This window comes from Oryzias latipes, chromosome 16, assembly GCF_002234675.1.
Source record: "Oryzias latipes chromosome 16, ASM223467v1".
In the NCBI taxonomy this organism is placed as follows: domain Eukaryota; kingdom Metazoa; phylum Chordata; class Actinopteri; order Beloniformes; family Adrianichthyidae; genus Oryzias; species Oryzias latipes.
The window spans coordinates 29,168,691-29,292,929 of NC_019874.2; the positions used below are offsets into that span (position 1 = coordinate 29,168,691).

At 42.8% G+C, this 124,239-nt stretch overlaps 4 protein-coding genes across 5 annotated transcripts; 3 read left to right on the plus strand and 1 right to left on the minus strand.

The window, feature by feature from the left end:
• Window positions 1–1,689: 1,689 nt before the first annotated feature.
• Window positions 1,690–32,535, plus strand: mtmr11 (myotubularin related protein 11). The gene is made up of 17 exons (XM_023964053.1): window positions 1,690–2,253; window positions 9,994–10,063; window positions 16,379–16,515; window positions 16,605–16,674; window positions 17,791–17,930; window positions 19,068–19,152; window positions 21,483–21,630; window positions 21,710–21,797; window positions 22,959–23,047; window positions 24,071–24,198; window positions 25,017–25,095; window positions 25,792–25,862; window positions 27,018–27,190; window positions 27,593–27,763; window positions 28,800–29,018; window positions 29,265–29,561; window positions 31,224–32,535. The coding sequence occupies exons 1-17, from the start codon at window positions 2,197–2,199 to the stop codon at window positions 31,650–31,652; spliced, it is 2,451 nt and encodes an 816-aa protein (XP_023819821.1). The 5' UTR covers window positions 1,690–2,196; the 3' UTR covers window positions 31,653–32,535.
• Window positions 32,533–38,041, minus strand: LOC101173654. Its single transcript, XM_004078377.4, has 2 exons — window positions 37,726–38,041; window positions 32,533–33,184 (listed from the first exon to the last, which is right to left on the minus strand). The coding sequence occupies exons 1-2, from the start codon at window positions 37,809–37,811 to the stop codon at window positions 32,833–32,835; spliced, it is 438 nt and encodes a 145-aa protein (XP_004078425.1). The 5' UTR covers window positions 37,812–38,041; the 3' UTR covers window positions 32,533–32,832.
• A 2,064-nt stretch (window positions 38,042–40,105) lies between these two features.
• Window positions 40,106–75,710, plus strand: LOC101164923 (synaptic vesicle glycoprotein 2A). Its single transcript, XM_023964183.1, has 13 exons — window positions 40,106–40,927; window positions 52,491–53,246; window positions 58,277–58,457; window positions 60,326–60,477; window positions 60,558–60,691; window positions 60,906–60,995; window positions 61,878–61,985; window positions 62,211–62,299; window positions 64,540–64,704; window positions 64,791–64,924; window positions 69,589–69,795; window positions 69,926–70,085; window positions 72,165–75,710. The coding sequence occupies exons 2-13, from the start codon at window positions 52,637–52,639 to the stop codon at window positions 72,346–72,348; spliced, it is 2,214 nt and encodes a 737-aa protein (XP_023819951.1). The 5' UTR covers window positions 40,106–40,927; window positions 52,491–52,636; the 3' UTR covers window positions 72,349–75,710.
• Window positions 75,711–84,407: 8,697 nt separating this feature from the next.
• Window positions 84,408–86,460, plus strand: bola1 (bolA family member 1). 2 transcript variants are annotated; one of them, XM_004078378.3, is made up of 2 exons: window positions 84,408–84,510; window positions 85,820–86,460. In XM_004078378.3, exon 2 carries the CDS (start codon window positions 85,836–85,838, stop codon window positions 86,286–86,288), a length of 453 nt encoding a protein of 150 aa, XP_004078426.1. In that variant the 5' UTR covers window positions 84,408–84,510; window positions 85,820–85,835; the 3' UTR covers window positions 86,289–86,460. The 2 variants fall into 2 exon arrangements, with proteins under 2 accessions (XP_004078426.1, XP_004078427.1); XM_004078379.2 differs by having other exon boundaries at window positions 84,478–84,712.
• Window positions 86,461–124,239: the final 37,779 nt, after the last annotated feature.

Below are 124,239 nucleotides of genomic sequence, written 5' to 3' on the forward strand. Positions count from 1 at the left end.
GCACAACAATTCTATTGTTTATTTAATTTGTGAATCCGTGTTTTCAATTGAATCATTTTATTCCATATCAGCTGTTTTTTTATTATAGATTTTAAGAAAAAAAGTAATTCACCTTTTTTTCTACAGCATCTTCGGCAGAAAAAGATCAATTTTAGTGTTCATATTTTGCTTTTTAAAGGAAAACACTGGTTTTACTTCATCCAATGAATGCCTTTACCATCAGTATTTAATCACAGGAGCATTTTTCCAGCTGAGGTTTCCCTGGTGGAGCTAAACGGGTGACACTGGGCTCCACTGCAGCCAGGCTGAGCTGTAACTAGGCAGAAAAACTTAGCAGAACTTTCCTAAATTATTCAGCAAAACTGAAAGAGCCAAAAACTTCTTGTTATCTGTGTTCTGGATTACCTTAACCTTGCTGCATTATACATTAGTGAATAACTCCAGCTCAGATGATGCATGCTTCACTGTCTGCCACGGTTTTATGTATTAGAGAAACCAGAGAAGCTCATGGAATATTCAAGAGTTTCCCATGTGGTAAAAAATCCAGACCTCTCTATTATAGTGCAGCAGGACGCCATCTCCTCACCTGACAGCCAGGCAAAGCGTCGCTCAGGATTACGCAGACTTTCCCTTTTCTTCCTGGGGAGGAATTTCTCTATCTGGATTGCCAAAAGGGGAGTTATTGCTCCATAAGTATGAATGAGATCAGAGCAAAGACTTTATGAAAGATCAGAGAAAGGTGCAGCTGGAAAAAAGGGGCTTATGAAGGTAAAATGATTGTTTTTTTATGTTTGAGATGTCAGGGTCAGTTACTGTTTACCACGCTTTTTTTAAAAAGACAAAACAAAACATGTTCATTGTAGATTGTAATTAATTTACATTAAAGTCAATTTTGAGTTGTATCTTTTCCACTTCTTGTCAGTACAGTTTTGTCCCAGTAAGCTCCCTAAAAATGAGTAACTCTTTAATTACTGTGTTGCTAATTTTTAACTGAAATGTTTCTACATTTTCCTTTAATGAACGAGTAAGGAATGACACATTTTTATGAAGATGCCCCCCGCCCCCCCCCAAATGGTAATGTAATGAATTCAGAGATGGTCGTTTCTTATGCTGTCTGAACTCCTGTATGGAAGGTTCTTTCGCCCATAATTCAAAGTTATAGGAAATTCTCTATTGAGAGTTTAATTTTGGAATTTGACCATGGAGTTTAAAAATGCATTTTACAAAATGCTTGGCTGAATTGCAAATTGAATAGTAAATTGCCAAACACATTTTCATTTTAATTATCATGGTATCAAAAACCTATTAAAAATAATAAAAGCAATTTTTTTGTGTGTATAAACAGACAACTTTGGTTATTTTTCTTGTCAACTTATTACTTTTTCTCATAAATTACAAGATTTAAAATTCATTTCTTCTCCTAATTTAACAGTTATGGCTTTTTCTCGTAAATTTACGACTTTAAAGTCGTATTTAAAAAAAGAAAAACTTTTTAAACTGGCCTTAAAACTACCGTCGTAGAATTCTATATTACTTTGAATTATGGACTAAAAACTCTTCCATACCCCTGTTTTTATACCTGTGCCATAAGTGGTGATGGATTCACAAACATCTGGAAAAGCCCGAATAACTAACTTCCTCTTGGGTTTTGGGGAATTCTCCACCTCCACCTCCACGTTGTGAGGGTCTCCTCCCCAGAGCACAAACTGATCCCCGATCCAGATGTACTGCCGCTTTAAGAAGCTCCACACCGCCGGCGCTGGTCTCCGTTTCCCACCAGCGAGTTTGTCCACGATGGCGAAGAAATAAACAAGCGGAGCGGATGGGGCGGCGGTGACCGTGAACGCATCCCTCCTTCACCAACCGCGGCTCCGCGTTTCAGCCGCGCGTGCACCGGTGTTTTGGAGTGCAGATAGCTCACACAGAAGCCGTCATCCAGGACAGCGATGAGAGGAGAGAAAGCAGTTTTCCTGCGGACACTGAACGCCTCAGCAGCAGCAGAAGAAGCCGGCGGCCGGGCTGGCTGTCGCCGCGGACATTTCTGCTCGATTTAGCGGCGACATAAGAAATGAACTAAAGGAGGACCTCGACCCCGATAGTCTCTTAGCACAATAGCAGTTTTTTAAAAAACAAACTTTGTGGGGTTGACCTCCCCTCTGTGTTGTTTTGGTTTCGCCCCAAAAACCGTCGCCAAAGATGTTGACGGGATCAAAAACCACGTTCAAAGTCAGGCAAATGCTGCCGGACATCAAGGTAAGCTTACGCCGACTGACGTGAACTAGTCCCGGTGATTGACACCTCTCAAACCAGCTTTACATGTGAATGTTAAGCATTATTTACTTTTAAAAATACATTTTTAATTGTTTGACCTTCTAGTTTTCATTTTTTCCCTACGTTAACATTAAAATAGTGTAAAGTGTTATATCTTAAAAAAACAAGCATTTTTATTAAATATAACAAGCATTGTTAAAGGCCTGCTCCCGTAAAAATGATTTGTTGCTTTACATGTTCTTGTGACATTTTTAATGATGATAGAGGACACGTATAAGCAAAATTTTCTGTGTATTTCTTCCCTATTAAACAGCTGTGAATCAGGAGCAGACGAAAACATGTCTAAAAAAAGCCTGTAGCTGTGACGTAGTTGCTGCTCTGGGTGGGCCACAAGCTCCCTGCTTGGCTCCATTATGATGCATTCAATTGTGGACAAGGGTCATCATGGCGACACATACACAAAATGACTAGATTAATACGTGAAAACGGTATGGCTGGATAGCTCCAAAATTGCTAACCATTTTTTGTTGCATGTTTGATTTTTTGGGGGGGGGGGGGCTGTAACTAGTAGGAGAGAGTGTAAACAAGGGATGATGGGAAGCCAGGGTAGGTTTACTCCACGCCAACAATTGGAGTGCTATATGTTCTGAATATATTTGCAGGAAACTGATATTACAGACCGAGATCATAGGTTGAACTATCCAGGTTATGTCTATTCTATTAATTTTCCAGAGGCTTTCGGGGTTTAAGGTTGTAAATTTATATGGGAAGGTTGTAGTTAAAACTGCGTTAAAACTGACTCGACTCGGGGTAATCCATTCCCGCCCAAGAACCAGTGAGCCCTTAAGTTTGGCTCAGTACGTTTGGAGCGGACCAAAACACGTTTGAACCATTAGCTGCTGTCCCATGTGCACAATATCTTTGATCGGATGAAAGATCGGGTCAGAACTGAACTGCGTATATGGGCCCAGAAAAACTTAATCCGATTATAACAAAAGTTTACACACGCCACACTTTCGGTCGGGACAAATCATTTGGACATGCGCAGAACTCTCTAAAATACCGGAAATGGCAGTAGAAGAAGAAATGGCTAGTTCCGTTGTAAACAAACAAAGCTGCGGCATAGAGCGAGACGATCTTCTAAACGTGCTTTTATTATGGTTATGATTGTTATTAGGTGCGTGTTCGCCCATAATTTTTTTAAATTTGTACAGTCCGTGCTTTATTCTTGGCCGAACGGACCTGAAGGAAGAGTTAGGATTAGGCTAACACGTGCTAACAACATTTAGCCGTTGAAGAGCTTAAAAACTCTGTGCGTTCAATGCGATTATCTTGGCTTCACGTAAATATGTGGGAATAGCATCAGTCTTTATTTTGTCTGGAAACGATTGGAAACACAAATTCACAAAATCGGAATGAGTCTGATTGGGGCAGAGTATTCCGAACGACGTGTTTGTTTTCATCAGGCGTTCATTCCGAAGCAATTGACTGTACGTGAGAGCTGGACTTAGTGACCCCTCCCCCCCCTGTCGTTCCAAACAGGAAGTTCCCACAAGCTCCAAGAAGCCATGTTATATCATGCAAGTTATGAAGTTTTAAACTGGCCAATCAGATGCTCAATAAAAGTGCGTGGTTGAACGTTCAAAACGATTGACAGATTTTCGTGTTTCCCGCTCTCAAGTGGAAGGGGGTTGGACTACCAACAAGCTGTCTCCTGATTGGTCAGAGTGGTTGCCATAGAAAAGCTGACTCACACCGACTTGGACCAATCACTGCCTGCTAATGCTTTCTGGTTCCAACATGGCGACGTTCACATGGCGAAAAAATAGCAATTGAATTTACTTCCTCATGTTGGATCTGGAGGTACCTAATGGTTATTGTGATTCTTCAACTTTTTATACGGCTTACGTAATTCCAAGGGTTTCTGATTCGCCAATGTTGGCATAAAGCTGCTTCAGAATCAGCCGGTTTACCTTCAAACACTTCACTTTTGTAAAGTATCGCATATCAGCGCTTGGCTGCTTTCCTCCGCTTCAGAATCCTTCAGAATTGCTTTAGTTGTGTAAACCGTTAGAGATACAGTAAAATCAGACTTCAGTAGCAGTTGACTAGATGCTACTGTAAAGCTTTTCTTATGTCTATTTATTGATAGAGGGTAAATGAATGAAAATTAGGACTTTGTAAGGGGTAAAATGCAAGAACTGGTGTGATAAAGTAGTTTGGAATTGGAGACACCATCCTAAACCGTTACTTATTCTTAAAATGACAAAACTCCTTATTCTATGTCACATGGTTCTCACATCCAACACATCCGTTACATCCACCCAAGTCACTCGCCGTTACATTTGGAGCTCAATCTGCTCTACAGCTGAAGGAATCTGGTGTTTGTTGGTGAAAAGGGGTCAAACAGCACATCAGGATGAGACAGGAAGTGGTGTCATCATCCTGTTGGCAGAGCCTTTAGAAGAACAGGAGACGGCGTGACGGTTGTGTTTGTTGCTCCCGCCTGATAAACGAGGGCGTGGATAATTACAGTCCCCGTTATTGGCAGCATGCCTAATTAAGTCGAGGGGCGGAGACTCCTAATCTGCCCTCATGGCGGGGGTCTGCTTCATCGGGGCCTGAAGCGTGGGGACATCGTTCATCATTTTGACAACTCAAGCGGCTTTTGTTTAGGATTACATGGTGCTGAAGTGGCGTGAACAGTTAGTGCGACGCCTTTGAACGTGGCGGGGTCGAAGCGCCTGCACTGCCAGGTTTTTTTGTTTTTGGTCTGTGCTTGGGTATTTTCTGCAGCTCAGCTGCAGGGCAAAATGGTAACAGATGTATTCTTCCCCTTGGGCAGGGCTTGTATGTGGAATTGGGGGGGTGGGGGTTGCGTTTTTCCAACATCTGGGAGTTACCATGGAGACGGCGGTGGGATGGTTCGGGACTTTTGAATATGATTATTAGAATTCCCGACGTGGGTTTCAGGATGAAAACGTGGCCGAGCCTGGGGGGTTGAAGACGTGGAGCAGCATGCTGGGGAGGGCTGATGAGATACAGAGCCCCCCACCCCCACTGGCTGTGATGGCCTTACTCTGGCTCTCTGCATTTTTTGCTCTGTTTCATCCTTCATTTTTAGCGTTTTCCTGGGATGGATCGATTCACTTTCCTCACGATTCGGTTCAAACGTCGATTTTTGGGTCGCCTTAACGTAATAAAACAATAAATAATAAATCCTAGATTAATTTTAGCACAACTGTTTGACACTTTAAATGTAATTGTACTGGTATCCAGTCAGTCTCTTTTATTGATAATAATGCCCTTTTTTTTGCCAAAATTCAAACACCTGTGTTGTTTTCTTGGACATAGTTTCTGCAGACTAGCAGTTGCTCATTGAAATCTGAGTTGTTGAGTAAGCCTGCCCCCTCTTCCTAACATCTTCCGCCAGCTTACAGCCCCTCGCCACCCCAGCCTGAGATTACTGGTGTAACGATAATGGCGAGCAAAACTGAAGCTAGCCAGCCGTACAGTTTAGATCCAGATTCCAGCTCGGACGAGGAAAACATTTCCTGGATCTATTTGTCTGCAGGTGGATGCATCAGAATGGAGCGGAGCCGAGAGCTTGTAGTCCATCCACTGTAGTGCATCACTGCTTTTTCAAACCGCATTTTTTTGTCCCCGTCTACTCCTGATTCACAGTGATTTAAATAAAGAGATACTCAGAAGCATATTAATATGTGTCCTCCATCATCAAAAATGCCACAAAAACATGTGAAAAACACAATTTTTCATGGAGTGGGTCTTTAATGGTGCAACGTGTGGTTCGGTTTTTGTGGCATCCCTCGTGTTTTCCAGTTTTTGGTACCTTTAGACCTCGTGTTCAAGTGGAATATCGCGGATGTTTTATTGAAACGGCAGATCTGAACCTTTTGAACAAATGGCTGAAAACGGTGACGTCCAGGCGCTCAGACCTTCTGCTTTATGGGGGTTCAGCCTGCCCCCCCCATCCCCTTCCAGTTCTCTCCATCAGCTTTGAAACGGTTGACATGAAAGGCCTTCAACACAAAGCCCAGCAGAAGCAGCTTTGCCTAAAGAGGATCAAATGAGTGACAGAAAAATCCCGCTCTCACAGTGGCGGGTTCAGCTGAGCACCAGCCGGCGCTGCTGCTGAAACGGAGCAGAACAAAGGGGCTCCTGGTAAAATCAGGGGCAGATTTATGGCTGCTGCGGGGGTTCATTGATTTGACGCTCGGTTATAATTAACCAGCAGCACTGAAGGAAAGCTCTGTCCATCAGGGTCTGCTCTGAATGCGTAATGACTCCATTGATCTCTCTCACGGGAGTAACACTGTGTGTGATCAGCAGCGGGCTCTAATTCAGCTGAGACGGCTGCTCTGTTCGTGCTCACATGTAAACATCCATGCTATCAGGAAGAGGCAGTGCTGCTGGGAGCAGGACTGTCTCGCTGTGTCAGGAAGAACCGCAGGACTCTGACGGCTCAAAGCCTCGGCAGCCGACTTGTTGTCGAGTCAGACACGGTGAGACGTGAGAGCAGCCCCGTGGGAGTCGGAGATGCTGTCGTCATCTTTGATCGGATGGTCCACAGATGATATCTGACTGCTTCTGACGGTATCAATTTAGGGTTTGATCAATTGATCAGGAATTATTCTAGCAGGAACTTTCACAAACCAACATGTGTGTAGGAAGGATTTATTATTTATTGTTTGATTACGTTACACCAGGCTGAGTAAAGCCAACTAGAAACGGTTTTCTTCATTCTTACTTGGTTATTAGTAAAGTAAATATAGGATTTTTCTGAATTTTTGTCGTACACAAATGCACATATATCGAACCGATACCAAACCCGGGCTTAACCCGGAAATTTGAACCGAGCCGTGGGGAAAGTAAACCGTTTTTCTGCCTAGCTAATACAAGATTTGTTTTTGGCCTTAATTATTCTGAGGTCAGTTTTTGTAGGCAATATCTGTCAAACTTGAAAAGAATCAATAAAATAAAAAAACATCAGAAACTTCTTTCATTTTTTTCTTTTCTTATTCACACATAAAGAAAAACAATCCTCGGTTTATTTAGTAGAGTGGATTCTATTTTCTGAAACAAAAGAAATGGCCATGTATGCTCACCGTGCAGCACAATCCCACTCTTTTTTTATATATATATTAAGGAAAGTGAGCTCAAATGAATACTGTTGCCATGGTTACAGGGCAACAGTATCCTCAGTTTTGAAATGGAGCCTTTCAAAACTATCCCTTTGCCTATGTTGAGAAAAAAAAAAGAACCTTCTTGAGTCACATCAGAGAAAAACCTCAAATCCAGCTGTTTGAGGGTCATTTCCTGCAGACAAGTGTCCGTAAATGTTCTTTGCATGTTCTCCAGCCTTAAAAGATGGATCAGAAAAGACTGTAACTCGCCCCAACGGAGCAATATTATTAGATAATGTTATCCTATTAGAGTGAAGTGTTACAGAAATGACTGCACAAGGGCTACAAAAAGGTTATTGTTGCTATGGTATTGTGGTGTGACCCTAACTCCGCCTGTTATTGTGGTAAAGTGGGACAACAACAGGCTGCCTTCGAGTCACAGAGGAATTTAGGGCGGGGCAGGAAGCCCGGGTCCCGTCATCCAGCTTTCATCTTTTTTTTTTCCCAAGAACAGCAGGATCCTCTACGCAGCACTTCCAGCTTTATGATCTGTGTGATTGCTGACGCACAGGAGAGGGGAGAACACGAGGTTTCGCTTTGTGGCGGCCCTCGTCGGCGTCTCTCATGGAGACACCAAACGTTTGCGGAAGATCCTTCACAGGAGCTCAGACATCTGCTGTGGGACTTTGACGGGGAGCAGAAGGAGGCGTTTGCACCCGTTTCAGTTCCTCAGAATGTGAAATTTCTGAGGAAAGTTTCTGTTTTCTATTCTAACCTCCACGTGTTGGTGTGGTTCTCATTGAAATGGATTTGAATTCAAGTTTGGCGAAATGGAATCAAACTCCTCATTTTGTTTAATAAAAGGAAGCAATGGCTGAAAGACGGAGAGAGCGCAGATAAAGAAATGTGAGGAAATCCTTCATCCGATGAAAATTTAAGGAGCAGCTGCTGTTTAAAATTTCATCCTCAAAATGTCCACTTTATCAAAGATTTATGGATCATTTTAACCTGCATTTGAATCCAGTTCAGTCATATTTATGTGCGGACACATTTGCTGTTAAATTGGCACCAAAAACGATCTATTTCACGGTTTTGTTTAGGCCTTTTTTTTCTGGTCAGAGCAGGAGAAAAGAAGAATCAGGTCTTCAGTTGGCTGTAACACGCAGAGCTCCGGTTTTTCCTAAAATAAAAAACTCATCCCTGTTCAGCCAAAGTGCCGTCACTTTCCTTCCAGCTCCACGTCAGGCCGCCGAATGTTGTTCGCATTTACGAGAGCAGAATCTAAGCAAACCCGCTGCTGTGCATGTCTCATCCTGAATTCAACAATGGCTGCAAATATCAAAGCCTCTTCCCCAAAAAAATGCACTTGGCCTGTGGTCAGGACATTAAAGCCGTAGTCTGGCTGCCGTTACCGGGGAAACCGTGAGCAATGGAAACTGCAATAACTCTCAGCCACTGAGAATGGAAGGAGGAAGAGGAGGAGGCAATGGAAGAAGAAATAATGGTGACTTAAAACCGCACAATGAACAGGAGGATGAACAGTCAGCAGAAACGCTGGAGACGTGGTTTTGGGATCCTCTCACAGTCACGGCGCTTGTTTTTGTTTTGTGTTTTCTTTTTTCTACATCTGCTGCTGCTTTACGTCAAAATATGAATGTCAGAGGATCTTCTTCTGTCCTTATGTGCACCCAAGTCCACAGAAAACTGTAACCCCCCCCCCAGCCCCTCAACAACAAGAGATCCAAGTCCCTTTGGATCCCTTTAAGAGCCAGAAGGAATCCAGCGACGGGTTTCTGTGGGTGCTGGAGAAAGTGAAAAAGCTGCAGCAACAATGTTCTGGCAGAAGTGACGTTCAAAAATGTGTAGCCGTGGTGGGTTTCTGTTCCACTTTTTACACCAACAGAGTGGATTTATCTTTATTTTCAAAGCCTGCTGGGTTCTTTGGCAGGGAAAGTGCAGAACCTGCGGGTTTCTGCAGAGAAAACATCAGCCGTAAACGAGTGCAGCTTTTCATGGGCAGACTCCAGCACACTGCAGAAGCTGCGGCCATAACGCACAGACTAAGAGGATCCCTTGTTGTCGTTTGCACATCACGGGCCGACTCAAAAGCTCCCTTGTGTTGGGAACAATGCTGGGGCTTAAACTCAAACCGAAGTCATGGTTTCACTGTGGTCAGAAGTGCTCGTTTACAGCTGGTCTCCTGTTCCCGGCCTTCGGCGTGCAGCGATATTTCAATCTGAACGGCCTTCATGGGGGTGTCGGTAATGACGTTAAGTGGAAGCATATGTGCCGCTCGCTGATACTGAAAGGCCTGTGCGGTTCTGTTGGGTTTGGTTTCTACTACAGACCGGAGAAAGTCGCGTTTGGTTACCCGACTATCCAGAAGGAAAACATGGAAATCACTGCGTCTTTGTCTGAAGGCACGGAGGAAAACATCTTAGCACACACAAAAAAAACAAAATAAAAGCGGACACGCGCGCGATATTTGTGTCTCCTCCTTTTAAATGTTTGTTTTTTCTGCTGTTTCTTTTTAAGTTGTGCTCAAACTCCAACATCTTCTTCTCTGTTTGTCCTGAAGGAGAGGATGCTGAGTCAGAGCAGCATCACGGCGCGGAGCCGGGAGATGTTTGGGCTTCGCTGTCTGCCAGGTGAGCTCAGCATCCAGGTGCTGTTTTGACCAAAGCGCTCATTAGACATCTACCTGTGCTTTCACTCATTTTCTGCAGCTTCAACAGCAAAACCCACAGTTTCACACAGTTTTAATCCTGATAAAAAAAAAAAAAAAGTGGTTTAAAGATGGTATCACAAACACACCTGGAAAATCTATGATGACGGTAAGCTGAGTTTTTCACAATAAAAGCACATCTGCTTTTAAATGACCATCGGAAACTCGACGACAAACGAATAAAGATCAGAAAGTCTGTATCACGTTTGAAACTAATCTATTGTAGCTAATTGCATGTACAGTGAAGAGATTTTTGTGGCTTAATTTAGTTCAAATGATGTGTTTTTATTATTAATAGATGTTGCTGCAGTGTGAAAAGACTACAACTGTATAAATTTAGTTGTAGATGAACATAAATGTAAGCAGACATTTTTGTTTTGGCCATGCTTGTCCTCTGGCGTCTCTTGTTCCGGGTGGGGCACATTGGACCCGGGGTTGGGGGACTGTGGGGCAGGAGGTGCTGGGGACAGCTCGTGCTGCTTAGCCCTTGTGCTACCTTGTGGGGTCCAGATGACCCCACCCTTACATTGACGTGTTATCCCTACCAGGGAAAGGGTGGGTAAAGGTGGAGAGGATTTCATGGACACCAGTGAAGATCAAGAATCATTGAAGAAAAAAGGGTCAGCGCACTGTTTAGTGGGGTCCAGATGACCCCACTCCCAACGTTAATGTGCCTCCGGGTCATCTGGACCCCACAAGATAGCACAAAGGTTAAATGCTGACGCCCCAGCCAACAAAAGGACAGGGCGGACAGCGCCTTCTGGGTTCTCTCTGCTGTAGTTCTATATAACCATTTCTATTTTATTTGTGTTATATTATGAGGGGCTTATTTTATAATTCTAATGCGTGTGTGGGAATTTTGTGTTCTTGTTTGTTTTTTATGTACAGCCGCTTGAGCTGTTCTCTGAAAGGTGCCATAGACATCAAATCAATTTGAATTTGTAGGTGAGCTGTTGATTCGGTAGAGACTGGAGTCCGTATGTCAGCGATAAATACTCAAGAAAATCAAAAGCGGAAATGTGAAATGATTGTAAGTTGTGTAAAATGTCTGTTCACTTAATTACTGCAACGCTTAATAAATCTCGGGTTGTTCAATTTTTTAATTGATCTGTTTAAACAAACTAACACATTTTACCTGATCAGTGATGCAGTTATACCGTTTTTAGCCAAAACCAAAAGTCATTTTATTGGACATAGTTTCTGCTGAGCAGCAGAAGCAGAAGTTCATTAGAAATTCCCCTCCGAGTTCTGGCTGTGCTTGTTTGCGAGGAGTAAGCCTGTGCTGATATCCCATCATGCCTTTGTTCACACTCTCTCTCACTAGCTTACAGCCCCGCACAACCCCAAGCTAACATTAGCGGTTCAGCAAAAATGGCGAGCAATATCGGCGCCATCCAGCCGTACAATTCTGATCCAGATTCCAGCTCAGACGAGGAAAACAAAGACGTTCATGGATTTATTTGTCTATAGGTGTATGCATGCATCAGAATGGAGCGGAGCAGGAAGCTTGTCGATTGTAGTTTTTATGTGACAACTACAAGCTTTTTTCAAACATAATTTTTCAGTCTGCTCCCATGATTTAGAAAAGACATGAAAACACATTGTTAGTTTTAATTTTCCTTATCGATGTCCTCCGTCGTGAGAAAAATGCCACAAGAAAATATTCTCAAAGACTTGTTTCTATGGTAAAGCTGCAGGCAGCAGGTCGTGCTGCAGCCAGACTCTTTGAAATGAGGAAAGCAGACAATCAGAGTGTAGAAGAGTGGCAATTTTGTGGTCAGGAAGGGGGCAGTACTCGCACCTCACTAATGACCTTATGGCTTAAGTATCACCTGTACGTCATAAGTGCGTGATTATCCTTATGCTTCACAATACACTTTTCCCACGCACGACAATGGTACGTTCCATTTTTGAGGTGGTCCTATGAGCCTTAAGGAAACTGAACGACACATGCGCTCCCTTCAAGGTGCGGCCGCTCTCCTCTGTGTCCCTCCGTGGGCCCGGAAAACCCAAAAACCCGTATCTCCCCAACGTTGGAAGTCATTTTCGGGACTTCTTTACTGGGGTGAATGGCGTTATTATTAATCTGTACTTATGGTCAAATTTGTGCACAGATGAGTGCAAGCTACTTTGATTGACAGACATCCGTCAAACCAACGTGGATTTTCTGTTGTCACAGTGACGTCATTTCCTGCTAAAGATTTGAACGGCCAAACCGTTTCTGTCCTGCCATCTCTTTCCATCAGATTTTGGGAATGTCAGCTTTTGACACTCTTCGTGTCTCTCTCTCGTCCTTGGAATGGTCAGGCGTGCGTGTGAAGGATGGAGGAGTGTTTGTGGAGCAGATGCCTCTCTTATCTTTTATAGTATTTTTTTTAGAGCCCCCAGCACTCTCTTTCTGTCCATCTCCATAAGGTCCTCCGCCCTTTTCACCTCCCTGCTCTCATCCTTTTGACTTCTTATCTCCCAGGAGAAAATGTCACATGGATTGGTTTTGCAGGGGTTTGTTTTCCTCAAACGCTTTCTGCTTGATGTTTGCTGGCTTTCGGCCTGCCGTTCTCCTTTCTCCACCTTCATTCCAGTCAGATTAGAAACACAGCTGTTCTTGGGTAGCTGGTTGGTCTGGAGCTCTTTTCCTCAAACTGGAAGCAGCTGAGCTGCAGAGAAGGTGGTGTGCCGTCTGAGCTGGGCTTTGTTTTCCTTTCTTCAGAGGTGGAGTCTGGTTTGTGAGTTGGACTCCGTTTGTTGTAAGACTTTCAGAGTGAAGGTGAAAGGAATCGAGTTGCACCTGTGCACTCTCCCTTTCTGCCGCTCTCGCCTTGCAGAACACACGTCTGTCGAAACTACAAAGGACCTCTCTCTCCTGTGAGGAAAGTCCTCCATTCACAGTGCCTCGTACGGTTTGGTTTGTCGGGCTCCTCTAAGGATCAGAACGAAGCAGCTGTGTCTGCAGATGTTTCTGTCCACGCCGTCACGGCGGCGGTGTCATGTGACAACGCGACACTGGACCTCAGAAAGCGAGCCGGCCTGCAGGAGAGCAAACGGCTCAGGGCGGCCCCAGCGGCTATAGGTGGATCATTTACCCTTTCAATGCTGCCATTGGGGGTGGGGTGGGGGTGGGGGGTGGGGGGGGGGGGTGGGGTGCACTGTCCATTTACACACAATGCCGCCGAGCTGGACCCCCTTCGGAGCGCCGCCACGATCCATGTTTCCAGGGTCTAGCGTTACCACAGGATTAAGGGCGGATGATTGATGAACAACAGCTATGCAGCAGATGTTTCAACCCTTGTACTATCCTGTGGGGTCAAAATGACCCCCCCTCCCTTGCATTGATGTGTTATCCCTACCATGAAAAAGGTGGATAAAGATGAAAAGGATTTCATGTAATCCATGGACACCAGTGAAGATCACAAATCATTTAAGAAAAAACGTTTAGCGCACTGTCTTGGGGGGTCCAGATGACCCCACTCCCAACGCTAAAGTGCCTTGAATAGCACAAGAGTTAACAACATCTGGACCAGTTGAAGAAAGCATCTGCAGGTCGCCTATTTGAGGAAAGGAGCGGAACATAAGACTCCGCCCCTCAGCGACAAGAATTTTAGCTACAGTTTTCCTGATACACTGTTCTGTAGAGGTATCCCATAATAGCCTGGTCGAAGGCCCCCCCCCCCCCCCCCCCCCCCCTCTTCTTCCGTTGGTCTGACCCCTTCTGCTCTGCGGATCCCAGCTGCAAATGAGAGAAAAATGTGACCAAAACAAGAATCTGTTTCATATCTCCACCAACTGGGAGTTCTGGATTAGGTCTGACGAGTCAACATTGTTTGAAAAACTTGCATAAATTAGTTTTTTTTTACTATTTTTTTGTGTTAGTGAATTTGTCTTTGTCCACACACTGGTTCCGATTCTGTCATGAAAATCAAAGGTAAAACGATGCCAACGAGCTTCTCTGGGATAACTTCCAGAATGAGCGGCAACCATTGACTGTACATGATAACTGGACTGAGGGACCCCTCCCCCGTTGCAATTAAAACAGAAAGCCAAAATCCCATAGACTCTTCTAGAGAAATAAACTGTTATTACTCAGTCATTTTATTGGTTAGAACAGCCATTCATTTTCTGATAAATTTTTTTAACATCTTCTTGATAATCCTAATTTCTTCCTGATATTTTTTCTTCGTAGTTCAACTTATTTAAATTATAAACTGACCAATCAGATACCTCAAAAGTAGGTGGAGGCTGCTGGCCCCCACATCGACTGTTCATAACGTTTGACAGATTATCCCGAGTCCATATTTAAGTGGTAGGGGTGTGGACTTCCAACAAGTTCTATCCTGATTGGTGAGAAGGGTTTGCCATAGAATGGTCGGTCTGAGCCGACCCATCGCTGCTTACTAGCAACGTCTGGTTCCAACATGGTGGTGTCCAGATCACAAGAAAGCGGCGACTGAATTGACTTCATTAGGGTGGAGCGCAAAGTGAATCTTTGGTGACGTCACACCAACTCAGTCCAGTTTCTGTATACAGTCAACGGGAGCAACCAAAAGAAAAAAGATATTTGAATGACCCGCTCAAATGAGAATGATGTTTAAGTGTTTTTAACATGTCCTTGCGTCATTTTTCTGATGACGGTGGACATCTAAAGAAAATTAAGATGAAGTTTTTTTTAATTCAAATCATTGTGAATCAGGAGCAGATGGAAATGGTGAAGGGAAAGGAGGGCGGGGTTGATCTATGCCAACAACTCTGAGGCAAATTTCCAATGAACTCCTGCCGCTCTGCAGAAACTATGTCTTGGAAAACAACCCAAGTTGTTTGATTTTGGCCCAAAACGGTATAACCATAAGTAAAAGACCACTGAGAGCTTCTTCGAAAATAGAGCTAAAGATGATCGGAGTGAAACTTTAATGTAGTTTCGCAAATTTTCATTTCAGTTTGATTTGAATCTTAGGTTTTAAGTCCTGTTCGTTGCAGCTCAGACTTTGTTCAGGGCTTGGATTTTCCGTGGCATCAACACAGAACCTAGATCTGCTCAAACAAACAGGGAGGCAGCTAGTCGACGGGTCATCTGCGCTCCTGTAAACATGGCCTCCACAGGGAGCAGCTCTGCTGAACACTCACAAAGACCTGCTGCCTCTGTGGAGCTTGTTTTCCGACTCAGAGCCGAGGCTTTAGTGGTGAAAAAACAGCTTCTAAATTGAGAATCTGCTCCGGTTTAGAACTAGAACCACTCTCAACCACTATGGTGGACGAGCATCAACACCGATGCTATTTTTAAACCTTGCTGTTCCAATTCTGTCTCTGCGTGCTGCCCACTCTGAGGCTTATCGAGCTGCATCGGCTGCACCTTTCCAAACACTCTTCCATGATCGTGGTCAACGGTAAATGGGTTGTTTTTCAGGGGGTGTGGGCTCAAACATCTCCACTTCACTCCCTGATGACTCCAATCCTCTGGTTAAAGAAAGTCTCCTCTCAGGAAACAAAGACCTACAGGGCTGTGTTTGCTGACCCCCCTCCTCCTCCTCCTCCTCCTCTTCCTCCTCCTCCTCCTCCAACATGTGGTCGACAGGGATGTTTTCAGCTCCAGAAGACGCTCAAAGAGAGCGTCAACACAATCGCCGCTCGCGGCTCAAAGACGCAGTTAATGAGGGCGTTGGGGAAGGGGGGGGGGGGACTTCCGCTCTCTGTCGCAGCCTAAACGACTGTTTCATTTGTGAAAATGGTCACTTCCTGTTAGCTTCCTGCCCCCCTCCACAACACGCTGAATAAGCGAAGAGTCCGGAAAGCTAAACTGGAAGGTGAAGTTTTTCATATTTAGAGAACGTAGCAGCCCGCCTCTGTTTCATCACACGCTCCTGTCCTATCCTTGACTCTGTTACCATGGAAACCCGCTTTCTGGCTGGCTATAGGCTTTCATCTTTTCCCCCCGTGAATGTGTTGACGTGTGGATGTTATTTGTGACCCCCCCCTCCTCCAGGGTTTGATGTTTGTGACATCACTGAGATGGTTTTTAGGAGCCTTTAGTGCCTCTTATTGTTCTCTGGTCACGGGCTGCTAACAATTCTAGGACATGTTTGAGGACCCCCTCCCTCTCCTTCGTGACGCCGTCTGCCTACTTCCTGTTGTGTCCTCTGACCTCATCTCAATCTGTCGTCCTCTATGCGAACACGTCAGACCAGAGATCCTCAGTGAGGATCAGTGTATGATGGAGGAACTCATGGCAGGCGTGTGTCTCCACCAGGCGAGTGTGTGCTGCAGAGAGCTCTCATGGTGAGGAAGAAGCTGACGGCCAGAGAAGGTCGAGGCTGGATGTCGGGGACGCTCTTCTGCACCCACTTCAGAGTGGCCTTCGTTCCTCAGGACGGCCCCAAACCCGACGTGAGTCCGTTCGCCTCCTCCCATCCGAGCCCATCCAGCCGCGAGGTCGTGGCGTACGTCGAAGACTGATGCTGCACATTTTCCTGCAGGACAACACGGACCCGGTTCTTCTGGGAGATCACGATGTGGCTTTGGCGTCGATAGAGAAGGTCGTCGTTGGTGAGACTTTTTCTTTTATTTTAATGGTTTACAGTGAAACTGCAAATAAAGTTGGAGGGAAAAACATCAAAATGTGACGATTATCCGCATGTTTGTGATATGCTGCTTATTACAGGAACATGACAAACACCAACAATGTAAACAATGTTAGGAGCACAACCAATGACTTTATGTAGACACATACTTCATCGTAGACACAGTGAAGACAATTGGAATGGCAAAAGAACGAGCTGCAAACACAAAAACAATAAAATCGGGGAAACCATCCATCTTCCTCCGCTTATCCGGGACCGGGTCGCGGGGGCAGCAGTCTAAGCAGAGATGCCCAGACTTCCCTCGTCCCAGCCACTTCCTCCAGCTCCTCTGGGGGGACCCCGAGGCGTTCCCAGGCCAGCCGAGAGATGTAATCTCTCCAGCGTGTCCTGGGTCTTCCCCGGGGCCTCCGCCCAGTGGGACATGCCCGGAACACCTCTCCAGGGAGGCGTCCAGGAGGCATCCAGACTAGATGCCCGAGCCACCTCAACTGGCTCCTTTCGATGTGGAGGAGAAGCGGTTCTACTCCGAGCTCTCCGCGGGTGGCCGAGCTTCTCACCCTATCTCTAAGGGAGCGCCCAGCCACCCTACGGAGGAAGCTCATTTCAGCCGCTTGTATTCGGGACCTCGTTCTTTCGGTCATGACCCATAGCTCATGACCATAGGTGAGTATTGGAACGAAGATCGACCGGTAAATTGAGAGCTTTGCTTTTCGGCTCAGCTCTCTCTTCACCACAACGGACCAATACAGCGACCGCATAACTACGGACGCCGCTCCGATCCGCCTGTCAATCTCACGCTCCGGTCTTCCCTCACTCGTGAACAAGACCCCCAGATATTTAAATTCCTCCACCTGGGGCAAGGATACTCCACCCACCGCGAGATGGCAAGCTAAAATCGGGGAAACAAAAGAGAAAAAAGAAATAAAACTCATCAGGAACAGCAAACCTCGTAAAAAAATATAAACCAAAGAACAACCTTTTTGGACACACGTGTTTGTTTTGCACCTCCGTACATGTGTTTTTTAATTTAAAATGTTTATTTTGTTGTTGTATTCTTGCTAAACTTAGCGTTTTTTCTCAGTGGGGCCAAACAGAACCAAGTTGGTGAGTCCAAACTCCTCGCTGAAGTTCACTCCGGAGGAGCTGCTGCTTTACTGCAGGGACATGCGGGTCATCTGCTTCCTGTTTGACCGCCTCACTCCGGACGCCCAGGTGTTAGAGGTGAGTCCAGGTCCACTGATGGAGGCGGAGGCTCCTACTCTCCTAACAACACCGTGAAAACCACAGCAATTCTGCTGGATTCCAATGGAAAGGCTGATTTGAACTTCCAACCTTATTATTTGTGTAGCGGCTCTCATTTAGATGAAACACAAAGTGTTTTACATAAAATAGACTTAAAAAAGGCAGAGGGTTAAAAAACCATATGCACACAAAGGAAATAGGATATTAACTAGACCTGCATCGCAAATGTATCGTGATATCAAGCTGTGCAATACTCTAATTGCAAAAGTTGGCAACATTTGCTATAAAAGGTAACCTTAAATGTGCTAGAATGGCGAGTTTTCCTTGAGTTTTCCTGGAACTTTTGTTTTATGTTTAAGGTGATGTGCTCGCGTGATAACTTGTATGTCTGATAGATTTACCAGTTTTAATACTAAAAGCTGTTTTCATATGGTGTTTTTGACCTTTACAGGTTTTAGTTCGTGTGTTTTACGGGTGTTTTAAATCTCTTTTAAGGTTTGAACCTTTGGTCCTACATTAAGTCACTGTGTGAACTCCTTCTGTTGATTTGCTGTCATGCTTGTATAGAGTTGTATGTGAGGGTAGTTTGCAGCCACTGGTATTGTGCAATTTTTTACATTTTTTTAATAAATCTCATCAATTCATTTCGAGTGTACTGGTGTAGCTGTTTACATTCTTACATTATTCTTTATTTTATTAGTAGTATTTTATTTTTTTTACTATGTTTACTATTTTAACCATAGTTTTTTTGTTGTTTTTTTATTTTACTAATATTTATTTTATTATGGGAAGCACTTTGAGATGCTCTGTAGCATGAAAAGCACTATACAAATAAAGTTGAATTGAATTGAATAGCATTGAAATTCGGTGTGAAGGGGAGGGGTTTCTGCCCCACGTTCATCCTGAGATCGAAGCAGCGGCGAATGTTTGAGCGCCGCTCTGTCTTTCAGTGATCGTGTTCTTCCTCAGATTCAAGGCTCTGGTTTCTGTCGGACATCGGCGTCTCCGAGCTGAAAGTTTTGCTCAGAGAAGATGATCTGCCTCGTAGACCACTGAGCTTGAAAGGTGATGACCCTGGTCGTTTTGATGGGCTCTGTGCTTTCTTTCCCTCCTCAGATAACCTACACCATCGCCAAGACCTACCAGCCTCTCAAACCCGGATCGGTTTTATCGTTCCAGAACGCTGCGCTTGGAAGTGTGGGTGAGCACGCGGGCCTCACTGCTTTTTGGATTCTTAAGGAGTCAGGATCTAAAATAACTTGAACTCTTGAATTTTTTTTTTTTATAAAATCCTGGAAATTTTAGTTGATTTTTGCCAGGAAAATCAGGATGAACTGAGCGCTTCTGCTTATGTTCCTGTTGGGAATTCGTTGAATATTCATGCCTGAAGTGAGAAGCAAACGCCCACACAATTTACAGACACCATCTTCCTCAGGTTTCCTTAAACCCTGTAAACCAGGTTTTGGACTTACTAGAGAAGCCGTTTGAAACCACCTGGTTTCTTAATCAGATTGTTCTTGTGTAAATGAGACGGAGCTCCTCTGGGATGATGCTGAATCAGGAGCGTTCCTGCTCAGACCACGATGGCACTAAAGTCGACCGACGCAGCGTTTTAATGGGAGACAAAGCGGAGCCGCTTGGGAGGCAATCTGTGTTTAAGTGGGGCCTGTGGTGCAGAGGGAGGCGGGTGTTGACGTTAATTAAAAAGCATGATTTAAGAATGATTAAACCCTCCCCAAATGAAACAGTGGGAGAGTGTTTTTACGGAGCTCTGTGGTGAAAGCAGCCTTTCATTCTCATGCTGGGTTAAAGGTTTTTCAGAGGAAACAGGAAACTCGCTGCAGTATGTCACTATATAGGTTAAAGCTGCACAAGGCTGTCCGGCCCTCACTGGCAGCTCTTCCATAAATGATGCAGCAACCCCCCCCCAAGAAGAAACCCAGTGCATGACCCCTCACTCAACCTTGCCCTGGGGTAGAGGTGAGTCTGCTCAGGCAGTCTATAGTAGAAGTTTTGGTCACTTCATTCAGTCTGGCTTAAAGGGTCTATATCATTCAGAGTAAAGAATATACATACATATGATCCTACTTTACATTAAGAACACATTTTTTTTTATAAAATATTTGTTATTTTTTCAGCTCATTTTCCTGCCCAAAAGTAAGACGACTTGATTTCTGAGGCTCCGCCTTTCTCACCTTTGTGGTTGCCGCCCATGTCATGATGTCAACCTAGAGTCGGCCTCGGCAGCGTGTCTGCGTTTCTCCCACGGAAAACATACCAGCATCCCAACTTTTGTGAAGATGGATGTGCGTGTTGTGCATAGAAAATAAAGGCGTTTTGCTGATCCCTGCTAGCTCAGCGGAGAAAGTGGGCGTGTATGTTAGCCTGGAGGCGGAGCTGGCACTGCAGACTCCTCCTGGAAGGGGCTGTTCCTCACTTTGTGATGTCATAAAGTGAAAAACCACCGGAAAGGGAGGGGCTGGTCCTCAGAGAGCAGCTTTTTAGAGGAATACTCAGAAATGCGTGAATGGATCAAAATACCTCTTTGGGGTTGTTTTTTTTGTAAGGATTGAACATTATAAAGTATAAACCACTTTAAAGCTCAAAAAGTTGATTTTGCACTACTTAGGCCCTTTAAAACGTCATGATAAGTGTAACAACAAAAATGCAGCAAATTTTCTGCCAACTTTTACTAAACCAAAATTTCATGATGCCGCAACATCGGCGCAGTAGAAGCCCACGTTTGACCACCGTCAGGCTCCACCTTCTTCCTCATTGAACTTCTGTTGCAGCAAAGAAAGTTTTCCCTCCATAAAAATAAATAATTTGGAGTCTATCTGCGTTTATACTTACAACAAAAACCAGCTTAACTTTATGACGATAGACTGAATGAATCAGTTATTGTCCGTTTTAACTTTCAAACCTAGAATTGGGTCTTCTGCTGCTTTTCAGAGTTTCATTTTAGCTTATTGAGAAAAAATCTAGGAATTTCTTTAGATATTTATATACATATGTGTGTATTTTTATTTATTTTACATTTTAATTCTTTATTTTTCAAACAATTCATAAATAATTCTAATTATGGAATAATATATCTGTGTATGGATGTGTATTTATTTGTTTGTCTTCTTTAGTTTTTGTGTTTTGATTCATTTTATTTTAGGAGTCGACAAAGAAGCGAATGGAAAAATCCAAAACCTATGACATAGACATGCAAACAGTAAAGCGTGTGATTGTTTATTGTCTGCTCCTATAATCCAACACAACCTTTTTGCCTTTTCATTTTTTTATACAGTCCTGTTGCATAATATTATATTCATGAAAGTGTGTAATTATGGGGTGGGGTGGGGGGGGGTCCCATTTACATGACTATTTTTATGTAAAATACAACACTGTCTTTACTTTAAGAAGTGAAAATATTTGGTGTCGGATTGTACAAGGATGCTCCAATCATTGCATCTCAAGCATGAAAAGAAGTTTGGCAGGAGTTCAACCCTCGGCTGACGTGCCTTTTCAATTTTCCTCCCCCAGAAATGAAGCAGTTTCTAAGCAACCGGCGCCGAGACGCCCGCATGAACTGGTTCGACTCGGCCTCAGACTGGGAGCAGGAGCTGGAGCGGTGCGGCGCCACCGGCTGGAGAGTCAGCTCCGTCAACGACCGCTTCGAAATGTCGACCAGGTAAGAAGGCGGGTCTGCATCTCTGCAGGAAGCGAGAGCCGAAAGCTGCCCGTACACCCAGCGTCTCCGGTTCTGTCAGTCTGTCCAGGTTCATCGTGGTTCCTCAGAAGGTTCTGGACACGGAGCTGAAGAAGAGCTTCGCTCATTTCAATGAAGGACGTATTCCTGTGAGTTTGACCACGCTGCTCATTTTCATACGATTATGTACATAAATGTGCAGTTTCTGTCCCATAAAACAATATTCATAACATCTATGAATAAATAAGGACAAATCCAGAATCCCAATGAAATAAAAACTGCTTTGATTTGCCATTACAACAGTTCACTTTGTGTTACATAAACAAAGTTGTTCCTTTATATTTAAAAAAAATTTTTTTTAGAAAACCAATAGTTTTTAAGCATTAAAACAATAGAATAAAAAAGGAAGCATAAAAACTAATTTATGGTGTTATTAACATGTTCTTATGGCATTTTTCTGATGATGGAGGACAAATACAGTCAGGACCATAAATATTTGGACAGAGACACATTCTTTCTAATTTAGTTTCTGTACATTACCACAGTGAATTTTAAATAAAACAACTGCAGACTTTCAGCTTTTATTCCATGGGTTGAACAAAAAGATTGCATAAAAATGTGAAAAAGTAAAGCATTTTTAAAACACAATCCCTTCATTTCATTGACAGCCTGAATGACAGCCTGAATTCACCAGATGCTGGGTTTTCTCCTTCTGTATTCTCTGCCAGGCCTTTACTGCAGCAGCTTTCAGATTAACCTCATAATTTTATATTCAAATCATTGTGAAACAGGAGCAGACGAAAAAATGCTGTAAAAGGTCATAGTTGTGACGTAGAAGCTAGGTGAATTTCTAATGAACTCCTGCTGCTCTGCAGAAACTGTATCCTAGAAAACAACTGTTTTTTTTTGGCTAAAAACAGCATCATTGTAAATAAAATACCACTGGAAACGTTTTGAAAATGGATCTAAAGATGATCGGAATCGTACTTTAACCACAAAGTAACTAGAAAATGTTTCAATAATAATTGCGGTTGTAACTGTTGAACCAGAAAGGTGATTAATGGGTTTATTTCAAGGAAAATAAATTAAATAGTTCATTTATTCACAAATATATTTATAAGTATTTTTATATTAAACTCCTAGTAAAACAACTTACCAAATTTTTTTCTAACCTCTTTTTTTTTAATTTAATTTTGAGACTTTTTGATTCCTTTGAGTGGATCTTTGCACGAATGAGCTGAGATCTGCGGTTCCTTAGTCCTGAAGAACGCCATACAGCGGGTGACTTTGGCGTGTTTTCTGCGTTCCAGCGCTGGTGTTGGCGGCATCCCAGAGGCAGCGACCTCCTGCGGATGTCCATCTTCCAGAACAACATCTACCACGAGAAGGACGACATCAGGTCTGGGAGTCCTGTCAACTTCCTGGTTAACTCCAGCAGTAAACAAAACATAAACGCCCCACTGTAGTTTAGGATCATTTAACAACAGTTTTTCCATCCTCAAGAGTTTAGCTGTCTACAGTTTCAGTAGATCGATGATGAGGAGACCGTAAATGAAGACACCTCAATAGAAAAGGAACAACTAGAAAAGGCCGGGAGTCCTTTCATCTAAACTGACAACAGTGGTTCCAACAGAAAACATGTTTGACAAACTGATTTTATCAGGGAAAAACCAAAAAAACTCCTTTAGATTAACATTTTACATTTCTGTACAACTTCTCCACCATGCTAGCAAGCAGACAGTCACATGACGTCACCTAATTGATGATGAGATTTTAGTAAGATTTCTAATTTGGTTTAGTTTTTTAATCAAAGTGTCGACTATATTTATAACAGAACAGTTTTTCAGAACCTATTTGTGTAAACTGAACTTCAGTCTCATATTTTCCATCTACAAAACACTTTAGACTTTTAAATTGAAAACGACAACCTTCACGTTGAGCATTTATTTACTTCCTTTGACAGAAGTGCATTTGGTTTTAGTTTATACGCCTAAAATCTGCAATTTGTAATAATAATAAATAAAGATTAACTAAATTGGACGTCACAGATAATCAAACTTGATTTTTTTTTTGGTAGCACATCCGAGGTTCTCGTTACGTTATACTCATGCAGCCCTAATCCGGAGCAAAGTGCTGCTCAAAGGACACCAGAAAAGCATCAAACCAAAGCAAAAGGGATGAAGGATTCCTAAATTCACCCTGAACCCTTTCAATGAGGCCAATTTTATTGATGCGGTTTGGAATTAACAGATTTCCTGTAATCCTCCCAACAGGGAAGATGAAAACTCTGTGCTTTTAATACGATAACCCGCAGACCACTGAACTGTGTTCACCCTCAGATGAGACAGCAGAACAGCACAGGAATCGGCCTTGTGGCCTTGCAGCAGCTCAGATTGTTCACAGCAGGCGTCCTGCTCCGCAGGAACCTGGAGATGGTTCTGTTCGGCTGCCAGAACTCGCTGTGCGTGGTGGTGGAGCTGGGGGACGAGCTGCCTTCCCCCTCTGACATCCAGTTGGCGCACAGCCGCCTGCGCACCCTCTGTCTGGGAGGTGAGTGCGTGCACAACACAAGTCTTTTTGTCCTTTTGAAGGGTTATCAAAAGCCTGAAGGACGTCTGTTCCAGTAGGTTCTGTTTAGAGTTTTAAAGTGTTTCTGTAATGTCTACAACCCTCCCTGCCTGAGGAGCAGCGGTGATAACAAGGCGCCCAAACTCCATCCTTTCTCACACAAACGGCGTGTAAAGGTTCAGCGTTCTCACGTTTGCTCTGACACACCGACTCTCAGTGCCCGTCTGGCCCAAAGGATCCACTCTTTCTGTCTGAGGCTCTATGCAGCAAAATAATGTGGACCTTTTACACATCGGTGCTTGAAAGTGTTATCCGCCACGGTCTGTGTGTCTGGTTTGATTGGTGACGATGGTGAGGACAGCCATGAAGGTCACAGGTACACGCGAATTTCCATCTTTGCAGCAAATTTATGAGTGTTCTGTGACACGTCTAGCTCATAAAATCCTCAGTGATTTCCTCACTTTGAACTATTAGCATCCGGACGACGCTTCAGAGCAGCCAAATATAAAACCAACAGTTCTAAGAACTCTCCATCAGCCCTAAGACTGCTGAACGAACTGTGAACGGTCTAGAGCAAGTGTCTCTGTTTTTATGGGTGTTGTTTTATTGTGTATTCTGTTTTTTTCTTTCTTTACATTGTAGCTGTGGGCTCCTCAGCCCAAGACAAATGTCCATCACGGGACAATAAAGTACACATATTGATTGAAGAATGTCTCTAGAACGGCTGCAGTCCCCGACAGGTCATGGCCTTTACCTCGGCTGGCACCCATCTGATGCTGTTGTCCTGCTTTGACCTGCAGACGTTTCCACATCTGTGTCTGTCCCCGACGATAAGTGGTTATCGACGCTGGAGAGCACCCACTGGCTGGACCACGTCAGGTAACGCCTCGTCTGAGTGAGGATTCCACTCCGTACATCCGCTTCATGTGCAAACACAGAAGTCTGACTGACATGAAAGGCATCCAGGTGTGGAGTCAGGCGGGCCCAGGCGCCCTGAGCGCGCACAACAGTCACCCAAGAGAGGTAAAGAGTTAGACTGACAGGGAAACGGGATGAGCCCTAACCTCTGGCCCATTGAATCGGCTCACAGGACTCACAAAGCTGCCCCAATACCCCAGCGGGTCCAGTGGATCTGCCCAGTTCAACCTCTGTGGATCAGTGGTTGGAAACATGTTAAAAACTATCTAAAAAAAAAAAAAAAAAAGCTGTCAACCAGCGAAGTGTTCAAACATTCTGTTTGGTTCTCTTAAGAAGTCCAGGAAAATATTAAAATAAAAAAAAACTCATGCATGAAAATTGTTCTGGCATTATGTGGTGATATTATACTAATTTTAGATATTGAGCTGCTCTTTGGGCAACCTGAAGTAGTTGTAAATGTGCCATAAAATCAATCTTTTTCTGGATTTTTACATTGAAGTGAAAGGAAACGCATGTAATACCCCCTCTAGTGGTGGATTTGTGAACTGCACTGAATCTCATTTCGGGTTGTATTCCTAATCTATAACTGGTTATGTATTTAAAAAAACCTTATTGTGGTTATTACTGGTGTATTAGCATCTGCCTGTGTGTCTGCAGGCTCTGTCTGAGGAAAGCTTCGGAGGTGGCCTGTCTGCTCCGCAGCGGTCACCTGACTGTGGCCCTGCAAGGTGAGTCACATGACGCCGGGCTCATGTTGTTCATGCATTATTCACATCACCTCCCCCTGCCCCGAAGGAGCTGTGAACATCCACACTCCACCGAGCCTCACGGCCCAGAGGTCCACACAAAAGACGGCTAGAGAGGCTCTCATGCAAAATGCAGAACCAAAAAGAGTAGATATGCATCCTGCTGAAACATATCTCCAGATCCTTAGTTTGAGCTTTCACCCGGTGATCCACGGACGCCCTTAACGCTCAAACGACGCTTTGAAGGGTAAAAACACTTTAAGTATTTAAAACATGTTTGAGTCACGCTATTAATGTGTCAGACATCACCTTCACCACATCTAACCAACTGTAGCTTCTGAAGAGCTTTTTTTCTGGGTGAAACCGGATCTTCTGGGTGTTTACAGCCTCCTTAAAATACATAAAAATATATCATTTCATCTGGAAACCCCATAGATTTTAAATGCCACATGGCATTTAATGCCCCCCGTTATGCGACCCCCCCCCAGATGTTCTAGGGGGGGGGGGGGGTGACACCGCCTGAGCCTCCCTTATAAACCCACCAGGTGGTGGTGGTGTTTCCTCATCCAGCAGCAGCAGAAGAAGCTCCTCACTCCTAAAGCAGAAGACCCCTTCTGGAACAAACAGGCCAAATCCAAAAAGTCGGGAGGATAAGTGACGCTAAGAGAAACTCAGGTGTTTGGCCACCATTAAAACAGAATAAACAAATAAAAAAATACGTTCAGCCAGTCACAGAAGAATGTGGGACAGGAAACATTTGAGTTCAGTTGGATATTCTGAAGCTGCGCTGACCTTCTTCCTCGTTGCAGAGGGAACAGACTTTGTCCCCCAGCAGGGTCCCTGCTGAGCACTTTGAGAAGTAATGTTGAATTTCCTCATCAGACGGTGAAGCAGCAGGATGACTGAAGGACTCTGCTGCTTCACTTTCAGTCACTCTGATGCTCCAGAGAAAAGAAAAAAAAAATGTTTTATTGATCTGTTCAACATCCAGACTATAGAGTGAGATCTGAAGCTGAAAAGTTTTTAAAAAATCAAAATGATAAAGGAAAAAAAGGGTATATTTTATAGATTTGCATAAGTAAAGTGACCATTTGAACTCTCCACTGAGGCTTTCGTGGTCTTCCTCTGGTTCTGCAGAACCTGAGGACCGGGACATGAGCTGCGTGGTGTCCAGCCTGGTGCAGGTGATGAGCGACCCGCACTGTCGGAGCCAGCACGGCTTTCAGAGCCTGGTGCAGAAGGAGTGGGTGATGGCGGGACACCGCTTCTACAGTCGCATCAACTACCACCGGGACAACGACAAGGAGGAGGTGAGGAGCTCACCCACCCACAGGTCCTGATTCAATCACACCAAATCTGGAGAAAGGCCTCGGCGTGACCCGGAAAGGATTCCCACCTGACCCAAATCAAATCAGCATCTCTTACGTCTTCAATATGGAGTCTGACTTTAATCTAGAAAAGATCAAACAAACACAGTCTGTGTTGGAGAAAGACGTGTTTCCTGCTCGACAGCATTTAAGACAAAAAAAGCTTTTTAAAGGATCTGATTTCCCATCATCCCATTGCTCTCATCTGTGTGAGAAATTTAATTCCTAACTATAAAAAACCTTGAAAGTTGCGATGTTCGGAGGAGCCGTGCAGAATTTCTGTCTTCTTCTTTTTTTTCTCCACCTTTCATCCCAACTTCCTGTGGTGCATCTCCTCCCCTCCAGGCTCCGGTTTTTCTGCTCTTCCTGGACTGCGTCTGGCAGCTCTGGTTCCAGTTCCCGTCTCGCTTCCAGCTGACCGGCGACTTCCTGCTGGCTCTGCACGACAGCATCCACCTGCCGCTCTTCTCCACCTTCCTGGGGAACTGTCAGCGAGAGAGATGCAAGCGATCGCAGGTACGGAGGAGGTCAGATGGAGAAACGTTCCCCAGCCGGCCACGTCTGCCCTTTTCTATGGCGCTAGCTTCAGGAGCAAACATCTAAAGCAGGGATAATCTTGATCCGATCGTGTTGTACAAGACTTGATCAGGAGAAGTTATTGGATCCTCAAATTAATATTGTATTCTCATCATTTTGATCTATATATTCCAAGCTTTTTATCACAAAAAATAACCCTAGTAAAGGTTGGCATTTCATGAACATCAGCAGAATATGGCAGCAGTTTGAGCATGAGGCGCACAAAAACAAATCTGCGACTTTGCAATCGCGAAATCTCTGGAATAGCAAACTGCAGAGTTTAGCATTTGAGGTGCAGGTAAGGCAGCGTGGAATACAACAAACATCTGAAAAAAAAACAGCCGCAACTATACAGGGACATCAACTCAGTCCAGATCGTCTCCGCCCCCGCTGCACCAAACATTGATGAGAACAGGCGAGAGATGTTGGTTTACATCAAGAAAAACAAACATTTTAGTCTTTAAGGGCCAGAAAAAGACAGGTAGAATTTTTATTTATTTGCTTACAGGCCTGCTGAGGACTGACTTAACAACATTATTCTCATAATTTTTCCCCCGCATAACTTTATGACTTTATCTGTGTAAAATATTGTCTTTTTCTCATAATTTTAGGACATTTTTCTCTTATTTTTAGTCTTGCTTTTATGACGGCCCTGATATTCTGTCGTACATCAGTATTTGGTATCAGCAGATATTCTAAATCAAATGACTTAGAATCGGATCGGAACAAAAAAGAACTAATTGGGGCATCCCTAATTTAACCTGTGATAAATATGATTTACTCTGTAGGTTTACCCTTTTGTTAAGGATCAGCTGAAACGTTCTTGTCTCAAACTGCATTAACAGGACTTTTTCATTGGTCTGGTCACTTCATTGCATTTGGTTCAGAGTAGGCTTGGGTTCACGTGATCAAAGGATGGATGAAGACAGATTCTGGGTTGAAATCAGTCCGCCGCTCTGCTCTCGACCATCTGCAGAATCTGGGTCAGTCCTACACGCCCGTCAACGGCTGGAGGGACGCGCTGCAGCCGGACTCTTCCTCGGACCCGTCGGACCCTCCTCTTCCTCCGGTGTGGGACTGGGCTCTGCAGTACAGCGCCGACAGACGAGCCTGTTTCACCCAGCCTGTCCCCCCCACGCCCCCACCGCAGCCCCTGCTCAACGGAAACCTCAACATGAAGCTGGACGCTCACAGGGTACGAACGCGGGACGAAGGTCAGACTCTCTCTGACTTTGATGAGTGTCAGTCAGGAATTTTGATTTCAGGAAATTGATTTTCCGTTAGAAATAAAGCACTTGTGATCCGAGTGAATCCTTTTTAGTAAAGACTTGTGCCTAAAGTTTAGTTTGAAACGGTGGAATTTAGGGAAAAACCAAACGTGAACCATTCTGAAAGTTGTTTTTGGATCCGTTTATGTTTGAGCTGAAGCTCTGCTCCTCAGCCGGCTGACTCCGCCCCCGGCTCGGTCTTCCTGCTCTCCCGGGGGTCCTTCACCTGTCCTGGAAACCTGCCTCCATGGCGGAGCAGTGCTTCGGGCGTTTACAAGAAGAGCCACCGGAGGGCGCCGTCGACGGAGAACGTGCCCGGTCTGGAGAGGCTGCTGAAGGCGTGGAAGCTCACCGCCACGTGTGGACCTCAGGGACCCGCAGACGCCTACGAGCCCCTGCTGCCCCTCCTCCTGGTGCCCTGCATGGGCCTGTGGAGGGAGTGCTACCTGCGTGGGGCGCTCCATGCTCAGGTACGAGTCTGCTTTGCTTCCTAAGTTCGCGCTTCAGTTTGGACCGCTTCATTTTGTCGCTGGGGGTGTTTGCTCATCAAAAGAATAACTGAGATTCTTTGAAGTCTGCTGTTCTGTCAGGTTTAAAGGTGTCGATCCAGCAGGTCCAGTAAATGAGAACCTCATAAAGAAAATTAAAAATCTGTCCAATATCCAACCTGAATCTGACTTCACTGTGGTCTGAAAGTGAAAGAAACCCGATAAATTGGGAGCTTATTGAAGTTCCCCCCTTTTTCTTCTGGATCAGCAGCTCCAAAAATGGAGGTTCTGCCTGTGCTGTCTCCACGGTAACGGTAAGAATAGACGAGGAGCACTCACCTTCTTCACGAGGTTTGTGGAGCAGTCTGTGACAGGCTGAAGTCGTGGAAATTTAAAAAAAAAAAGCCGTCATACATTTAAAGGTTGCAGAGGATTCAGGCGTTAGTGGATGTTGTAGTTTAATTTGAACTTCATATTGTTGAATTTACAATAAAATACTTTAAACATCCACAGTGGAGGACAAAGGTTGAGTCCCTTCAGCTGCAGGTGATATTTTTGTTTAGTTTCTTGGTCTCAGGTTGATCTTTTAACTGAAGATTTAATCGCATTCTTCAGTAAAACCGTCTCAGTCTTCAGGAAACGTTTCTTTATGAAGGATTTGCTCTTTAGACTTGGAAGGTGATGGAACGAAAGCCGTTTCTTTTTCAGGCCACAGACCGGTTTAATGTCGGACAGTATTTCCACGGTCCGAGGGAATTATGGACGTCGGGTTTTAATCTTTCAGCTTCCAGTTTCCTTAACTTTTGAAGAGAAAGTTTACCTTCATCCTCTGTAAAATATCAACTGTCAAAGTGGAAGTTACAAAAATCAGACGCCAACTTCAGCCTCGTACAACTTTTGAGGCTGAAGAAAACTGTCGCTAAAACTGGTATTTTCTAAATGTGATAATGTAAATGTGATCCACTGTTTAATGAATTTATTAGCAGCGTCCTCGTAACTTTAGACAGCTATTGAGAATTATTATTATTAATTATGGTCTGTGGGAACAACTTTAACAATAATTCCATATTTGTTTTTTTGTCTGGTAAATGCAGATGTCTTTTATTTTGAAGTTGAAGACTTCTTCTGTTTCCACTCTGGATCTTTTCTGGCAACAGAAACTCTCCAAATACGTTTGTTTTTTGCTAACTTTGCCAGCCTGGAGGTTTCATTTTAGCGGTCGGTGCGGCCGCTTTAAGAAAGCAGTGGCTGTATTTTCAACACGCGGCCGAGCGGCTTGAACGAGATAAAACTGCCTTCATCAGACGTTTTTTCCCTTCGGCCCGGTACCAACTGTCCCACGGACCGGTTCGTAGCCCTGGGTTGGGGACCACTGCTTAAACCTTCAAACGCTGTGAGGAAACATGATGCCCCTTAAATCCAACGAAAGGCTGGATTTTATTCTTGAGTCAATGATCTCTAGCCTCAGTTTCTGCTGAAGATCTTTCAAGTCTCAGATTTTAAAAATTCAGTATAATCTGTGGTCTTCCCATAGAACCCATCTGTGGTCTAGAGGCGTGGTGCCGGCTCGGTTCCGGGTCAGGACTCTGTAAAGCGGACTGTGACCTGCTGACCTGAGCTCATTTGTCTGTTCTCTGTCCTCAGGCCTTTTCCCACCCGGTCACCTCCAACCACCTCCACCCTGTGGAGCGTCTGGCTCAGGAGGTGCAGCAGCTCCAAGATAAGCTAGCCCAGTTGTCCCCCGGTGCGGATCTGGACCCCCCCACAGTGACGACCGAGCCCCGGCACGCCGACGCCAACCTGAACCAGAACACCAACAACGCCACTTTCCTCTTCTCCGCCTCCAAGCCCCGGTCGGTGGGTAAAGCGGCGCCCCCGCCATCGTCCAACCGGCACGTCTCCAGGGCCCCGCCCCCTACCGCCACCCCGGCACCCCGGCCCGGCGGTAAAGACTTGGGGGGCAGCAACAAGCACACGTTTCTGTTCGGACACTCCTCGGTTACGGAAGGTCGCGCTGACCCTCGGTACCACCCCCCCCCAAACGCCAAACTGCCCAAGAGCGACAGGCCGTGACTGAGCCCTCCCCCATTTTCCACCGGGTAGCAAAACCAACGTCAGTGAATGAAGAAACCTGTTCTGGTGGAAACCGAGCGGCGTGTTTGCTGCGTGGGAAAAGGGAGGAGCTGAAAAGACGTCCGTTTATCTAGAAACCGCCTCGGCGCCTTCAAGAAGAACACTGGGGGGGGTATTTTTAACTTTCTTATCCACAGAGGACAGATAGACTGAACCAGGATCCGTCTGTAGCAGTGGGTCTCTGGGACCGCCGACTCCAATGTGGAATTTAGGACACAGGAGCTATTTTAGTGCCGCTCTGCAGAACATCCACTTCAGTGTTATTTCCTGGTTCTGGATCAGGCTGCAGCCCACACAGAACCGCCGCTTTTTGTTTGAACTTCTCTGGTGTTTTTTTCATTGACTCCTAAAGACCTGCTCTCACAGGACCTGCAGCGCCAGAAGCAAAGGGAAGTTAGCTTTAACCTCCCATGAGTCCGCCGGCGAGTGTTCAGTACGCAGCCGGCGTCGACCTGACTGTGGGCCGCAGAGAGGAGGCGGAGCTTCAAACCCAAGCGGGTTTGTAAAGTAGATGGCTTCTGTTCCCGTTTTTCTGGTGTTTGTTCTTGTGGGAACGCACCTCACATGACCTTCCAGCACGGCGAAACCATAACACGCTGTGAATCCTCATCCACACGCGAGCGCACGGCAGGATGCCAACCCCCTCCGTTCGTCTTCCATGGACAAGAAAATCACGCTTTTTTCTGCTCGCTCCTATTTAAAGATTTTGGTACGAACATCTAACGTTGCCACATTTTTACAAGCAGCATGCTTTGATGTTCACGTTTGGGCTCAGGCTTTCTGTTCATATCATGAGTTCCTCTGAATAAAACCATGTCACTCACACGCTCACAAACGTTTATTTTTTGTAGACAAAATAAATATTTCAAACACTGGAAGGCAGCATGGCACAGTCAGACGGTAAACCCGAACATTTGATGCACGTTTAACGGTTTGATGTGCAAAAAAAACAAAGCTTCGGAACGGTCAAAAGTCAGAAGGTTAGAATTGTTAAAATACAGACTATGGAGTCCAGTAAAAAACAGAAGTGCATGCTGTTCCTCTACGCAGGACTTCTTCTTCCCCTCCACCCACAGAAAGCGGATGATGGTTTCATGGCAGTGCTTTCAGGCGAGGAGCTTCACCCCCACCGGCTCCCGTGCTGCTTTCCCGCCGACTGCTGCTCCGGCGGCATGCCGCAGGGTCCGTACAGGCAGCCCGAGGACGACGGCCCCAGGCCCCCCAGCTGACGGATGGACTTGCACATGGGACAGGGGTAGTCGGACAGGCCCTCGATGTCCTCGAAGGCCAGGTTGACGATCTGGTCGCAGCAGGGGCTGCAGTAAAGGTGGCCGCAGGAGAGGCGCTTGAGGCGGGAGCCGTAGGAAATGCAGCACTGGCAGTGCAGGAGATCCGGACCCAGAGACAGAGATCCGGTCAGGGAGCTGCTGTCCAGGCTGCCGGCCTGGCTGGAGCTCAGCTTAGTAGGAGACCTGAAGGGGCAGAGGCCAGAGGAGAGGAAGGCCTGAAGTTCCATCAACTCAAACATCAAAGGTTAAAGTTCATCCGACCTTAACTTAGCCAAGTTTCTTCCTTTGACCCTCAGTTGTCTCTGAACTCGGCTGATCGTACACATCAGCCGTTTACGATGGCGTAAGAATGACAACAACACCCGCCCACAATTCACAATTTAACGTGAAGGTTTGTGGTTAAAAATAGACACAAATATTTATGACACATAAATGCGAAACCCCTTGGAATAAATCCTCTGAACTGTGCATATATTTCACCAGTTTTTTTTTTTTTTTTACTCTGCTTTGAGTTTGGATTTATACATTTATATTTTGCTTCTAGGTGTTTAAACTTTGAGAATTTCCTCAAAAGAAAAGATTTAAAGATTTAGTAATGATGAAGCAAATTATAAAGTAGGAAAAAAACAAAAGCTCAAAAAGGAATACTAAAGGATAAAAAAATTGGCTAAAGAATATTTACAGCTGAATATTTTTGGACAGAAACGGTTTCATATATTGCTTCAAATAAGTTTCAGCTGGTATACAGATCTTTGCACCGATGTTTTTTTTCTTTTTTACCAGAAGTTGTCAAATGAAACGTGTTTTCATGTCCTGGACCAAAATAATGCTGCCAAAAAGTTTAAAACAACAGAAAAGAGGACCGAATGCACGTAATAGGATCACAAAAGTATCAAATTCAAGTGTTTCATTCGATGAAGGCCGACACAAAACCTCAATCAGTAAAAAACGTCCAAACGTATTAAGAGACAAGAATGACCAGAAGCAGAAATCAATATATACAGTATATATACATTTGTTTTTGTTTTTCATTTTAAATGCCTCCATTTGTTGCATTTATGTTGTAAAACCCAAATTACTTAACATGTAATGAGTCAAATGTTACTTAATGTTATTTATAATACTTTCTACTACTAGTTACTGCAGGTTACTGTAATACAGCATAAGGCTAACTTTCAGAAAAGGTTAAGTTGCCAAAAGGCCAAACAGTTTGTCTGTAAATCTAAATACGGAAGCAGGAACGGATTATAAAGTAGCTGAATTAAAAAAAATAAACTAAGAATCTCCGTTTTTTATTTGGATTTGTCACATTGTGTGTGTTTTTCTTTTTTAACTTTTTTCCAGCATATGCAGATAAAGATCTGATCAAATGAGCCGCGTTTGTCTGTTTGTGTTCTGGTGACGCTGCAACCGAGACCGAAGGTTTTATCTTTTCACCTGGAGATTTCCAGGTGAAAAACGAGGCAGGTATTCATCTTAAACGCCATCGGCGTGACTCTGCAGTCACTCAGGCTCATCTGAGGAAACAGCCTGTTGTTCTTCCGCTTTGCATTCAGACACAGAAATAAACACAACATTTGTTTAAAATGAGTAGAAATTGACAGGAGAAGAAAGTTTTCTGAATGCTTCAATTCCACCATTTGAACAATAAACTTTAGAGAATTAAAAGCTTCTTGCCTAAAATTAAAGGTAAACATTTGTTTTGAGCCACAAATTGGATGATGTGGAAAATTCTGTTTACTATTATTCCGATTTCTCTGATGAGAATCTAATATCTGGTCTGTCACCGGATGAGGTGAAAATAAATACTAAATATGCGTCTGAATGAGCATTTTCCAAAGACTTTGCATGAATCCACTGTGTTCTGATGATGAAAACATGAAGGGTTTATAAAAATGACATTGAAATACATTATTTTGACAGGAAAATTGATCAGACGCAATGCATTGTGGTCTATATTTGCCAATCTAGTGACCAGCGATGCGCACTACATTTTCTTTCTAAGGCACTCGATTTTGAAACCTGTAGATTCGGACGGCTCTACAAAATGGTGAACGCGCTATATGGCGTCCTATGCAGTCCCTAGTGAAGGAATATAGACACAACCCAACATTTGAGTTGGATCAGTCCTGGAATGTCTCAAGTCTCAGTCATATGGGGGTTAACCTGTCCAGGTGCTGTGGGCTCTCAGGTTGTCCGGAAAGAGTCATGGAGACGCCACATCGTAGCACACAGCCACTGTAAACATATCGCGCATTTTTTACATATGACATTTCAGTCTTTCGTGATCCATGCGTGATCATTCCCAAGTGTTTCTTGCGTTCGTCGATGTGCCCAGATGTCCGTCGAGGGTTTCAGCCGACGGGTCTTTTCAAAATTTCTGGCCAGAACTACGCAGTTTACGCATATTTTCAGTCGTTTATACGCAAATTTGTGGCTGTCGGCAACTTTCACATATGTCTAAGTGACTTTTCACACACGTGCCAGCGATGTACAATTTTTATGTCGCGAATAAGACGGGCATATCACATTCAAATTACGTAATCGACGCGCGAACTGCATACAAACAGCACAATAATCACGCACGGCTCTGCTCTACGTAGATTTACGCGTTCTTTGCGTGGTTTATTTGTACTTCTTCTGTGGGTTTAACGTGGTTTATTTGTGATACATCTGTGAAAATTTTACGCAAAAACCACAACTTTGTATGACCAATCTGTGCAAAATGTATGTAGTGGCTGTGCGGCACGACCTTTAAGGTGAGCGCAGGTGATGGGGTTGTTGGTAAGGTGCGAGTACTTACTGACCGACCGCAAATGCTGCACGCACGCGGTGTGCACGTGATCTGTAAGTGCCTGTAGGAAGGACATCTGTAGGATAGGGGTGTGTATTGGCAAGAGTCTGGCGATACGATTCGTTTCCTGATAATCGCCCCACGATACGATACGTATCCCGATATTGTACCGGAACACATTTTCTTTCTTTTTACATTGTAATAAAATTGTCAAATTCTGTTTATTTTATGATCACAATGTTAAGCACTGCAACTGTGTCTCATATATAAGTTGCTTTTACCCAGGCAAATGCATAATGCTTTTATTTTGGTAGCTTAAAATATAGAAAGGTAAGAGTCAACATTGTCCGATTTCCACAACAAAATATGTTTTAGTATAAGAAAAAAAAAGGAATAAATGTGCCTTAACCAATAAGGTTCAAAGAATGATTGAGGAAATAAAGTGCTGTTTATTTTCAATATTGCTAACTGTAGCTTCTCCAATACTTTTTAAACGAAAACGTGAAACAGGAGCCTGAATGGTGCTTCAAAGATAAAGGGGGGGAAAAGCATTAATTCTTTGCAGAAACAATAAAGTGTGATGATGATGCAGCAGCATGACAGGATGAAGGAGACTGTTTTGTTTACATATCAGTCTGCACTGCATCGCTGCAGCCACGCTTTCTCACACACACAGAAGTAAACTAGTAACCCTGATCGTTGTACACAATCCTTCTGATCGATCTGGTCGTTTAACTAGAATCTACTGCTGGGAGGTTCTGCAGAACTCTGGCCCGCTTTGCCGACAGCGTTTTAGCCGATGCTGAGTGCGTTAGCCTATTAGCCGCCGTGAAGCTGCTGTGCTCCACTTTAAGTGGAAGAGAAGAGTCAGACACTGAAGGACACTCAGAAATAATTAAATAAATATCACCCTGGCAGCATTTTGTATCGATCCAAGTATCGCCAAATGAGCTATCGCGATTTATCTTTTCTAACACTCCTACTGTAGGATGTCCACTCAAACTACACTCTTATTGTCTAGTTTCTAACAGTCAGGCTGCATGCATGTATCACAGATACAGCACTAATGTGCACAGAATTTAGAGGCTTTGATGAAATGAAAAAATCTGTGCAACTCACCTACCGGACCGTTCACTGTGACTTTTTTTCTACAGCATGCCTGTAGAAAAAGATGTGCATGAACATTTTCTCCCTACAGGCTCAGAGTGACCTACGACCTTGATGTTTTGTGCGGACCACCTGTCAGCTCGTACAGGTTTGACCATTTTCATCCACAGACCGCCCGAATATCCAGCGGTTTATGAGAGCAGAGAAGGAAACCGTGGTCATGATGGTTTTGCTGCTTTTGACATTGAACCGTAACGGCTAAAGCAACCCCATATCACAATACTGCCACCACCATCACACCACTCAAATTTTGTTTTTTTTTAAATATGAAACCCTGAGGTAGCAAGGCCAAGATTTCTGAAAGATGAAATCACAAAAAAACATGACAGCAGCAGCAGGTTTTTCAGGTGCACTCCTGAACAAAAAAAAAAAAAAACGGTTCAAAACCACTCGGCCTAACAGGTCAGACAGGAGCAGGCGGGGTGGGCGGAGCTTTCAGACGACGGCTCAACAGCAGACTGACTGCTGGGTCCGTGAGCGTGAAGCTCCGCCATCCCCTTTAATTGGATAAATGAAGGGGTTCAATCAGCAAAAGAGCCGCGGAGAAAGAAGGAGAGAACCTGTTGTCATGACAACCGTTCCCTCCAATCCCTGACATCATTTTTATGTAAACACTTCACATTGACTCATGAAGAAGAAAAAAAAAATCAGAATTCACACCGGATTAATGCGCAGGAGCGCGGATTTAGAACTGGAAGAAGCACCCCCCCCCCCCCCCCAAAAAAAACCCACAGACCCGGGAATTTTCCGGAACAAAGCCCACCTCGAAGAGGAAGAGTCGGATTTGAAGCAGTCGAAGCTGAAGGCAGCGAGGATCCTCCACAGCAGATCCATGCCTGCCGCTCTCATGGTCACACCTGCATCTCATCTACCTGTGCGCGCGCCCGCGGCGCCTCGTTTCAGGATTTAAAAAAAATACCAAAACCTCTCTCGTCCAGCCCCCTCACACGTCCTCAAAACAGCAGAAAAGAGGAAGCATCTTCATCATCTGCTGGCATCTGGAGCGTCTGCGCCTTTTCCTCCTCCTCAGACACAAGGAGGACGCAGAGAGGCGCATCGTGTCCGCGCATGTGCGCATAAATCTCACCAATGAGATGCATGGGGGAAGGCCACGCCCCCTCAACTATAATGGTTTTTTTCACGCTTTTAACAAATAAAGGTAAAAAAAAGCATCCACTAAACGAATTATTTAAAATCGAATTTATTTAAATTTTGTAGAAACATAAAAAAATACCATAAATCTGGCGAAATCATGAAAATGTAATCAGAACATTTGAATCTGAAATAAAACTCCATTAATTTAAGTTATGAAAATATTATTTTTTCAGTTTAAAAGCCATCTCTGATTCTAATTTATTTTAAGGTTTAAATGATTCACTAAAATATTCATGTTTTTGTTATTTTTGTGAAGATAAAAAAAGTTAAAGTTTTCAGAATAAAAAAATTAAATTAGCATTATTACCAGTGAATCATCAGCAGGGACAATATGCTTAATTAGCATTTTAGGGGGAACCAATAAGTGTCATTTCTGCAACTTTGGGACTCCGGAAAACCTCTGTAGGATCTATTATCTACGCATGAAGAAAACTGACCAACAAGTACTGAGTTCAAGAACTTTAATGGGACTCACCCCAGACGTCATCAACAAAACAGAAGAAGATGGGAAGAAGGTTGGGCTTAAGGTCAAACTTTAATGATCCAACAGTCAGAAAGAGACTTTGGGACAAACGTGGATCCATGGGAGAATTCAAGAAGAAAGACACAGCTGAGGAACAAGAACCCAGAGGAACATCTGGATGATCCACTTCACTTCTGAACGGATGTTCCCACGAGACACAAAATAAAGTTTCAGCTCAAACACCTGGACTCAAAATGAACAGAAAAAGAACATCAGAGCAGCAGTATTCAGACATGGTGGTGGTAGTGTGATGATGTGACGAAACTATGATCTCGGTCCTTTAAATCCTCAAACAGATGGTCCTCCACAGTTGATGAGCTCAAGATCTTTTTAGTTAACACAGAAAAGAGTCTGTCTGTGTATTTTCAAAGAAAAAAAATGGGTGTTCTGAACCAAGCGCCTCTAAGTCTGGACCTAAACCGGCTGACTTTCTCTTACTGAGCTTCCTGAAAATGTCTCTGATCATCTTCAAATACTCTTGAGAAATATTGCTTTTATTTAAAAAAAATATAGCATGTGCACAAAAACATAAAATGATAGAAATAGATGTCGAAATACTCAAAATTAAATAGAAAAATAAAACAGATTTTTTAGTATGTAAACATTGGTGTTATAAACCTAATGGATTGTAAAATAACAAATATTACTTAAATTGAACATGCAGTTCTCGTAGGAAAAAAAGTTGTCAAATGATGTAATAAAGGGATGTTTCTCTCATAGGTAAATGTAAAAAAATAAATAAAAATTGATATTCAAGAACAAAAAATAATTTTTTTTATTTGTTTTTCAGAAACCCTCTAGAAAGATCCAAGAAACACATTGAAATCTCCTAATATGACCACCAGGTGGCGACCAACCTGTTTTAGATTCAGAAAACCTCCCAAAACCTACAGCGTCGTCATTTTGATTTAAACAATCTTTTCAAAAAATAAAAATAAACTATCCTTTCTCTGGTCTTTTCATTAATGTTTCCCTGGCGAACAAAGCCACCAGTTTTTCACATTCTGTAATAAGGTCAAGTGAACAACATTTGCAAAGACAGTGAGTGGAGGGAAAAGCAATGAATGGATTCTGACCTCCAACAATTTTCCATTCAATCCAACTTTATTTATAAAGCGTTCCCAGTTGAGGTAGTGTTCAAGCTCTTGGGTTCAGATTGTTTTTGATAAGGCCAAATTCCTGCATATGAATGGTAGTAACGGATTCAAGAGTTTGAGTGTTCACCCGAGTGAAGAAGAAAACCTCACCTTCAAGGAGGATTTGGAAGAGAATCAGACTCACATGTGTCTCCGAATGACTGGAAAAGGATATAGATAAATAAAAAATACAAAATAAAAACCTGAAATTTTGATTCTAAAAAAACAACTAAAAGCTTAAAACGGCATTCCTCGTGCGGTTAAAAGCAGGTCTATTTGGAAATTATGAACTATGAACCCTGACGTTTTTCGCTTGTAAAGCTTAATAAATAATTTTGAAATCGGTTTTGTTTGGCAGCTCTGAAAAGAAGCCAGAACTGAAGAAAAGTTCCTCCAGTTTTCAGACTCCGACTGCAGCCTCCAAGCTGCAGGAGCTGCGGATCAATAGAGATGATAGCAGCTGAAAACCCGAAGCCCCTGAACGCATCATCGGGTCTGACTGCTGCTGATGACAGCGAGGGCAGCTGTCACGCACGCGCGCAGTAACGTAAACGTTTCATCTGCTGCTTAGGTGGCCGACACAAGCAGCAGAGAAGTGTCCATCACTTTTGGAAGCAGAGGACTGACTTTTGGACAAGGTAAAGATCCCGTCGCCATGGGAACCAGAGATGATGTGCACTCCAGGGTCACGCGCTCATGCGATTCTTCAGTTTTTGCGTAAATAATCCTCGATAAATGATTTCACAGCGTTGTGATGCTGCGTTGATTAGAGAAAACCTGTGAGTCATTTTCCACCAGGGGCGTCCTCGTGATCCCTTTACAGGCCAATTACTGGCACGAGTCCAAACACGTGCACGGCGAGGCTCGACTGACACTCGCCACTGCGCCAAATGAGAAACGCGCGTTTCCACCTGAATAAAATGTGACGCGGAGGCCTCATCTGAGTCTGACATCCCTTCTGTGTGCTAGAGGAGGAAGAGAAGAAGGAGGAGGAGAAGGAAGAAGAGGCAGTGTCACCGTGCGCAGGTCCGCGGTGCTACGTCAGCGTCCATCACAGGAGGAGCGCCTTTCTCCTCCAGCTCTCCGGTGACTCCCTGCTCTGCGTGGATCTCGGTCACCCTGGCACGCGCTCACCTTCCTGCCTCAGAAAGGTAAGAAACCAATTTGGAGTTCACTCTTAACGTGACTCTGAAACGAGCCGCATCCAGTCTTTTCTGGATCTGCGGCTGTTTGAAGACGCGCGCGCACGAGCAGAATGTCCCTTACAAGCACTCATGTATCCGTTCAAAGGTGTGTTTTATCGTGGTCCGCAGGGGGCGTAGACAACAGAACCCAGGAGGAGAAAGATTTGGGTTTTCATGTTATAAAATGATCCTCTGGATGCGCTTTTTGGCCAAAATGCGCCGAACCCGACAGAACCCCCCCCCCCCCCCCCGGTGCTCTCTCATGACGGCCGCTTTGGCACCGATGCCCTTGCGTATCCTTCTCCGCTGCAGAATCACAAATTCATACCGAAGCTCACTTTCATTTTACGTTTGGCACCCTAAAGTTTTTGTGTGTGTGTGTGTGTGTGTGTGTGTGTGTATGTGTGCTGATTTAAATCCGTGAATTTGCTATCTGTGCACGCGGGCGCGCAGCTTCGGGATGCTGTGCGTGGTGCGTCAAAATGACCTTGTGGAAAACCAGCGGGGAAAGTGTGATGGAGAAGGACTGAGGGGCCGGTTCTGGTTTCATGTGTGCTGCTGCAGACTGACCCCCTCCACCCCCCCCTCAGAGTCTGTACTGACATTTAAAATGCAGCTTCTGCTGCTGGTGTGTGTGTGTTTGGGGGGGGGGGGGGTGATGCTGTGTTAACTGGCTGAAGGATGCTGCTGCTGTGGCAGCCATCACTGAGGAACTGAGCTGCACAGACATGGATGTTCTCCATGATCCTATTGGAACACTTTTTGTTGAGTTTGTGGTCTTCGCTGTACAAGTGAATGATGGGATCTTTTTGGCTCCACCTTTTTTTTTTTGAGGTGGATGGTTAATATTATTCTTCCTAGTTTTCGTAACTCCGCCTTCAAAAACTCTAATTAGCTGTAAGCTCATGTCAGGCTCAGCCTCAGGTTGTTCTAAAGTCCTCCCCCATGCAGACTGTGTTGAAGCCAGAGGAGCCACAGGGTTATACCATTAAAAATGATAGAAATTTGTGAATAATATGATTTTTTACCCTTCTACAATCCCATATTTTTTATCATTAAACATCTTTAATGGCCTGCCCTGCAGGTTGGTCCAATATAAAGTCATGGATCAATTATTTAATAGTTTTATAAAGCTCACCAAAAAAATGGTTGCAGGTGTTTTTTAGGCAGCAACATTTGCTCAGGCATGCTATTCAGAAATAAGGAGTTATCACCTGATCCATCTTCCATCTAACAAGGTCTAGTGGTTAGTGACATGGACTGGGAGGGTTGCTGGTTCAAGTCCAGGTACCAACAGGATTTAGGCTTCTAGCATAATGCTCCAGAGCAGTTTCATGGTCAGAGTTATAACTGGGAAAAAGTCTTATGGGTCTTTTTAAAAATGTTCACGTCAGAGGATTGGGGACGTATTTAAAGAGAATTTAGCTCAAAGTTACATTTTTGTGTATTTCTTTTTTCAAATCATTGTACACCAGGAGCAGACAAAAACTACAAATGAAAAAAAGGGTTTATTTGTGACATAGGAAATACACTGAGCTTAAAATTGAATGAAAATCTACACAAATAATAATTATTTTAAGACTTAAAGTTCATATCAACTCTGTATCTGGTAATCCGTCAGATCCAGTCTGGGTTTTGGTGCTTGGTAACGGTGCAATACAGAAGAAGAAGTGATGAACGTATCATCCAGAGGTTCTTCTTCAACAGGAAAATGTTCTTTTCCTGCAGTGGAGGATTTACGGCTTTACTGGAGTTGGTTCTTCCCTCTGAGTTGAGGGTTCATTGCCCCACGTTCATGTTCCTAGCAGATCTTCAAACATTTCCATCTCTGTGCCATAACTGGTTAAACCTCCTAATTACCCGCATGTGTTCTCTGTAGAGAGCATTTTCTAAACCTGAATATTCCATACATTCCATACATACTACTGACTGAACTCGTTTTGGTATCTGCAGAGGACATCTTGGGCTTTTCAATGATACCAAGTATGAAGGTGGATGGGTCTCTAGGAATTGTAGTTTTGTTGGATTTAAAAAAAACATTTCGATTGGACAACATTTTTGTTACTTTGGTTGTCATAAGTCATGTTTTTCTGACCAATTCCACTTTGTTCGTGAGTATTCCCACAGAGCAGTCAGTCATGGTGTTCCCCAGGGCTCTGTGCTTGGTCCTGCTTCTTTCTGAAGCACAACTGCATGAATGCAGGGAGGCTGGCTCCACATTAAGTGTTCGTTCAAAGACATAAAGATCAGATGCAGAATCACAAAGCTGGTGTAAGAAAGAAGTCAAAATGCAAGCTTGATTAAAATATAAATGATAAAACTAAAAATCTGGATCTGAGCTCGAGAAACCTTCCAGTGTAAGACCGACAAACGGTTTCCAGTGATGGAACAGTCATCTGCAAATAAGATGAAACATATAAAGTGAAACCGATCACTAAGCTGTCCTTTTAAGTGTTATTTGGATCGCTGCACCCGCTTTGGCCTCCACCAGCACCACAGAACACGTGTAACTCCACTAGCCATTGATCTCCGGGTGACCTGTGGCTGAATCAAACCCATGAAACCACGCAGACTTTAGGAGCTCTCTGAGCACCGGAGCGTAACTCAAAAACACAGTGGAGCAAGCCGCTCCCATCTGTGAGCAGAAATTAGTCCCGTCACCAGCCACACCTAGCTTGTTCCTGGATTCATTAACACATCAGTCAAAAAAACAAACAAAGCTGCAGAGTTGAGGAAAAAGTCTCTGTTCCGCGCAGAAATGTGGAAAAAAACCTGTTTTATCTAGTCTGGTTTTGTTCCTCACGCCGGAGCATTCTGCTCTAACAAAGATTCACGGAGGCTGAGCGATAATCGATGGAATTTTCCCTCGTCTGCAGCTGAGGAGGGGCTGATTACTGTCTCTCTATTGACCACCGACAGCCCCTTTACTGCCCCCTTCACGAGGGGAATGCCGATGCTGAGTGGATTCACAACTCCACAAACCACCTATGGGTCTTCAGTTTTCACACTTCCATCAGACTCACCCACCCCCACCCCCACCCCCCAAAAAAGAAATCAAATCTTCAGAAATCACAGGTGTCATAATTCTGGGATGAAATCATATCTGTGATGAGATGCAAAAAAACACCAAAACGGGAGGATGATGCAAACAGAAAACAGAGAAGAAGCAGAGTTTTCTCCTGTGACGTCTGAGCAGAACTGCAGCAGATCCACAATCGCCTCCTCATGATCCCTGCATCACGTTTCCTGGGTGTCAGAAGGTTTTCTGCGTTTGTGAGAAAAGTGTGACGCCGTTTCAAACCGGGCCGAAACGTCTCAGCATCAGAGTAACATTAGCAGACATAACCGTAACATCCCCAGGAGAGAAGGAGTCTTTGTGGACTCCTAAAAAAACCACCTCTGCAAACAAAAGAGATTATTTTCAGATGAATGCATGCGTTGAAGATAGACGTGCAGGAGAAAATGTAACATTATATTTGGAAAAACACAGAATCGATTTGAAATGTTGCACATTCCAATGACCACTTAATGGTGAGATGTCCCTGACATGGCAACTATAAGCTACAGCAGGACTAAATCTGTTTATCATGGACAGCCGACAGTGACACTGCATCAAATTAAAAAGATTATTTATAGCTGAGAAACATCAATAAGCTCATATGTGTGGAAGAAATTCACCTTAAAACAAAGCATCGCCTATGAAGGACCAATTTACAGTAAATCAAATTGATGTGTGTGTTGGAGAGAATCGAGGGCAGCTATGCTTCAGGTGATAAAAACACTGTTTTCTATATTTTTGATGTGTAGAACAATCAAAAATACCACCCAGGTTCTGATATGATATTTTTTATGACATAACTCTGAAAGCTGTCAAACTCAGGGAACCCAAGAACAATTTTTTTCTGGGCTTTTAGGGTGAATTTGGTCTTTTTTTTGTTTGTTTATTTATTCAAATATAAATATTCAAATATAAAACAATACAAACAAACTAGCAAACCCAGATGCTTCCCTAGGGTGAATCTTAAATCTTAGTTTTGTCTTGGTTGAACTTCACTTAGTCTTCTACCAAAATGTAAAAAAGCAGCTAGAGACGTCGTCAGGTGTCCTTGTTTAGATCTAGATGCCTTGTCTCTACTAGAGGATATGTCCTCCTCTTAGGAGCCCATATAGTAAATATTGGCCTGAGGTACATCGTATCTTGATTTCAATTCTCTTTAACAACATGCTTCCAAACTGTTCTCTTTATTTATCTGATACATCAGAATGGAGCGGAGCACAGAGCTTGTGGCCCACCCAGCGTATTTTCTGTGTTCAAATCCGCGGGGCTGCGTTTCTTTGTGGGCTGCATTTGAAGGCTGCTGAGGTCACAGCGCCGCGACAAGTGCTGCTCAAATTCAACGACTCCTTCAAATGCGGACAACGAAGACGGTCTTCTTTTTCCTGATTTCAAGGATTGGTCTGGTGTGTCCTTCTATGCTGTACATACTCTAAGATGCGGCAGAACCTGGACATTTTCTGACAGCAATGGAGAACTGTCAAGCGGTGATAATTACACATTTTTATAATTACACCTCCAAGATTAAAAGTTGGATCATGTTTTTTTTCAGTTGATGGAAAAGTTTAAGTGAAATGCAATTATTCAGCATTTCCTCAATACGTTTTTCAAAGCAGAACATTCAGGGACGTTTTGATTCCTGCTTCAGCTGATCTGGATTCATTTATAGGGCAAGAAAGTTTTAATCAATGTAACTCAGGATCTTCATGTTTCTGTCTGCTGCCAAGGCGATGACCAGTAATGGCAGAAAGTCCCTCTGAGGAGACATTTGACGGCGCTCCTCATCAGGATTCTTCTCAGATTGTTGGAGCAGATGATGGGAAGATCTGCATCATATTTAGGGCAGGTCTGTGAAATGGCTGGGTTTGCTGCGGGGCTCGTCGTGTGGAGTTGAACACCAACCACAGGGGCTGATGCTGATGGGAAGAATCCATGTCATTGTTTGTGCGCCGCAGCCGTTGGCTCCTCTTCAGTTGGCTTTGCAGCGAGCAAAGCCAAAATGGACGCAGAGTGCTGACGTCATGGTTTCCGTCATGGTGTTGCTCCCTGACTGGCAGTCAGCAGGGTGAGAATGCACACTGTGGGGGGCGGGGGGTTTTGCATTTGGTTAAGTTTCCTCCCTCGTGCCGCCGCCGCTCAGGTCTGCAGCTCTGAACCGAGGCCCTTCAGTCAGCAATGCAGCCGGGTGGATCACCTCTGATCAGAGGTCACAGCGGGGCTGGTTTTAAAAAGCGAGGGAGAAAGTGGGTCGAGCCGTTGCCGCCGCTAATCACAACTACCCATCACGGCTGAGGAGCCAGACAGCTCCGGCACGGCCGTCCTTGAGGCCGTAAAACAAGACTTGAATCATTCGTGGAGCGTTCTCCCACCTTCAAGGATTCTCAGAGCAGTTTATGATGATCCACAGTGAAACATTCGTCTCACAATTATCACACACTACTAATTCCTGAGGTGTGTAGTTGTCGTGGTAACATGCAAATATGCATAAATGCAGTTTTAATACCTGCTGCTCATCCCTGACTGTGCAGCTTCTTTGTTTGTTTATTTAAGACAGGGACAGCACATTTAAAATGGCAAATGTCTAAGATTACAGCCTAATTTTCATCCTTACTCCCCGGACAGACTGCCGAGTAAAACGACAAATTGAACTAACAAAGAAAGGATACGGAACAACAATGACAAAACACAACAGTCAATTCATTAAACATTGCAGCAACTAAAGAAAAGTAGACAAAGAACAAGAAAATATATAAATAAAACAAAATAGGAGCACAGATATGACAGAAAAAAAAGGCACTTATTCTTATTTTGTTTTTCTTAAAGCCATGATTTTATCTGTTTGCTAAAAGAGTTCAGAGTTTGCAGTTCTCTTCTATTGGTGCGGCCTGAGTTCCAGGTGTGAGAGTACAGCCTGACCGAAGGCGCTCTTCCTGAGAGGAACAGTGCAGTCACCTGGGAAACTGCTCCTGGAGCTCTGTTTGTGTGTCTCTTGATTAAATGGCTGCAACTGTTGTCGCCTCCATTATAATCATTGCAGTTCAACTCTACACTGTGTTTTTGGTGTTTTTAACATGCATTTTTCTGATGATGGAGGCCATAGAAAGCGGTTAATGACAGGAAAGTGGGCAGCATCACCTTCCAAAGCAGGATCTTTTTGTTGTAATGTCAAACTTTACCTCTAGACGGCGCTGTTCGTGTGTGTGGAATCTCACCCCAACAAAAGACCTCTTCCTCTAATCTGAGTTTGATGAACATGTTTTGCAAATCTTTTCACATTTTTCTAATGTTGACCACAAGCTTGAACAGCTGCCACGGCGCCCGTGTGAAAGGGGAGGGGCCAATGATTCATTAGCGAAAAGGTTGAGTTTGAGATGTGGCCTGATTTCGGGGGTTTAATGCAGATATTCAGGGGATAGATAACATTATTGGTGTTTTTTTTAAGTAAGTTAAGAAATACTTGTTAACAATTATGATAAAATACATGTGTCAGTCTGGTAAATGATGACCTATATTCAAGTCGCCAACATTTGACCTTTGAGATTTCCCTTAGATCACCTGTGAGTGTGAACAGGGAGCTGCTGACATAAACCCCCAGAGCAGCAGATCCTGCTGCAGGAATGGTTGCTTCTTCATCTTCTCCATGCTGCAGGTTCTCTTCTTCAGTTTGTTCAGAAACGCTTCCGTTTAGCTGTGCTGATGTGACAGAAACAAACCTGAATGTGAGCGTAGGTGTTTGCTGACTGCTGAGGGGCGGGACGTTAGATGGAGCGGGAGCGTGGGCCGACCCAGAATGCAATGCAAACAAGAGGTCTAGTGGTTTTTGGTGTTTGTGGGCTTCAGGAGGATTTTGAAGAATAGGCTGTGGTTTGGGGAGCAATAGACAGAAAAGCACAGAAAGGAGCAGACATGTTCTCTGAAGTCCTGCTGTGAGACAACTCTGCAGTGTGGAAGAGCTGCAGATCTCCATGTTGATGAAGAAAGTGATTATTTTCCCCATGAATCGGAGGAGAGACATGTCAGACGTGACTCCAGGAAGAGCAGAGCAGGAGTCTGAAGGTTTTCCTGCCAGTCGGGTCTTCCGTTTAAGCTCAGATCCATCAAGACAAAGAACTCTGCTCTGCACCACATTACAGACGTCTGCTGCTCCAGGATTCATCGCAGCACACCTCTCACACACATTTTTTCCCGTATCGCACACTCCTACATGTGCACGGATACACACACAGCGCACCATCTGTACAGACTGGGAGATAAAATCCTATTTTGTCATATTTGACTGTGCTTTGACATATTTCTACATAATTCTACATATTTTGTCACTTTAACAAAGAAGAATATTAGGTTTTTTTTACAGTCTGTGTCTCATAGAAACTTGGATGACCAGAATATTGTTACTGAGGTGACTACTTCTCTAGAACTGTAAGAAATTAATAAAAAAAAAAATGCAATTGTAATTTGTCTTTCTCAGCACCTAAGGTCATGATATAAGGATCAAACTAGAGATTGCAAAAAGACAATAAATCACACTTAAAAAGAACAAACAAATGAAAAAAAAACACTTGGACAGTAAACAGTTTAAAAAGCATCTAAGTTGGCTCTAAGGACAGGAAAGTTCAAATGAAGCTTTATTTATATAGCACTTTTCATACATGGCGTTACACAAAGTGCTGTGGAGGTTTGAGAGAAAGCTGGGGGGATGGTTTATAGTCGGGGGCGAAGGTACAGAGAGCCCACCCTACCATAAAACTGAGATGGAAAGAAGGAAGGGGATGTTGAAAGGAAAGCAGGTAGAGGATGTAAAGAAGATCAGACGTCAGTGTCACAATCTGGGTTTCTTTGCCTTTGTTTCTGTTTTTGTTCTGTTTCTACTTTTGTTTTGAGTTTCTGTTTCCTGTTTTATTTTGAAGGGTTCCTGTATTTGTGTTAGTTCTAGTTTTACTTCCTGGCCCCAATCTGTCCTGATTGTTCTCACCTGTGTCTTGTCTGTTCTGTGTGTATTGAAGTCCTGTCTTTGCCTTCCTCCTGTGCTGGTCCATACACTCTGATTCCACGGTTGTACCTGGAGTTCTGGTTCGGTAGTTTGATTTTCCTGCTCAGCTTTGGTTTTTGATAATTAACCCTTGTGCTATCCTAGGCACTTTACCATTGGGAGTTGGGTCATCTTGACCCTACAAGACAGTGCTCTGAACCTTTTTTCTTCAATGATTTGTGATCTTCACTGGTGTCCATGGATTACATGAAATCTTTCCACCTTTGTCCACCTTTGTCATGGTAGGGAGAACACGTCAATGCAAGGGGGGGGTCATCCAAGATGGCACAAGGGTTAAAGACTGTGTTTGTCTTGGATCCTCCTGCCTCCTCATCTCTGCGTTTGGGTCATTCTCCAACTCACCCCCTTCGTGACAGTCAGGGCTGAAATTTGCTCTGTAGAAGCTGATATGACCAGTGGAGGTCTGATTATGGTAGGGGCTAGACCTGTTTGAATATTTCTTCTTAAATGAAGGCCAAACAGAAATGACAAGACTGTGGACCAGTGAGTTCCTGAGATGAAAGTGCTCACATGGCGGTCATAATGGAGTAAAAACTGGAAGATTAGGATAGATTTGACAGTTGCCGGGATTTGGTTTCAGAAAAGGAAGTTCTTCTGTCGGTTTTAATGCCGTTTCTGTTCCCGCTGTCTGCTGGCCTCACATGCTGCACATGCGTGTGAGGTTGCACGCCAGGTTGAGCTCTCCGTTTCCTCCGGCGTTGTCTTTGCTCAGGAGAGAGAGAGAGAGAGAAAAATGAAAAAATCTTGACATAATTCAATCTTTCATCCACCGCCAACCTAAATTAGTTTGTGATCCCTCAACTCCATGATCAATTCACACTTCATTACAGATGCCAGAATTGTTTAGAGGAATACCTTTTTTCAGGTTTTTTTCAAACCCCTCCCAAAACAAAGGACTGGAAGCCGACAAAGACGTAGCATTTTAGGACTTTGTGTTATTAAAATGTCCTTGATGGAACTAGTTTTCACATCTCCTTGTTTAAATGAGGCAATGAGGAGCTTCAGCTGGGAAAAAGCGCTGAAAGCAGACAAACCAGGACAGCTCAATATATGTTGGCCGATCAGTCACTCCACCAACCGAAGAGAAAATCGTTATTCTTCATTTTTCACAGCTGCAGCGATGGATTTGTGCCTTTGACTCATAAATGGGGGAAGGATCCAGAACACGCTCAGCCAGAACACACTGGGACTTTTTTCATTCAATGCAAACATTTTGAGAGAAGATCCAGTACAGTATTGTCAGAAGGATTTGTAACATTAATAGCTCCTTCATATTTTTAAAAATTCCCATCTAATGGCACCAAATATCCAGAGTCTGCACTCAACAAAACATCGCATCCGGCTGCTGACATGTGATGGATTTGAAGCTGAAGTTTTGATTCTGTCCTCGATTACCACAAAGATTGCAACCTTCACGTTCAGACCAACCAGAAGCGGATCTAAGGGACTCGCTAATGAAATTCTTTGCTGCCTTCTTGGGTTTCAGCTGTCTTCCAGCAGCCCTGTTTTTGCAGAAAGGTCCCAGCAGACCTCTAGGCTGTGAGATGTTGATAGTCTGTGTCTGTTCGTCACCCTCGAGACTCTAAGATGCTTTCAAAGACTCCCTCCCTCCTGCTTGATCTTATCCGCTTTCATCAGCTCCAGCTGTAATCAGATAAATGCCTTTTAATGAGCAGGAGCGCAACGGAGAGGTTTGTTTGGGGCTGCCTGGTTCAGTTCAGTGCTGCACGAGCACTGTGCCTGATAATTAATGACACTCATTGATTGATGGGAACGGATCAATGTCTTTACAAACAGCATTAATGAAGCTTGGGTTTATATGACAACCTCTAACCATATTTTCAATTCATATAGATTAGAACATTGTATTCTGCATATGTGCAGTCATGTAAAGTTTTTTTTTTTTAACAGTTTGTGTTTTTAGAAATGTGACCCTAAATGAAATACATGTTTGTTCTGATGCTGATTTTCTGCTTTCTTTGGGACCCTTTTGACATCATGCGACCCAATTCTTTTTTTAGCTGCTACCCGACTAGCTCCTGCTTTACTGAGACTGTCAGGCGGTCAGGTGAGATGGCTGCAGAAACAACCCAGATAAAGTACCACAGAGTACTGCAGCCTTTTGCTTCACCTCTTTGTGCGGTGTGTTAAGCTGACCACATGAGGTAAAACTGCCAAAAAATGTTTATGAACCGTTCTATTTGTAATGAAAGACGATCCATGATTAGAGAATTTAGATTTTCCTTTTTGAATTTTTTGATGGATTCAGAATCGTGCTTCACTGGACCTCTGAATGGGTCTAAAGATGCTTTAGGCCTGGTTGTCTCCTCTGATGGGTGATCTGTGTTTTTGTGTTTGTTGTTGGTGTGAACCAAACTAATGAACTGGGATTTGCCTTAAAAAGTGGGTATCAGTTCAGCAGTGTTACACAAACATCAATTGTATATGAGAAACTGGACCATGGCAATACAAACATGAAGTACACACTGGCTCTAGAAGCCAAAATCCCATAGACTTACTTCTATAGAGAAATAAACAGCTGTTAGTCATTCTATTGGTCAGAATAAACATTCTGGATCTGATTTTTTTTTTTTAAACATATTCTTAATTATCCTCTTTTTTTACTCTCATATTTTTCTCTGTAGTTCAAGTTGCGCCAGTTATAAACTAACCAGTCTGGTGCCTTAACATCAGATGATCAATATGTTTCATTAACAGTTTTCGTATAGCCCACTTTCAAGTGGTAGGGGTGTGGCCATCCAGCAAGCTCACACTTGATTGGTGAGAGTGGTTGCCATAGAAATGTAGACTCAGACCGATTCGGCCCATCACTGCTTACTGATGATTTCTGGCTCCAACGTGGCGGCGGCCATATCGCAAAAATAATATTAACTGAATTGACTGGAAGCAATTGAGTTAAGCGAGTGAGTTGTCACACTCACTTGCTCCAGTTCTCTTATACTGCTCTCGTGCACAACCCAATCAGGGCTCAAATTCACCAGAAATCCTCTCCCAATCACCTGTCCACCAGACTATCCTGGACTGAACGAGATTCCAGAGTCTGGAGGTTCTGAACAGAACACTGACTAAATGAAACCCTGAAAAACTGCTACTGATTGTGTCACGAAATCATCAAACTACGAACCAAGAGCTTTTCTGAAACACTTCATAATTCAAAGCTGAGCTTCAGTCCAGCTCTCACCCAGTCAATCACTGGGATGCGTCTCTAACCTTCTGGGTTGCAGCTCTGGATATTACCTGCATATCTTGTCTCATTGCATGCTAGCTGTGTGCTGCACCGGAGTGTCGATAGCTGTGACAGAACTGTGTGTCTTACTGCAGTTGATGAAATCAACGCGTCTTCCATATTGTTTTCAGTCCTTAGTGACCATGCTAACACACTCTCCATCTGTGCTGCTCTGCAGGATCTGAAGTTCCGCTGGAGAAGGGAGCTGTCCGTGGGGCTGACTTCAGTTTGGGCAACAGAAAACCTTTGCACACACTCATGAGCTTGGGCCGCTCCTGATACCTCCTGTTGTCAGCATCAACTCACCACCTTGCCACATCCAAGATGGACGATGACGGGCGCTACAGGGACGGCCGCTCGGACTTCATCCGAGGCGCCAAGGACATTGCCAAAGTTGCTAAGAAGCAGGTCGGCAAAAAGGTGGGACGTGGCGTGGACAAGATGGCCGACGAGTACACCAGGCGCTCCTACAAGCGATTCGAGGAGGAAGATGACGATGATGACTACGGTGGTGTGCCAGGCGGCGATAGTGGATACCACCGGAACGACAGCCGGGCCAACGATGATGAAGGCCACAGCGATTCCACTGAAGGACACGATGAGGATGATGAGATCTACGAGGGCGAGTACCAGGGCATCCCGAGGGCTGACTCTGTAAAAGCTGGCAGCATGGACGGCGTGGTGGCCGCCCAGGCGCAGCAGTTCAGAGATCTGTCCGCCTATGAAGGCGAGAGGAGGAAAGACCAGGAGGAGCTGGCTCAGCAGTACGAGAGCATCCTGCAGGAATGCGGCCACGGGAAGTTCCAGTGGACCCTCTACTTTGTCCTGGGACTGGCGCTGATGGCAGACGGCGTGGAGATCTTTGTGGTCGGCTTCGTGTTGCCAAGTGCAGAGAAGGACATGTGTCTATCGGAGCCAAACAAGGGCATGCTGGGTAAGCTGTCTAGGTTTTTCCAAGCATTCTTTACTAAGCCTCATTGTTTCTGTTTTGGTGCTTCGCATCACTGCTCTACATTTAAATGTCTTATCTTAGCAGCTACCTGTGGGACTTTTCTCCAATAATTGCTTCCTGACAGGCTCGCTGTGTGCAGAGCTGTTCAGGTTCAAGCTGAGAAGCTGTAGAAGGAGCAGAATCTAAAATCCACATTCCAGTTGCTCAAAACATGACGTATGCTGCTCCAGTTCACTGGTGTTTTTCTAGACAGAGTTCGTGTGAAGGGAAATGCTCCTCCCCAGCTCTGAATGAGCAGAACCGCACACACGAGACATGAAGGTTTGTGTTGACTGTGTACTTAAAGGAACACAAACTGTGATCAGGTTCTCCTCCTGAGGGCTGATGTCCACATCATTATCATCATCCTGTCATCAGCTTCACAGCCTCAACCAGAACTAAAGGTCTTATATTCTGAAGAACATACATAATGAGCTTCAATAATGAAAAGGTGATAACTGACAGTGGCCTTGTGGAAGAGTGTTCACCCTGAAAGTGGAAGGACGTGAGTTTAAATCCAGCCTGGCGCATACCAAGGACTAAAACTGGGACCCAATGCCGCCCTGCAGGACATTCAGCATTAAAGGGTTGGATTGGGAGGTTAAACCGCCAAATGGGACTTTAACTTTTAACCTGAATAAATAATGATTTTTTTTTCTTTTTTCCAATGGGAGCAAAGCATTTTCAAACCTGCCTGACTCTTAATTCTGCTGGCTGGTTGGGTCACTGTGGACAGCAAAAGCTGCTTTCATGTCTCTATAGCTGACTGTTACTGGCAAGTTTCCCTCTTTTTTGTGATATGTTTAAATTGAAACACACCGGAGGACTTTTCAGGGTGGCCTGGATTGGTAGTGGGTAGCACTCTTGCCTCACAGCAAGAAGGCCCTGCGGTTCAAACCCAGCCAGGTTCCTTCTGTGTGGGCTTTGCATGTTCTTCTCGTGCATGATTGTGTGGCACTACAACGGCTAGGTGAACTGTCCACAGTGAAAAGAAAAATGGTTTGATAGATAATTTTTCAGAATGACTATTAAAGGCAGGGATAGGCCTGGTTTGTCCATCCTCTGATTCAAGGTCATGAAATTGTAATCTTTCAAACTTTGACCAAGCGGTCAACGACCAATCTAATCAGCGGTGAACCTGCTCCTGAGTTTGGATCAGTGTTCTGCTGCAGAACTAAAGTGCTCTCAGACTTAGTCTCAGGAACTCTTAAGGGGAATTATCTTTCAGGACTTTCTGGAATTGAACAGAACCAATGGTTCCATCCATTTTGGTCCCCCCACACCATGACATCACCACCACCATGTCTGACTTTTCAGTCTAAATGTTTTGAGACTCGCTTCTTCCAGAATTTTCCTTTTGTGTTTCATCAGAACATTAGTCCAGAAGTCTTTCTTTATGTTCTAACTCTCCATGGATTCATTTTTGTCCAGAAGTCTCTCTTACTTTAGTGCTTATTTGATGACCTCCTGGATAGGTTCTTGTTGGGTTCTTGGACCTAGTGGGTTCGTTTTTCATTCAAGTTCTCCACTGTTTACATCATGAGTAGAAAATGCTTTTGTAACCCCAACTTGGCTGAAACACCTCAGTGACTTTATTTATGAAATGATTTCTATGACATTTTTTGCAAAAAAAATTTTTGCAAGACATTTTGCAAAAATGTCTAAATTATCCTTGTGGGCTCTTGAACAAATTCTTACAGAAACAGATTTATTTCTGTCTGTAATGATGAACATGTAGTGGCCTATGTTTGCTGGATGGGGGTGGGGAGTTGGTAAAGGGAGGTCAGACCAGCCTCCATCTCCCCTGTTCTGTTACGCAACAGGCGTGAGTCATGCCACAGAGCCTCCTCCCATGATTCCCTCTGTCCTCCTGGTTCCTCAGACATCCATGTCCGTCTGCATTTGTCTGTGAAAACAGCAGCATCGACACGACGGTGGAGACAGTCTGAGCATGTGGGAGCTGTGAGGGCTCGCAGAATATTAACCCCCCCAGCAGCTGAAGGCGTTTAGACCGTCCCAAAGAGGCGAGTTTGGAGGCGGAAGCAATTACAGCCTCTTCCATTATTACGGCTCCTGAGCTCATTAAGATCCTCAAAATGCAAATTTTATTAGGCGGAGAGTCTAGAATGGCAGTTTTTAAGGAAATCCTAGATGCTTAAGCCCAGACGTGAGGTTAGAAAGTGATTTAGAAGAGATTTCCCAGCATTCCCATCTTCACAGAGGACTTTACGGCTGACCTGTTTCGTCTTCATGCACACTGATATTTCTGTTGTCTTTAAAAAGGCTAAAGCAACACCTGGCTGATGTGAGACGATAACTAGAGCTGCAAACAATCCCGCCTAGCTAACTAACTTGGAGGAAACCGAATAAGCATTTTCCCCGTGTTGGGGGTTTTAGTTTGTATAAAACGGCGTTCACATCCCAGCGCTCGCTGCATTCATTTTTCAGCTTCAGCTGCTGCACGATCCTGGCAGGGAGAGTCTCTGCTCTCCCGCAGCCATAGGAAACTATCCAATCCCATTCAAAACGGCAGAAAAGGGAAAACCAGCTATTTATAGAGACAACCCCCCCCCTCCATCCTCCTACACACACACACACACACACACACACACACACACATTCACTCATGTTCAACGTGCATCAACAGCCCTGAAGCCTTGGGGAGTTTTGTCACAGTGCCACTCTCCTCCTCATCCTCCCTGCTTTCCTCTTACTCTCTTTTATTTTCTCCTCTCTGCCCACCCCTCCCCCCACTTCCTGTTGTGAGGTATCAGCTGCTTCCTTTCCTTTATTACAACCTATTCTCACCTCATCGTTCAGCTTCGTCGAAAGCCAACCAGAAGGAACGGAGTGTCTGACCTTCATCTCTGCTTTGACACTGAGCTGGTGTGGAGCTCTTCCTGTCTTTACACTGGGGCAATTGTGACACACTGAACCCCTTAACTCTGCAGCTTTAGTGCCAGTGTTGGCGTTATTTGAACTACTGGAAGTCTTTGACCATTTGTGCAGGTTTTATAATTCCAGCGCATTCTGAAACTGAGAAAAGCAGCTTTGCGCTGACATGCCAGTAGTCCGAAATGCGCTGGACGTTGTGGCGCAGGCAACATCTTCAGTATTGACCCTTTAACTCTGGTAGTAAAGTGTTGACACATTTCACATAAACCACCATCTTCTGCTCCAACTTGAGCGCAAAGCTGCTCTTCACTGCATCAGAATACGTAGCAATTATGAAAATTGCATAAACGGCGGAAGAGTTATGGTAGTACGAAGGACGTGGTCTATATTGTGTCATTGGCGACGTCTTTGGTATAGATCCTTTAACGCCGGAGAAGTTGCTGACAACACCTACATAAAACATGCTCTTTTAATTACCGTAATTCTTCAATCGTTTTCACATTTCATGTAATTCCAGAGGATTCTGATGCAGAAAAAAGCAGCTTTGCACACCGACTTTGCACCAACACTTTTTCTTAATTGTGCAGCATCGACACTATCAGCTGATTTATGTTGATTCTGTAAACTCTTCACTGCTGTAAATGTTATGTCAGCTCAAGGCTGCTTTCCTCCACTTCAGAATCCACTGGAATTACGTTCATTCCTTTTTGCAAATGTATTTTTTTTTCTTTTTTAGTACAAAAGAATCTTTAAACTTTTTTTTCACAAGGTCATCATTTGAAATCATTGAGTGAAGCTCAGATTGAGGACAATCTAGAAGTCATTGTAGAAGCTCTTAAAATCAGACTTGCATTTGAATCCACAAACATGTTTCATTTCTCCTTATTTGTTTGTTTTTTATTTTTTAAAATATTCTGTTAGGTTTCATCTTTGAGCGTCATTTAGACTTCCAATTTGTGATAAATGGGTCATCAATGATCCTTTGGAGAAACTGCAGCTGCTAATGCATTCAGACCACACAGAGGGCCAGCTGAATGACAGCAGCAGAGATAATGATGCATTGACGGGTCAACTCTGCTGCACTGGCGCTCTGCATGGACCCGTCCTGGTTCTGGAGGTTGTCTGTTAGCTGTCAGTCCGTCCACCTCGTTACGGCTGCAATGCGGCGATGGTTACTGACTCTGCTCATCATCGCCGTTGTGGCGTGGAGCTTTGACGTCACTCGCAGCTGAATCTGCTTGGCCAGAGTGGAAAAAACTCTGGTTTTCATTTCAGACCCTGTCATTTACGCTGCTTTTGCAAAACTTTCCTTTTTCTTTACTGTGACACCTTTTCAAAATGCAGAGGATCCTGGGAAAGTCACATTTGTTGTCAGACCCAGAAAATGTCTTTTTATCTCAAGATAAAGGGCTATATTTTGAATCTTAATTCAGTACTTCCTCAGGTTTTGCATGAATTTCAGATTTGTTGTTAAAAAATATCCTTTTTAGGTTTTTGTGTCACTATCAATAGCTGACTCATATTTGCCATTGGGAGCAAACGAAAACCCATATATTGTGATGTAATTCGTGCAGAAAACGATGGCTCTCTTCTGTGCTTTGTGATAATGACAGGCTTGGAAACCGCCTTGTGTATTTAGTCCAGGGTCATTAAAAAGGGAAGTAAAGTCAGTGTAAATAAGACTACCGTGTAATCTGGGAGCAGCTCTGACAACTTTCAGCGTATTAAAAATGAAATGTGCTACAGAAAACATTGTAAATCACCTGCTTCAGCTCGTAAAAAGAAAAAAGATACACGCTCGGACCGCTCAGATTGAGGCTCCGTTTCATTTATTCAGAGTGACTGCATCGATATGCAAGAGCTCAGAAATAATGTGGACAAGGCTCGTTTCCAAAGACCAGACTCTTTTCACTCTTTTTACATCAGTATGCAGCTCAAATACAAGAAGGGTATTTTTCTGTGCTTTATTAAAAATATTTCAATTTTTTGCCTCATTTACTTGTTTATGAAGATATAAAAGGAAAGCTTATTTTTCCCCTCTTCCTCATTGGTTACTTCCGTCCTGTCCTCTTCTGCAGGTCTGATCGTGTACCTCGGGATGATGGTCGGCGCCTTTGTTTGGGGCGGCCTGGCTGACCGCATCGGCCGACGGCAGACCCTCCTGATCTCGCTCTCCATAAACAGCGTGTTCGCCTTCTTCTCGTCTTTCGTCCAGGGCTACAGCTCCTTCCTCTTCTGCCGGCTGGCCTCTGGTGTGGGGTAAGGAGACAGATGAGTCATCCTGCACAGCAACTAGAGCCTAAGTCAGTCACGACCTGCAGATGCACGGATGCCACCACCCCAGCTGGGAGAAGAAATCAATGCCCTTTCAGAATTCAAGTGGAGCAGAAATGCACCCCTCAACAGATCTGTCAAAGCGACGCTCCACATCAGATCCTATTCTAGAAATGCTCTTCTTTTCTGAAGTTTTACTCTACCTATCTAGGCACATCTTTAAAGCTTTGATGAAATGCAATTTTATTTATATAGCCCAAATTCACAATAACAGTCGTCTCAGTGGGCTTTGTGCCGTTAATTGTAAGGTAAACATACAATAACAAAGAATCCTAAATGCATAGAATTCAATAGGATAATACTAAAAGTTTATCTAAACAGACTAAACTAAACTGGCATCCCTGCCCTTGGACCCCCCTTCGCGATAAGAAACACTTCCTAAAAAAAACGGAATCCGGAAAAAAACAAAGAAACCTCAGGAGTGTCCACATGAAGGAGGGATCCTCCCCCAGGACGTACAGATGATTTACCCGAACACTTAGATAATAATTAGCTTATCTAACCCTACAACTACATATTTAAAGTCCAGCAAATAATATTCATCCAGATGAAGTTGGGGGACAGCTGGGGGCGCGAGACGAGCCAGAGACAGGATCCACAGCCAGGTGTAGAAGCAGTAGTAGAGGCAAGCCAGAGACGAGGTACACGATCAGGTACAGGAGCACGGATGAGCCAACTGGAATCTGGAAGCACTCCCACTCCCCAGGAGGGGAGAGGGAAAGAGGGACAATACATGAATCGCACTGCACCAAACAAAGGCATGGAGAACTGGATGATAAATAAATGATCAAGAATAAAGTAGAAGTAGATGGGAAATATCCAGAGAGGTATTTATTATTGTTAGTATTATATTTGAACATTTTCATGAAAGTCCCGGCCGGAGAAACCAGCCACTCAAACATCTGTGAAATCTTGTCACCTCCAACAAACAATGGTTAATGTGCAGCAGCATTAAAAACAAATAATGTAAAATCTCTGTCGTGCAGGTACTCCAGCATACAGACCATTTCACAATCCTTTATCCAAAAGTACCTAATAGTACACCAACTTTTGAACAAACTGCATGCAGTTCATGCCATTTCTAACATAAAACATTAATCTATTTATATTATTATTGGTTTTTATTTAAAAGGGTTAAAACACATTATTGCAGAGGTTTTAATGTGCTCATTTCAGCTCTGAAAGGAAAAATCTCCACATTTTCTTTGACTTTTGACCCTCTAAGGCTTCCATCTTCCATTGGCGACACGTTAACCCGGGCTAATCTTTTGTCTCAGATCTTTCAAATGTTTTGTAGCTCCCTCTCACGGGAATAATCAACCACCAGAAAGACGTCTTCCTAATGTTCCCTTCAGTGGGAATTTTCCTCCCCACTGTCTCCGTTCGCTAGTTCAGTGTGGAGATCAAATCTGTTCATCACTGATAAAATAATTGGCAGTGAAAGGGATTATTTATTAAAATAAACTGAACTGAAATTCCTTTACTTGACTTTATTCACAAATATAAACAATTTAGACTGTTTTTGCATTTAATTTCCACTTTAACCAATGATAAATTGATCAGAAGTTGAACTTTACATTGTCAGCTGTTCATTATTCCTTATGTAATTAATCACTATTTATGTAAAGACCAACTCTGATGAAAATTGTGTTTTTAGTGTTTTAAAAACTGTTCTTGAGGCATTTTAACGTTGAATGACAAAAAGAGAATATATAGCTTTATTTGAATTGTCCTAAATCTGTTTTTCTCTTTTTCTCGTCATTCTCTAAATTAATTGCTCTGTAACTCCACAGAATCGGCGGCTCCATCCCGATTGTGTTCTCCTATTACTCTGAGTTCCTGGCCCAGGAGAAGCGAGGAGAACATCTGAGCTGGCTCTGCATGTTCTGGATGATTGGTGGCATCTACGCCTCAGCCATGGCGTGGGCCATCATCCCTCACTACGGTTAGGAAAAACCTCACAGCCGGGCCACTCAGTCTGATCTCATCACAGATTGCTAACGAACATCTCCCCTCCGAATTCAGGCTGGAGTTTCCAGATGGGCTCGGCCTATCAGTTCCACAGCTGGCGCGTCTTTGTGTTGGTGTGCGCCTTCCCCTCCGTGGCGGCCATTTCTGCCCTCTCCACCATGCCCGAGAGCCCTCGCTTCTACCTGGAGGTCAGCCTTACAGCTGGCAGCGCACTCGCACCTGCAGATTTTTCATTAACATGGACCGAATGCAAAAACAGCCCGTAGACAGGAAGCTGTCACCGCACTTTCACAATAAAAGCCACAGAAGAAGGGCTTATTTTCCAGGGGGATTCTGAGTAAAAATGCACGTTTGTATTGATGCTGATCCTCTGGGTTTTTTTCCTTTTCTCGTCCTCTTCAGAATGGGAAGCATGATGAGGCATGGATGATTCTGAAGCAGGTCCATGACACCAACATGAGAGCTAAAGGATGCCCAGAAAGGGTCTTCTCTGTAAGTCAGAACATTTTCGTTGAAAAGCAAATTATATGGATCTTCTTTGTCTAAAATAAGGAAAAAAAATATCAGAGTTGATACCATAAAAGTGCAAAAAGCAAATTCAGACTGTCAGAAAACGAAAATAAAATCAGCTGCTCTTCGCAGTAAAATGATGAAAGATTTTTTACTCTGAACAGTTTTCTCTGAATTTCGACCATAAGTGATCCATTTGCAACTATGCTTAAAGAGTTTCTAAAGTGTTTGGAAACGTCTGCAGCAGTTCACAGTTGTGGGTGGAAGAACCTGCCCCTTACGTTACCGGAGGTTTTAATCTGTCTGCATACATTTTCTCTCAAAAATCACATAAAATCTTCATTTTAAACCCATTAGAGACTGTTTTCAGTTGAGTTTGTGTGATTCAAAAAAGATTTTATCTCCCTGGGCTCTGACAGCTCACACAATTGGATTTGAAACGAAGACAACAAATGCAAATCAGCCTCAAGCTCCATCTGTAATCACAATGAATTTAGATGTTTTTGAAGCAAAAGCATTTTTTCTTTTTTGGCTTTCAGACATAGAATCAGTTGAAAGTGCTTTACGGAGATGCAACAGCTTTGCAGGACAGTTAATTAAAATGAAATGTGCAGAATAAAAGACAGTACATATAAAGATGAGTAAATGTAAAGAATGAGTTCACAGATACAAATATAAATGTACAAATCTAGCTGCTAAAATGACCGAGAAAATGTTCCTAAAGATGAAGACACGGCTCATGGCTGCCATGGAAACACCACATCTGTGCAAATCAACATTTTGACTTTAAACTAAAAACTTTGAAAATGAAACCAGTCCTTCAGTAGGAAATGAGCGCTGAGCTTTCTGCTTCTGCCCTTTCAGGTGACCACCATCAAAACCGTGAAGCCCATGGATGAGCTGGTGAACATGGGCGATGGCGCCGCCTGGCACGCCAAGTGGAGGATAAAGCTCACCACTCTGTTCCACCAGGTAACCAGCTTTGCTTGATTCAGGTACTTCTCTGCAGCTCTCTGTCTTTGCGTCCCGGTGGATGGAGTCTTTTTGTTATGTTTGCCTGCTGCTGTGTTTACTTCTCTCTTGGAGGAAAGTGTTTTTCCTCTTTCAGCTGAAGAACAAAGCCACAGAAGTCTGTTTGCTTTTGATCCCACTGTGTTTTCTTCCTGCCGTGCCTCCGGGTTTTCTGTGTTTTCCTAGGTGTGGAATAATTTCCTGACCATTTTCAACCCGGAATATCGCCGCACCACCTACATGATGATGGCCGTTTGGTTCTCCATGTCCTTCAGGTAGGAGAACGCAGCAATGGTCCAGACATTTTTACACAAAACAAGCAGGCAGATGTAGAACTACATACTCACCTGATGCCCAGTATTATCAATCCGCCATATATCAATTGAGATTACTTTTAATATTGCTTTTTAATTTGAATTAATATATATATATATTTATAAATATATATATATATGCATATGTACATCAAGCTCAAGGCCCCAACTGACAGTGTGCTCAGTGAATGTCTCAGACAATGGAGAGCAGAGGACACAGTGCTGGAGGACAGATCCTCATGGGAGGACAAACCCCTGCATGGGATGTACCACCGGACCATAACTGAAGTGAGAAAGGGCTGACCTACAGGACGGCACTGAAGCACTCATCCTGGCAGCTCAGGAACAAGCCCTGAGCACCAGAGCCATAGAGGCTCAGATCTACCACACCAGACAAGACTCAAGGTGTAGATCTACCACACCAGACAAGACCCAAGGTGTAGACTGTGCAAAGAGGCGCCTGAAACAATCCAGCACATGACTGCAGGGTGTAAGATGCTGGCAGGTAAAGCATACATGGAGAGCCACAATCAAGTGGCTGGAATAATATACAGGAACATGTGTGCAGAATATGGACTGGAAACCCCAAGGTCAAAATGAGAAACACCTCCGAAGGTGGTAGAGAATGAGAGGGCAAAGATCCTGTGGGACTTCCAGATCCAGACTGATAGGATGGTACTGAAGAACCAACCAGACATTGTAGTGGTGGATAAAGAACAGAGGAAAGCCGTTGTGGTGGATGTGGCAGTGCCAAGCGATGGGAACATCAGGAAGAAGGAACATGAGAAACTGGAGAAATACCAGGGACTCAGAGAAGAACTGGAGAAAGCCTGGAAAGTGAAGGTGACAGTGGTGCCTGTGGTAATTGGAGCACTCGGGGCAGTAACCCCCAAGCTGGAGGAGTGGCTACAACAGATACCTGGAAAGCCCTCAGACCTCTCAGTCCAGAAAAGCGCAGTGCTAGGAACAGCTAAGATACTGCAGGACCCTCAAGCTCCCAGGCCTCTGGTAGAGGACCCGAGCTTGGAGGAGAAACCACCCGCGGAGGGGGAGAGGGTTTTTGTAAATTTATTTTATATTATATATATATATATATATATATATATATATATATATATATATATATATATATATATATATATATATATATATATATATATATATATGACATACAGTATATATATATATATATATATATATATATATATATATATATGACATACAGTATATATATATATATATATGACATACAGTATATATATATATATATATCAGAAAACACAAAAAAGTATTTGAGAAAATGCCTCAATAAAGGTTTTTTAACGCCCCCCTCCAAACATTCTTTGGTCTATTTTCACATCATTCCCAGTGGTTAATTATAATTATGCTGCTTTTAGGCAAAATTAAAACCCTATGTCATTTTCTAGGACATATTTTCTGCAGAGCAACGGACGTTTATGAGAAATTTACCTTTGAGTTGAAATAGAGTAGAACACTTTAAACTGTTTATTTTTTCTGCGGTTATATTTTGCGTTGAGGTGATGGTCATGGCTTATCCATTGACTGAATATGAGAACTGGACTGAGCGACTCCTCCCACTTGCATTCCAAACAGGAAGTGGCTCCAAGAAGCCTTCTTTAGTGAGATAAACTGCTGTTACTCAGTCATTCTGTTTGTCAGAATAACCATTCTTGCTCTGATACCTGTTTTGTTTTTACATGTTCTGTAATTCCTCTTTTTTTTTTTCAAGATTTAAGTTACAAACTGACCAATCAGATGCCAACGATCAAAACGTCAGACAGACTTTGTCTGACCCACTTTCAAGTGTTATTGGTGTGGCCTTCCAACAAGCACACTCCTGATTGGTGAAAGTGGTTGCTATAGATACCTTGACCTAGACCAACTTTGACCATTCACTGATTACTGACGACGTCTGTCCAACAACGCTGCGACTGAATTGACTTCATTTGATTGGAGATAATGTCACACTCACTCAATGGGCTTAACTTCTGAAAAAAATGTTTATGAATAATAAGACTACGAATGAAGTTTTCTTTTTTTCTGTAAACTGATATTGCATAAACTGGAGTGAACTAGTAAAATTGTTTTCTTCTTTAAACACTCTCTGCTTTGCTGCTGTTGGATTTCTTAAGCCACCCTCTGTTATTCATGTCAGGACTGACTCATTGTCCCTCTTTCAGCTACTACGGTCTGACGGTGTGGTTCCCTGACATGATCAAGTACCTGCAGAAGCAAGAGTACGCCTCCCGCACCAAGGTCTTTGTGAAGGAGAAAGTCGAACACATGACCTTCAACTTCACCCTGGAGAACCAGGTCCACCGTCAGGGGCAGTACTTCAACGACAAGTGAGTGGGAGCGGCTTCTGCGAGGAACTCGTGAGCGAGACGGCTTTGAGCGGACAGAGACACGGTTCTCGTTTGTCTGCCTGCAGGTTCATGAACCTGAAGATGAGGTCCATGGTGTTTGAGGATTCGCTGTTCGAGGAGTGTTACTTCGAGGATATCACCTCCAGCAACACCTTCTTCAAGAACTGCACGTTCATCGCCACCCTTTTCTACAACACTGGTGTGTAAAACACACACAACAACACACTGTTAGCTTGAAATAAAAGGTGGCAAATGAAAGACTTGCATCAGGTAAAGAGACAAAATCAGAACAACTTGGCTGCATTTGTTTAAGATTAAGTAAAATAAAATTAAATGGAGACATTTTAGCTTTATGTGTATAATTTTTACTCCTTTTATATTTGTTATATTATATATATTATATAAATATAACATATTATATATGTTATATTTTATATATATTGTTTTGCTTCTATATTTGTTTCAGCATTTGTCAGAGTAAATGACTCCTTTTGTCTGCATCTTCATTCTTCGGTTTTCAGGCAGCTTATTCAAGCCGCTGCCTCACATAGATCACCATCATCTCCCCAACAACATGCACTCACTTTTACACGTCTTTTCTGATTTAGTTGGGCGGAACCATCCCGAGTCTAAGCATATGTAGATGTTGGGTTACTCTGACAAAAGGATTCTCTGGGTTCTCTTCTATATAACAGCTGGACTTTAGGGTTGCAACTTTTAGAACTAAAATAACCATTTGGGCCCTTTGAGGAGACCACCATCAAAACAGTGAAGCCCATGGATGAGCTGGGGAACATGGACTGACTAAAACCCAGCAAGAGACGCTAAATCCCAGGAAAATACTAGGATTTTGAGGCCATTCATTTAGATCTTTTTTCATTCATCTTCTAACTGTTTTTCCCCCCAGGATCACGGGGTTGGACAGGTTGCCGGCACACCTATGGACAAGTCAGAGTAACCAATTAAGCTATAAAGTATGTTCACAAGGAGAACATGCAAACTCCACACAGAAAGGTCCCCCATTGGTGTTCCGGTTCAGGTCCCCCAGCCGGGACTTGAACCGGTGGCCTTCTTGCTGCGAGGCAAAAGCGCTAACCACTGTGCTTTGTAATATTCACAGTAATCTACTCATAACTATTTTAAATGTTTCTATTCGCGGTATAACCACTTTATTTGTGGTAATTTTGACAGCAGAACATAGAAGCTACTTTCAAAACAAAATACACTCTTTGTTAAATGCCGCCGCTGATTTACTTGAATTAAAAATGCGAAAATAGCCAAACATGGCGCATTTTATCGTTATGACTTTGGCGCACCTTTATCTGTTTTCTTCTTTTACAAAATAAACGTGACAACATTGATGCACTATCCATTTTTTAAATAAATATATGTATGCATTTATTTATTTTAAGGCTAAATTTCCCAATGAGTAGCAACTGCTCTGACACTACATTAGACATTTGAAACTCTTTTTACTCAGTTAACCCTTGTGCTTTCCTAGGCACTTTAACATTGGGAGTTGGGTCATCTAGACCCACTAGACAGTGCGCTGAACCTTTTTTCTTCAATGATTTGTGATCATCACTGGTGTCCATGGATTACATGAAATCTATATAACATTTGAGTGTGTGTGTGGACAGGCCCCGCTCCTTTGAGATTTGTATTACATCTGAACCTTACCGTAATGATAAACACCAAGAAGCTTGTTGCTTTATGCCGCTTCATGGTTTTACCCCCCCCCCCCCCCCTCCTTTGATCACCCTCCTATCCCCCCCTCTTTAACATCCCTCTCTCTTCTCCCCTCCTCTCCTTTTCTGTCAGGTCCAACACAAAAGTTTTTCAAAAGCGATCAGAATGAATAAAGTTTGGCCTCGATTCCAAAAGGGGTTTATTCAGACATACCTCTGGTTTGTCAGAAGATTCATGACCCTTGTTGTAAAAGTAAAATATGTCCAACACAAGAGGCCTTAAGCTCTCATCTGTCTGCCCAGCTGTTGGACAGGACAAGTTAAAAAAAAAAAAAAAAGAAACCACGATGGGATGTCACTGATTGGACGTTTGGTCAGCTTTTCAACCAGAAGTTATTTGGCCAAGCCCACTGCAAAAGTTTAGTTATTGATCAATTGACTCGTTACCACAGTTCAGACAAACATCCTTCTGCTTTCCCTCTTCTTCAAAACTCAAACGTCATCATCCCATCAGGGATGTCCTACATTTTCAAGTTACTCATTGATGTCATTTTTTCACATTTCATTTTGATTTCTATAAATTGTTTTCCAACATGTTTTTTTTTTTCTGTTTCTGGAATTTCGTTAAGATTTCTAAAATGTAATAATGTTGTTTTGCTTTTTTAATTGTCACTGTGATCTTTAATATGTTTTTGCATGGAGTGATTTGTTGATGTGATTTGTACTTTAGGGGCCACCGTAGAACTGAATTGTCAAAAGTGGTGCCTGTGTATTTTAAAACTTCACTTCTTTAGGACGGTCCTGTGGTCAAATGACTTCCATCCTTCTTCTGGATAATTAGGTTTTATAGAAATCTGGTCCTTACTTGGTTAAATATTTTAGATTAAAGTGTTTTTTTTGTTTTTTTTTTAGATTTATGAGGCAGACTGTGTAGCGTTCTTTACCATCAGGTATCAGCTCCTGCAGGATTTCCTTCTTAGCAGAACAATTAGAAGCAGATTATTTGGGCTTTTGGTTCAGCTCTCAGAGCCGTCGGCAGAGAACAGGTCCGGTTTTTTACACTGCAGCAGTAAGATGGAAGTGAAACACAGGGTGGCTTGAATAAAGTCTGCTTGTTTTTGAACATGTCACATTGACAGATTATGCTGCCGGTGCTCTGAAAAACACTCGCGCCCCCGCCTCAAACACCCGACTAGAGAAATATTGGCACTCCTACTGCAAAAGCTGCAGGTTCTGTGTGTACACAAATAAACTCTCCTCTTTCTGCAGTGGAGTGTCTCTGGCCTTCAAACACAGACGCTGCTGGTTGACACTGATGGCCTTCAGCTACTACAATATCAGTTACTTTATGAATGGATAATAAAATATCGTAAAAGATATGAGTTCTCCAGCAGAGGAAAATACATGAATTACTCCAATTTTTAGGCAAGGCAAGGCAAGTTTATTTGTATAGCACAATTCGTACACAAAGTAATTCAAGGTGCTTCACAAAACAGAAAAATGCATTAAAATCATAATACATCAGAAATAATCAACGTAAAATTTACTTTAAAAAAAAAGAAAAAATTTGAAAATTTATTTAAAAATAAAGGAAGGAAAGGAAAGAAAAGTGCAGATAGGACCTTTCAGTCATATACACGGCTAAACAGAAATGTTTTAAGTCTAGATTTGAACATGAACACAGAAGAGGCCTGTCTTACGCCTTCAGGGAGGCTGTTCCAGATTTTAGCTGCAGAATATTGAAACGCTGATTCCCCTTGTTTAGTTCTGACTCTGGGAATCAACAGGAGGCCGGCCCCTGAGGTCCTCAGAGTACGAGATGGTTTATGTGGCACTAACATGTCAGAGATGTACTTTGGTGCTCGGCCATGGAGAGACTTGGACACAAGCAGAGCTGCTTTGAAGTCTATTCTTTGAGGTACAGGGAGCCAGTGCAGAGACCTGAGCACAGGAGTAATGTGATCATACTTCCTGGTTCTGGTCAGGACACGAGCAGCAGCATTCTGGATGTACTGAAGCTGTTTTACAGCTTGTTTTTGAGAGGCCGGTGAGGAGGCCGTTACAGTAGTCTAACCTGCAGGAGACAAATGCATGAATAAGTATCTCCAGGTCTGGCTTTGACACTATGTTTTTGATTTTGGCAATGTTTTTCAGGTGGTAAAATGCCGCTGATGTTACTGACTTGATATGGCTGTTAAAGTTCAGGTCAGAGTCCATGATTACCCCTAGATTTCTGACTTGATTTGAGGGTTTAAGAGACAGAGAGTGAAGGTAGCCGCTGACACTTTCTCTTTGTTTCTGTGGGCCAAAAATAATAACTTCAGTCTTGTCTGAGTTTAGCTGGAGAAAGTTGTTCTGCATCCATGCACTGATCTGTTGGAGGCAGTGGCTGAGTGAATCCACCGGCCCATATTCACCTGTTGTCAGTGACACATAGATCTGAGTATCATCTGCATAGTTGTGATAAGATATGTTATTACTGCGTATTAACTGCCCTAGTGGCAGCATGTAGAGGTTGAACAGAAGGGGTCCCAGGATCGATCCCTAGGGCACACCACAAGTCTCTCACAAATTACTCCAGTTTTATTGCCTGTAAGAAAAAATAGATATATGTGACAAAGAGAAGATCCATAGAACTTGAAACATGAATTCCCTGCAGATAAAATACATGATATTGGAAAACTGGAAGCCTTTTTTCTTTTTGAAAATATCTGCAGCATTTTATCTTTGTGAAGTGAATATAAGTTTAATACAACAAACTCATCGTATTCTTGTGAGTTTCTTGTCTGACACGGATTGCTCCTCTCCATCAGGAGGTTAAGCAGGTCGTCCAATGATCGAAGGGGTCGGCGGTTCGATACCCGCTCCCCCAGTTGTGTCCCTGGGCAAGACGCTTCTCCTTCGCTGCCTCCAGTGTGGCTCCACTGGTGTGTGAATGTGCATGATTGTCCCGGTGATGGTCAGAGGGGCCGTCGGCGTGAACCGACAGCCACGCCTCTGTCATCCCCAAGCATGAATGAGGAGTGAATGAATAATGGACTCACTTTAAGCGCTTTGAGCGTCTGGAAAGCGCAGATAAATCTTATTATTTGTATCCTCTTGACGGCAGTTTACTCATCATTGCATTCTCCTTTTCTCCTCTGATCCCTTCCCCCCTCCCCGATGACCCCTCCAGATCTTTTTAAGTACAGGTTGATCAACAGTAGACTGATCAACAGCACCTTCCTGCACAACAAAGAGGGCTGCCTGCTCAGCGACGTCAGTGATGAAAACAACGCCTACATGGTTTACTTTGTCAGTTTCCTGGGCACCTTGGCGGTGTTGCCGGGTAACATCGTGTCTGCGCTGCTCATGGACAAGATTGGACGCTTGAGGATGTTAGGTAGGACGCAGCCTCTTTGGGATGGGGAGAAATATTTAGCTTTCAGTCAGTTTTACGTTTTTGTGTGTTCAAAATCATTGTCTCAGGGTGACAACATGGTGGTTTTTTTCGTCACCCTGTTTGTCTGCAGCCGGCTCCAGCGTCATCTCTTGCATCAGCTGTTTCTTCCTGTCTTTTGGCAACAGCGAGTCCGCCATGATCGCTCTACTCTGCCTGTTCGGTGGCATCAGCATCGCCTCCTGGAACGCTCTGGACGTGCTCACCGTAGAGCTCTACCCGTCTGACAAGAGGTGGGTAAATCAGGCCGTGAGCCCACACTCCCTTAAACTTGCTGATTCACGTGTAAAATGATGTCACCGGGGCGGCCCAAGTGTGATTGGCTGCTTGAGGCGATGGATGACATTGTGGGCTGAAATCATTGCTGCAGCTTTTCCTTCTATAATTCAATTCTGCAAAGCCTGTTTTTTTTTTACATTTCCTTTTCACTTTGGAATCGATAACTGAAGATAAAAACGTCTGAAGTTTCATGAAAAACCTCAAAGCAGCTAAATGTGCCCTTTTTGCAGCATCCTATTTTGATTTGGGGAGAAATGCTGCCACCTGGTGGTTATTTTTGAGGTCTATATTTTCCATAAAAATGATGGTTGAAAGAAAACATTGTCGAAAAAAATTAATCTCCTAATTAAAGATAAAAAACGGTCCTCCAATTCAAAACAGAAAATTATTTATCTGCCTTTTGAAGGTGGTTGCTATGGTAACGGGTCTAATAGAAACCAATGGAATTTGCTGATCATTTAGTTTTGCTTGATCAAACACCTGTTATGTCTGATAGACAAAAGATCCCACAGGATTACAACCAATGTAATAATAATAATGGATTGGATTTCTCTGCGCTTTTCAAGACACCCAAAGCGCTTACATTGTGTCCATTATTCATTCACTCCTCATTCATACTAAGTGATGGTAAGCTACGGTTGTAGCCACAGCTGCCCTGGGGCAGACTGACAGAGGCGTGGCTGCCATTTCGCGCCTACGGCCCCTCTGACCATCACCGGGATCATTCATGTGCATTCACACACCAGTGGTGGCCACACTGGAGGCAAGGAGGGTGAAGTGTCTTGCCCAAGGACACAACGACATTTTGGCTGGTGGGAGCGGGGATCGAACCGCCAACCCTTCAATCATTGGACGACCCGCTCAACCACCTGAGCCACTGTCGCCCCCATGTAGAGGTGATTATGTTCCAGGTAACTGTGTGGTTGATGGATTTGATAATCCAGTCACAACAGGCACAGTTCAGTTCTACATGTGCCTGTCCCAAGTCTGGGAAAATGCAGAGGGTTATTTCAGGAAAGGAAAATGAAAGCCAAATGAATCATGATCAGAACTTTTATACCAGATGGGTAAATAATACACCGGTGCGGTTGAGCTACAGTAGGCCTCCCTAATTTTGGTCCTACAGATCCACAGACCTGCCAGTTTTCCGGATCTCTGCACTTCTTGGTGCAAGTTACCTGGGTCAGATGTGTTCAGTCTATATGAATGAGTAGACACCTGACTCAGGAAATCAGCGTAAAGCAGGCAGGATGGAAGATTCTGATCCAGGTTCAGGTAGCCCTGACCTATAGGAGAATTTGACTACTGGGGCCAGAATGAGCAAAGGTATGTTTGGAGAAGAAAGTTTAATGAAAAGACCCTCTGTCCAACTGTTAAGCACGGGGGTGGATCAGTCATGGTAGGGGTATTGCAGCCCGCAGCGCAGAAAACATTTCACGAGTAGAAAGATGAATGGATTCAACCAAGTTTCAGCAAATTTTGGACTCTAACTTGATGCCATCTGTAAAAAAAATAAAAATAAGCTGAAGTTGAACAGCAGATGGCTTTTACAAGTAGAGAATGATCCTAAACGCACCTCAAAATCCATGCTGGTGCAAATTAAGAGACAGAAACTCAAAGGTTTTGCCGTGGCCTTGCCAATCGCCTTCCCTCAACATCATTTAGGATCTCTGGACAGACCTGAAAAGAGCAGACATCCAAAAAGTGTCTCAAAGAACTGGAAAACCTTTGAAAGAAGAATGGGTGACGATACCTCAAACAAAAAGTAAAGGACTTTCGGCTGGCTACCAAAAGTGTGGCAGCACAAGGTACTAACTCTGCAGGATGCCCAAAGTTTAGCACATGCCATTATTCTGTTATTTAGAAAGTATGTAAATGATGGAAATAAAGCCTAATTTTTTGGGATGTACTACGAGATTGTCTCATCTGTAATCTGCTGCCTTTTGGAAACTTTCAATCAACTCTGTAGTTCCTTTGATGCTGCTGACAGGGATTTACAGAACTGACTTTTCCTTCTGGTCTTTCTTCTGCAGAACCACAGCCTTCGGCTTCCTCAACGCTCTCTGCAAACTGGCGGCCGTTCTGGGCATCAGCATCTTCACCTCGTTTGTTGGCATCACCAAAGCCGTGCCCATCCTGTTCGCCTCGGGGGCGCTGGCAGTGGGCAGTTTTCTGGCCCTCAAACTACCAGAGACGCGGGGTCAGGTGCTGCAATAGTGTGACACCAACAGCTTTGCAGGGGTGGGGGAGGGTGGGGCAGAAGAGCTTTTGCCACACTGAATGAAAAATCCTGGCCTCTAAAATCCCCAAAGTCTGCAGAAACACACTCAATATTAAGGTAAATTTCAACCCAAATCTGGTGAATTCCAGATTCTTGACATCATTGCCAGCAGTAGATGTTGTCCTTCTCATTGTAACGATGAGGGGTGGGGGTCAGTGCAGTGGAGGCTCTTGATAGAGAGCCATGCAAAAAGACTCATCCAAATGACCACTAGCCATGTTTGCAGAGTTCTCTGTACTCCACCTCCATTTCTGAGCAACTTTCACCCGTCTTTGAGACCTTCACCACGTCTGCCATCTTTAGACTCAAAAATGCAACAATTTCTGCCTCGATTTGAAGCATTTTTGACTTTGTGAGGTTAAAACCTGGACTCTCCCATCGTCATTCTTTCTCCTGACGTCTTGTGTTGGTGTTTTCAGATTAACTGCCATTTTCTAGACTATAGAAACTTCCAGGTTTGCTTCGGTGTGTTGTCGTATGCATCTGAGAAGCAGTGAGACGAAGCTCAACAAGCTGTTGTCCGGGTGTGCGTTTGTGTGTGTGTGTGTGTCCATGTAAAGCACAAAGCCGTGAACAATTGGATGGAAGTGTTTTTATCGTCACAGCCGCTCATCATTCTAGCCACACCGTGTGTTCCTGTTGTGTGAAATGCCTTTTTTCGTATCCTCAAAGACTCTGCAGTGGGCGTGTGTGTCTTTTGTATGTTTGTGAGGGTGTTATGCATGTGTCCTGTACATACCCTGAAAACTGGAAGCATAAAAATCATTTGAGGCTTGTATATTCCATTGCCACACACTAGACTTTTAATGAAAGTTCTGCTGTTTTTTGCCTCCATTAAGGAAGAACACAGAACCGACAAAGACAAACGAGTGAAGCGAAAATGCATCAATTTAGCTGTTTTTATTTTGTCTGTGCGTGGAAAAGTTGTGTGAAATACCCTGAAAAACTAGTGTGAACTGAATGTTTAGTGTCCGAGCTTCTTAGTGCAATATGAAGACTTTCATTTTTTTAAGAGATTAAATATAAGAGAGCAAACTGGATATTTTTTCCCATTCCAATGTGGCATCTGTCTATCTATATAGCCTGAAATAGACTCATAACCCTGGATAAAACCCCTTTATTACCGGTATATACGTATAAGTACAAATATAATGGTGGAACACAGACTTTCAATACAGCAGATGAAACATTTCCGTATGAAAAACCATCACTACAGGGTTACCTGTGTCAAATACGCAACCAAAAAAGCAGAAAAGTCAAACATAGTCCTGCTTGTTGGCCACATTCTATAGCCAAGCTGCATTTCTGAAACTTCCACACTTTTGTGTCGCATTTAAATTCCTTTAACCAAATTGTTTCATTTTTACCATACGTGAACCTCAAATTCCATAAAACGTTGACCTGAAATAGCTTTATGTTCCATGTTTGATGACTTTCTCATACCTAAAACAAATCAAAACCACATAGGATTCAAGCCTGTCCCAAGGTGAACACATCCACTTGACCTTTGATATTATAGGGCGTGGCATGCAAAACCGTCAGTTGCTAAGGAAAACCAGAAAAATATTTTCACGTTGACGCGCAAATTCCCCTCGCATGTTCATCATCCCCAGACATTAGAAAAAAATGTCTATGGTTGCTATGGACCTGGTACCTTCTGGAAGCTGTTATTGCTGATCAGCGACATCCCATCTGCTTTAGATATTGTTCAGGGTTATTCTATAGGCTTGAGGAGGAGGATAGGAGCATATAATGGAGGGTATTTTATTTTTTTGTTCACCACCAATTTTCACTCTCAAAAATAAAAGTATCCGCTGAGGGCTGATGGTGATATGTTCCTCACAGGTAATAACTAGCACAGGGTCAGAGTCACAGCCACATTCCTTCAGTCAGGAAATGATTCGATTTCTTTGAGAAAAGAAAGCCTTTTCGTCCAAACTGCCATTTTTGTAGGATAGCAGCCATATTTAGATTCCAGTTGGCACGATAAACATTGCACTAACTGCACATCCTAGAACATGCACAGCTGTGGAAGACCTCGAAGAGGCGCCAAACAAAAAAGCACAGCACCCACAACTGTTATGAGATGCCCTTTTCTTTGTGCCCTTTTTGTTTGTGTGCCATGAGACCCACCACTCTTCACTGGTTGCCAAATATTTTATAAGTCCTGATTTAACTCGTGGCTCCATTAACTCTATTATAGGTATAAATATCTGTAAATAAAATAGCTATAATATATCTAATAAGCTTCCATTTACAGGATATTTTCATCATAAATGTCAGTTTTTGCCTAAATCTTTGGGAAAACATTGAATTTCTCAACATAACCCTTGTGCTATCCTATGGGTCCAGATGACCCGATCCTTGCAGTGACGTGTTCTCCCTACCATGACAAAGGTGGATAAAGGTGGAATGATTTCATGTAATCAATGGACACCAGTGAAGATTACAAATCATTGAAGAAAAAAGGTTCAGAGCACTGTCTAGTGGGTCTAGATGACCCCACTTCCAACGTTAACGTGCCTAGGATAGCACAAGGGTTACCGGTAGTTATAACCAGAAATCCTTATGGCTGCAGACGCCATTAAGTCTCTAATCATCAGATCCCCCCCCTAAAAGCACACAATGAAGACACACTGGATTCATAAATATGAAGAATTGTACATGTTAGTTGGTGTATATTGTCCATCATTCCCCTATTAAAAAAAAGACAGTTTGGATTCAGAATGATCTCTTTAAATGCATATCTGCTTATGTTACAGGGTTTCTTGCAAGAAAAGCAATAAGTGTCGTCATATTTGTCTTTTTTGAGAACGCTGGCGGCTGGAGCTCGTTTTGTTCCGTTGTCAGTTCACCATGACTCCACAGCCAACATTTGCGTGCAACTCTGATGACACCCTGATCCTGAAATGAAACTGCATCGACGTCAAAAGAAAAAATAAAAAAAATAAAAAAATAACAACTTTGTCACTGTACTGTGCCGTAGAAACTCTAGTTGATTGTTTGTAAGTATAGAAACCGTGGAATCATATTCAAAAAAAGCTACAACTAGATGTGTAAATGAACAATGCTGTATGTTGTCTTTGATTTTTGTTTGTTTTGTAAATGAGAATAAACTTTAGGCAAAAAAAAGACCTTAATGTTAACAAAAAGGGTTATGAATCATAGTTAGCCTCAATGTGAACACACGGGTTCTGTTCAAAGCTGTGTAGGATGTTTCTTTTGACGGGGTTCTGTGACCCTTTGGAATCTCAATGCATCAACGAACCATGAAAAATAAAAAGTGGAACAGAAAGTCTCTTTTTTTTCTCGCTTTCATTCAAGAAAACATTATTTTAACGTCACATTCAGGCATGGCCGGCCCTCCCTATACGCGAAACACGCAGCCGCGTAGGGCCCCCGCCACCACCAGGGCCCCGAAGTGGCGAAAAAAATTAAAAAGAGCCAAATCTGGCAACCCATTTCATAGCGCGTCCGTACCAAAGTGCCCTCTGAATGTTGTGCAAAAGAAAGTTGGCTGCACTTTAATGATCGCCCCCAATGAGTTATGTCACTAGAGGAGACAAGCCCATTTTAGAAGCCTGGCCGACGGTGGCGGAGCGCGACGCCATCTTGGTGAGGTCGACGACGCCCACATGACAATGATTTCTATTGCTTTTAGAGGTGTCTAAGTAGCTTTTATATACTATATATATTTTTGCATTTATATATAAATATATATATATGTAAATATATTATATATATATATATATAGATACATCATTTGTTGTTGTTAAAGAAGAGAAACAGTCAGCCTTAAAAGCTCAAACTTTAATGAAAATGCATTGTTGCAGGACTTCTTACAAATAAAAAAATTATTACAAAGAATTAAAAAAAAATAATTTGTAAACATTTAGGAGTTTTTAGACCTCTTTGACATGTAATTTTAAATATTTAGAAAAACCCAACAATAAGTCTATTAATAATAATAATAATAATAATAATAATAATAAATATTCAAAAGAAGTCCAAAAGTGAACAATAGATTTACCCTAAAAAAAACAACAACAACAAAGAAACACAATAGATTTATACTGATTCATGTTAGTGATCAATTTGTGTAACACAGATGTTATGGTGTCTGGTTTCAAGCAAACAGTCTGGCCTCTTATCTAAATGTGTTCCCACAAATGTCCTGAACATATCCAGACTGTATTACTAGTTGGTACCACAGTGATCCATCTGGGTTAGCACTTTGGATAGTTAAGATCCACTTTTAAGTCCACTTTCCTTAAGTCTGAATCCATTGGAAACGTGCAAGAAAAGTTCAGTCTCTGAGTCAGAAATGTATAAATCTATATTACTATAATAGCCTATTATGCTGTATACAAGTTTAGCAAAATAAAATGTACATTTATGTCAACAGCAAATTATACGTACATCATGCAGCCAGTTGATAACAGCAAAAAAAAAGTGTTCACATGCATGCACTGCAGTAGTAACTTGACCTCACCAAGATGGCGGTGCTCCCGTCCCATGAGGAACCACGTGATGTCTCCTCTAGTGATATAACTCATTGATCGCCCCCTTCCTGAACCACACCTGAACCAATCTGGCAACCCAAATGATGACGTTACGCCACTCTTAGCAACGATTGGTCAACATCATTTCATCTGAGCCTGGCACAGTGTACATTTACGAGCGCATTTTGTTTCAATAAAGTCTGGGAAAAGGAAAAAAAACGAGCGCATTTTGTCACATTGATCAACGCGACAACAAGAGAACTTTATGCCAAAGAGACTTTATCCATCAGGAGCTGAAAAAAGACGAAGAATTGAAACATCAGTCACAAGGGAAGTTTGGAAGATGTTGGGGCCGCATTCTTCTCCTGCCTTTCTTTGCAGCTGCGCGATTTACGCAAAACAGTGTCTGCATAACCCCTTTTTTCATAAACAGCAGCTGTGGAGAATGAAGTCCCAAATTGTTCATATTTAAATAAACAAATATGACTTCATGCAAATATACAATCAAAAAATCAACCTCTCATAAATATATAAAAAGATCAAGAAATTGTGAAAAACCTGCACACAGATTTTAAATGAGCCAGTAAACTATTATTAGTATTCTTATTTTATTAGCTTTATCATTGATTATTGTATAATAATTATGCTTGTTTTTTAGCTGCAGAAGAAACTGCTGTCACCACATCTTCTGTTGAAAGGAAAAACGTTGATGCTGCTGCTGGTAAGTTTGGTCCAGCTGAACGGCCAACCACACTCTCTGATCCAGTAAGAATGGATTTGGGGCAAAGAGGTCCTTTTCAGACGGATAAAGACTCTGGCTTTCCAAAATCCCCATCATTGAGCTGTTGTGTTCTTTATTTTGGATTGTTTTATCGTTATTTGATTTTCTATTAAGTTGGTGTTTTTAATAAGTTGGAGTTTTGTGAATGTCATTTGTTGAGTGCCTAATGTTACATTAAAAAAATATATATCTATATACATTTTTCATTCACATTTTTTTCTTTTCACTTTTACATTTTTTTGGCACCACTAAATGTGCATCCAACATGCAAGCAATAAACTGTATTCAGTTCTTCAGCAGCAACAATAATACATTCACAAAATGTAGTAATAGAGAGATCTCATTTATATCACAATAACAGTTGCATTTTGTTGGTGCTGCTGATCAGTTAGAGGGCCCACAAATTAAATTGGCCTCTGCTGTCAATCAGACAGACCTCCGCATCACCACGACGCTCCGCCACCCCTTTACACTTTGTGCCGTCAGCCAGACCACACCACACCGTGTGGTCCAGCCTGGAAGTTCTCATCAAAACGTCTGAACTTCCTGTGATCAGTGATGATATGTGAAGTTGCTCCACAGTCGACCATCTAATGTCTGCTCCCTCGCTCACTCGGAAAGCGAACTCCTTCTCCTGGTTTATTGTCTCGCTGCAGGCTTTGTCTGCGTCTGCAGGTGCTGTCTGCGTCTGCAGGTGCTGTCTGCGTCTGCAGGTGCTGTCCCGGTGCGTGCTGCTTTTGCACAAGCTGCACCACAGTTTGCGCTGGCAGGTTCTGGCCAGGTGTCCCTACAGGTCGCATCTGAAGCATACAAAGTCCTTTGTCGCCTTCTCTGCTCCTCGCTCACCTGGGCTGGCAGGTCTCCCTCTGGTGCACGCGGGCATTCATCACGTTGTCACCTGCTGCGGTCGCGTGCATCTTTTCAGTGTCCTCACAGCTCCGTAGCTTTGTTTTAAACTCTGCAAATGACATGGTCTCATCCTGTTGTGTCACAACAGGATGAGATGTGTGTGTTGTGGATTGCAAATGGTTGGAATGACTCAGGTAGCCCCTTCAGGACCATGGCAATCAGCAGACCATCGCTCAGGGTTTCACCGGCGTTTCTCAAGGCCGTGATCGCTGTCTCAGCGCCGATTATATATTCTGTCACGCTTTCATTGGCCGGCTTTTTTAGTGAAGTCAGTTCAGTATAAAGACTGATGATACGAGGCTTTCCTTCATTTTGGTAGGTGTCTCGGATCTGTAGCGCCTTGTGGCCATCATCTGCTGCCTCACGCATCACCAGCGACAGCCTCTTGTCATCCAGAAACTGGATCAGTTCAGCACATGCCTCCGCATTTTTAGCTGGATCCTCATCGTCATCATCAGGGTCAGGCGCATTCAGAATGGCGTCTTTCAATCATTGTAGTCGAAGGTGACCCAAGAACTTGGTTTCCCATAGGTCATAGTTCTTCTTTTGTCTGCTCACGGTGTCAACTTCCTCACAAAAGTGGAAAACACATTTTATAGTCTCAGGCGTCTCCTGGGCCCATAACCTGTTAGCAGGTTGGTAACGGTGCGGTGCTGCTGTAACTGGGTGGACTTTTCTGCTCTGCGTTGTGTTCCAGTGAATGAAAGACCTCGCTTGGATGCTGAGTCAAAAATTCACTATGCTGTCCAGAGTTTTTTCTGTGTTTTTCCCCCTCGGCCAGAGCTCACAGCAGTCTCAGTGCGCATTCTCATTAGCACCTTCCCCCCACAGCATGTAGAGTAACACAAAAAGAACATGACAAAATGAGAAAACTGCACCGTACCTGGTTAACAGAAAGAAAATGTAATTAAATAGAGAGCGCCATACTTTAGTGAGACGGAGTCGGAGATTTTAATGACGGCGTATGAAGATTATACTCCCATCAAAAAAGTAATATGGCTGCATCATCAGCAAAAGAAAGAGTTCCTGCTTGGAGAAAAAGAACAAAGTAAACACACGAGTTTCTATCACACGCTTCACCAAAGCCTCCATCCACCCGTGATCCACTTTCAGGATGTGAACCAACGCTCTTTTAAGGAAAAAAACAAACAAAACACTTCCGGTGAAGCAGCAGCAACTGGTGATGTGAGGTCGTCAACTGTCAATCAAACTTCAGCTTCAAGGTTCCACTGATGGAGATGAAAGGAGACAGTAGAGCAAGAAGGTGCTGGTTCAAATCCCAGAAAGCACCAGATGGAGGAAAAATGGTGATCGACAAAGTGCTAACTGATGTACAGAATAGTGCGATGGAACTGACTTGCTCTCCAAAGCAGAGAAGCGCTGGTTCAATTCCCCGTCTCAGTTTTGTTGTTTTCGGTTTTTGCCGATCCTTGACAGTCATCAGCTCAAAGGAACAAAGCAACACAGTTCTGCTGTAGACAGATTAGCACAGTGGGAGTGTTTCTGTCCTTGAAGCGGGAGAGTGCAGGTTCAAGTCCCAGTCAGGAACATCGAGGTGTTCAGTCGCCTCACAATTCAAGCTGCGGCTAGGAGGAGTCAGGACGCCAGGGAAGGGGGCTTACATCTTTGCCCCCACCCACCCACCCACCCTGAGGAAGGAGGACCAGGAGAAGAGGATCCCAGAAGATGTGCATTTAGACAGATCCATGCAGGATGCAGCTTGGATGTGTGGAGGGTCTGCGTACTGTAGATGCAATACAGGTAGAACAACACCTGGAGGTGGTGGGCAGGTGAGGGATGGAGATGGTGTAGGTAAGTAAAACTTTTATTTACAGACTAGCTAGCAACAATTTAGGTTTTGATAGTTCTAATAGTTAGCACCAACCTTTAGGTTGAGAAAGACAAGATTTACTAAAAGTATAGTACCATGTAGTGTTTGTAGCGTGAAGGTACAATCATGATCTAGTTGCAGCTTCTACATATTAGAAAAATCTACCCCCCCCCATTAATAGTCTAGTTGGTTTAGCCCTCCTGTCTGTTCTAGTCTTCTAGGTACCTGTCTCACTACTAGTTAGCTGTAGCTCTAATATCAACCTTCATCAACTATCTTATAGCACAGAAGTCGTTGATCTCCTACCAGACTAAAGATGAAGCCACACCCCTTCCCAGCATCCCTGACTCTTCCTCACCCCAAGCATGAGTTGTGTTACAACTAGCCAGGATTTGAACCTGCACTCTCCTGCTTCAAGGACAGAGACACTCCCACTGTGCCAATCTGTCTACGGCAGAACTGTGTTGCTTTGTTACTTTGAGCTGAAAACGCTCCACATGTTTCAAAAATCAACAATCAGGTTTAAAGTCAGACTATGACATCTACTTCCTAAGGACCCTTATTCTAACTGGGAATTGAACCAGCACGTTCTCACTGGAAGCACAGGGACACTGCCACCACACTACTCTATCTGTGTCAGAGCAGGGATTCTGGTCCATGAAGGATCTTCACGCAGAGTCAGCTTTTATAGCAACTGTTAATGAGTCAGGAATTGAACCAGTCACTCCCGCTGCACTATTAAAGCACCACACAGGTCCAAACAAAATGTCCTTTTTCAGTTTTTAAACTAATTTGGATTTATTACTACATGACAGTTGTTTAACTCACTGGTACATCCTTTAATCCATTTGTAACGTCACACTTAAACATAAAACCAAGTCAAAGAGATTTCATCATTACACAGAACATTCTTCTAATGCTTTATTTCTGCTTTAGCTATAAAAAATGCCCTTATAAACATACTTTGTAAAAATTTCAAAACATTTAAGGCATGACAAAATGTTGAAAGCTTTTATCAATTTAGTGTCTATCTATCTTTAGAACCAACTGAATCCTTTTCAGGGCCACATGGTTGCTGGAGCCTATCTCAGCTGCTTTTGCACTTTTGGGCGACAGTGGCTCAGGTGGTTGAGAGGGTCGTCCAATGATCGAAGGGTTGGCGGTCGATCCCCGCTCCCACCAGCCAAAATGTCGTTGTGTCCTTGGGCAAGACACTTCACCCTCCTTGCCTCCAGTGTGGCTCCACTGGTGTGTGAATGCGCATGAATGATCCTGGTGATGGTCAGAGGGGCCGTAGGCGCGAAATGGCAGCCACGCCTCTGTCAGTCTGCCCCAGGGCAGCTGTGGCTACAACCGTAGCTTACCATCACCAAGTATGAATGAGGAGTGAATGAATAATGGACACAATGTAAGCGCTTTGGGTGTCTTGAAAAGCGCAGATAAATCCAATCCATTATTATTATTATTAAAGGCAGGATACGCCACGAAAAAAACTCCCTTTATGTTTTTGCTTTCATGTTGATGGAGCCAAAGAATGCGCATTTATTTTTGATGCATATTTATAGGCATTAAGGGATGAATGCATTGTTTTTGTCTATTATTCAGGATATACACTTATTTATTTACCTTCTGTCATGGTATATTTGGGATGCACGAGCAGCATTCCAAAGAAACGGATATCCAATCTGTTTTGGAAACGTTCTGAGGGTATGCACGGATTTCAGGCAGCAACACCAGCTTTACATGTCAAAATGTAAATTGTTTTCGCTATTCTACTCACAAATATCATAATGAAACACTCCAAAACAGTTTTTGGAGGTTAACTGTATATATTTCATACTGAAAGCAGTTTAAAAACATTTTAGTATCCAGTTGTTCTCAAATAAAACACTTAAATTTGACTTCAGTTCAAAGTTTGTTTTTTTACTTGCTGGTATTTGCATTAAATGACATTCCAAACAACTCCTTTTTTCCCAATTTTATTTGAGATGTATGTACATAATATGCAAAGTTCGCTGAACAATAAGTAAAAAGAATAACAGAAAAATTTATAAGGATTTGAAAATTACAGGCAAAAACATTTGTATTAAAAGAGAAACAATTTTTAGTTTCCTCACAAACCAACAAGGGTTTTGTTTAATTCACACAAAGAATAGAGGATGAACTCCTGAGGACCAGACTGTGTGGACGACCCAGCAGCCCCCCCCTGAAGCCCTTAAATTTTAGTTCAAGTTGGAGACTTGTGTCATAAATAACCGGAAGACAAAAACGATTTTTAGAATGTTCTCTAAAAATTGTGTTGAGAGAAAATGGCCGTCCCTGGTACACATGATGCGCTGCTGTCCCCTAATGGGTTAGTGCGGGGGTCGACAACCTGCGGCTCAGGAGCCGCATGCGGCTCAGGAGCGCTGCCCTAGTGGCTCCCTGGAGCATTTTCAAAAATGTAAAAAAATGGGGCAGAGTAATATATTTTTTGTTTTAACATGGTTTATGTATTAGGAAAAACAAGACAAACATTCTTAACTGTTTCCAATGCTGTAAAAATGTGTAGAATAAATATTAAATTTCAACATTCATAGCCTGCGACACACGTTTCTACCAGCAGGGCAGCGTTAGGCAGGTGGCTGATGGAAATGAACCACCGTCAGTTCCGTACATTGCTTAACAATTCACCCTCCACTCAGCGAGGAGAACGTCACAACGCCGTTCCACGGCTGGGGCATTAAATATCAAGACAATCTGCTCTCTAACATTACCAAGAAAAAAACTCATTACGGTTTGTTGGTGCTGCTGATCAGTTAGAGGGCCCACAAATTAAATTTCGCTTAGGGCCCCCGGAAGACCAGGGCCGGCCCTGCATTCAGGTCTTTTCTTAGGGGGGCTGGAATGGGTCAAAAACAACAAACAAAACCGGATCTTTGTTGGGGAAACAAACATCACTGAATCAAAATGAAAACATCCAAGAAGTAGCCTATAATTTCTGTTAAGATTAGATATAAATGCCCTATTCTATTCTAAATTCAAGTATAACATTTTTTATTTTTTCAGTAATTACTAAAACTGCTAGTTGCAAAACCAATAAGCCTTTTGCAGCCTTTTTTAAACCACTCATTGTACTGACTGCGTACCAGAAGGCAGCCAAGAGAAATGAATTCAAAGATAAGAAACTTTCCACAGAACACAAACAGAAAAAGTTCAAGCAAACAGGAAATTAACTACGGTAGTCATGTAAAAAACAACACGAAATCTAAGATAAAACAAAAAAAGTATTATTTTGTTGTAGTAAAAAAATTACTAAAATTGTTTTTGTTTTGTTACACAAAAGATCATCCACTGCCAACAGAAATAATAGACTTCTTTTAATAATATTTTCTTATTTATGAGCTAAGAAGAATTATGAATTCTGAGGCTCATAACTTGTTTTTCTGCAGAACCTCACTGGAAATATGTTTGATGCTAATAGTTATGATTTGGTGAAAGAAATCAAAACATTTTAGCATCTAATTGGGATTTCCTGTGGGACAGACAGACAAAATGTGAATCCCTGACAAACTGGACATCATAGTGATGGACAAGAAGGAGAAGAAGGTTGTGGTTATAGATGTCAAAACCCCGACAACTGGGGCTGTGATGGGGTAACCCAGTCCAGAAGTGTGCAGGTCTATGGGCCTTTAAGATCAGTTTATTTTACAGATGTGAAAGTAACAAACTCGTTTACATTGGATTGCCTCAACATGCGTCAAAAAAGATGATCTGAAGTCTGTCATCCTTCCCTGGTGTAAGCTGCTTAAATAGGACTCTCACATTAATCATGTACATAGAAAACCACGCAACCATATACCTGAATCTGTTACAGTCGAAACAAACATTTAACACATTTTATTCTCCATAAAATTCAATATAATTTTGTTAGTTTGTAAGAAAAAATTAAATATTTGAAATGCCTAACGTAAACAGGAAAACTCGGTGTCGGCCTCTTGGTATGCTGCAGTTCCACCCCTATTCGACAGATGGCGGTAGTCGGCAGAAAGGTTATCGGTACGCTAACCATCAATAAAAGAAGAAGGCTGTAGAGGTAAATAACTCCACGATTTGTAATAAAATTACATTTTAAAATGATCAGATGTCATCTACGGTTATGTTTATAATAGAATTGCGTTTAAAGTTTGAGGAGTAAAGAAGTTGTTTTCTGTTTTGACACCATTACGTAACGTAGGGTTTGTTTTAAATTAAGCTAGCAGCTCATGCTAACAGACGACCGGAGTCTTCGTCTAAAGGTAATTCGCTTTTCTTTACCGGTTTAAATGCAACTATTGTTGCGCTTTTGATGTATATACGTTCATAATTCTCTAAAATAACAGAGTTTAAGGCTCCAGTGCCCCCAAAATGACCTCACCTTAGAAAAACTGGCGCCCTCGTGTTTTGTAGTTATTGTCACTATTTTACATCGATGTTTTTGATAAAACTCACCCGCGATCGATGCTTTAAACGATTATATTTGTTTTTTAAACAACAAAAAGGTTTTAAATTTTGAAACTGAAACATCCAGGAAAGCGGAAAATAAAAACAAGACTGCAGATCATTTTTCAGCTTAGTCGAATAACCATAATAACTGTTAGTGTTTACATCTCTGAGATAAAAAAAAAATGTATAGTAAATATAAACATTTCTCAGTGTGTGGTTAAGGAAGATAAGATAGAAAGACAGACTTAATTTTAAGTTTTAAGTTAAATTCTAAGTTAATAGTTTTAAAGTTATCTGTTTTGTTTTACAAAGTTTTGCTCCAAATTCCAGTTTGTTTCACCTTTTTTCTGTTTTGTCTTTGCGTTTTATTTCCTTCCTTTATTTTAAGAAAACTTTGAAACTAAACTTTTACCAAATCTTTATATCTAAACTAAGCAAATATTATTTCTTAAATAAAACACAGCTTGAGCTGAAAAATTAAATCAGCAGATTAGTTTTCTTCTATATGAAATGAATTTGGCTTTTAAGAAAAGTTTTTCTTCATAAAACAATATTTTTTTTAACATATATTTTTAGATAAGTACTCCTTTTATTAAGTAAATACTTTTGAAGAAAAATAGTAATTATAATTGATCAAACTTATTCTCCAGCCATGTTTACTATTCTTTATTTCTCTTCTAAAACTCCTTTTCTTTTGAACTGTTTTTTTTTGTGTAAAAATATTTAAATAAATAACCAATTATATATATATTTAAATCACAGTTCATCTACCTGATTTAGACAAATTTGATCATTTTTTCTTTCTTTCTTTTTTTAAAATAAAAGCTACATTGATGATTTAAAGTTGGTTAAAGGTATTTGCCTCCTGATCTCATTTACCATCGTGGCCTGACGGAGCTCTGCTGTAACTCCTCCACCAGGTGGTGTCCCGCCCCGATGCTCCCCTGTGTCCTGCGTTCCGCCCGGCCCGCCTCAGTCCGCCTCTCCGCAGCCCGGCCTTTGGCTCACGTCAGGCCGCACATGGACCCTGACCCCAGCCGCCCTGTGGAGCGGGCCATCCGGACCAAACTGACCGAGGCCCTCAAACCCGACCACTTGGAGATCCACAACGAAAGCCACATGCACGCCGTTCCTCCGGGATCCGAATCCCATTTCCGCGTTCTGGTGGTCAGCTCTCAGTTCCAGGGCCTGCCTCTGATTCAGCGCCACCGCCTGGTTAACGATGCCCTGAAGGAGGAGCTCAGCAGCCGCGTGCACGCTCTGGCCATCCAGGCAAAGACTCCTGAGCAGTGGGAGAGCAGCCCCGCCCTGGCAAAGAGTCCGGCATGCATGGGGGGTTCGAGGGGCGACCACACAGTGGAGGAGAAGCTGAAGGCCGGCCGAGAGTGACAGTTCATGTAGCGATGAGTGGGATGCAGTGTGTGTGTCACCAACAAGGACTGTGAATGTAAATAAAAGATGACATTATAACAAATTCAAAAGCTGTTTTGAAAAACTTTATTGATCATTTGTATCAATGTAACGGAACTTAATTTCTATTAAAAACAAAAAATCGTAAAAATGCTTTCAATTATTAAAAAAAAAAAAAACTACATTTTTCCAACACAGGAAAATGTTGAGAATGGTGAGTTCATCATTTCCTTCCAACCATCCATTTTTTATATCCATTTTGGGGTCATGGGGTGTCAGTCTGTCACAGGGCACACAACTACTCCCACTCACACCTTGGAGTAACCAATTACTTGACCTATGAAACACGCTTCTGGACGGTGAGGGGAAGCAAAGTTCCTGGAGAAATGTCCCGCATGCATGGGGAGAAGATGCAAACTCCACACACAAAGAAGGTCCCAGGATTCTAACCAGATTTTCAGTTTTTAGTACTTTATTCTTGTTTGTTCGGTTTGGATCGCTGTTTTCACAAAAGTTGGACTATTTGTTAGCAATATCTATGCTGATCGTCACGACGGGTCAAATAAAACATCAGTTCAGAGAAAACGTTCACCTCTAACCACTTGTTTTTGTTCAGATGAAGAAGCTAAAGTTTGTTTTAAAGAAGCCAGCACAGTGATACAGAACATTTCAGCTATGTGACCAGAACTTCTTTTAAATAAATAAAATAAATTTATACTGTATTCATCCCTCAATGGGGAAATTCTTCTCCGCATTTGACCCATCCCCTGGGGGAGCGGTGAGCTGCAGCTGAACCGCGCTCGGGAGGCAGTAGTGTTAAGGGCCTTGCCTAAGGACCCCCACTGGGTGATGGGGGCTCGCCATTGATATGGTAATTGCCCCCCAGTACCATTGCTTATTCCCCTCTGGGAATCGAACCCTGGATTCCTGCATGGTAGCTTGTCACCTTACCAACCGAGCCACCCAGCCACTAAAGGTGTGTGTTCTCACTTTTTAATCCACACCCAGCATCCAATCAGAATCGAGTATTCACCACTAACATTGCGCTGCTTTCAGGCCATTCCAAACCCTGTGACATAACAGAAAATAGAAAACCAATAGTGGCGCAGATTGTTTGTTGTTTTAACAAGCCCTGAGATGCCGCCCACCTTTAAAATTGCACCCCGGGCAATCGCCCGTACAGCTTTGCGTAAAATGCTACTGACTGAACAGAAAAATCACAGTTTTGTTCAGTCTGTCTTTTTTTTTTCTGTTGCCATAAATTAAAAATGGCATTTTTTTCTAAAAAAACAAAGCAAAATCAAAACGTTTCAAAGTAGGAGTGTACACATCCTAAAATCAAAATAACAATACTTTTCATGAATTAAAAACAATGCACACGGAGAGCCTTAAAGTAATCATCTCAGGATTCTTTCCCGAATCTGATCGGTGGATATATTGCAGATGGAAACGTATAAAATGCGGAGAAAACGACTGCAATTGCTGTGAAGAAGATGAATTACATACAGTGGGCGGCGCACGACGTGTTTTACCCCACCCACATTGAGCCACGCCTTGGTCTGAGTACTGCAGCCAGGGAAGTTCAAATTTTTGAAATAAATGTCTGGGCTACTAAAGGCAGAAACACGATACGTACATCCATCTTTGCATAAGTTCAGATGTGTTTTTACGTAGGTAAAACCCAGAAACGCTGCCGAGGTCAAAGTTGAAGTCATAAATTGGCGGCACACACAAGCAGCCTCCAGTCGTCCTACTTCTTATATGTATATACTGAATATGGTCATAGTGTGATTTTCACAAAAAAAGAAGAAAAAAGAACCCCTTCTTTCATGTAGAGTGTCAAAAAGGAGAGTTTTTGAAGGGGTTGTATTACTTTACTTAATTTTTATGTTGTTTTTACCTTATCTCTAATTGTTCTGCACATTTTATTTTTCTCGCAGCAGGATCAATAAAGTTGATCTTATTTTATCCTCTCTAACACACTCTTAATAAATATTAAATAAAAATAATTCAAACAAGAAAAAATGCGTGGGATAAAATAAAATAAATGGAAAAAATATATATTTGAATAAAACATGAAAGGTTTTGAATGAAACTGACTTTAAAAAACTAGGAAAAAAAAATGTTAAGCTCATGGTGATGTCTCAACACAAGAGGGCAGCATTTGAACAGATGATGGTTTTGTGGTTTTTAAAAAATGGGCTGTTTCAATGAACACCAACATGAATGTCAATAATGTTTGTAGAGTTTTTTTTTAAGGAACCCTGATCTGTCAAGCAGAAATAATGTTTTTTTTTCATGATATGTGGAGATTTTTTGGCTTAAACCAGAAAAAAAAATCACCCAATCAGGATCCATTCTCCCATTTAGTCTCTGCTCACCTTTGATTTGTGTTCTTTGCCTGTGAACTCTGCGTTGCTGTGCCTTCGCTGCAAGGCCGGCATCATCTTAAGGTAGCGGCGTGTCTTTTGCCAACATCTCCCTCCGCTGAGGTTTGACGGACAGCCTGTCAGGACTCACAAAAGGCTCCGGTGAGGAGGGAGAACAGCTGGTGTCACTGGTTTGGAAAAAAAAGGAAAATAGTAACACAACCACTTTATGACCCCTGCCACTCATTAGAGCCTGGAGGGGCCGGGCTGCAGGAGAAAGCTGTTTGTCCGGGATGAACTGCCGGCAGACCTGCAGTCTGTCTCAGAAATGAGGCGTGTGTGTCAGAAGTGCTTGGGCCCGGTCAGGTGGAGTGCACAGACATGTCTCTGCAGGTTCTGCAGTCCTTCACCTCTGAAGTCCAGGCGGTAAAATTACAGGCTGTCAGGAGGAGCAGAGGAGAAAGTTTTTGTAATGTGGAAAAAGCAAAATCAAGTTTAATGTGGATAAACACTCTTTTGACTTGTTGTGTAAATAAGACACACATTTTTTTTGCATTTGACTGATGGTTTTCGGATGAAATAAGATTTTAATTGATTGTGACATGTTGAAGCCCGTAGAAGCGACCAGAATTCCACATGAAGGTTTTTGGTTAAACTCTTGCTGTACTTTAGCTCAAAAAAACCTATGGTGGCAGAAAAACATCAGAAATGTGTTCTGTGGTCCACTTGGTCTGTGGTTTAAATCCCACATCATTTTATTTTGAAGGAAAAATGGGTTCTTACAGGTTCATAGAGAAAATTAAAAAATAAAGTATTTTGGGAGAACCAAAAGCTAAAGTTGTTTAAGCTTATTTTTAGTTCAATGTGTCTTGAGATTACTAAACCGTTGCCACTTTTTGCAAGTTGGTGATTTTTCTCAGTCATGAGCTCTTTCTCACGGACACGCGGGGTGGGCCGCTGTCCGCCAGGCCTCCTCCAGCAGTGACAGATCAGTGTTGGGTTGCCAGGTTCTGGCCCATGAGGTCTGGAGGGGTCCTGCAGGTCAGTGGGAACCCACTTTGTGTGCGTCAGAGCTGCGGGACAGACGGTACCAGGATTGGCTGGGAAACCCAGGCGGGGCAGAGTTCCCCGCAACAAGCTGCCCGCTGATTTACGCCTCGGCTCTGGAACGGAGGGCCACGGGGCCGGGGGGGACTCCTGACCTCTGCTGGTTGCGGGGTCATCCATTACTGGGGATGGTTCTCTGAGAAGAAGGGCTGGTCTGGTCTTCCTGGGGGACCAGCGAGCTGCATGGGTGCACAGAAACACAAGCGACACCAAATCCACAGCCTGATGGCAGAAATCTGCAGCCTAAGTGAAAAAAATCCTCTCAGCTGATAAACCTGAAGAGGAAGTTTGTATTTAAATAAATTAATTCTGTAATTTATTGCATCAGAATAATCAGAGTTCGTTACTTTGCTTTCATGGTGTGAAAAGCTGAATCTAACGTGGTAAAAGGCTGTTAAAGCCATTTAATTAGAAAGACCCCCCCCCCCCCACACACACACACACACCCCAACCCCCCCCCAGCTCCCTCTCACACCACACACTGACTAATGAAACAGTGAATGGAGCCTGGAAGGAGGAGGACAAAGGCGGAGATGAAGAAAAGACAATATCCTTGTGTGGGAGAATTAGTTACACTCAGTAGTCTAAGTATTCAAAGCAAAGATGAAGGGGGGGGGGGGGGTAGGGAGAGGGGATTAGGAGTAAAGTCCACACAGGTGGGCTTCTGAGGGGAGGGGGTGTCACATGACAGGACGTTACCTCGCTTGATAAACAACAGCCGCGCTTCACAGGAAAGGAGGAAGGGAGTGATTTTATAGGCGGAATGAGCCGCAGCTCCACATCGGGCTCTCATTAGGACAAATCTCCCAGGTGTGCCGCGTCTGAGCTGCGGGGGCTCAGGCGCTGTACGGGGGGGGCGCAGCAGCTCTGCCTGCCATCGCCATGCTGCCAACCGTTGTGTGTGACGGGAGTCAGCTTTGTGTCCTGCACGGTTGATGGAGACCCGTCTGTCTGCAGAGGTCAACCGTCACCTGTGACCCCCCCCCCCCCCACCACTTACCAAGAGCGTCTTCTAAGAAACGTGGAGCCACAATTTTTTTTTACCTCAAAGTTGTGTATTCACTCATTTTAAAATTCAAATTAATGGCGTAGGATTTGGAATCTTCCACAAAAACTTTCACTTTGGAAAAAAAATTGCTTTTGTTGTGCAAAGAAATGTAAAAAAAAATCCTAGTTAAAGATGAAAAACTACAATAAAACTTTAGTAATTGTGAAAGTTGATGATTTATTTTTTTATTTATTTTTTGCATAGAAGTCAGCGAAGACCGTGCAGCGTCCCGCTCTGCGTCTGGACGGTTCCTCCCGGATACAGATTTACAAACTACAGTGACTGCAGGTGGGTCAGGTCAACAGGGAAGCACTGAGTGGTTTGTTTCATCTCCATATGAAATACTCAAAGCAGAAACAAACATACCAACAACCATTTCCTCATATTTAGGAATGTATTTCATAGATTTCAAAGAAGTGAAACTATTTAAAAGGTTCCATAACTCAAAATTACTTAAAATGTTACACAAAAATACAAACTGACAATGTTGGAAAGGAATATTAGTAAATTAAAAAAAAACCTTATGGGAAAATGCATTTTGCTTTCCACTTTTTTCTTTGCTTAAAACTTTTTTTATTTTTGCTTTTTTGGTTTTTTTTGCTTTCAAACAAATATTTTAATTTGGAGTGGGTCTTTAACCCTTGTGCTATCTTAGATGACCCCACCCTTACATTGACGTGTTCTCCCTACCATGACAAAGGTGGATAAAGGTGGAAAGATTTCATGTAATCCATGGACACCAGTGAAGATCACAAATCATTGAAGAAAAAAGGTTCAGAGCGCTGTCCAGTGGGTCTAGATGACCCATCTCCCAATGTTAAAGTGCCCAGGATAGCACAAGGGTTACAGAAAGAAGGCATCAAAGAGAAAGAGAAAAAAGTTTCCAACTTTGGTGCATGGTTTAGTTGCAGCCAAAACGACAAAGTTTGCGACGAGAGATGCGGCAGACGAGGCAGCTGTCCGCAGCGTTAACGTCTGTATCGGTACTGATGTGTGACGGCCTGTTTGTTAACGCATATTTGCCTCTCAGTCACCCACATGATTGCAGCAATAAGGCATGTCAGTTTTTCCCGGGGGCGTGGAGGCATGGGGCTGGTTCGGCTGGTTTTGGGGCCAAAGTGCACAGGCCAAAGCCCTCTCACACCGACATGCCCCCCCTCCAGGGCGCTAACCAAAGGAGTGTGCATGTTGAGACAGCCGGGTCACAGATAAGACTCTTTCTAGCCTTCCTCATTATCCTCTCAGCCCTCTGCCTCTGTGATCTTCCTGCTGCCTAGCTTTGAACCTGTCCCTCATTCCTGCTGCGCCCCTTTATCTCCACCTGCTGTCAATCATTCTCCATGCACGCTCTGCCTCGGTGGCTCTCCTCATAAACTTGTTTTGACCCCTCTCCGTCAGCTCCCATCCAGAGTCTTAAATGTTTCCTTTTGTCTAAGTCCCTCAAAATCTTCCCAGGATTCCCAGTTTCTCTTGCCTCCATTTCCACCCTCATCTTGCAGCTCTGGGTCTTAAGGTGGATTACAGTCACTTAACCCCCCGGAGAACTCAGCACCCCCTCTGATCATGTTTATATCTCATACACAGCCTGAAGCTATTATCATATCACCATCTCGTGTTATCACTTCCACCCCTGGGCATTACTCAGCGCTGATGTTTTCAGTCCAGAGGTTGTAAGTTATTCAAACATCAGTGTTTGGGAATATTTGGGGGCTTTGAGTGACAGCTGCTCTGGATGTTACACTCCTAAACCTCATGTATGTTTGTGATCGCTTTCTAGTTCAGCAATCAACGCATACATAGTTTTTACAGATGCATTTATGTAATCTGACTATTTTATTCTCATGTAAATGTGAGTTTTTTTCTTTTTGGAAGCATGGCAGAGACTCAAAATGAAAAGTTTCTTTTACATTATGCTTAATGCAATAAGTACAATAACTCTGCTATTGAGACATACGATTTTTATAAGCACGATTTAACAAAAGTAAAGCCTTTTTATCTCCTTTCCTAATGAATTACATGAATTACTATAACCTCTTTTACATGTTTTACAGCTGCTGCTGTTCACCTCCTGACCAGCAGTTCTGAGTGTATAACTCATTTAATCCCTTCACTGACTGTAACTATTAAAAAAAAAAATCAATTCAAAGCTGAGAATGTTTGTTTTATAAAGTTGTCTAAAATCCACTTTATCCAAAGATCTTCTAATTTCTCGCCCAGGTCCAAATGACAGGGATTGTTTGTGATGGATTCCCAAATTCTTTTCTTAGTTCCCCTGTGGTTTAAAGACTACTGTTTTTGTTTTTGTTTGTTTTTAAGTTTCCCCCTGCTCAGCTGGGTAATGACAGTGATACCTGGAGGGCGTCATGGGTTGGACCGGCCTCCCTGATTTGAACCTGAACATTCATTCATTCATTCATTCATTCATTCATTCATTCATTCATTCATTCATTCATTCATCTTCTTCCGTTTTTTCCCTTTCGGGGTCACGGGGCTGCTGGAGCCTATCCCGGCCACTTGTGGGCGAAGGCAGGGGGCACCCTGAACAGGTCGCCAGTCTGTCGCAGGGCCACATATCACACATCCATTCACTCTCACACCTAGGGACAATTTAGAGTTGCCAATTGACGTATGGAGCAAGTTTTTGGATGGTGGGAGGAAGTCGGAGTCCCCGGAGAAAACCCACGAAAGCACGGGGAGAACATGCAAACTCCACACAGAAAGGTCCCCGATTGATGTTCTGGTTCAAAAACGGAACATCAATGGCTTGAACCGGGGGCTGTGAGGCAAGAGCGCTAATCACTGTGCCACCGTGCAGCCTGAACCTGACCAGTGTTTTGTCATTGGACATCTGTGCTACTCACGATTTATCCATGTTTAAACACAAGAATGTCCATTAGTCCAAGTGGCATCAGGTCAATGATTGACTTTGTAGTTGTGCCATCTGACCTATGGCCATACGTCTTGGACCCTCAGGTATAGAGAGGTTTAGAGCTTCAAACAATCTTCGCCTGGTGTTGAGTTGCATTTTTTTGACAGAGGAGGACGAAACGTGATGAGAGAGTCTCTTAGGATTGTCTGGCCGAATGGGCCAGGAGAGCTTCAACTTCTACTGTTAATGCAGCTGTTTGAAGCTGTGGCTGTACCACAATCCATAAACATGGGGGTTGCTTGAAGTAAGTGATGCTGTCAACCTGAGGAAGGAGACCTATCGAACCTGGCTGGCTTTTGGGGCTCCAAAAGCAGCTGACAGATATTGGCGTGCATCACATATACGTAAAAACATTATCAAAATTCTGCAGTATGTGAATAAACACAAACTGTCTCACAGAATAAGTCATTCAAAAACATGGCGACAGATGTGAACAATACTTATTTAATCAATACTGATTTAAAGCAGATACATTCAAATATTTGCCACAGCACTAGCGCTCATCATCATCTATCAAAGGAGATGTTAGCGTCTTCTCCAGACAATGGTACAGTAAGCTGCAGATTAAGTCACTTTAGGAAGTTGTGGTTGGTGATTTTACAGAGGAGCTGTAAAATCCCGCATGACGTGCTCAACTTTTGATGAGCTGTGTGATGCTGTGGACCTCTGGTGGCGTCCGCTGTGCAATCTCAATTTTATTTGTATGGCCCAAACTCACAACAACACTCATCTCGATGGGGTTCGTATGGGTAATTGAAAAAGTATAACATAAAATTAATAGGATCATGAATACATAGAATTCAATAGGAAAATACTAAATTGAACTAACAAACTGACTAAACTAAACTGGACTAAACTGCAGCGCCCAAGGCAGCCAGTTCGTAATGCCATCCGGTTGCTGGTCGCGTGACTCGTTTAACCCTTGTGCTGTCTTAGATGACCCCACCCTTACATTGACGTGTTCTCCCTGCCATGACAAAGGTGGATAAAGGTGGAAAGATTTCATGTAATCCATGGACACCAGTGAAGATCACAAATCATTGAAGAAAAAAGGTTCAGAGCACTGTCTAGTGGGTCTAGATGACCCAACTCCCAATGTTAAAGTGCCTAGGATAGCACAAGGGTTAAGTATGCTGTGGTGATTTAATCAATGAAAGTCGGGTGTGCAGCATCCAGGAAGTGTGGCCAAAACTCTGGAAATGGTTCCCACTAGTGGCCAGAGGGGGAGGCAGAGCTCTGACTTCTGACAGCTCAGTTGTCGTATTTCTATTATCGCAAATTCAATTTGCACAATAGCATAGTTAATGGAAACGTAGCCATTGACAGATGCAGATGTAAAAACCTAGGTTTTGGATGAGTACAGGGAGGTCATGGAGAAAGATTATCGCTTGGCCTCAAAGAAATTCTGGCAAAACCATTCAGTGCCTTAGTAAGCAGTTCTCTCCCAGTATTGTTTATAATGCGGTTGGTGGCTGTTGACCTCAACTAAGGGGTATAGTTGAGAGGTGAAGGGAAATAATTTGTTCCATCTACAAAACTTGGGCTGTCGAAGTAGAACCGGAGGACCAAGAAGTGGGCCAGCCCAACACCAGGGCAAAAGTCGTCAAAAAGCTTCTCTGTGGCAGGACACCAGGCATGCATGAGTTCTGTCCTGAGTACCTCACATTTCTACATGTTTGGTGTGTGTCTTGGGTGACACACCTTTGTAACATCATGCAGCAGTCAGGGACAGTACCTTTAGACTGGCAGATCAAGTCCCCCTGTTCAAGAAGGAGGACAGGAGCGTGAGGTCCAGGCACAGCGGGAGCACAATATTCAGCCTCCCGGGAAAGTTGACCACAAGAGCAGAATTTGACTGCTGGTTGAATTTGGAGAAAACATTCAGACCTTAGTCCTTGCAGTGTTCTGGTGTGATTAAAGGTGCTTTGGCAGTAAACCAGTTTCTTTTTTTTTAACAACAAAGTATAGCTTTCTTAAAAAAACGACCTGTTAATAAGGATCAAATATAGTTGTTTTAAAAAGTTTATTTTTGTAAACTATGTTTTTACTTATTTTGTATATTTGTGGATCACCCACAAATATACCAGTTTTTCTCTGGTTCCACAAAAACATCAAATAATTATTGATAATTTCTCTATTAAAATGATGATGAAAGAAAAAAACATTTGAAAGGTTTGGTTCTACAGGTTTTAGGGGTTAGTGAGACCTACATCACGGACTCTTTCTGCTTCCAATACTCTGGTAGATTATCTGTTGCCTTAGATGATTGAAAAAGATCCTAATCCGACGTGGATCCACACCTAAAGCCTTGATGTTTGAATGTTTTCATCCGTTTAGCCTCAGGAAGGCTTGCAGTCTTTTAATGGATATTTTTGTGAAAAATCCAACACTTAAGGTGTTTAAAAGAAAAACACAAAGCAATCCAAGTTGACAGAAAAGCTCCTATTGGCATTATGGGCAAAATATGAGTCGAAACTAAATGAATAAGTTGGAGCACTTTTAGTTTCATTATTCAACCTTTCATTGTTCCCGTCCCTCTGCAGGAGACCCATGCGCCTCATATTAAACTATAAATCATATCGTTCAGACGGCAGCTTTGGGTTTCAATGATGGGTGATGTGCTGGCCGGGTGAATGCAGGGTTAACCTCTGCGCTTCCAGATGTGCTCACTGACTTAAAGGAGCCCTGAAAGCTCTGCTCGGACTTCCGCAGGGCGCGATCTATTGTTCTTCTGTCAGCAGCAGTGTGATCTATTCTATCCTACTCTCCTGGACAAAACGTACCAGGCGATTATACGAGAGGAGCAGCAACGCCAACGCCGTGACTCTAGACACCAGGCTGCTTGACCTCGGGGTCTCTGGCTTCTTTGTCTCCACCGACCTAAAACCTCTGTCCTTCCACCCCCCCACCCCCCAGCACTTCTTCCACATGCTCTTCGCACACATACAAATAAAGAAATGGGGCCCCATTCAGTTTGTTTTATTAGCACTTTGAAACTGCAGAGAGGAGGGAAAATAAAAGGAAAGAGCTTTAATTAGAAAAGTTATCAGGACTCAAATAAGCGAGGTCAGGGTGGGAGCGGTGGGTCAACTGGGAGCGTGTGGGCTTTCACATGAGGACTTTATCATTTTTGGGGTTGACCTTTACATTCGGATAAAGGCTCAGTTTAGGCTTTTTCTGCTGCGGCGGTGATGCTCTCGGAGGCGTGGAGGAGCGGCGTGCGGCTCCAGCTGTGCGTCTGTGCAAACGTTCATGTTTGCTCATGCCAGGTGTGCCATCTCCCTCCTCGGTGACCCGCCCTTGTGCGGATTGTGACCCCTGCAATTTCCTCTTCTGAGGTCTCAAGCAGCTTCCGCCTCTCTCCGTTCTCTCTCCGTTCTTCAGCTCCCCGCCGCTGGAATGGCCCCTCCCTTCAGCTTTTCTCGCTGTTTACCAAACATACCCCCTTATCCTCCCTCTTCTTCCCTGCTCCTGTACGGCTTTGTTTGTGCTCATCAGAGGAGAAAATGTTTCCCAACTTGAGGCAGGGCGGCTGTGTGAGAAACATGGAGGCCTTAAGTGGTCCTCGCCGGAGGGGGGATTCCGGGTGGACACTTCTGCCAGCTCTGATGGGTGCGTGGAGAGATCTAGGGGGTTAGGAAGGGAATCCCAGACACAAAGAGAGGCTGCACTGTGAACACGTGATGAATGCTCTGTGGCAGTTTGGAGCGATTCCCTGTCATTTCTGTAAAACAACAAATTTAGCCCCAGTAAGCAGGACTTTTCATCGCTCGTCAGAAGAGTTAATTCACGTCTGCTGCAGAGCCAAATCCACAATGCAAACCAAGAGATTCGCAGTATAGAAGCTCGAAGACAACAAAGAAAATCTGCAAACCAAACTAACATTTGGAGCTGAACTGCAATCCTCTGCGGCGCTTGCAGTCCAGCTGCAGAGGTGAGCTTGAGCGTGCTGCTGGCTGACATGGAGGTATTATAAGTGGCTTGCTCCAGGATGACCAAGTAGGTCAAGAGAATCAAGGCGGGAGTGAAGGGGCTCACAAAGCTGTGAAGAGAAGGTCAAGCGTGAAATCCCTCCCCCTTTTGCCATTGTGACCCCCCAGGGAGAAAATCTGGATGTGTGCGAGTGTGCGGTTGCACAGGATCCGTGTGAAGATGCTGGTGAGGCTCTCCTGTGGAGAAGTTGTAACACAAAACTTTCACTAAAAAGCTTGAAAACATTTCTGAAAAATCTGCCCTATTCATGACGTTGAAGAATGCTAAGCCGTTGTTTGCGGGTTTGATGAATCTGGAGGGCTATTTATTTAAAGCACCTGATCAGCATCAGGTTACCTCAGAAACACGATAAGTGGCACCCAAATGAGGACACGGGTCTGTGGTCTAGTGTGCAAAGAAAAAGATGCATGAAGTTGCTGAGTCACCGAGGACAGACAAGGGGGCTTCAGTTGCTACGTGTCCATTGACTGTGAAATTGCGCAAATTGGATTTGCGATAGTAAAATCGCCTTGTGGAAGCACAACAATAAAAAAAAAAAGTGGGGTTTATTGAAAGAAAACGTTTTTGCGCTCAATGGAGGTGGCTCTTGAGGCTTATCGAAAATGACATATTTCACAAAACTGCAACGGACACACTTTTTTAGAAATAAAACGAGTCACGGGACCAATGACAATGCCCTTCTTGGTAGGAACTGGCTGCTTTGGGTGCAGCTCAGCGAGCACCACTAGAGGTCCCACAGCATCACAGCGCACATCATAAGTTGAGCGCGTCATATGGAAATGTTGGGTCCACAGCTCCTCTGTAAAATCATCAACCACCATTTCCAGAAATGGCGTCATCCGTGTCCGCTCCCACGCGTAAGGTGCTTGTCGCTCTATGGCGGGAAGAAGACGCTGATGTCACCTTTGAGAGATGATGATGAGCACAAGTGCTGTGGCAGAAATTTGATTGTATCTGCTGTAAATCAGAGTATTGTTCACATTTTGTATGTATTGTTTTGTATGTGTGTGTAATGGAAGTGAGAGGGCACGAAATTCCCAGGAGGTTTGGTTGACTCAGTTATCCCTTGTGCTATCATAGGCACTTTAACATTGGGGTCATCTAAACCCCACAAGACAGTGCGCTAAACCTTTTTTCTTCAAAGGTTTGTGAACTTCACTGGTGTCCATGGATTCCATGAAATCTTCTCCACCTTTGTCATGGTAGGGAGAACACGTCAATGTAAGGATTGGGTCATCTGAACCCCATACGATAGCACAAGGCTTAAGAAAGCATCCATCCATCCATCTGCTGAAAACGCTGAATCCCTTTTGGGGTGATAGGGTTGTAGAAGCTACTTTTGTGTACACCCTGGACAGTCTGTCGCAGGGCCACACAACCACATCAACATCTGGGGACAATTTGGGGACAATTAACCTATGAAGCCTGTTTTTTATGAAGCCACACATCCAAAACGAGAACAGTAACTAAATTAAGTTGTGGACATTTTTCAGCAGGTCATCAGCTGCTCATTTTGGGGCAGTAGTAGTGCCCAAAACAAGCTCCGAGCAGTAAGAGGAAAGCAGAGAAGAAAAAGAAAAACCTGATGTTTCGATGGTCCAATCAGTGATGTCCCATAGTATCTATCTTTACAGTTCTTTGTTTCATTTTTTAACATTTTATCTGGATTTTTTTAAGAAATTGTTTTTGCTTTCTGAAATGTTTTTTTCCTTTTACATTTTCTGGAATTTTGTTTTTAATCTTATGTTTTCTGTAATTTTTTGTTTTGCTTTTATAATTGTCATTATGATCTTTACTATGTTTATGTATTGACTGATTTGTAAATGGAATTTGAACTTCAGGACCACCAAACATATGAAAGTGCCTGATAGAGGTTTTTCCAGCATTTGCGTTCACTCTCCCTTTGAGGATTGTCTGCCTGCATTCATATTGTTAAGAAACGCGGCAGAGTTCATGTGCAAGTGACACAAAACTGTGCATAAATTATGTCCTGATGATTATTTACGTCCACACCATGGTTCAGTGGAGCTTTCACACTTTCCACGACAGATTCTCTGCAGGGACTGAAACGGAGAATTTTCCCTGAGATGGATCACGACAATGACAGTTGATACGATCCAGTTGTGGATGTGTTAGCAGTCTTGTTGTAGCTCCCAAAAACGTTTCTGTTGTGACTTTTGACCAAATCTCGATAATCCTGAGCAGAAAATTGCTCCTTTTGACTTGAAAAGGTACAAACTTATGTAGTGGTTTTGGAAAATCATTTTTTCAGCAAACATTGCTACTTTACTGTGACTCATTAGAAGATGTAAGAATGCTCACTGTTGTGTGTTGGGGGTGTTGTCTGAACCTTTGTGTGATAAAGTGAAAGATTCCTGCCCTCCAGTCTGATGTCTTATCCCGTCACGGCCTGTCGCCTCCACATCATTGCTGCACAGCGGCGGATGTTCTCGCCCTCTCCCCAGCTCAGCACCCGTCAGCGGCCCCTCCCACCGCCACTCAGTCAATCACCCACCACTAATCCGCTGCTGTTAAAGGTAACTATTATTGTCTGTCCTAAAAGACTGAAGCGATTGGGATAATTCAAGCTCTGCTGCCAACAAGTCATATTCCTGTGGTCCTGGTGGCTCCTTGTTGACTAAATTCTGATCCTTCCAGAAAAAAAAATGTTTTAACCTACATGTATACCAGCCAAATCTACATCAGCGACTGCTGGGTAGGAAAAAAATGATGATTTTAGGCATTTACTTAAACTAAATCAAATGTTTGACCTTCAGTTATAATTTAACGATCCAAAGAAAACATAAATGTGTAAATGAATACGCACATTCAAGGTTTCATTTACAAACACAACTCTTTTAAGTAAGTATGATATATAGACTGTTAGGACATATTAATTTGCAGAAGTATGCACAACAACAAAAAATCTGTTTCTGTTTTCTCACCTTACAAACAAAACTGTCAAAGTGAACCTATATTCAGGAAACAAACCTAAAAACTATCCAATCTATTCAGCTCATTACAAGTTTTTGAAATATAATCTAAGATAATTAAATCCAATAATTAAAATGAAAATTTACATTGTACCATTCAAATATGGAACTTAAAATAGGTTTATTTCAAGCAATCAAAACGGACAACAACAAAAAGTATATATGGATAAATTAATTACTGATTAAGATCAGGTGTTATGAATTGATTGGAAAAAAAATGTAAAAGTAAAAGAAGAAGAGAATATAAAGAAATACACGCACAGACTCACCAAAACTGGACAATAGAAGATTGGAAAAACGTCTGGTCTGGTCTGACGAGTCTCCATTTCTGCTGCCACGTTCGGATGGTTGGGTCAGAATTTGGCATCAACAACATGAAAGCATGTATCCATCCTTCCTAGTAACGGTTCAGGCTGCTGGTGGTGGTGTCATGGTGTGGAGGATATTTGTTGACACAATTTGGGCCCCTTAGCCCCAACTGAACATGGTACCAACTCCACAGTGCTCTTGCTGACCATGTCCATCCCCTTCTGACCACAGTGTACCATCTTCTAATGGCTACTTCCAGCAGGATAAGGCACTGTGTCCTAAAGCTGGAATCATCTCAGACTGGGTTCTTCAACATGACAATGAGTTCACTGGACTCAAATGACCTCCACAGTCACCAGATCTGAACCCGTTGAGAGCCTTTGGGATGTGGTGGAACGGGAGATCGGCATCATGGATGTTCAGCCGACAAATCTACAGCAACTGTGTGATGCTGTCATGTCAACATGGACCAAACTCTCTGAGGGATGTTTCCACTATCGTACTGAATCTATGCCCCCAAGGATTAAGGCAGTTCTGAAGGTAAAAGGTTCTGGCAAGGTAAACCGCATACCCGGTACTAGCAATGTATACCCGACTAAGTGGCTGTTGAGTATGCATGTATGCTGGCTTCATTTTTAATATTGCAGTTATATTTACTCCTTATCATAAATAGACATATTTGCACTGATACATACAGTACATGACACGACAAATCAATTGAATATTAAGTTTGCCAAATGAGTTTAGTGAATTGCCTAATAGGGGTTGGAGGAAGCATACTTTACCGGTCCAAGTGCAGAACATTTGCAATTTGTATTAAATATACATAAAACCAATTTAATGTCTTTGTTATACTTCCTTTTTTGGGGATTTTTGGTGCAACGTTTTAATTAATTTGAACCAAAGAATTTTTGCAGTGTATTTGCAGTGTGTCACAGCATACGAAAAGAGGATCTTTGCCTTCATTTACATCCTTTGTTGTTATTTTGCATTAAATGATTCATTTCTAGGTGCAGCATTAACACACACTTTTGCTTAGTTTATCATCTTAAAAGGTGACTTTTTGTTTAGTTGTCAGGAAATTAAAAATACCCTTTAAATAAAGCCCCCCCCCCCAAAAAAAAGTTTCTCACCTGTCTATCACGTCAAATCTCAAATTAGCAGTTAAATGAGACTTTTACTCGTTAATTAGCTTTTCTTTTTAAACCACAGTTCATCTTTTCCTTCCACACCTGTGGGAGTCAGTGCAGCGGACGACCAAAATGCAGCCTCAGCAGTTTTCTGAACACACGCAGTTTGTGTCGTGGGGGGAGTGTGTGAAAGTGTGTTGGTGTATTAGTGAGCAGGAGGTGGGTCCGTTGGCAGAGCGGGTCAGCCGGCAGAAAGGCGGTGGGCTGAGCTTGGAGCCGAAGCCCCTTCTGGGGGTCGGGCCACGGAGGATGAAACCTGTCATTAGGGAGGTGAGGGGAAGAAAGCACTCAGCTGGGGGGGGTATTGTCCTGGGGCAGGCGGGTGGGATGGCTCTTTAGTGCCTCAAATAACACAGCCCTGGCAGCCATTGTGGCAAAGTGAAAGGGTCCAATGGTTGGGGGGGTCACAGGGGTGAGGGGGCAATCCTGAACACCGATCAGCGGGAGAAAGGACTCTGTGGGTGAGGAGTGGGGGTCGGGGGCTTTTATACAGTTGTTTTCCTCTTCTTTGTTGACAGCTCATCCAGAACAAGCATCCTGCCGTCCTCTTAAACCGCATCAACAGTGCGCACGTTCGTGCACTATACAGCTTCCAGCATCTTCCTCAGTCATTATCACTTTCTCTGACTGTTTTCCCCATCCGTGCTGCCTTTCTTTTTTATTTTTTGGCACTGAAGGGGTGTGGGGGGTGTCTTTGTGCAGCTTGAATGACATGAGGTTGACATCTATGCTAGAGCTCGGCACTGAGTCGGGACCTTTCGCTCTTTCAAAGCGTTTGAAGGCGGCGGGTCACACAGATAATCGGGAACCTGACAGCAAAGACCAAAGCTTTCCTCTTTACTGGAGGTCGGCTTGTCACTCCGCCGAGCAAAATGTACCTACATGACAGCTTAAGCTGGGGAGTCGTGACCAGAGCGCAGGAACGGGGGTGTCCGAAATTAATGAACACATTACAACAAAAGCTGATGATGCAGAGGACAGGAATCAAAAGTTACACGTGCATTTGTTTAACACAAAATGATTTAAAAATACATCTGATGGTGTATGTTTTCTACCAGAGCTGCTCCTGCAACCAGAACACCTAATAAATGGATAAACTAGACCAATAACTGACTTCATTAGCCGGCCGTCATCCAATCCTAAAGCACTGATGACTTTAGGGCGCCAATAAAAACCACTGGGGTGTGACCTTAACGTTAGGGAACCTCAACACAACGCATGGGGACAGACGTCCCAGACTCCTGAGAAATGTGCTTCATCTGTTTCACACAAAAAGTTGGAACTGTCAGGATCAAACTAAAAACAAGGACTTGAGCCAACAAAAGCAAAGACATTCAGGGAGACAGTTGGGTCTCTTGAAGGCCTGAAAACCCGGGATCGACTTTTAGTCCGTGCTGGACAGGACTAAATTATTACACAGAAAAACTCCTGTTTCATTTGTAACTGCATAGATTTTTCAGCATTTAAAAGATGGGATATTTACCGTTTTTCTTAAATACAAATTGTCCTTTTCCCATATTGTTGAAAAATGTGAAAATTGCCAAATTTCACAATTTGCCACAAAATGGCCACCAAGTCGAAGGTTCTGTGGCCATCCCATAATAAGTAAAAAAAAGTCTTTATTTAGACGTCCCTGACGTGTGCATCGTTTTGGTGTCCTTGGTGGATTTAGAACATTTTTAGAGCTCCATAAAATCTTTTGACAGCTGACAGGACCTCGGCTTTGGAACAGATTAAACTTATTTTATTCTAAGAATATCACTAAACTGATGTTTTTTTGAATGCTGGGATTATTGCAGTAGTTTTAAAGTTTAAGTTTTCAGTTGTCACTGCAACAAGACAAAATATCACAACATTTTTTATCCAGTTTTCATACTTGGCACAAGATAAAACTAACTTACTGGTATCTTTTCTGTACAATTTAATGGCAGTAAATGTTGAATATCTTGCTGGGTCATTTAATATTGAAATATCTTATTTTAAGTCATATCTGTAATGAAACTAGTTTTTGACTCATACTTTATATCGTTTTGACAATTTTATCCCTAAACTGTTTAATTCTAGTCTCATTTTCTTTGGTGTTGAAATAAAGATTGTCGGGTTGATGTAGCGCTTAGTATTTGACATTTTTTGGGGGAAAATAGTACGAGCATGTCCACTTTATTACCAAAGGGATTGGCTCACCCATTCAAATGATCAGAATCTGGTGTCCTAATCACTTGGCCTGGCCACAGGTGTATAAAATCTGCACTCAGGCATGCAGACTGTTTTCTCAAACATGAATGGGCCGCTCAGGAGCTCAGTGAATTCCAGGGTGGAACTGTTACAAATCCAGTGTGGAAATCCCTTTTGTAAGCTATAAGATGAGAAAAATGCATCAATTTCTATGCTGGAAAAAAATAAATCTAAACTATTTCACATCAAAAAATACTACACTGAAAACTATTTGAGCTTTTAAGCTATTAAAAAAGCTATTAAGCTTTTCTCAAAATAAGCACAATTGAGAATTTTTTGTCTCACTAAGAGCTAGGATGAAAAACAAAACAAAACAGGAAATTATTAGTAACCCTTGTGCTATCCTTGGCACTTTACCATTGGGAGTCGGGTCATCTAGACCCACTAGACAGTGCGCTGAACCTTTTTTCTTCAATGATTTGTGAACCTCACTGTTATCCACCTTTGTCATGGTAGGGAGAACACGTCAATGTAAGGGTGGGGTCATCTAAGATAGCAAAAGGGTTAAATAAAGATATTCCCGCCCGTCCAAAGTCTTCTGCCCCCCTCCCATCAACATTAAATGTTCTAAATCCACCATATACATGTATCTGTATATGTACAGTGGGGCAAAAAGTATTTAGTCAGAGGAAAGTCATAATTTGAGGTGTTTTTATGTTTGGATCAAGATAGCACAAGGGTTCAAATGAGTCAAAATTAATAATAAGTATTACCTTAAGATTATACAAGGATTTATTAGGGTAGGCCTCATTTTGTTCACAATTTGTTCTAAAATGACTCTTTTCCACTTCTTGGACAAGCTTTTTGATCACTGTAATCAAAATAAACTACATTTCGGTACACAAAAAATTCAAAAAGTACAAACCATTGGCATACACTTTTGGGCTGCAAACATTCAGCTTTAAATGATTCTAACTGCTTGTTTCAGCTAATTTTTACTCCTTGTTTTTTAGATTTTAACATGTTTCAATGAGATTTCTTGCTAAGTAAAAATTACTCTCTGCATCAACGGATAATTTTACTACTTTCTAGAGATTTTTTGCTAAGATTAGTTCTTTTCACTATTTTAGGCTACCTCTTTTTTGGAGTGTATGAGCACTTTGATCACACTGAAAGTATAGTTCTGTATCACTTTGCAGGATATCAGGCATATTTTTCAATGGCAGAGAATGTGTTGGATCTTGCATTGGTGCCATTTGGGTGTCTGTTTTCTGGTGTGTCTGGGGAATTAGAAACATGACACTGTGGGGAGCAGCAGATGCAGCCTTCTGGAAAACAAGTCAATAAACATGTAGTTTAGCGAGAGTGGAGGTGCACTCGTGTAAACCTTATTTTGTTTTTTTTGGGGGGGGGGGACTGCATCATTGAAGGAAAAAGCTGCTCCTGTGTTTAAAAGAGTAAAAGTGTCTCGAGGTGCTTTTCAGGGAAAATGGAGGGAAAGAAAAGGAGAGGGGCAGAGCTAATCACTTATCCTGCTGACTTCTCAGGAGGGAGGAGGTAAAGATCACAGCCTCGCAGCCGTCCTCCTCCCCTCCCTCCTCTCCTCCTTGCCTTTTGAAAGAAAGCCTGGGGTGCCTGGTTTTCCTATTCTGCCCAGTGGGCCACTGAAGGCAGTGATGGATGGCTTCATAAGACCAATTCCGTCTCTCATTGGTAAAATCTCCCTCCCGTTTTCTGGTCCTGGTTTCATCACTGTTTCTCTCCGCGCGGATGAAGGAATGCGTCCGTGGAGCGGGGGACAGATGTGGAGGCCTTCCTTTCCCAGCATTCCCTAGGGAGCAAGTGGACAGGTCTTAACACCCATTTGGAAGAAGGAGAGGGACGGGGGGGGGGGGGGGGGGCAGTTTGTTGTCCGAAGGGTCACGTATTGGGAGTCAAGTGATGCATAAGTAATCCTTTGTTTGACTGATCTGGGGGAGGGACTTAACTTCATTTGCTTGTAATTGGGTTATTTTCCTTTGAAATGTCTTCAGAAACAAAGACGTGGGGGGAGAGAGGTCAGGACTTCATGTGAAACATCGTGAAAGTCATAAAAATGTAAGAAGAATTTCATAATTATGAGCAAATTAAGGCAATCCTGTTAAAGTATTGTTTTAAAGAAAGGGGAAATTCTGAATCGTGATGTCGGAAAAACAACCATCGGTTATTCCTAAACCTAAGCTCTAAATAAGGAAACACTTGGTTTTTGTTTAAAAAATTATTCACAATTATTCACAATGAAAAAAACCTGTGATTTTGATTCTATTTTTTTAAGGACTCCAAACAGGCTGGAAACTAACCTTATCCGTTCATAAGATGAGCCGCAAGTCAAAGTAGAAATGTGTGCGTGTCATAGACCGTTTTGTTTATGTGCCCGTCATGACATCACCAATCTGTTTTGTTCGTGCTGACTTTATCCACAACCATTACAGAGCAAAATGTTGGCCGAAAGATTAAATATTGACTAGTGTGAACTGTTTACTTTTGTTTGTGAGTCAGTCCTGTCAACACTATGGACACAACAATGTCCGTGTGTGATTTGCTGGACGCTCACTTTGTGGGTGTGGCCAACTTTATGGTCCGCAGTCTCTTTTTTGAGGTATTTGATATATAAAATATAATTGTTTTTGTATTTTGAAATATATATTTTTTTTACTTTCAATACATTTTTTTCCTAATTTTTCTTTTTTTTATTAAAATTATGGGAACTAGTGAAACTTAAAACAGCATCATATGTGAAGCCAGAAATAACTCGCTTCCAGTAAACGGACAAAAAATGTTCAAGGACAGAGATGGGAGTTACAATTTGATGGGCCGACTTGTACGAAGATGGAATTCTCATTTTTTTTCTAAAATAAGCCCTTTCCACTTCAACTACTCTGGTTTTGGTCAATGTAATTACAATGAACTACAATTAGATTTCTTTTTCGCTAATTTTTTCCTCTTTGAATGCTTGCGTGGAATTCTTTGTTTTTTTTTTGTTAAAAAAAATTACTTGGTGCATATGCATATCATCATACTGAAGTGATTAAATGTGAAATTAAATTAGTTTAAGAGTATCGTATTATTGTTATCTCTTTTTGCAATTTCCATTAAAGATTTAACTTGTCCCTTTACTTTGATTCAATTATCTTCTACCTTGTGTTTTGGTTTTTATTCTGTGCAGCACATGGAAGAACTTGGATTGGATGGACCTCAAGCCTCTGAAAAGTGTGGGATGATGACATTTTCAGGCTAAACCTCTTTGTTCTTCTTTTTTAAGGGGAACAGAAGTTAGATGTTATCTTCCAGACAGAAGTTAGCCGGTTTGGTGGAAGTTAAGATGCATCGCCACAGCTGAGCTTGTCATTAACTCATTTTTGTCTCAGACTAGTGGGTTGGCATCAACTCTCTGCTGTCACTCTAAGAGGAACCATTCAGACCTTGTGGTTTCCACTGCACAAGCGCGAAAACCAGCTACATTTAATTAGCCATGGCGGAGAATTCAAAGAAAAGAATAAGTCGAGCCTCCGCTTAATAGATTGGCTTGAGTTTTGAACATCTAGTTAAAGGCAGATCACTTTCTGACACTAACAGTAACCTCATGCTGGTGCTGCTGACTTTCTCCCATATTTGGTGACAGGAAAAAAGGTTGGTTTTGATGTGTTTCTGTGGTAATTTTTTGACATTTGGGAGTCAAACGGATTTGTCAAGTCAGACCTAACAACGGGTTTGATTGATGGCTAAGTCAATCATTTTATCCAAAGTTCCAAAAAACAGAGAATTAAAGAAGAAGACGGCTTTTGTGCATCAGGAGAACATCAAGTGACTCACATATACAGTGGGTCACTTCTTTCAGCTCGTCTGTACATTAAAATTTCAAGCTCACGGCCATGGCAATTCTTACCAATACAGTGAGACCATACAAGAAGAAGGCGACATTCAGGAAAGGGCCAGTGCAGTCAAACAAAGCAGTAAATCAAATGGCTTGACGCACGCTTTCCAGACAGTTTGCCATTTGTCACAGAGCCTGAATGGAGCTAAAAGCTAAGTTGTGGACGCATCGGGCGATCAGCATTGCTCAGAAGCTGCACAAGAGGCCTTTTCAGACAGCTGCAACACTGATTACATTGTGTGAAGACCAGTCAAAGGGGAAAATGACGAGAGCAGCCATGCTGGACACACACAATGCACAAATGGCAGCGGTCAGATGGAGGAGAGAGGTGGAGCTCCTAGGGTTTAAAAACCTCAATTTTGGGATTCAGAATAAGACAGATGAACAAAAACTCATAATTAGCAAACAATGATTTATAAATGTCTATCTTACACATACAGTCTCAGCATGTGGAAGAATTTATGTAGAACCATCTGAAAACGTATTCAGGTGGGTGGCGGGGAGGACTGCTGATTCAATTCTGGAGGTATCTACTTTGTATCTACCTGTTTTTTGGAGGATAGGGTTTGGTCTATGTGTCTAACTCAAGGCCCTGAGGACTGATGTGCAACATGTTTTCCAACCAATATGCCATGGAAGTTTCTCATTGGCTAAACAAACCTGATCCAGGTAATCAGTAGCCGGTAAGACCCAATTTCTGGAAAACCAGCAGGAGGCTAGCCGTCAGAGCCTGGAGTTTGACTCCCTGGATCTCGATTGTGGATTTCTGGGATTTTTACTGCCTGCAGATTTGTGTTACTTTGAGATTCTCTTAACAATTGAGCCATCCTAGGCACTTTAACATTGGGAGTTGGGTCATCTAGACCCACCAGACAGTGCGCTGAACCTTTTTTCTTCAATGATTTGTGATCTTAACTGGTGTCCATGGATTACATGAAATCCTCTTCACCTTTATCCACCTTTGTCATGGTGGGGAGAACACGCCAATGTGAGGGTGGGCTCATAGGATAGTACAAGGGTTAAATAAAGATATTCCCACCCGTCCAAAGTCTTCTGCACCCCTCCCATTAACGTTAAATGTTCTAGATCCGCCATATACATTTATCTCTATATGTACAGTGGGGCAAAAAAAATTATTTATTATAAATTGAGAGGTGTTTTTATGTTTGGATCATGCAGAGGAAAAACTAACGTCAAATGGAGATGTCCTTCTGGAACAAAACAGATTTTAAGGGTTAAGCTTTATTTATATGATGGGAACAATGCACATTAATAAACATTTATTCAGAGAGCCAGAGATGTAAATATAGCGGATTATAGCAATGATACTAATTTGCATCTGTAGGCCCCTGGCAAGTACACAAGAAAACAGTGAGCAGAATGAGGAATCACACACATTACACAGTCACATTACAAAAGAAAAAGTAGCATAAAATACAACAGTCGGTTATTAAAAAGCAGGACCCAACAGTACGATAATAAAAGAATTAGGAGAAAAAGATAGAAAGGCAAGTCAGGACATAAGATCAAAATAAAACACATCACAGGAAGACACAAAGTAACAGGTTAAAAATCAATCATTACAGGACTGGTTTACTTTCAGCCACTGTTTCAGATGGGTTATGAAAGTCTGTAGCAAATTACTAGTAAATTACTTAATACTGTAAAATAAATGTTACTTTTAAAATGTCAAGTTATTATACTAAAAATAAATTTAGTTATGCATTAGTAAACATGTCTATGTATTTGTCCATGCATGTATGCAGGAGCGAAGCTACAGGGGGCATCTGTCCCCCCAGCAAAAAGCTTTGCCCCCCCCCCCCCCCCCCCCCATTTTTAGTCAATATTAGTATCATTGTTGACAAAAATTCAGAAGTTGTCGAGCTTCTATAAGCATTGCAAAATTAACAAAAGTATTCGTCTTAAATGAAATGTTATATTATTTGCTTCTATAATAAAACTGTTTGAAAGACAGATTTTTGATCCTTTCATTTGTGTTGGTTTTCCACTCTGCTGTCCTCATTTGCCACTCTTCCAAAGTCTTCTGCCCCCCCCTCTCACCAAAATCTAGATCCGCCATTGCGTACATGTGTCTGTATGTGTACAGTGGGGCAAAAAAAGTATTTACTTAGCCACCAATTGTGGAAGTTCTCCCACTCCAATTTGCTCACTAACAAATATTCATTTCAGTACTTTGTTGTAAACCCTTTGTTGGCAATGACATCTGTCAAATGTTTTCTGTAAGTCTGCACAAGGTTTTCACAAACTGTTGTTAATATTTTGGCCCATTCCTCCATGCAGATCTCCTCTAGAGCAGTGATGTTTTAGGGCTGTCGCCGGGCAACAACTCCCTCCAAAGAAAATTGTATGAGGTTGAGATCTGGAGACTGGCTAGGCCACTCCAGGACTTTGAAATGCTTCTTACGAAGCCACTCCTCCGTTACCCGGGCAACGTGTGTTTGGGATTGTTGTCATACTGAAAGACCAAAGAGATGTATGAATAGATCAAAATAACACTTTTTTTTTTGTTTTTTTTGTGAAGACATGAAATTATAACACAATTAAAAGCTAAATATTTATGGTTGGCATTGGTACCACAGCACGCATTTTCTGCTAAAACCACTGAAAATGTTTAATAAAGTTCCTAATCTCACACAATTGTGACGACTTCAATTTTAATCCAGAACTCCATTATGTCTCCAGGAATAGAACCCTTCATCTAAAAATGAAAACTGACTCTGTCAAGACCAAAGCAGCAGTAAAGTCTGGTTTTATTGAAAACAATAAAACTTGTAAATCAAACAAGTGTACCGTATGTGCTCACTCTCTGGTTGGCTATTTTTTGTTTTTCTATTTCTGCACCAAAGGGTTTTGTGTCATATTAAAAAAAAAATAAAACTAAAAGAAGATTTTCTTTTCTGAACTTATAGATTTGATGCTTAAACCAAACGGTCTGTCACTTTTCAGACTTTGAGGACCATCAGGATGGTGGCAGTAAAAAGCTGAGCTGAAGCCCTGAAAACGGTGGAACGCCTCAGTTGTGGATCCGCTCACATCAAGGGCCATTTTGAACGTGGACCTCACGGGAACCGTGGAGTGTTTGGCCTCAAGGCGTCCTAAATGAGGATCAGTGTGTGTGTGTCTGTGTGTGCCCGTCCATGTGTGGGAGGGCTGCTGGAACAGGGGATTTTTTGTGTCGGGTAAAAGAGAGGCTCGGGCACTTCATCTTCTCTTCTGAGCGCTGCCAAAAAGGGCAGAGGTCAAAAGTCAGGGCGATTGGAGAATTCCGCGCTGCATGCCGACAGATCGGGTTTCAGGGCTGGGGGAGGGTTCTGGAAGCCCCAGAGGGATAGGTGCGATCGAGTGTGTGTGTACGTACGTGCATGCTGGGCGTGTTGTGCACACGGGCGTGTTTGTGTGCTGAGCTTGTTTGGACAACCCTTTTTAAAAGCATTTGGAAGTGTCTCCTGATGCTTTGTTGGAGACATTTGGAGCTCATCATAAGATAGCACCTAAACTCCGTGACCCTCTGAGTTTGTGGGGTCTTTTTTTTTTTTTTTTTTTTTTTTAATGAATTCTGCTTTAAAGTTTGTTTTAAATTACGCAGCACGAGGCTTTAAAGTTGTTCAGAAATTAGTTTTTTGTCTGAGACCAAGCTGCAAAAGCATAAAATCTCATTAAGTATATTTGTTTAGTTTCTAGTCAAGTTAACTTTTAACACCTCATATAAGAAATACAGACCTAACCGTTAACATTTCACTGACAGCAACTGGTTTTTGCGCAATATTTAGTCAATTTTTTACTTGTTCTTTTGACAAATCTTTTTGTCCCTTAATACATTTAAAAAACAACCCCTATTTTTCGGGTGTTTTCTAAAAACAAGTCATGTATTGTCACTAGTTAAGTCATTGGAACTACATTGAGTCCAAGACGTTAACTTGAATAGAAATAAAACAAATTTGATGTAAAGATTTTACCAAAGCAGCACAGTTTTACGACACCCTAAAGAAACTGTTGCTGACTGACAAAATCACTGGTTGCTCAATAACCAACAGAGACACTTTAAACCATCAGTCATTAAAGGGTAAAACTGTTGCCCCAACTCTGATCAATCCACTAACACAAGTCCTGTTTAACCATTTAGCAGAGGGAGCAGTCTTTTAAAAGGTTTGATATGCAAAAGAGTACAGAGCTCAGCAAGTATCCGCTCCCATTGGAGCCTTTGTCAGCGATCATTAACGAACATGTGCTTAGCTGGGCCTCCGGTGGCTCCCGGGGAGCCCGGACTGACCACCACAGCTGTGTTTCCATTGTGCCCCCCCACGGTGCTGAAAAATAACACAACACCCCGACTCTGACTACATGCTGGAATTTATTGTATTTATTTTTTGAGGACATAAACAAGCAAATAAAAAGAAAAAAAACATTACCGGATGGTTGAAAGTAAAGCAGATTCACAGCTGTAAAGAATGTTTTTTATTCTATTTTTCTTATTATTTAGATTTGGAATTAATTTATCTCAAGCAATCAAAACAAAAACAAAAAAATTCTAATAAACACAAACAAAGGAGATATACATCTATGCATGGATATGTCAAATTTAAGACAATGATTTGATTGTAAAGTAAAAAATGAAAAGTAAAAGAGACACATATCCATCTGCATACACTTCTAAATTATGCCATGAAAGTTACTCTTAATCATAGGTACATTATTCTTAGTTATACTCAGATTTGAATCAGAAAAGGGCTAAACTAAGATATCCAACCACCTCAAATACATCATTATATTTGTAAACACTTTTCACAACTTTAGCCACACGTTGAACTCATTTTTTTATTTTTGTAAAGCACTTTTAACTAGTTTCGTGCAGGTAAGACGCCATAAAAATAGGTTCTCATTCATCTAGGTGACGTTGAGTCGTAACGTCTGGAGGTTTCAAGGAACATTTCGAGGAAGAAGATTCTAAGTCCAGTCGCCATGACTCAATATTACTCCTAAAAATAACAAAAACTTTTTATTTCTAAACAAAAATTATCTTTCACAACTTGGGTTGTGTCCGAATTCCTTCACTGTGCACTACATAGTGCACTATATAGTGCGTTCGCCATTTTGTGGAGCTGTCTGAATTTATTCCAAATTGAAGTGTCCTTGAAATTTCCCAGAAGTCTCTGCAAAAAACCAGTGTGCATGGATGCTCACTAGAATGGTGAATATAGAGTACAATGCATTCCATTTGAACATTTTTTTGGGGGAAAAAAAGTGCATTTAAATATATTTTTTCAATAATCCATCAACATTTTCATCATTAGAAGACAGTTGATTCATAAATCGCTGTCGTAAAATGCTTGCATTGATTCAATTTTCACTCCGTAAAATCGGTGACATCATATGTTAAAAAAAAAAAAGTAGTGAGCATAGTGTCCGAATTGCTTTTAAAATCCAGGGCACTAGCTAGTTAGGGAGTAGGTAGTAGTAGAGTCACCTGAACTGACACCACCTGAGTGACAGGACAACATCCCGACATGCTTCAGCTCTTACGTCAGACCTGATCCGGCCCACTTCCGCACAGCTGTTTGAGCGTTCGGATCAGAACCGGCTCTCAAGACCCTAAATAGCGGCGACTCATTTTGAGGGCCTTTGAAGCCAGGCTCAGCAACAAAGCCCCCTTTCTGCGGCAACCACTGAATTGGCCAGCAGGGTTCCAGCGAGAGGGAAAAACATAAACGAAGGATTAGCCGGACTAATGGCTCCGGCTTGTCGTTGATGTTAATTAGCGTTAATTAGGACCGGCTTCATTTAGCCGTTTGGACCGAGCGACGAGGTTAAGCTGCTAAGTTTTCTTTTTACAAATGTTTGGGCACGTTTGCGCACCCACAGTCGACTTCTCGTGCACGCTTTTTTCACACTTTCTCATAAACGTCAGCGTCTCTGCGGCGTGGCGCTCGTCCTCTGAACGCCTCTCCTCTGTTTGTTCCCCCTCGCTGTCAGAGCCGCTTGCTCTCGCCACAGTGACTCCCTTTCAGGGGGTTTGATCTCCTCACATATTCATCTGCCTCAAACCCTCTTTGAAAAGAAGAGACCACCATTCCCCGTCTATTCTTCGCACGGCCTTAAAGCAGATCCCGCCCCCTCCCCCGTGCACATGTGCGTGTTTGTGTGTCCACTGATCCGGGGGAACAACAGCGGTAGGATTTGGGATCTTTCAGCCTCCCCGGTTTCCTCCGATGAGACATAATCGGCCACTTTGTTGGGTCGGTTAACTCTGTATTGTTGCGGAGGCCCCTCAGAGTTTTAATGCCCCCTCCCCTTTTGCATGCAGCACATACATGTGCTAGCGTGTGGGGTTTGGGGCATGTTCCACCTGAGGCTTGTATTTACTGCGCCGTGCACGGTGCGTGCATGCTCCTTGTCCCTGAAGAATTCAGCGGTGTGAAATAGAGGCCCCTAGTTCGCTGCTTGTGGGAGTTTGGGGAGAAGAACGAGAGATTTGGGGGGGGGGGTTTGCTTCTCTCTGGCCAACACCTGGTATCACTTTATTAACCCTCGGCTGTCTTGACCCTTGAGGGCCAGGGAACACCAGGGCCAAAGGGGGCCGTGAGGGGCTGAGAGGCAGGGGGTGGAAGAGGAGAAGAGGTGCGAGGCGTTTTTTTTGGACGTCACCACACGGGCTTTGAGGTGGTGGTGTTGGGGGAGGGGGGGAGGGGGTGATGCCCCTCCATCGGAGGCCCAGCGATGACTTTACCAGTACTGTGACCCTCCTTGACCCTGACACCCCCTTCTGTCCAGCACCAAACCCCTCCCTTCCCTCCTGGCAGCTGCTGGAGATCCACGCCGCAGCGAACGAGGGAGGAAGAGCGATGCGAAGGAGGAGAACGCGGAGAAGCAAGAAGGTCAACTGTTGGTCACAGGTTTTTACAGGGAAGGGGGCTGGAGCTGGAGAATGCACTAAAGACCACCGTCTGAGATTTTAACTGCTGGGAGGGGAATTTGGCCTTTTTCCACACGTTTTTAGCAGCCAGAGGACAGACTTCTGGTCCGACCCTGCGAGCTGGAGGACCATCGGTTAAGTAGAGAGGAGTTAAATGCAGCAGCACCCCTGGGCACCGCGGGGTCATGTAAACCCAGCTGCCCCCCACATGATTACACAGACAGAGATGGCCGAAGTGAACACGGTACACATCTTCCCGTACTGCTTTTTCTGGTGCTGGAGATCTCTTGGGTGGTGTAATTATCAATGGATGAAAATTCCACCACAGCAGCGTCATTCTGGAAGATTAGGTCTCGTCCAATCAGAGGTCACCGTCGGTCCAAGGCGAGCTCAAAAACTCTGGATGAACCTCTGATTAGTTGAAGGCAAAGCCAATGAGGATTCAGCATCCACAAATAGAACAAGCAGGAAAGTTACCCCCAACATTTTCTGCATATTCTAGAAAGGAGATGCACATTTACAGCCAAGTAAAATCGCCAGCTAAAAGGTCCTTTGCCCAGCAAACGTAAAAAACCTAAAAACTCCACCCACTTGAATCAGAATTTTTCTAATTAAGAATTAAAAATATAAATCTTTGCTATGCATTTAACTTTCATACATTCTGATGCAAAAAAAACAAAAAAGTGTACTAGAATAACCGATTCATATAAATTAGCAATCAATTTTACATTTTACAATTATCACATTCATGTACTTAAACACTCAGACATGATGAAAAGTAAAAATTTCAACGTGTATCAGATAAATATTTTTGAAATAAATTGATAAATTAAGACAAATATGTGAGATAACAAGATGATTAAACGTTTTCCTGTCATCTTTCTTTCAACAGTGTGTTGAATTAGACCCGAGTGTTCGTAGTTGCCATGACGAGCGTGCCGCAGTGTGCCAACAACAGAAACAGTATGTGTACTTTCTGTCCGAGGTTGTTTTTGAGCCAGTTGAGAAAAACGTGAGCGGCTACATCCACGGTTAGGAGTCTGACGCTCAACGCTTACACCTTTCTGAAGGTTAGGAGGAAGAAAAACTCCAAATTTTTTTGTAGAGTGTAGTACCCAGACATACTGTTTTTCTGACTGTAAGTCCTGTAAGTACAAGTCACATTAGCCAAAAATTCATAATAGAGAGGAAAAATTCATTTATGTCTTCTAAACAAAGCCACCAAGCGCAGCGTAATGCTGCATTAACACCCAATGCGATTTTCACGTCAAATTCTTGTCCGCTGCCAAATTCGACGCTCAATGCTCGATGCTTAAATCTGTTGATAAACTAGATGCTCCAGACGCGAGTGAGAGAAGCTACCGCAAAAGTTTTTTGGCTTCATCACTACATGGAAGGACTGACTGGATTTACAAGGAAAGACTACGTTGATGAAAGATCAGGTTAATTTATTCTGTAGATCTCTACTAAAGTATCAATAATCACGTCCCCATGTCTGTGTTCATCAGATCATTCGGTGTTTGTTTGTTTTTTCGGTGACGTTCACCATCCACTGCAGCAGCTGCGATCTGAATGACGGCGTTATGGCGCTTTCAGCAATATTTCCGTCTCTCTGTGACCCAGTTTGATGACTTGCCGTCCCGCATAAATCCATAAAAAAAGAAAAAACAATAATAAAATTGTCTCGATGCGAATAAGAAAAATATCATGAAGTTCAAGAGGAGAACGATCCGATTCTCCATGTTTGTTTTGGACAGTGCTTCTTCTTCTGCGTTGCTGTCAGTACCAAATGCTGATACACACACCTACAGTGCCCTCTAGCTGTTGTTAGAGGGAAACCGGTTTAATAGGCATCCTGTTGAAAATAGCAACTGTATGAGCCTATATATATATATGTATTTTTTAAATCGCATAAGTCACTCCTGAGTATAAGTCGCACCAGAGCAAAACAGTCCAAAAAATTAGGATTGAGTCCGCTTAATTTGTTCCGGATCTAGTCCTGAACCTTATGTTTGGTCTGTAAGAAGACTGGCATCAAGCGGACCAAAACGGCTTGTAACACAAAACAGGGTGACTAATGATCTCTTCAATCATTGGCCAGGAACTACAAGGGCGGGTCCAAACAAGAAGAGAAAGACGGACGTGCTGCGCTTTACAATCCTTATCGGGACAGCTAACTCATTCAAACTTTATAAATCAATTAGCAGTTTTGAACGTTGGAAACAAAACGTTTTACTTGTTATTTTGGTACTGCGAAAGCGTGCTGCAAGGTGGTTACTGGCAAGAAGACGTGCCGTGTGTCCTTTAACACAGAGGGATGCTAGCAACTGCACTGAGGAGACGTCAGGTATGAAGGTACGCTGATAAATGTTTATGATATATAGATGGTCAAAAACAGTGAGAAGCAATGTGTGTCACGTTAAAAAATGGTTTTGATGAGTTTGAATTCATCCCACCACATTTCCAGGAGTTGCTGTGTCTCACCTTTGTGGTGTTATGATTTGTTTTAAGATAATTCTGTTAAGGAACTACAAGGCTTTTAGGGTGATGTCATTGCAGTGCGTACCGCGTGAGGAGACACAGAAAAGCATGTAAGAAGCGTTGTAGCTGTGTTAAAATAAATGTTTTAACAAGTAAACAGTTGTACCCGTTTTCTGTTTAATAACACAACAATCGTTGCTTTACTGCTGTCCGTGGCTCATCTGTTCCTACATTCCTACTCTGTTTACGTCGGCTACCGTGGCCGTTTTGGTTCAGTTGTTCTGCTCCGAGGATGGATTGTATTCAGTTGGAAAAATCACGGAGGGAACCGAAGCTCAGTCCGGATTGGAAACAAACCGAGACCCAAAGATGGGTCCGAGAGCAGTTCTTGGTCCTGGAACAGGGTCCGCTTGGGAATAAGAATTTGTTCCGGATCATCGGGGGAAATTACCTCCGTTTCATTTAACGAGCCAATTGTGTCCTGTCTGAATGCACCCTTATTCTCAGAAAAATTTAGTATATATCAGAGGATGTTTGATTGGTCGTTCTGCATGTCAATCAAGTGACGTACTTTACAGTAAAGATGAGGATTGGCTGACAGCAATTTAATAAGTGTATATATTTTATTTATCTTACACATTATAAATTGTTCTTATCTTCTTCAGTTTTGACGGCAGTTGTAGTTTGTGTCCACATACAGTTGAACCACATTTACAGTCAATTAGAAGACTGTTGTCACACCACAGCGCCTTGATGTTGAGTTGGGCGAGTTATGGGAAGTTTTCAGGGTCTTGACAGACTTGGAGTTCAACCAAATGCTGACGTTCTTGAATGTGTATGACAATTATTCTTTTTATGAAGTCCAAAAGTGAATCTAATCATTTTAAACCTTTATTTACTTCATTGGGACAGTTGGATTTAGTTTAAAAGCTAATCATTTTCATGCCTTTGTTTGGTTCGTTTTGGTGCCACACACAGATAATCAAACACTGAGGAGGACCGAGCTCCCAGAAAACATCATGCCGTTCTAAATACTGCTCACTTGGGGGCAGTTTTGCCCGGCCAAGACGGAAAAGAAAAGCATGAAGAAAACAAAATTGTCAACTTTAACTAAATTTGTGATTCTCACATTTTCCAGCCTTGCATTTTGGGATTTTAGGGGCTACTCATACTACTTACATCATCGACACCCCCAGTTCACTTCCGTGTTTCGGTTCACCCTCAAGTGAAACTGGACTCTTGTTTTTGCTCCAGGATTGATTTGTTTGATCTGCAGCAGAGGGTGAGCTTTCACACCTGTTAAATGAAGCAAAATATCTGAGAAAAGGAACTCTGCTGTGAGTCCAAATTCCAAGCGGGAATGATCTCCAAAAAAACTTATTTATTCAACCAAAAATGTAATTTATTGGAGGCTGAAACCAGGATCTGAGATTTGAGGTAAATTATTTGAACTGCAGCTTAGGTTTTGCTCTGTATTAATTAGAATAGTTTTTGAGCAATTTAAATTAAATCAGATTCTAATAAAAATGTAGGTAATTGGTTGATTTTTCTAATTTTCTTTTTTTTGTGTGAGTGGGGTTTCCTGCGTTGCTGGTCAGTAAAATACTATCAGCGTTGTTGAATAACTTTGCAGCTAAAGGAGAATGTCTCCTCCCAACAAAATCAAGAGTCATCCATAATTTTTTTCAGTTATATTTAATAGAGCATATGGGTCTTAAAGCTGAAAGGCTTTAAAAAATGCTTTTTTTGCACTAAACATATAAAAAATGAAATTTAATTAATGGTGAAAGGAATCCCACCAAAAGTGTTGTAAGTCTAAAATGTCAAACTCCTATTTTTCTCCCAGATCAGTCCCACTTTAGTTTCATAAATCTAAAAAAAGCTCGGAAGTTGATGTTCAGAGTGGAATTTTTGTGACCGCTTGTGTCCATTTTCAAACATGAAGCGTTTGGGTTTTAAAAGATTTTATCTTTTACCCAGGCCTTTAAATTCCTCACATTAACGGCAGAGAATTTTCCTGGTATAATGAAGATGTTCCAATAATTCCTCAACAAACCTTTTAACAATCACATACCTGTCTGAAGCTGTGACTGAGATACCATAAGTCAAAAAGAGTTTGATTTGTGAGAAAGCTTCAAGGTTTACACAATGTTCACACAAACCCGTCCAGCCTTACTCTGTGTTTATGCTCATATATTATTGTTTGTGTACATTTTTGTTCTGTTTCTATTCATGTTTTTACTGCCCAATGGGATATCAGCCTACCATTTCTTAGTCCGACTCACCCAAACTGACCGGAGAATGCCTCCAAATAATATAAAACAAGCTAAAGAAATGTCGGGGGGAGAATATCTAAACGTATTCAAAATATGATGCATGCAAAACTAAAATTCCCATAAACATTTCAAATTACTTTGGAGACTCTTAAATGCTGTGCACAGTTGCAGCCCCGTGGAGTTGGCTGCTGCTGGCGCTTTGCTTTTTACAACAGCAGCATCATTCATGGGGTCATTCTGCTTATCTCCAGGGGTGCTGCTGGATTTTCCGGGGGTCTGGGGCAAAAATGCAAAGGGGGCTCCTCAAACCAGTATTTCTGTATATATTAAAATCCACTCATAAAGATAAAGAAAACTGTAAAGAACAAAACAGATTTTCAAGTTTAATGTTAGAAAATTGAAGTAAATTTAACTTTACTCATCTCACAGAGGAGAAATTCCCCCATCATGGAAGCTGAAATAAAAAAACTAGCAACAATACAAATCAGGTCAAATAAGTAAGTAATATAAGCAAAACAAATGAATATAAAATGCAAAGTGCATCTATAAAAGAAATAGACGGTTTGTATAAGCTCCCAAAGACCCTTCTAGAGGGCTGCTGCTTTCAAAGTGCGGTGCAGACCTGCAGACTCATCAGACCTAGAGGTCCAGCTTTGGTGAGTTCTGGTTTCTGTACCTTGCTGCCAGCAGCTCTGGCCTTCAGCTGCAGCTCGTCTGCTTTGGGAGGGGCAATGTGCTGAACTTTGGTTACAGCTCCCGTCATTGAGCCGTTTGTACAAACTCGCTGAAGAGTTTCACCTATTGAGAGGATTCCCTGGAAAGTCAACAGTTGCTCTTATGTCTTTAAAATCACTTAATCCACTTTTTTTTAAATGTGAAGCTTATTTTAAGCATCTTTAATCGAGGAGTTCTCCCTGGAATGAAACTCTCCTCTCGAGGTCCAGAGGTGGATTTATGTCGGATCTTAGAGTGAATCTGGCTCAAAATCTTTCAGAAATGAAGGTGAAGGAGGAGGAAAGGAGGTGATAGATAGAAGTCTTTATTTCCTCTGCCTCCTTTCTCTCTGCGGGCATCTTTTTATGGAAGTGACATTCCTGGAGTGGCCGAAACAGAAGCCCTTGTTCAGAGGCGAACCCCCCCACCTCCCACCCACCCCATCCCCTTTTTCATCTTCCTAGTTTTGGAGCCCTGGGTCAAAGGTCAAGACCCCCTCCAGCTTCAGAGACATGTCAGGTCATGCAAGCCACATAGCATTCCCTGTATAGCCCTTCACCGCCAGCCCACAATATACTGCCCCCCCCCCCCAGCAGAAGACCTCTTAAACGGCGAGGTGTGAGCACTAGAGATCACTTTGTTCTAAGTGTCTTAAAATGTAAAACTCCTGAGATAAAACGAGGCCTAGCTGATAAAAAAACAAAAAAACACAGAAGAACTGACATTCCTGCTGATGCGAGTCGATCAGGCACAAAAAAAAAAGATTTTCCTGTGTGAAAAACACAAACTCATGTTTCATCTGTCAGAATTCACCGAAAAACTACGCAAGCATTTCAACAAAATCCCACAAAAATAGGAAATAAACGGCAATAAATTAAAGCGCGGCTGAATTAAAACTGTCAGGAAGCAATTAGGAAAACACCATAATTCCTCTGAACGGGGCCAAAGTTGGACAGAAAGCAAAATGTGTTAAGTGAAAATAACCAATTCTGGGAGTGCATCGCCGGTAGATGTTAAAGGTCGGGAGACTGGACGGGGCCTGCGCTACTGTCCTCTGTGCTTGGTCAGCAAATGGAACCAGCGCCGCCGTCCCACAAGAAGCTGGATGAAAAATGGGCTGGAGATGCACAAACAGGGCTGGGATGTAGCGCCCAAAAAACATAGTGACCTCTTTGGGCAGATAAACAAATAACCAAATAAATCCTGGGGACACTGCGGGGTGAGGGAAGCTACCCCCGAGGGGTCAGAGCAGGAACAGATAAATCTCCCTTAAAGACGCCATGCCTCTGCACAGTTAACCTCTTAATCAACCCCAATCGGCCAAAGGAAACAGTGCTGACTTTTAAAAAGTCATCTTTGTGGTGAGTAAACACCCCTGTGCATTTGAGTAAGGTACAGCCGGGGGGGGGGGGTCTGTGTGAAAATGCATTGCACACATTTGTTTCTTTATGCTCATTTTCCAGCAAACCCTAATCGGGTTCTTCCTTGTCTGTCTGTCAGCAGGCCTTTCTGAAGCACTTCATAACAGCCAGATAGCATCTGTGCACGGGTCACGCAGAGCCGCCTGACAAACACGCTCCCCTCAGCTTTCTATTTCAGCCCCACTTGTACCTGCTTTCCTCGCTGCATCATATTTAGCTGAAGCAGGGCTGCATTGTTTCTAACCCCCTCCTACTACCCTGCTCATAAATTAACACGTAAACCAGAGACCTCTGCGTTTCCGAGGGCATCCGGTGCGGTCATGTTTACCACCCCTTGGCCCCGCGGTGACACCCTCGTGTGTCAGCCCCCCCCCCCCCCCCCCCCCCCCCCCCCCCCCCAACCCTGCAACAGTTGGTCCTGCCATCCATCAGGGAGCATCGGACAGACGCTGCACGCTCTCCCGCACATTGCGTACACCATGTTAGGAATGACGGGGCAAAGCCATCAAACAGTGCACGGCGGGAATTATCAGTCACCGATAAGATGCTGAATTTACGGTCCGCAGCTCTGGGTGTTCAAACATGTTAACCCCGCTGCCTGGATGGAGCGTGAAACCAAACCTGCGAGTGCTGGCATGCTCGGCCTCTGTGAGCTTGCATTTGAACTCCAAACTGGAACACAGTCATGCAAAAACATCTGAGCTCAAACAGTACCAGACAGGACGACATCAGACTGTCTGTTCCTGTTTCTCCTTCGCAGCTTTTTCTGTTAAACAGCAGAAAAAACTGCAGAGAGAAAAGTTCACCTCCACGTAGGAGCTCCTTGTATCTTGAAAAATTTGATTTATATTTTCGTTTACATCATGCTACATTTGCCGTTCCATTTACCATTAACCTAATGATGCATAAAAGCTGATTTTTTTTAAGTGTCTGACCAGAAATATCACTGAAAACAAACGTTGGAGAGTAAATTATTTATATCTCATGTGTTGTGTATTCAAACAGCAAAGTTTGTTTATTTGCTTCTTGGCTGTTTTGGCATCCGATTCCTCTTGAGAGGAAAAAAAAAAAGAACTCTGCATCCAGACTTGTCTTTACATTATCTTCCTTTGTGGATTAATGGGGGGCATCCCACTGATCCTGATTTAATGAGACTCTTTTGGGTGAAATCCTGGTCAAATTGATCATAAGCCTTGGCTGTATTGAATTACACCCTAATTATAGTGCTCCAAACCCTGTGCTGCCCTTGCTTATGCAGCGGCCCAGCACCCCATAGAAGCTGCTAATAGCCAGTCACGGGGCTAATTGGGACACAGGTGAGGTTACATGTGACAGCAATTAAGTCCAGCGCAGGGCCAACTTCATGGCCTCCGGCGAAACCGGCACTCCGCAGAGCTCCAAGTGAAGTTTTGTCCTTTTCAGCGCTGTCCGTCTTTATGGGACAAGGCAGGAATGACAGTTTCTTTATTGTTTTTTGCCACATTGGATTGTGTTGGGATTCCTGCAAAGTTTTTTATGCACTGCAGTGCTCAGAAATGCACATTTACATTGTTGACTGTGAGATTTATTCATTCTTTTTTTTTTTAACCCTTATCACACACACGTAACTGATAGAAATCAAGGACAGCTCATCTAATTTGATTTGGTCTCACTTTATCCAAATATTGGGAGCAGTTTTTTGTTTGCTTGCAGTTTGCAGATTGTGCCACTAGATGTCACCAGTGCAAAGTTTAGACATTTGAAACAGCAAACGCTTATGTAAATATTGTTAAAAATATTTTTTCAAACTAATAAACTAAATTTATTATTCTTTGCAAGCAACAAAATACAGTGGTTTTAGAATGTAAAAAGTTTCGTAAGTTCATATCACAGTTCCACATAATGCATGATCTTTTTTTCTTATACTATATGAAACACATTTTTCCCACAATGCATTGGAAGTAGTTCACAAGAAAACCATTTTTTGTTTTCCATATGTTCTCCTTTTGTTTCTAAAAATTTTCCAGAGTTACTTTGGGAACCAGTGTGGGACATTTGCACCTATTTGCTTTTTGGAAGGTTCTTTTCTGTTTCTTGAGCAG

Excerpts from the sequence above, each read along its gene's own strand:
- mtmr11 (XM_023964053.1), top strand. The coding sequence starts at position 2,197 with ATGTTGACGGGATCAAAAACCACGTTCAAAGTCAGGCAAATGCTGCCG. Across the intron at positions 25,863-27,017 it reads CCTGACTGTGGCCCTGCAAG|AACCTGAGGACCGGGACATG; the intron begins GTGAGTCACATG and ends CTGGTTCTGCAG. Across the intron at positions 29,562-31,223 it reads GTGGGGCGCTCCATGCTCAG|GCCTTTTCCCACCCGGTCAC; the intron begins GTACGAGTCTGC and ends CTCTGTCCTCAG.
- bola1 (XM_004078378.3), top strand. The coding sequence starts at position 85,836 with ATGCTCCCCTGTGTCCTGCGTTCCGCCCGGCCCGCCTCAGTCCGCCTC.
- LOC101173654 (XM_004078377.4), bottom strand. The coding sequence starts at position 37,811 with ATGAGAGCGGCAGGCATGGATCTGCTGTGGAGGATCCTCGCTGCCTTC. Across the intron at positions 33,185-37,725 it reads TCCGACTCTTCCTCTTCGAG|GTCTCCTACTAAGCTGAGCT; the intron begins GTGGGCTTTGTT and ends CTGCCCCTTCAG.
- LOC101164923 (XM_023964183.1), top strand. The coding sequence starts at position 52,637 with ATGGACGATGACGGGCGCTACAGGGACGGCCGCTCGGACTTCATCCGA. Across the intron at positions 61,986-62,210 it reads TCACCACTCTGTTCCACCAG|GTGTGGAATAATTTCCTGAC; the intron begins GTAACCAGCTTT and ends GTGTTTTCCTAG. Across the intron at positions 64,925-69,588 it reads CACCCTTTTCTACAACACTG|ATCTTTTTAAGTACAGGTTG; the intron begins GTGTGTAAAACA and ends TGACCCCTCCAG.